Source organism: Artemia sp. Qi Xiang Cuo, chromosome 7 (genome assembly GCF_049724085.1).
Source record: "Artemia sp. Qi Xiang Cuo chromosome 7, ASM4972408v1, whole genome shotgun sequence".
Lineage (NCBI taxonomy): Eukaryota > Metazoa > Arthropoda > Branchiopoda > Anostraca > Artemiidae > Artemia > Artemia sp. Qi Xiang Cuo.
The window spans coordinates 54,749,536-54,893,714 of NC_142800.1; the positions used below are offsets into that span (position 1 = coordinate 54,749,536).

Below are 144,179 nucleotides of genomic sequence, written 5' to 3' on the forward strand. Positions count from 1 at the left end.
AAGTAATCAGAGGGAGAATCACCCCCTCCCACGCCTATCATATCCCCAAGTAGTTCCGATGAACATTTTGATATGGCCATTTTGTTCAACCTAGTTGAAAGGTCTGGAAATTATGTATTTGAAGATGACTACCCTCCCCCTATAGCCCTCAGGACACGGGTCATAAGTTATGCCCCTGGGACATATGACATTTGTATAGAAATTTTTGTCTTCGAAGCTTCAAAAAGGGCTCATTCGATTAGAAATTGAGAGACTAGTGCCTTTTTTATTAGTCGAAAGTGATAAGAGGGCAAATGTCTCCCTCCGCGCCTATCATTTCCCCAAACACTTTGACACTTTGACAACAAAATTTTGATATAGCCATTTTGTTAAGCCTATCAGAAAGGTCTGGAAATTATGTCTTTGAGGATAACAAATCCCCCCAGCCCTCAGGGCAAGTGTTGTAAGTTATGCCCTGGGTATATAGGGTTTATATAGAAAGCTTGGTCATACAAACTTCGAAGGGACCTCATTGGATTGGTAATCAGATGCTCTAGTGTCCTTTTAAGAGCACAGTAACAAAAGGGCAGCTACTCTTTCCCCCCTACACACACCTCTTGTTGTCCTAAGAAGTGTCTAATAGAAATTTCTAGATATTCATTCTATTCAAAATAGCCTAAATATCATATAACAAGGCTTTTGGGGTTGAAAAAAACACCAGAGATTAGGGGCAAGGGTTGTAAGTTATGGCCCGGGGGTATTAAAGGTTTTTATGGAAGGGATGGTTGTTTAACTTCAGAAGAGGCTCAGTCTTTCTCCCTGAAAAAGACTATGTCAATATAAAACGAACAGAAATTAACCAAAAAAAACTTTTTGCACAAAAGAAGTTTTTCAAAAAAAAGTAAAGAACTCCATTAAACTAAAAATGAACAAAAATAGAATCAAATAATCTACCAAGCTTACAACTACCACACATCTGGATCAATAAACAAATGAAACCCAAAACAAACAGAAACTAAAATAAGTCAAAGTCAAAACGAGCAGAAACTAATCTGAGGTTCTAAGCCCTATGTTTTCTAAACGTCAGAATATAATTTTTACTTTACTAAAAAAATTCTTTTTAATATTTACACTTTTATAACTTTAAGAAATCAAACATTAATCAAGATTTTAAGGAATAAATATCAGCATATGTATATCGAACTGACAATGCACATTTTTTTCAGTAAATTCATTTGAATTTTTTCAGTAAAGTAAAAACTTTATTTTGGATTTTAGAAAGCATAAGGTTTAGAACCCTACTCAGATTAATTTCTGCTCGTTTTGAGTTTGACTTATTTTAATCACTGTTTGGTTTGGGTTTCATTTTATTTATTGATACTGATTTGTGGTAGTTGTATGCTTGGTAGATTATTTGATTCTATTTTTGTTCATTTTTAGTTTAATGGAGTTCTTTACTTTTTTTCGAAAAACTTATTTTTTGCAAAAATTTTTATTTGATTAATTTTCCTAAAAAGGATAATAAATGTTTTTTTTCCAAATCCTTCTCTAAAATTTTTGATATTGTCAGTAGCAATGAAATTGGAAGATAATCATTAATTTAAGCTACAACTGCCTTTTTATGGAGTGTTCGATGTAATCTGCGAAGCAATAACTTCTGTTTGTTTTAGGTTTCAACTTCTCTTTTTACTTCCGTAAGAAAACTTTGTTTTTTTCATTAATTTTCCTTAAAAATGAGAAGATTTTTTTTTTTTTTTTAATCCTTCTCTAAAATTTTAGATATTGGCAGTAGCAATGAAATTGGAAGATAATTATTTGTTTATGTCACGACTGCCTTTCTTATGAAGTGCTCTTTGAGGCCATTATTATTTTTATTACGAAAACCTGTCTTCATACAAAAAGAGAATGACACAGCACTACAAAAAAAAAGCAAAAACAATAACAAAAAGCAAAAGAGCACTGTACAACTATGACAATGTAACTACTGTCGAAGAAGTTGGTTCCAAGCATGTTTTGAAATATTTCGGTTGTTTTTCTGCATAAATTTAGCAACGGCTAAAGAAGAATCTGCTATATGGAGATTGTTGATGGGCTTTGAACTGCGTGTCCAAATTGGACATCTCAGTAACTTAGGTATTTTGCGAAACGGAAGACATTGGAGCGGATTTTTAATTTAGCAGCATTTGTAAGAATCTTCCAGAAGGGTGCAATGTAGAGGACGTGGGGAGAGCAACTGTACTGTGTAGCGTTGCCGGATAACGGTGATTGAAACGAAACTTAGCAGAGACTATGGAAGCATGTGAAGCTGATATGCAGCGTTTGATGCCTTCACTTTAGAGATGATGAGTGTGAGAAATTTTACTTCCAATGGGAATATCGAGATAAGTAATTTGGTCAGACGGGTGGATTTTTAATTTCAGAGTACAATTTCATCAGGAAGCGGGCCTTTCCAGTTAAAAAGCACTACGTTGGACTTCTCACCATTAAATTCAAGACCAGATTTTAAATATTCTGCTTGCAGTTTTTGGAAAGTTTCAGAAATTTTGTCCAAAGTTCGGCTAATGTTAAAAATGTCATCAGCATAAGGGATCAAGGAGATATTGAGGCCAGAGAGAACGCAAGACATCTCACACTGTTCCTGAGCTTTGAGGACATAATTATTGAAATAACAAGCTGGGGCTAACCTTGCCATATTGTGATCTATATTTTGATCTATGTTGACGAGGGGCATCTAAAAAACATGGAGGAGGGGGCTGGTTGTCTTCCAACGACGTTTCAATGCCCCCCTCAACATGCCCTGGGAGTTTCAACTTAATTCCTTCTGCTATTCCTGAGATGTTGCTGATACGCCCTTTAGACAGCCAGCATGTCCATAGTGTGTTTTGATTTTTCTCAACAACCCCCTCAACATTTCCTGAAAGTTTCACATTAATACCCTAAGGCTTTTTGGAGACCCAGGATCAAGTATGCCCCCTTTTCCCAAAAGCAAACTCTATATGCAAACAATGGGTAACTTGCATTACTTACAGCCCTCACCCAAGGGGCTTTGGGGGGGGGGGGTCACCGATTTTTACCTCATCTCAATAGCTAAAATTTGTTATTTGAAATGAATACTTTTTACATTCTCTCTATCCATGATTAAAGTCCATTTATTCATTGGCTTATTGGCTTATTGGCATTTATTCATTGGCTGCTCTTCGTCATTTACAATATTCATTCTAATTTTTCTAACATAAGGAGCCAGTTTGTTGGTAATATTTCATATTTGAATTGAAGAAACAAGCGAATTTGAGAAAGTACAATTTTAGTTGCATTGTAAGTTTGCAACTATTAATCGGATCATTTAAGACTTATTCGTTATTTTGTGTTTTTTATGGAAAAATTTGAAAAGAACGCTAGTAGTCTTATGTCGTAGCCAATGTGTATGCATGGAGGATCCCTGTTTTTTTTTTTTTTTTTTTTTTTTTTTTTTTTTTTTTTTGAATCTTCTGTTTCTACCTCTATGTTGTTTTTTTCTTTGGATCTTATGTTTCTACCTCTATAGCTCTCTGTTCTTCTGAAGGGGATACTACTGCTGTCATAGCTAATGTGTATGCATGGAGGATCCCTCTGTGTTTTTTTTGTCGTTTTTTTCTTTAGATCTTCTGTTTCTACCTCTATAGCTCTCTTTTCTTCTGAAGGGGATACTACTGCTGTCATAGCTAATGTGTATGCATGGAGGATCCCTCTGTTTTTTTGTTTTTTTTTTTTTTTTTTTTTTTTTTTTTTAGATCTTCTGTTTCTACCTATATAGCTCCCTTTTCTTCTGAATGGGATACTACTGCTTTAGGTTTATTTATTTTGTGTGATATTTGAAAAAGATGTTTTTTCTGCCCAAATATCGGCATTATGTGTGCTTTCCAACATTTTCCTGGGGCAATCAAAATTATTGAATGAATGCTTTGCTGGGGAGAGGGGGGGGGGGATATTTCATATGTGCAGTTAAAATAGAATGATCTTTTACATATTCTAAATCCTTGGTTTTGGGTCTCACGCCGATGCATCTTGGAACTACGTGTGCTTTGTGGCTGGTTTTCTGTCCCGTTTTCGTAAAATGTGTTCATCTAGTTCTCTAGCCGTGACTTAGCTAGGTTTTTCGGAGTCTAAATTTGATCTCTGTACATTTTTAAACTATCTATTTATGGTCAGTTATTCCCATAAACCTGATTTAGCTAATCTTTTTCTTCACTATTTTATGTAAATTTAAATTGTCTAAAGCTAGAACCCGAAATTTCCAAAACAATGTATCATTTTGACTTGAGTAATGTTCTGATTGCAGCCTCGGTTTGGGGGCTTGCACTGTATGCCTCCTTGTATACAAGAGCAAAAGTACTACAGTAACTGCGAGCTTTTTCAAGACTACGACACGTCAACGAATATGTACGAACATTTTGTTTGCACGACCAATAGACATCCTCAGTAAAATAGAAGTGAAAGTAAATAAAAACAAACAAAATAGCTTATAATTCATTAATCCTTTATAAAAAAAATCAGAAAGTCAAAATTAAAAGGGCCTTTGCGTCTTACTCGCAAATATTTGTTTAGTTGTCAGTGCCCTGAAAAAGTCCTCATTTAGTGAAATTATTTTGTGGTCTTCGTAGTTACTCCTGCCTCTTTTGCTGGAAGTATGTATACCCATTCCATTCTGACGAGCTTGAAGCCCTTGGAAATCCCTATTTTATGTCGGTCTCTCAATAGCTTAGCCTAATAAGTTATTTATATAAATTCGAAATTAGATCTTTACGAATGTCTCACTATCTTAATGTTACAGGATTTTTGAAAAATCTGGAGCAAAAGTTGTGGTGGATGAAACTTCGCTGGAATATATAGATGGGGCAACGATTGACTACCAGGAGGAGTTGATAAGATCTGCTTTTCGTGTTTTAAAGAACCCTAAGGCTGAAGGAGGATGCTCCTGTGGTGTTTCATTTTCTATTAAAATTGACTAGTCTTGTTAGTTCATCGCTATAAATGAGTTAGAATTAGATTGTCGTTAAAATTCTACTTTATATATATATAAGAGTACAGGCTATCCCAGGGTATGCAGTTCAACATTTTTGTTTCAAGGCATACACGAGCTGTAGAATGGACCAAAACAACCCAAGATAATCTTCGAGCACTGAGGAAAAAGATTCAAACAGAAGAAATTTGCAAATCCTAAGTTTGGTCTAAATGCTGGGTTCTCAATGAAATCATGCTTCAGTACCCACACTAGTGCTCTTTGGGATCTAAAACGTGGTAGTAGATAATCAGTAAAATATTCGTTCTTTATTATAATAATAAACAACGACCTCTTGCCTATACTAAATTTTATACGCCACTTAATTATAATATAGGTTAGTAATTCCACAGATAGTTTAGCACTGGAACATCGTAGAGAGTTGTTTAATGGCTCATTTTAAAGGAAATTAATGGGGTTAAAAACCTTTTGTAATTATAAACAAATTATTTTTAAAATAGAATAATTTTTCTTACGAAATAACATTAAAAGAAGATCATTACAACAACAAACCATTGCATACATTGGATACATTAAAGAACGAACTTTAGTCCATAGTAAATGAAGTATTATAAGGAATCATTATGTAGATGATGAATTTTCCTTAAGAATTGGGGAATGCTTTCTATTGTATTGTATAAAGGATCAGTCAAGTTAATCTTAGGCAGTGCTTTTTCTTTTCCTGCTCAGATAGACTTGCACTGGAACAACATAGAGAGCTGTTTAATAACTAATTTTAAAGGAAATTGAAGTGGCTAAAAACGTTTTGTAGTTAAAAAAATTAATTTTCAAGATTTAATCAATTTTTTATGAAATTTTTATTAGGGACAGTTATCGTTTCTTACTAGGCTTTTAGCTACGGCTGCAACCCGAATTTTGTCAATTACAAAAACGCTTAGATAAGGCAAATTCCTGATGTTAAAATAATATAGGCTACAACAGTGTTAAAGAAAAATGCAGTTTTTCTTAAAAATTTTATTAGATTTTTAATTTTTTTTTTTTAAATTTTAAAAGGCACTAGATGTGGCAGTTTCCTCTAAAATGAGCCATTAAACAGCTCTCTACGATTTTTCAGTGCCCCACAATCTGAGGGAAAAAAAAGAAAAGAAGATACTATGTATGCAGACTTTCGTAGTTGCAGCCACTTTTCTTGATTTTTTACATATAAGATTGATATAATTCATCATAAATGGGATCACTCAATCCCATATAAAATTCATTTTAAAGTCTAGGCAATGAATACATTTTTCAAATCGAAGTTCAGTACTTATGGCTTTCTGCCCCACCACGACCAAATCCCCCTGGTCCAAAGAGTGAAGCATAACATGGAACATGACAGTAAGGCTTCCCTTCTCTTTGAGCATGGCTTCCAGGAGTTAGCACTTTATTGCATTTTTCACACCTCAAACACTGCCTATGCCATTCTTTATTAAGCGAGACTTTCCTTTCAGCAAAATACACAGGATTATTACAACGCGGACAATTTGGCATCTTCAATATAATATATGTATTGCTCTACAATGACGAGTTAATGTCACGCGTCGAGTAGCAAGAACCTAACAAAAAACAGAACTAATTTTTAAATTTTAAGGAATGTTTCTAGTTTGAAATAAAAATTAAAAATTATTTCTCGGACACCATACATATTTTTGCAGTTTATATCATGAACTTAAAACAAAGATAAAATAAAAAATTGAATTTCTTTTCTACGGAAATATAGCAAAAAAGATACGCGCTTTAGAAGTTCATCCAAAAAAAGTTTGTTTACAAATTTTTTAATCCAAACTAGAATAATACCTGACAATTTTTTAATTAGTTTTGTTTTTGTCTCCTAGAAACAAAATTTTCTTTGTTGGCTTAATCGCTAAAGTTATTATGTAAACTGCAAAAATATTTATGATGTCTAACCAATACTATTAATTTCTTTAATTTAAACTACAAAAATACATGAACATTTTAAAATTAGTTTTGCTTTTTGTCTCCTGGAACCAAAATTTTTTTCATCTCAGTTCAAAGTTATTATTGTATCCTGGAACCAAACTTTTTTTGGTTTGTAAAACGTAAAGTACGTATCTCCATATTATTGTCTTATAATTCCAATTATTTTAGTTTTCAGTTCAGAATCGCTAAACTTATTATGTAAACTGAAAAAATATTTATGGTGTCAAACCAATAATACTAATTTTGTAATTCAAACAATATAAATACCTGAAAATTTTAAAATTAGTTTTTTTTTATGTTTTTTTTTTTTTGGCTGTCTCAATTTTCCCTTCTCGATACCCCTGATCCGTTACATACCTCTGTCTTGCTCTTTCATGTTTCATTTTCTTAAATCCTGGATCACATGGCATGTTAGTAGCAATCCTTACGCGTGCTCGAGCTTTATTGCGTTCGGTGGCATTTTTATCTCTTTTAAATAAACTTTTCTTATATTTCAGGATGTTAGCTTTATTTTTTGTGTAGTAAAGTTTTTTATTAGTAGAAATTTGGATTGCTCTATTTTGATATTTTTTTTGGTTATTCTTTCTTTTTTTCCATTCGCGTGAGACCATATTTTTTCAATTTTTAAAATTATTAAATATTATTGCAGTTCAACATTTTTGTTTCAAGGCATACACGAGCTGTAGAATGGACCAAAACAACCCGAGATAATCTTCGAGCACTGAGGAAAAAGATTCAAACAGAAGAAATTTGCAAATCCTAAGTTTCGTCTAAACGCTGGGTTCTCAATGAAATCATGCTTCAGTACCCACACTAGTGCTCTTTGGGATCTAAAACGTGGATACCAGCCTGCTAATTTTGGTAACCAATGACATTAAAGGCTGGAATAGCAGCTTGATAATTCCGATATCTAAGAAAACCGTTAAATAAAATAGATAGCATTATAGGATCCCCCTGTAATTATGAATACAGCTGTAGCTGCAACCTGGTAAAGGACGAACCACTTCCCATAGCAACGAAAAATTAAAAAGTCGTTAAAAATAACTAGTATTTGAGAAAAATTTCTCATTTCTAGCTGATTCAGAAATGTCTTAATAGTAAAATGTTATTTTGAGTGTGATAATATAGAGGAACCATGGATGATTTTTATAGACGACTTTACAATTCTGGTTCTGTGAAGGAGAACCGGAGGTAACAGATCAATGAAAGTTTGTTTCTAGTTCTCCTCCACTCCTGTTGTAACGGGTTTAGCAAGTGCTGATCTCATTTGCATCCTGTGCAAATGGAGGTACTATCATCCCATCGATATTATTTTTTTAGTTTTCTTAAGCATCCAAGTTATCTGCCTTTATTTTATTGGTAATATCATGCTATCTATACTACTTTAAATATTTTTCCGAGCATTGAAATTAGCGAAGGGCATCTCCCAGTTTAGATACCTTTAAGCATATTGGGTACCAAAATTAGTAATATGCTGCATCGACTTTAGATCCAAAGAGACTCAATTCGGGTTCCGAAGAACCCACTTCAACAATGTCAAAATATTTTACACCCTCTCCCAATTTTTATATTGGTTTCCCAAATTAAGTTCATTTAGTCTAAATAATTAAATTGTCTCTTCAGTGTGGTGCCTAAGATTCTTATTATCCTTCCTTTTTAAATGGAGTTACTATATTTTGTGGTACAATTCGAAATTCTTCATTTTCATTACTTAAATAGCTTCAAATGCTCAACATAATCTTACAAATTTATTGAGTTGAGGCCCATGACTTTTTTCCAGATGATTTACTTATATTATATATATATAATTGAGCAGGAAATTTGTTCTCCATTCTGGACAGGAGGGGAGGCTGAAGTAGAAGCGTTAAATAGGGTGAGTTCACACAAGTTACACAATCAGACATTTTCATGCTGCAACGAGTTTGTAGTAGAGATAATTTATTTTAATTTGGATGACCGATATAAAAGAAAATAGACAAGAAATATAAATATATTTCCTAGGTTTTAGTATTTGAGCAACATTTTCATTCATAGATGATGCTCCAGGGGTTTTGTGTAACATTATTATGTGGTAATAACCACTAGTTATGTGCAAATAGCGACGAAAACCACACTGCCTTTCCATCATAAAAAAAAATAAGTAGAACAACAGGGAAATTTTTATACAAGACAGTGGAACGCAACTTTAAATGAATATTTCGACCCTATATCCAAGGGCCGTCCTCATCAAAACAGACGAAGAGAATAAAAACACTATAAAAGAAACTTACATTAAAATTCAATCATTAAAACTGTTTAAAAATGTTTTAAAACAGCCCTAATATCATTACTTCAAGCAAGTAATGATAGGACAGTAAAGGACATTCAACCATGTCCTGGTTGAACTTCCTTGAAGTAATGATATTAGGGCTGTTTTAAAACATTTTTAAACAGTTTTAATGATTGAATTTTAATGTAAGTTTCTATTATAGTGTTTTTATTCTCTTCGTCTGTTTTGATGAGGACGGCCCTTGGATATAGGGTCGAAATATTCATTTAAAGTTGCGTTCCACTGTCTTGTATAAAAATTTCCCTGTTGTTCTACTTATTTTTTTATACTAGTTATGTGGTAAGGAAAGCTGTTTATTTGTTGTGTCTCCTGTGCAAGGATTACATAAAACACTAAAAGGATTACTGTGATAAACAGTGCGAGTATGTTTGTCACAATGAGACCTGCTTTGCTGTGTATTCGTCCCCCCTTTTTTTATCCTAGGATCTATATAAAGTTATGTTCGTTGTTATGAAGATAATGAGCCTATTAGCATATGATAGGTATTCAATTTGTTACCATTACATTTTTTTCCTTGCAATATGAATTGCATTAATGTCAGCCATATTTTGTCATTTCCTAATAATTCCCATTCATTTATAAAGTAAGATAAAGTAGGCCTAGCATTTTAAGGTTCCAATACGCTCATCTGAAGGCTTGAAAAATGAAATTTTTTTCCTAGATGGGGTTGTTCTGTTCAATTACTTATTAGAAATCAAGTTGATGGCAAATGAGACATTTATTTCCAAAGGATAATCTATTATCAAGAAGTTAAGCGAAATCCAAGAGATTAATTCTAATTTAACTTTCATTAATCTTACTATAAAAATCTTTTGGGCTATTGGATATATCAGAAAAATCCAGTCCCGCGTACCAAGACGAGCTGGAAAACCTCTAAAATACAGTTCTATCCACACCCTTCTCTTCGTGCCCTGGCTTTAACTGACTTTACATTGTTTTTGCTGATAAAAAAATAAATGACAGCTGGCCAGTGTTGCCAACGCTTTGAAACAAACTGTACCAGTTTTCCGATTAAAACTGTACCGCAAGAAAATGATTTGTACCTTAGGAACAATAGGTTAAAAATTTGCCATTACAATATGAAAATTTTCAATAAACTAAAACCTGGAACAGATATTTGAGTCAAAAAGAAGTCAAGTAAAACCTAAATGTACCAGGACATCTGATTGTACCAAAAAATTTCCAAATGTACTGCTCTCTACCAGGACCTCTAAATTGTACCAAAAACGGTACAATTGTACCGCGTTGGCAATGCTGCAGCTGGCCCTCCGAATGGCAGAAGAGAGGAATGTTAAAAATATAGGACGATATTGTCTTCATTTTATTTGGTTTATTCTTTCACTACCTCTATCTTACTATTATTGTTACGTACTACAAATCCTATTACACCATAAATACTGCACATATCAGAAAAGAAAGAACAAAAAGAGAGAAGAGAACGTACTGACTTTATATAAAATAAATAGAAACTGCAATTGCGCAAATAACAAATAATATCAAGCTGTATTTACATTGTATACAAAGTCTCAACCATGCACGGCGCTAAGGCAGAAGCTAGATAGGAAGGTCCACCATCGTTCTGTTATTTTTTTCATTTAGTGAAGTTACAGCTTTCACAGGGTTGGCTACTCTGAAGCTCCAAACTAAGCTCCGTTTTCAGGCTACCCACATCCGACACAGTGTTCGACACGGGTGCTGCAGATTATCGTTTAAAGTGCCATGCTCAACACATCAAACTCGTAAGATGAAAACGCTTTAAAGTTTGGCTGGGTTAAACACGGAGAACCTAAAAACGTTTTTTGTCGAATCTACTCAAAATATGCTTCAAACCCGGTGCCAGAAAACACAGTTATATTCTTTAACATCAGGCCCTTTGAACAGGGTTGAAAAAAATCCTGTCTTTTTTGCAGGATTTCAAAGTAGGTGGTAAGTTGACAGTAAGTGGTCAAAATACGATACGATTTGATCATTTTGACTGGTTTTCTGTCTTATTTGAATCCATGAGTGTCTTCTATTTAAAACCTCGTGTCGAATTAAAGCAATTGTTAAATCAGTTGTTCCAGTTAGTAACGTTCGTTAGCGGCTTCGAAATAGCTTTTTAAGTTTTAATAACTTTGTAGGCGAAATAAATTTAAATTCTGTAACGGAGTCTTAATTTTCACAAGTTTTGACCTCCGCATCCACTACGAAAGCTATTTTCTAGAAGCAAAGTATCGTTAAGAATAATTGATCATTTGCTCTTATTTTCTTCCCAAAAACATAAAATAAAATGAGTTGATTGGTTTCATTTTGGTTTATAGCTCTTGTAGCTCGTTCTAGGTTTATTTTCGTTGTCCGTATTTTTTCCCCCGCTACTGAAGAGAAGGCTTTGGTTTTGCGAAGTTTTTCCTTCGTAATCGTCATCTGGATGTGAGTGTTGATAGGTATTTTGATTTGTACTCCCCTATTTATTTTTTTTTATGTATAATTTACTATGTAAGAGGTATAATACTAATACATTGATTTAGGGTTTTCTTTCTGAGTTTTTTTTCCTGGTACTGAAGCGAAGAATTTCCTTTGCAGTCGTTCTTCATTAATGAGTATTGATGATGTGTGTCAAGCATAAAAAACAGTTGGGTATGGTGTTCCGCAAGGTCTGTGCAGTCGTATATTATAATATGTATAATTATCAAATATTCACGTTAGGTTTTATTAATCGATGTTAGTTTAATATTAATATTTATCCAAGACTTGTGTGGAGCTTTCGATGGTTTGTCTTTTCAAGTGCCAAATTATTTTTTTTTTTTTAAGATTATGCAATATTTAATATTAATGTAATGTTTATGCTTATATAATATAATATTCATTTGGTTAAGAATTAATTTATAATCTCCCTTCATTTGAACTTAACCGAAATAAGGGCTTTGTGGGGTGATTTGTTTTGCTTCCCCTTTTGCAGCATAGATAGATAGATTTATTCACACAAAAGCCCTATTGGGCCATGGTGACACACAACAAATAAGCAAAAAAATACAACAACAAAAATTAAACTGAAGTTTTAATGTAAGTTTTATTCATATTGGTGTAATATAAGTTATTCATATTAGTATTAATATAAGTATTATTCATATAAGTTTGTATTCATATTCTTACCGACACAAAATATGGAGAGGTAGAAGGAGTGGCTGGGACAATTTCTGAGCTAAGTAAAAAAATCAACAAAGAAGGGGGAGGGGCAAGCGACACCAAAGAAAGACAAAAGGAACGAAACACGAAATAAGGACTTTGTAAATTTAAAACCATATGGAATTTAAAATACAACGAGAAGTTAAAAACAATAAGAAGTGACAAGGAGCTAAAAGAAATTGTAACTGTTAGTAAGAAGCAACCTGGCTCAAAAGTAACCGAAACTCTAAAAAACGGAATTTTGATACCAATGATGCATCATATTAATTGGCTTGTTATGCTGATTCCAAATATATAAGTTTCATTAAGTTTAGTCTTGCCCATCAAAAACTACGAGCCTGAAAAAATGTGCCTGATTTTCGAAAAAAGGGGGAAATACACACTAAAAGTCAAGGAATCTTAATGAAAATCTCACCATCAGATTCAGCATGTCAAAGGAGTCTACTGTGGAGGTTTCAAGCTCCTGTATGAAAAAACGTGGAATTTTGTGTTTTTTGCCAGTAGAAGGATCACGGAGCAGTGTTTATTTGTTTGTTTGTTTGTTGTTTTTTTTTTCAGGGGTGATCGTATTAATCCAGTGGTCGAACGGAAATTAAAAGTTTTAGTTGCCTTTTTAAGTGACCAAAAAGTTTGGAGGGCAACTAGGCCCCCTCCCCCACCTCTATTTTTCGCAAAATTGCCCGATGAAAATTTCTAGATGACCATTTTGTTCAGCATAGTTGAAAGGCCGAATAATTACGTTCGGGGGGATACTTTGCCAAAATTAAAATGCTAATTCTGTTTAAATTGCTCATGTACGATGAGCCAAATTCGAACCTGCATTAGTTGAAAAACTGAAAGTAAAGAGCGACATTAAAGCTTAAAACGAACAGAAATTATTCCGTATATGAAAGACGTTTTCCCCTCCTCAACGCCCCGTTCTTTACACTAATGTTGTTTATTACTTTAAAAAGTAGATTAGTGACAAAGAATCAAACTTTAACGTAAAGAGTGGGCCGTTGATGAGGGGACAGCGCCTTTCATGTATGGAATAATTTCTGTTCGTTTTAAGTTTTAATGTCTCCCCTCACTTTCCGTTAAAAAATGTTTTATTTTATTTTATGTACAATAGAGTTACTCCATAAAAAGAATAGTGATGTCTATTTTTGTCTTCAATGTGTATTATATTCTCTTATGAAGCTAACTGTAGATTGTCTCCTAAATAGAAATGAGTTATCCTGTAAGCTCGACATCCATGTATATTAGTAACAAAATTGTTCTTGTTTGCAGTTATTTTTGTTGATTGGGTTGTTTTACAAGCCTTAAAAGAAAAACCTATTGAAAACGATTCTTTCAAAAGCTTAAGGAAAATGTTCTAGAATATTGTTATTCCACTTTTTACTGGAACGGTTCTTTGGGAAATAGTGAACAGTAATGGTGTTGCTGATCAAGATAACTCTCCTCAACTTCCAAATTAGTTATTGCCAATCCATTCTTGGAGTCCTTAGTAATTCATGACTTATTAACGTTATAAAAGAGAAACTGTTTAAAATGTTTTTTTTAGGAAAGCCCTTAATGACGTTCTAGCTTCTCCGTCGTGCGATGCTGTGATCTCAAAATAAAGGAAATTTAATGAAAATCTCCCCTGCGGAAAAATCACATTCCGTGATAAATTCTCTCCCGCCAAAATCCCCCCCCCCCAAAATTAATAACGATCGTGTTCTTAGAATTAAAAGTATTTTAAACAATCCCCCTCCCGGAGAGTTCCTCCAGCCGATAATTCTCCCCTCTGAAAGTCTGTTAGAAAATTCTCCCCCCGCCCTCGGTAAAAAATTCTCCCCAGGAAAATTTTCCCCTGACAATTCTGCTTCATAGTGGAATCGAGTCTATATATCAAAAAACACGATAATAAACATAAGCGATAAACCCGAGCATCGTTTTTTCGAAACATCGTGCTTTCAAACAGTTAGTGGCACCGAACTGTAAGTAAGCAGTGGCTCGACTCAATAGTTTAATGTATTAAGTTTAATGTTTCCGATAAAATCTACGAGCGTTAGAAAATTTGCCTGGTTTTTGGAAAATGAGAGAGACACCTCCAAAAGTCAAACAATCGGCAGGAAAATGCCACCATCACATTCAGCATATCAGAGAACCCTACTGTAGAGGTTCTAAGTTCCTATCTAAAAAACGTGAAATTTTGTATTTTTGCCACAAGAAAGATCCGGATGAGTTTTTGCTTATTTTTATTCTATTTTATTTTTTTTACCCTGTGGGTGATCGTATCGAACCAATAATCCTAGAAGATCGAGAGAGGCTTCATTCGAACCAAAATTAAATGTTCTAGTGTCTTTTTTAAGTTTACCAAAAGATGGTAGGCCAACTAGCCCCCCTCCCAACCTCCTATTTTCCCCAAAGATCTCTTATCAGAATTTTGAGATAGCCATTTTGTTCAGAATAGTCTAACAGTCTAGTAATTATGACTCTGGGGATAACCCCCTTCCCCTAGCGAAAGGTCTGTAAATTTTGCAATTTCTTCATTGTTTACATATGTTATTGTTATTGGGAAACATACGGAAATTACTTGGGGAAGAATTTTCTGAGGGGGGGGATTCACGATGGGGATAATGTTCCTTGTAATAATCATATGATAGGCTTGTGTGGAGCTTTCGATGGTTTGTCTTTTCAAGTGTCAAAATAATTTGTTTGTAATATTACATAATATTTAATATTAGTGTAATGTTTATACTTATGTAATATAATACTCATTTAGTTAAGAATTAAGCTATAATCTCACTTTATTTGAACTTAGCCGAAATAAGGGTCTTGTGGGGTGATTTAGTTCGCTTTCCTTTTTCTTTTGTGTCATAGATTGATAGATTTATACGAAAGCCCTATTGGGCCATGGTGACACACAACAAATAAGCAAAAAAATGCATCAACAAAACGTAAACTGACAAAATTTTAATGAAGCTTTTATTCATATTGGTTTAAATTTATTTATATTAGTATTGATATAAGTATTATTCATATAAGTTTGTATTCATATTCTTCCCGACACAAAAGATGGAGAGGTAGAAGGAAGGGCTGGGGCAATTTTTGAGCAAAGTCAAAAGAGCAACCAAGAAGGGGGTGGGGGGGGGCAGGCGATACCAAAGAAATACAAAAGGATAGAAAAACGAAAGAAGGATATTGTAAATTTAAAATCACATGGAATTAAAAAAAAAACGAGATGTTAAATATAAAAAGAAATGACAAGAATCTAAAAGAAACTGCGAAATCTGAATCTGAATATACAATAGAATTGCTCCATAAAAAGAATAACGATGTGTATCTTCAATGTGTATTATCTTCACTTATGTAGAAATACAAATGAGTGTGCATTGTCATTTTAATATACAGTTGCTCATATTTATTTTTTGAAATCTTGATAATTTTTTATTTATAAAGTTATAAAAGTGAAAACATTAAAAAGAAATTCAGTAAAGTGCAAATTATGTTCTGGCCTTGAGAAGGCAGAGGGGTTTCCAGCCATAATCACATTAATTTCTGCCCGTTTTGAGTTTGACTCGGTTATATGCCCTTTGAGTTTGATATTGTTTTGTGTCATTTCAATACCGGCATGCACATGATTTTTTTGTTTAATCGAAACTCCCCCTAAACGTTCCCTAAAAGTTTCAACTTATTGCCCTTAGTGTCATTAGTTACAGTAACCATATCAAGGGCATTAATGTGAGTTTCTTAAGGAATGTTGAGGGGAGTGTTGAACTAAATCAAAATATTTTATGTTTATATGGGCGTATATAATGGACGTATATAAAGGGCGTAAATAAGGAATGACTGAGTATATTAATTTGGAACTATAAAGAAAAATAAAGGAGATAATCAATTGACCAAAAAGGTAATATTTATATGCTACTACTACTACTACAACTACCGTTGCTTCTGCTACTACAACAACTAGTACTACAACTACCACTGCTATCACTAAAACTGCGACTTGTGTAGCGAGTACTGCTAAGGCTGAGGATATTGAAATAAACATCTGAGGAAACATGGAGGAGAAACGTTGAAAAAAAATCAAAGCATATTATATGCATACAGATTGCTCATACGGGCGTATCAGCATTATTTTTAGGACAGATTATCGTGCCAAGAGGAAACTTCAGGAATATCTTGAGTGGGATATTCAGTTAACCAAAAGGCAAAATGTACCTGCTGCTACTTCTATTAATACTGCTGCTACTACTGTTACTACTACTTATAATAATACAATGTTACTGCTACTACTGTTCCTGGTACTACTACTACGATAATAGTACAACTAAGGCTAAGCGTGTGAAGTTGAAAATTTGACAAAGGATTGAAATGAAATTCGATACTAACTAAAACACACAATGTACGTACCCAAGATAAAAAGAGCAGGGCGTATCTCAAGAATGAATTTGGGTATTAAGTTGTAACTTTCAGCAAATACTTAAAGGTGAAGATCAATTGTCAAAAAGATAATATATGTCACTACTAACACTACTATCACTGCTACTTTTACCAATACTACTACTGCTACTAGACTACTCCAACTACTAACTTAAATTGCAACAACTTGTAAGGCTTAGAGTATTAAGATGAAAAGGAGGTCAAAAGACACTATGTACTTTTAGATTGTCAAAAGAGCGTATTTTAAGAATTGATTTGTGTATTGAGATGGAACATCGGGTGTTGAAAGGGATGTTTAAAAAAAACAAAAAAACAACGGTGATATTCGCATACTGCTACTAATGCTACTACAACTATTGCTACTACACAAACAAAATGGATTAAGGTGAAGTTTTCAAGGAATATTTAGGCAGATGTTGAACTAAATAAAAGCTAAATGAACTAAGTCAAAAGGGTGACAAAGCAATCTAACCCATTCTTGAAGACTCACCATATGAGGTGTTCAATAAACTGTAGCTACACTTAGAAACAACAGAAGGTAAATTGTCTTTATTTTTTTTTAGCTTAGTTGAATGAATCTTAAAGTTACCAACATTCGCACAGACCAACGCAGATTTTTAGATGGGGGAGATCCATCGTAAAAATTAAAAAAAAATTAAAAACAGCCCTAGCATCATTACTTCAAGGAAGTTCAACCAGGACTGGGACATCAAGTCAAACGAAAAAAGACATTTCATTCAAATGGAATAAGAAACAACTTACAGACAAGCTCTGAAAGCTAATCTTGCCTTTTTGGCAGCCAGCCTAGAAGGTCTATCCGGAACAGGTTGAGAGGAATTGTTTACTGGCTTTTTAATGCAATTGGTTAATTCATTTTTAGTTAATTTTATATATAATGCATTAAGTGAATATTCCCCCAAATCTCTATTTAAAGAAATATTACTATTTATTTTGATTTTAATTTCAATTTCCTCTCGAACAACCTGTTTTATTTCTAAATCATTGCTAATAAGGGAAGTTTCTTCAAAAAACATTTTTTGGCCGGGATTATCATAGATATGACTGCTTAAAGCAGAATCATAATAAATATTTGTACTAATAGAATTTAAAGCTTTAGTTATGTCATGTTTGTGTTGTTGTTGGCGTTTTTCTAAATTTTGATGGGTTCTACCAGCATAAAAGTTGCCACAGTCACATGGTATTTGATAAACCCCTGTTAGGCGAGTAAGTGGGGTCATATCTTTACCAGAGTTTAGCAGGTTCAGGATTTCTAAATTATTGGTTAATACTACATACAAATTATTTTGTGTGCAGACTTTTTTAAACTTGTAGTGACTATTTTGTAGTGACCTTTTTTAAACTTGTAGACTTTTGGAATGTATGGAAAGTAATTTATGTCTGAGGGCTCGGCCGGAACTTAACATGGTAAAAGACCCTTGATTTTAAAGACAATAGGATAACCGTTTCCAAAAAGTATGCTGTCTCTAATAAAATTTAGTTCTTCTATGATATGAGATTCAGAGCAAATGTTTAGGGGAAGATCGACAAGAGAGGTAACAACAGCTCTTTTAACTTGTGGGGGCTCATTGGATTTAAAATATAGATTTCTGTTGTTTTGTATGGGTTTTCTATAAATTGTAAAGTCCTACGTTTTGTAAAGCTACGAATAATTAATACATGTAGAAATGGTAATTTATTTGCATTTTCAATTTCTAAGGTAGATTGTAGGTTTTGGTCATATGTTTTAAGGTGATCTAGAAAGCCCCTAAGTTCATTTTCCCTATAATTCCAGAGTGATATACATCATCCAGTAACGCCCCCAATAGATGTTTTAAAAAAATATGAATTTAAGGCCCAATTTTCAGTATTCTACTTAAATATTCGCTAATAGCCCGGATAGTGGTGCCCCCATAGAAAGGCCCATGTTTTGCTGGTAAAAAGAATTGCGAAACTGAAAATACATTGGATACTTATTACAAACTTTGACTAGGGACATTAAAACCTCGCAATCTATTCCTGTTGTTGAATCTTCGATTAAATGATTGTTTCTTCTATTTTATTTTTTAATAATTGCTCAGATAATTGCTACATCAATATTAGTATACATAGAAACTATGTCGAAACTACTTACTATTGAATTTTCTGAAATGCTTGCATTTTAAAGTTTTTCCAATAAATCTACGGAATTACATATGTACATTTTTTGGGAATAGAGCAAAAGGTATAAAGGTTATACATAACCCATACATAACCTTCCAATATTGGAATCAGGGGATTTTGTACATGCCACAATTGGCCTTAAGGGAAATACCTTGCTTATCAAATTTCGGTAAACCGTAAAATTGTGGGCAAAAGTTACCATGGGGGAAAAATTTATTATACAATTGTGTTGTGATATTGCCAGTTTTTTTTATAATTCTTTAATTCGATTATAATTTTGTTCGCAAACTTATCAGTACGTTCACGAGTCATGGTAGTAGCCTATATTGTCTTTTAAGTGTGAATAAATTTTTTCGTAATCTAAAGTATCCATGACTACAAGTGAATTCCCCTTGTCTGCTTTTCGGCTGTGGCGAACCAAAAGGCGGTAAGTGACACTTTGTAAATTTTACAGGAGACGCGAAAAACGTTTTAAACAAATAACCCAATTTAAAACTAGGAAAATAAGTTGCTGGGAAACATTTCTGAACATGACCAGGCGTAATTTTTCGTGCTGAATCACGTGGTGCTATCAAAAATCCCACTTTCCATTTACTTTTGACACTTTTGTCACAGCTCTCCTTTTTTCACGTTTTTCAGCAGACCAAAAGGAGGTATGTGCCATTTTGCCGTTTAAATTTAAATGCGAAAAAAAATTAAACTTTTGGCAATGTTTTCAGCTATTAAACTTTTTTACCGACATTTTTTTTTCTTACTCACTGAATAGATCATGATGAAAACTACCCTCTGATGCCACCCACGCCTGTGAAAGGCAGAAAGCAGGGGTCAAAATCGCGCAGAAACTTTTCCTATGTATCGCATTCTCAGAACCATAACTTCAACTATTTTAATGTAAAAGAGCGTATAAAAGAATTGTTCGGTTATTTGGAAACTGACCAGAAAACAGGAACAACATTCGACTTCAATTAAACTCTTAGGAACTCACAAAAGCCTACATCATTATATTCCATCTTGTTCTTTACAACCCTCAAAAATGAGGTCAGATGCTTTGTCTTCCGTTGCTATCTTTTTTCAGAATTCTCTGGATCTCTGGTCTCTCATGTGTGGTACCAACTTTGTCATGATCTCACCTTTTTTCGAGGCATTTATTCCCCTCGGTTGTTTCAGACACTTTGGCAATCCTTTTCCAAGTTCTTTCTTCGCTGCAACTGTAAGGAAATCGTAAGAGACAAGCTCCTGCTCAAAATTCTCACGATAAAACATAGAGGATTATCCTTTTTTTAACACAACTTCAACTACTTTCTGCCGCAGCACTGGCTAGTTATCTTTCTTCTTTTTGGAGGACTTTCCATTTTTCCATTTGCATAAGTCACTGATGCAAAGCTCCCTGACACCAGTATTTTTCCTGGAATCTTCCATCAGCTTCTTCAAAGCGCCAAAGTCGTCAACATTTCTCTTCCTAATTTTAGCCTCGATAAGTCCATGGAGTCCATCGGCAGACATACGAGTATGATCTTTTGTCAAATACTTGATGGTGATCTTGGCGGGTGCCCAGGGTTCGTTCGAAATCCTCATTAGCATAGAAAACAGAATGTAAGTTTTCAGAGCTTCAGTTAAAAGGCGCTTTCCTCTGTTCATTTTGCATAGTCTAGTTTTCTTCTTTTCTTCAGACAGTAATGGAAGTGACGAAAAAATCCCGGCGTGGACGACCAAAAGGCGATAAGTGACAACTTGAAAACTTGTTTTACTGGTATCCACGGCAGCCCAAAAGGAGATAAGTGCAGGACTTGCCCGTCGATGAACTTAACTCCTTTTGGCATGCAAGACAGCCCGAGAAATGCACCTAACGTCTTTTTAACGGATCACAAAGCTTTGAATATCTCGGGAACAAAAGAAGTTACGCACATTCTGAATAGACCAATCGATTGAGCGTGTTCTGTTTAGTGGGGATAGGTATACTACTCATTTTTCGAGAACATTTCACTTACCGCCTTTTGGTTTGCCACAGCCGTTTTGTTATTATAATAGAAGGGTCTTTGCGAAGATTAGAGACAAAAAAATTATTTCCGTGAGAAGTTTCTGGCGTCCAATTAGTAGGAAACGTAACTTTTTTTTGGCTGCTGTTAAGTGTATTTATAAAACAAGACTTAAATTCATCTGGGTTAGAAATATGTGTAGTGTTTGTGCAAAGAATATTCTAAAGAGGAAACAATATCTGCCACAGGAACTGGTTTTGGTGGAAAAGAGAATTTTGGACCTTTCTCAAGAGTTTGGATTTCCTTATGTTCAAGAGCTCTAGAGGGGAGATTAAATCGCTATTTACCTCTTAAAAATGCTTTATATTGTTTCTAAGTCTTTAGATTACTTAAAAACGCTTTAGATCACTAGACGCTTTAGACTAATCGAAAATGCTTTAGATCTCTGATAATTGTCTTATAACCCCTTCTTAGCAGGTATAAACGCTTAGATCTAAATAGATCGTTTATAAACACTTTAAATTACTTACAGACACCTTAGACGTCTTAGAAACGCGTTAGATAATTTTTACGCTTAGATCACTTAAAACACTTTAAACTACATACAAACGCTTTAGATCTCTTATAAATGCTTGAGATCTTGTTAACGCAACTTAGATTACTAACAAGGCTTTAGGTCACTTTTACACGCGTTAAGTCACTGACAAATGCTTAAGATCTCTTATAAGAACTTTAGATCATAGGCAGCGCGCTAGCGCTGCCTAAGTAAAGAACGATGTGGGCACAATGGTTTTTTTTTCTCCACCCGGGCACTTCGTATCGAAGGAGTTGTCGTAGAAACTTCGGAAAGGGCTCATTCGATTGGAATTTGGACTGGCTAGTGCCCTTTTTAATAGTCGAATGGGATTGGAGGGCAACTAGCCCCCCCCCCCACGCCCATCATTCCCCCAAACACATCAAAATTTTGAGATAGCCAATTTGTTCAGTGTAGTTGATTTTCAAATAGAAAAACACTTTTTGAGGAGGACACTCCCCCACAACCCTCGGGGCAAGGGTTTTAAGTTATGCCCTGGGGGCATATAAGGTCTTTATAGACGGTGTTGTCGTAGAAACTTCAAAAAAGGCCCATTCGATTGGAAATTCAAAGGGCTAGGGCCCTTTTTAATATTCAAAAGTGATTGGAGGGCAACTAGCCCCCCCCACGCCCATCATTCCCCCAAACACATCCAATCAAAATTTTGATACAGCCCTTTTGTTCAGCGTAGTTAATTTTTAGATAGAAAATATGTTTTTGAGGAGGACACTACCCCACAACCCTCGGGGCAAGGGTTTTAAGTTATGCCCTGGGGGCATATAAGTTTTTTATAGAAGGCGTTGTCGTAGAAACTTCAAAAAAGGCTCATTCGATTAGAAATTCAAAGGGCTAGTGCCCTTTTTAATAGTCGAAAGTGATTGGAGGGCAACTAGCCCCCCCACGCCCATCATTCCCCCAAACACATCCAATCAAACTTTGAGATAGCCATTTGTTCAGCATAGTTGATTTCCAGATAGAAAATATGTTTTTGAGGAGGACACTCCCCCACAACCCTCGGGGCAAGGGTTTTAAGTTATGCCCTGGGGGCATATAATATTTTTATAGAAGGTGTTGTCATAAACTTCAAAAAAGGCTCATTCGATTGGAAATTCAAACGGCTAGTGTCCGTTTTAATAGTCGAAAGTGATGGGAGGGCAACTAGCCCCCCCCCCCCCGTGCCCATCATTCCCCCAAACACATCCAATCAAAATTTTGAGATCGCCATTTTGTTCAGTGTAGTTGATTTCCAGTTAGAAAATATATTTTTGAGAAGAACACTCCCCCAAAACCCTCGGGGCAAGGGTTTTAAGTTATGCCCTGGGGGAATATAAGGTTTTTATAGAAGGCGTTGTCGTAGAAACTTCAAAACAGGCTCATTCGATTGGAAACTCAAAGGGCTAGTTCCATCCTTAATAGTCGAAAGTAATTGGAGGGGAACTAGCCCCTCCCCCACGCCCATCATTCTCCCACACACATCCAATTAGAATTTTGAGATTGCCATTTTGTTCAGCGTAGTTGCTTTCCAGATAGAAAATAAGTTTTTGAGAAGGATACTCCCCAACAACCCTCAGGGCAAGGGTTTTAAGTTATATCCTGGGGTATATAAGGTTTTTATAGAAGGCGTTGTCATAGAAACTTCAAAAGGGGCTCATTTGATTGGAAATTCAAAGGGCTAGGGCCCTTTTTAATAGTCGAAAGTGATTAGAGGGCAACTCTTCCCCCCCCCACCCGTGCATCATTCACCCAAACACATCCAATCAAAATTTTGAGATAGCCATTTTGTTCAGCATGGTTGATTTCCAGATAGAAAATATGTTTTTGAGGAGGACACTCCCCCACAACCCTCAGGGCAAGGGTTTTAAGTTATGCCCTGGGGACATATAATGTTTTTATAGAAGACGTTGTTATAGAAACTTCGGAAAAGGGCTCATTCGATTTGAAATTCAAAGGGCTAGTGCCCTTTTTAATTGTCGAAAGTGATTAGTAATATTTTTTGTTGTTGTTGTTCTTTAGACCAGGGCACTTCGTATCGAAGGAGTTGTCATGGGAACTTCAAAAGGGGCTCATTCGATTTAAAATAGAAACGGCTGATGTCCTTTTTAATAGTCGAAAGTGATTGGAGGGCTACTAATCTCCCTTCCACTCCCACCCTCCCATTATGTTTAAAAACTAAATTTTGCCTCAAGATTAAATCAAAATACACTGTGATAATTCTAAATCCCAATAAGGCATCTCAGCAGTATCCTAAGAACGACAGATGGTAATATGTTCAAACTGTCGGGGCTACTTCGGCTCTTAAAATTTAACCAAATCAAAATACTGTAAGTGTATCCAAGCTATCAAAGAAAGTCAACAGATTTTTTTGCGAAAGGTATCAAGTTTTCCATTTCAGGTCAACTAGATGAGGTATGAAACTAAGTTAAACACTACTATGTGTGACCAGATTTTTAAAACGGTTTATGTTGTCAAAAATTGCTGAAAATTTTTCTCCAGCATACAAATAGCAGGCCAAACTATAAAGTCTTAAAAAAACGAAAAGATATAAATGTTATTTTCTTTTTCCCTGAAAAGACTATGTCAATATAAAACGAACAGAAAATAATTAAAAAAAACTTTTTCCACAAAATAAGTTTCAAAGAAAAGTAAAGAACTCCATTAAACAAAAAATGAGCAAAAATAAAATAAAATAACCTACCAAGCTCGAAACTACCACAAATCAGCATCGATAAATAAATGAAACCCAAAACGAACAGAAATTAAAATAAATAACCGAGTCAAACTCAAAACGAGCAGAAATTAACATAAGTTGGGCGCTAAACCCCTATGTCTTCCCAAGGCCAGAACAAAATTTGCACTTTACTGAAAAAAATATAAATGTTTTTGCTTTTATAACTTTAATAAATCAAATAATTTTAACATTTTGATTATTAAATATCAGTATTGTATATTAAACTGACAATGCATATTCATTTGTATTTTTGTATTAATGCACATTTTACTTTTATAGTTTCAATCCATCCTCTGCTACTTCGGCCTGTTTATGCGTTTGTAAAGAAATTGTATGCATTTGTAATGTTTGATGAATCTGGGTGATTTCTCTTTCCTTTTGAAATCTTCTATTCTTAATTCAGTTACATTTGATCAACCATTTATTGCTGGTAAACACATTTGACCCACTCCTTGATTCTACGTAGTTTGAATATAAAGTAGTTTGTTCAAAATAAAACATTAAAACTAAGATTAAGAAAATCAAATAAAATTTTTTAATTAAATATTTCTAATTTAATTTTGAATAATAAAAACCCATGTAGTTGATACCTTTATACTTCATAACTGTAAAAAATTAAGTCTTTTTCAAAGTGACAACTAGATAAATACAATCACTTCTGAAAAAAAAAAAAATAAAGGAGAATAAAACACAAAAAAGGTATCCGTTCAGGAGGAAAATACAGAAATTCCCACCATTCGTTCAGGGAAACATTTCTGATTATAGTGGTTTCATATATCAGCTCATGGGTACTCTTGCAATGCAGTCAAAATTTGACGGCATATTTTTTTTCGTCCGAAATTGCCCCTTATTAATTTTTTTTCCTTGTGTTTTCTATAATTATACGAACTTTCTTGTGTTCTAATAACTGCACTAATTAGAAAAAAAACAAATACATAGTTAGGATCACAATAAAAAGCTGACTTGTTGATTGAATGTTATCAATTGTTATGCTCTTATACTTTCGTTATTGACAAGGACCGTTATTTACTTACCATTCATTGCTATGAAGAATTTGATTTTTTTTTTTTTTTTTTTTTTTTTTTTTTTTTACCCCAACCCAATCATATAGAAAAAATGTTTGTGGAAAATTAGAAAGAGGTCACCCAGTCACAAATTAGAACTTATATTTTCCTTATTAAGGGTCAAAATCTATTTGCAGGCAGCCAACAATGGGGAAACACATATTTTTTCCATGGGTTTTCCTTATTCTGCACTCTTTCCTTTGGTTTCCTAATAATAACTTTATAGTCCCAAATTTCCAGGGGGGCATGTCCCCCCCTGCTGGCGCCAATTATTGTTAAGAAACTAAATAGCTAAGACTAGAAATAAATAAGGATGAAGAGGTGATGTTATGTAACGAGAAGATCGATTGGCTTCACTTATTAGGGTGTTATTATTAGTAAAAATGGTGGATACAGTTAAAATAGAAAATGTACAGTAGTCAAGGCCCAAGGTACTTTTTTCCAGTTGAAAAGTTTGAAAAAAAGGAAGATATGTCTGCGAACAAGGATTCGAACAATGGAAGCCACAGTACTGACGCAGCTAAGCATGACAAGTAAACATGGGCTATGCGAAAGGCTAAGGCGTATTTGTCAGGTGTTAGCCTGATGAATTGTCGAAGGATATTTTTAGGTACTCGTTTGACTGACAGTATATCAAACAGTAAGCTGTGAAAATATGGTTTGATCCCACCTTCGAGGGTTATAATGGAAAAAGGTTAAGATGACTATGTCGCGTTTTACAGATGACAGGTTGTCAAAAATTATGCTTTTGGCCTTCCGTCAGGAGCCTAATAAAAAGCTGATCATCCCCGGATGGTTCGAAAGAAGTAGAGTCAAAGTTCATGGTGAAGGTAGAGCTAAGCTTCAAATAAATTGGATTGGAGGAGGTACAAACGCAGCTGCGTTGGTTTAGCGTAAAGGAGCAATTATAATCAGGCAATGATCCTAAAAATGAAATGGGAAATTTTTATTTATTTACTAGCAGGTGCCACCCTCTCCTCTCGCTCCCATGAGCAGATCAGGGCTTCGTCACTCTTACACTTCTTATCATGAGTTTATATTTTATTTCAACTTTTATTTTTTGAATTTTTATAACGTTTCTGGTTTCATTGGTTTGGTTTGTGATGGATATTTTAGCCCTAAAAAGTCAATTTTGCTTTTCCCAAACTGCTCTTTGATATCACTGGCTAGAAAAATTTATTTAAAACTAGAAGTATACATTTACGCAAGAAATAATGGCAATATTCCGTATATAGTTTGTTAATAAGATTAAATAAAAAACAAGTTTTTTTTAGCTGAAAGTAAGGAGCGACATTAAAACTTAAAATGAACAGAAATTATTATGTATATGAAAGGGACTGTCCCCTCTTCAACGCCTCGCTCTTTACGCTAAAGTTTTTTATTGTTTTAAAAAGTAGTTTAGCGTAAAGAGCGAGGCGTTGAGGAGGGGACAGCCCCTTTCATATACAGAATAATTTCTGTTCGTTTTAAATTTTAATATCGCTCCTTAATTTCAGTTAAAAAACATGTTTTTTATTTAATTTCTGAACGTTTTTGAATCAATGCAGGTTTTGATTTTGGCTCACCATACATGAATAATTAAAACGAAATTTGCATATTAATTTTACTTTTTTTGGTTAAATGGCTTTCTCAAAAGTTGTTTAATTTTATTTACGAACGTTTTTATTAGTAATAAATACACGTAACTTACGAATTTCTATATTTACGAATTTCGTAACGAAATTCTATATTCATATATTTTTAATACGTATATTAGGGGGTTCGCCCCCTAGTCCATACATCGCTCTTTACGCTAAAGTTTGAATTTTGTTCCAGTTCTTTAAAAATTACCCCTTGATCACAAAGGCCGTTATTTAGAATAAATAGTTCTTATGAAAGTATTAAAAAAACTTTAGCGTAAAGAGCAAGGTATTGACTAGGGGGCGAACCCAATCATATAAGTAATAATTTCTGTTCGTTTGAACTTTTTATGTTGCTCCTTACTTTCAGTTGAAAAACTTGTTTTTTTTAATTTAATTTCTGATCGCTTTTTTAAATAATGCTGGGAAATCCGGCACCCCCTTCGAAGAAATGTCCCTTACCCCACGAAAACTTACTCCATGGAAAGATCCTCTTACGTAACCCCCGACCCCCCCCCCTCCCACTACCAAAACATTCCCCCCTGAAAACGTCTGTACTGTACCAATAATCAATACTATATGTAAACACTGGGCAAAGTTCATAACTTACAGCCCTTCCCCCTGGGACTTTGGGAGATTGAGTCATTCCCAAAGACATAATTTTATATTTTTCAACCATGCTGAACAAAATGGCTATCTCAAAATTTTGATCGGGTGACTCTGGGAAAAAAATAAGCGTCGAAGGGGGCCTAGTTGCCCTTCATTTTTTTGGGTCACTTAAAAAGGGCACTAGAACTTTTAATTTCCGTTCGAATGAGCCATCCCATGATATCCTAGGACCACTGGATCGATACGATCACCCCTGAAAAAAAATAAAAATAAACATGCATCCGTGATCTTTTTTCTTACAAAAAATACAAAACTCTCCAATTTTGCAGAGAGTAGCTTGAAACCTCTACAGTAGGTTTCTCTGATATGCTGAATCTGAGGGTGCGGTTTGCATTAAGGTTCTGTGACTTTTAGGAGGGTTTTCCCCCTTTGTTCAAAAATCAGGTAAATTTTCTCAGGCGAGTACTTTTTTTGGTTAAATAGCTTTCTCGAAGTTGTTTGATTTTATTTACGAACGTTTTTATTAGTAATAAATATACGTAACTTACGAATTGACTTACGTAACGTACTTCTATATTCATATATTTTTAATACGTATATTAGGGGGTTCGCCCCCTAGTCAATACCTGGCTCTTTACGCTAGAGTTCGAATTGTGTTCCAATTTTTTAAAAATGACCCCTTAATCACAAAGGCCGTTGATTAGAATAAATAGCTCTTATGAAAGTACTAAAAAAAAACTTTAGCGTAAAAGGCGAGGTATTGACTAGGGGGCGAACCCAACCATATACGTAATAATTTCTGTTCGTTTTAAGTTTTGATGTTGCTCCTTACTTTCAGTTGAAAAACTTGTTTTTTTATTCAATTTCTGATCGTTTTTTTTTAATAATGCTGGGAAATCCGGCGCCCCCTTCATAGCAATGTCCCTTCTCCCATGAAAAATTCCTCCCTTGAAAGATCCTCCACGTACCCCCCCCCCCACTACCAGAAAAATCTCCCCTGAAAACGTCTGTATGCTTCCCAATAACCAAGACTATGTGTAAACATTTGGTAAAGTTTATAATTTAAATACCTTCCGCCGGAGATAGTGGGGGATAAAGTAACCCTCAAAAACATAGTTATTGTATTTTTAGGCCATGTTGAACAAAATAGCTATCTCAAAATTTTTATCGAACGACTTTGGGAAAAAATGAGCGAGAGGGGGCCTAGTTGCCCTCGATTTTTTGGTCACTTAAAAAGGACACTAGAACTTTTAATTTCCGTTCAAATGAGCCCTCCCGCGATATTCTAGGACCACTGGGTCGATATAATCACCCCTGGAAAAAAAACAACAAATAAACACGCATCCGTGATCTTTCTTCTCGCAAAAAATACAAAATTCCACATTTTTGCAGATAGGAGCTTGAAACCTCAACAGTAGGGTTCTCTGATACGCTAAATCTGATGGTGTGATTTTCATGAAGGTTCTAACTTTTAGGGGCTGTTCCCTCTTTTTCGAAAATCAGACAAATTTTCTCAGGCGCGTAACTTGATGGGTAGGACTAAAAACTTATATATTTGAAATCAGCACAAAAATCTGATTCTTTTGATGTATCTATTGGTGTAAAAATCCCTTTTTTAAGAGTTTCGGTTACTATTACACCCGGTTGCTCCTAACTTGCAGTTCGTTACAAAGAACTGTTTGATATAGATATAGTTTATAATAAGAAATATATAGTTTATTAATAAGCATTACATAGTAATTGAACTATAGTTTTATCAAATGGTTATAAGCTGTTGGTTCGATAAATACACGATCAAGGCAAGAAAATGTCAAAAAATGATTTGGTTTCACCAATTCCTAAATAAGAAGTCAGATCACTTGCTCAATCGACCAGCTTCCCGAATTAAACAAGTGTTGGTAATTTTTTTAGTGGACTCGGCTTTGATTCCCATTTTTCTTTTTTTATTGACTCTGTTTTGTCTGTTCAATACCTTACTCAATATATGAAAAAATAACTATCGCGCCGGAGAAGGATTTCACTCCCTGTGAGAATACGTGTGATTGTCTAGAAAGAAGTACTTGTATGAGCTTGGGGTTAAGTGTCATTGTAAAAAAACTATAAAGTAGGAGTCGGTACAGTTTCTGTTTCTGACCAAAATAGAAACGGTAAAAAAAAAATGGGAAAAGCATAAACGGAAACGGTGAAAAAAAACTTGTTCCGCTTTAACAAATACTTCCGAGTTTTAAGTTAGTTTTGGTTTATGAGAAAAAAAATGATCTTTTACTGATATAAATTAGTAAAAAAAAAAAACACACACATAAATCCACACCAAAAAAAAAATACACAAACACCACAAATTAAAATTTATCACTTATCACTTAAAAGCACTGGAAGTTCAAGTGACTTCGCGGTCATTTTTTAGCATTGCTTTTGCGTAAAGTACCCAGTAATACTAATGCATTCTCAAAGGGTTCTGAAGTTGCAAGCGCTGAGAGATGCATGCATGTAATTTCGCTTAAATTTGGATATACGTAAAAGTAGTAAATCAACAATCCTAGCAGATGAGAATTATTTTTTCTAGATCTTGGCCTCTTTCTCAATAAGATAGAAACTCTCTTCTCATCTGCCCTGATAACTTTTGTTGTTTTGTTTGCAATGCTTAAATTGCTTATATTTATTCGCATTTTGTCTCGAAGAGTTCATCTGTAGCCCAGCCATGTCGGAAAACTAAGCAAACAAGCTGTCTTCTTGATCAGGAGTCTTTGGTGATCCACTTTCGTTAGTCCCTGCCATGTTAGGAGCAACGTCAATAAGCAAAGATGCCGAGTTCAATTTGAATTGAGCGAGTTCTTCTGTACTTCTTTGCTCAGAAATGAATTGCTGGAGAAGCGAGGAGATGGACTGACAAGCTGACTCTCGGTCTAAATGGCAAATTTTTCCATAAATTACCGGATCCAAAAAGCTAACTCTTGTGAAAAACATCACATCAAAGTTAGGACTGGTCGTTGAGCCAAAAAGCTAATAGTTCCTTCAGGCCATTAATAGAGACAGTCATAATGCTAGTATCTAGAGTCTGAAAAAAAAAAAAATACTTCAGTCCCTTGATTATCAGCACAATTTTGCTTACCAAAACATAATTGCAGCTACTACCTGTCACAGTTGCCTGTTTGAACGGACGAAAAACCTCAATGACATCTTCTACGATGGACTACTCGCTGCTATAAAGTTCGAGCTTTCTGCCCAATACTTTTCTATCGTGGTGACTGCTGTTCAATCGGCATTCACGTCCTTTGTGATAGATGGACTAAGATTATATGTCTTGCAGATATCAAGATCGTAGGATTTGGAACCTCAATGACAGATTCCACGATGGACTGCTCACTACTATGAAGTTCGAGCTCTCTGTACAATCTATTTATGTAGTAGCAAGACAGCTGTTCGATCGGCACTCAGTCCCTAGATCATCAGTACAATTTTGCTTACCCAAACATAATTGCAGCTACTACCTGTCACAGTTGCCTGTTTGAACGGGCGAAAAACCTCAATCACATCTTCTACGATGGACTACTCGCTGCTATAAAGTTCGAGCTCTCTGCCCAATGCTTTTCTATCGTGGTAAGACTGCTGTTCAATCGGCATTCACGTCCTTTGTGATAGATGGACTAAGATTATATGTCTTGCAGATATCAAGATCGTAGGATTTGGAACCTCAATGACAGCTTCCACGATGGACTGCTCACTACTATGAAGTTCGAACTCTCTGTACAATCCATTTATGTAATAGTAAGACTGCTGTTCGATCGGCATTCATGTCCTTTGTGATGCATGGACAAAGATTATATTTCTTGCAGATAACCTCAACAAGATTGTGGGATTTGGAAGACACTTTCAGGATTCGAATAAGCATTATTTGTTTTTCCAGTGCTGCTCCCAGCGTCAATACTTCACTAAATATGCCTCTGTGTTTAGGTGCTGAGTTCCCAAAAAAGCTTTGAAGGTCTGGATTATTTAACTCCGAGCTACTATCGTCATCATTTCTGCAGTCAGTGTACCCAATTTCTTCAGAGAGCTGTCTATCTATCAAGCCTACCTATGGTGGATATCCGATAAGAATAGTTTAGTTGCTTTAATGACAAAACCGTTTTAATGTCGGATATATTTTCACATCTTTCTTCAGAAGACATATAAACAGCACTATCCGCTAGATGGCAAGTATTGCAAATCCAATAAAAGTCGCTAAACTGTGTTTTAATGCTATTCGCAGTCAAAACATGGAAAATGAAAAAAAAACAGGTTTCAGAAAAATAAAAACGATAAAACACAAAAATAAAATAGAAACAGAAATGGTACAAAGAAAAACGGCTATCTGTTTTATTTTTTTTATTCAGTTTTCTCAAAAAAAAAAGAAAAAAAAATAAAATAAGTAAAAAAAAAGAAAAAGCGAAAGGTGCCGACCCCCTACTGTTGAACTATATCCTATTTAATAAAAACCTAGAAGAGGTCATGAAAAGCTTTTATTAAACATAACAAAAGAATCAAAAGTTCAAAGGAGCTTTCCACTGTAAACATTTAAAGATGACAAAAACTACATAACCTTTTCTTTTTATAATTTTATCTCAGACAATGTATAAGATCAAATCCATTAAAAAACCTATAAAACAACCGCTTAAAAAGTTTACAGTACATGCTTTTTTCCGATTTAATAAATGATTATGGTTATCTTGCTTTAAATAATCTTACTATGGATTATGAGTGTCGACTTTCTTTTCAGAGCATAATACGTATATGTTGTGTTCAGCAGTTTTGTTGTAGGTCTACTTTTATTCATTCTCGACAACAGGTTAGCTACGGCAATTCAAAAGACGTTATGCTCTGGGACATAAATATTACAAAATAGAAAACCGTTTGATAAAAAATCATTTAAAAATAATTCCAATTAAATCTGTGAGTCAGACAAGAGAACAGAATAGAAAAGAGAATAGAATGAATAGAAAATTTCAAGTATCTCAAAAACCAAATAGAATCTGGATTTGACCAATCAATGAATTGCGATAAAAAGGGGGGATCTGTTGATCTCAAGTCGACAAAGACATTACACAAAACCTTTTGAATTAGCGCCAGTGGTGAGATAAAAAAGACTAGTCCAAGATTCTACATCCCAAGACTTATTTATTAGTAGAATATTGTTTAACATATATTACTTTCAGCAATTTGTAGCATTCCGTGGGGGGTTTATACAGTTGTTCTTTGAACAAAAAAGCAGAAACACTGCATAACTGTTGTGCATAACACTGCATAACATAGCACAATATGTGCTACGATACATATTGTGTAGCACATTTTCTGGGTGTTGATGTAATAGTAAAATACTAACAGGGATCTTTCTTGATCATAAAGGCTCTTCACTAATTTGTCCGAGGTAAAACCCAAAAAAGAAAAGCTTTTAAATAGCGCTTTAAATATTAGTTTTACTTAAAAAATGAAACAAAACATGGGTTTACATTTAGTGAATAACAACGCTGAATATTTTTTGTTTTTTCTTTATCGAAACACCAAACATTAATAGAAGTATACTAATTATATTTTTTTTTGCATAAAAAACAAACCGAAAAATAGCACCTTAGGCTTATGGATTTATCTAGGAAAGAAAGTTCACTTAGCTTTATTGTTCTAAAACTAGTGTCTAAACACCTACACAAGAGACTATGACATAACACGTTGTGCAAGAATTGGGACACCACAGTAGCTATAACAATTTCATATATCAGCATTTTAAACGAATAATTAAAAGATACGTCCAGAGTTTAAAAACAAAATATCATATACAACAACTTCAAAAAATACTTCCACATACTCTAACTGCAATAAAAGAAAATACTAATAAACAGTATTAATTCGAGAAGTAATAAGTTCTTTACAATTAAGTGAAGGAAAAACAGAAACAGTTCAGAGTACCGATTTTCTTGACACTTTCATCCCGTTATATAAATCTTACAATTTGGATTGGCTTATTTTTATGAATAGGATAAAACGAGGCGACATCCTGCGAGGATTATTCGTTGGTTTTTAACAAGGTTTGGCTCATAGGACTGGAATATATGTGTTATTACGTAGCACTGTTTGAAAGTAGTAGGGTATTAATGGGATTGGGTATGTGTACATATAGAAGGCAGGTAATTCATCTCTGAGGTTGATCCAATTTCCCTTTCAGTTGGAGAATTCATATTTGGATTTAGTAACATTTTCGAGTTTCCCTCCTCCTTCCCCCCGATAATCTCAACTATTTGTAACCTCAATGACAAAGCTTAGTTCTCAAAGAAACCAAGTTTTGCATTTCTATTTCAATTTCACTTTTGTAGTCAAATACCTTAATTTGAAGGTGAATATTCTGCGACCTATTCAGATCAGATCAAAAAAAAATTTCTGTCAAGTGAACTAATAAAGAAAAACGAAAAACACACAAGTGGAAAAAACTTATTTGGAATGCAAGAACTTATGCCAAATTCTCTAATAAAAATGGGCATATATCGATTCTGCCTATTCCTTTCTTTTTCCACATAGGACTACTTTTAAAATCTTATGCGGCCAAAAAGAGCCACAACTCATCACGGACCACACTTTGCTCATTTTACGGACCCTAAAAAGTTGTGACAACAATATTTTAGTCCTTAAAAACAGTACAGATAAATACTTCTAATGACCAAATTTGCCATCTGCATGACAGTGAGAGGTCCCAGACTTTCAGGGATTCCTGTTAGGCAATATATTTTGGTGCATAATTTTTTTAAGCACACTAGTAATTTTTTTCTTATTTTTTTTCGGGTATAATTACCTTGCCAAGCTCTAACATAATACACACACGGATGTCAGCCTTCCTCGCAAGTCTTTGGGGGGCTTGTATACGGGTATTCAGGTTTAGTTAAGTCGCATCTAAGTCATGAGAATATCTCCAGAAAGAAAGAATGTGAAAGAAGTTTAGTCTAATTCAATAGCAAAAGTTTCAAGAATATCTAGTAATTATCCAACTAAAAAAGAACTTTCATTCTCGAAAGAGCCTATTTTAACCTATTATCAAATCTGGACGTATCTTAAATATTGCACATCATAAAAAACATTGTGTAGAAGGACTAGAAAAAAGGTTTCAAAGTAAAAGACAGTCAAGATAAAATAAGTTTCACGATAATTCAGAAAACAAAACTAGGAACATAGAACACTTATCAGCACAGCGGGGAACTAAAATAATACTAAATAGCAATACTTTTAAGTCGGAAACCATATTAGGAATATGAGTAAAACAAAAACCACAGATAATTCAAATTAACAAAGTCACTGAATATTCACCCTAGGTGGGAGAACAGGTCGTTTTTTAATATCCAAGTTGCTAACCTTGTTTAATCCAATAAGCTGCCCCGAGTTAAATATAGCTTACTCTAACTAATTGAAATTGTTTATTGAATCAGTGCAATTATTATGCTATATTAAGCACCGGTTGGTCACCAAATTAATTTTGCGCGAGTAATTTGAAAATTGGAAGAAACGGTCAAAGTCTAGTGGTTTAACTTTCCCTCTCTACACGTCTATGTTGTTCCAATTGCACCAAAAATCATATTTGAAATAAAAAATCATTAGAATTAAAAATGTTGCAACTTCATAGCGTCTTTTAAGAAAGGTTCTAACAGAGATTCTAATATACCCTGACAGATAAATAGACCAAGAATTTTCTATCCAGAAAAGTACGAATTGTAGCTTATTGAGCACTGCCGCACAGTAAGTACATAATTAATTTAACAGGCTTCAATAAGGGCCATTGAATACAATTAAACAACTGCAATTGCCTGCTGAACGCTAAAAATTACAAAAATCCACTAGAGTAAGCTTATTGAACACAGGGCTGATAGCACTGCCGCACAGTAAGCACATAATTAATTTAACAGGCTTCAATAAGGGCCATTGAATACAATTAAACAATTGCAATTGCCTGCTGAACGCTAAAAATTACGAAAATCCACTAGAGTAAGCTTATTGAACGCAGGGCTGATAAAACCCAATAGAATAGCAGACATCTTAAAATAAAAAGCCCCTCTAATTTGATGTGGCTTACTTTGATATTCTTTTCAAACCTTTTGCGGCTAGAGTCTGCATATAAAATAGTAGTTATTAGAATTAGCCTACAAATATACACAGCAAGGCTGTCTACTCTTAAGCCCCCAATTGATTTCGAGTCACAAAGACACTGATTTCTAAGCTTTCATATACTCTAAAAAATTATTATTGGCTCTGATCATTAATTTCAGACTAGGCTATATTTAATAATGTCTGCTTGCAAAATTCTGACTGGACAACCCAAATATACATTTTGGCGCTCAATTAAAATCTTTCTTGCACAATTTACGAACCAGCCGAATCCAATATCAAGGATTTTACTATCTAGCAAAGTTGTCAACCCTTCTAAATTCTCTTCGATTTTCCCCAAACTTTATTTTTATTTTTAAGTGGCATATTCGTGTCTCCTTAAAGAAGCCACAGCCGTCTATATATATATCGATTAGCAGTTTTGGCACAGAGGGCAGAGAAAAGATGCGTATTGCAGACCAAGTCACAACTCTGGAACTTACAGAAGTTCAAACCTGTTCTTTGTATTAGGGCATGCCAGGCTGGGACTTCAATAGCCCCTTCCCAGTCCAACTCCTGATGTAATTCCTAGTTAGGTTCCCAGACTCACCTTATTAACGCCAGTTTAAAAACCTTGGGGTCACGAGCTCGGTTTAAAAATTTCAGCTCAAACGAATTACACTTTCTTGGAATTTAGTCAGAGGCAAGTCCTCTTGGCCCTTTTCTTCTTTAATTTAATGCTAAGCGACTCTTTTTTAATAATATACTCTTTCTAGGACATTGGCAGGATTAAACCTGGAAAAAGTAAAATATTCCGGGAATCTAAAATAAATCTCTACTTAATTTTACCAAGAGTTTATAAAATTAGATAGTATATAGTATTGCAGAGAATTGCCATTTAAAAATTGGCTCTCTAGCCCTATTGTAAATGCTTAATTAAGGCATTCCCAGTGCATATAACTTATCCCATAAGTTATTGTTGTCATGTGGGCACACGGTTCCCTAAAATTTATTTTCTCTATACAACTCGAGGGCTCTTAATTTGTCTATAAAAGGAAAAGAACACAAAAAGGAAATACAACCCGATTAGAGTATTCAGGCAGGTCTGCATATAAATAAATTTTAGGCTTGGAACAAACCGAAAAAGAGAATGCCTAGCTCTACAGCTTTAGGATTGTTCTAATATTTGTAGGCTTAGCAACTGGAACTTGAAATAATAAAATAATTCCAAATACATTCTTTTAAAAAAGAGACAATAACTCTTTCAATGACAACAATGCACCTCAAACTCTTTGGGCAAACATGTTGAATCACAATCATCATCATAAAAAAAGTTTAAAAACAACTTGCGACCCCCAATTTTGGCTTCAACGTTATATCTACAAGAGAAATTTCAGAGATTCCAAACCTAACGTGACAGAAATTTCTTTTGAATAAGTAAATTCAATTAAAAAGCATGTTTTCCTGCATGAATAATTACAATAACAATACTAAGTAAACGAGGCATACACAATGTTCAAACAAATTATTAGCTCTACATTAAGTTTTAAAAATGAAAGAAAAAACAGATTAAGCAAAGACTAAATACAGAAGTAACATTGATACTAGCAACGAAACTCAAAACTGAACTTTTTATACATACATGGACTAGTATGAGACACAAGAATTTAACACAACATATATATATATATATATATATATATATATATATATATATATATATATATATATATATATATATATATATATATATATATATATGTATATATATATGTGTGTGTGTGAATTATTAAAAGAAACCTCTAATGTAAGGTAAATTATCTAAAGTACAACACGATTTAGATGATAGTCAGGATTAACAAATGAGAAACCTCTAAATTCCTCCTGATTAATAGCTCGAACAACGTCTGGATTGATCGGAGTTAAAACTGGGTCTTCTTTAGTAAATTCAGAGTCAAAATTGACGGTATCTTTTTTATTTTTCTGAAAAAGAAATTGCTGTATAACTCGTTGGAATTACAATAGTAACAGAGAGTAATGATTTAAGCAAGACTATAGCGTAACCTATAATACTTTTATTAGTTCTTTTTGTAGCTGTATGAATTCCACAACACGAATTTTTGTCGCGATATCCAAATTGCATCTACTTTAATACAAAAACAGAAGTTTTTTTTTTTTTGTTTTTTTTTATAAAAAAACTAGGAACAAACCTGCGCTCTATACAATTGTAATGAAGATGTCCACATTATTTCTCTTTTGGCAGACTCTATTCAGGACTAAAGCTGGATAGAAATTCTTCTATCAATAAGGCTGTAGCATGGCCTCTCCAAACAATTTGATGAAAATAATGGTGTTTAAGAGTTTATTTTATTTGAGTCAGTTGAGGCCTATTTTACGATAAGTAATTTGAGGGCTATTTCGCACAATTCCTCCAATCATTGAGGCTATAACATTTTCTCTCAAATTCTTTTGAAAAATATAGCTCTATTTGAGGGGTTATCGGTTTTGAATCCACTGAATGTTCGGGAAAACAGTTTTCGCTTTCGGTTTATCATAGACACCGCTATAGCATGTCTAAGTAAAGAACGATGTTGGCACAATGTATTGTTTTTTTTTGTTTTGTTTTTTTCTAGACCTGGGCACTTCGTATCGAAGTTGTCGAAGAAACTTCGAAAAGGGTTCATTCGATTGGAAATTGGAATAGCTAATGCCTTTTTTAATAGTCGAAAGTGATTGGAAGGAAACTAACACCCCTTCCACGCCAACCAGTTCTCCAAACAAATCCAATCAAAATTTTGAGATATCCATTTTGTTCTGCGTAGGTGATTTCCAGAGAGAAATTATGTTTTTGAGGAGGACACTCCCTCCACAGCCCTCAGGGAAAGGGTTGTAAGTTATGCCCTGGGGGCATGTAAGTTTTTTATAGAAAGCGTAGTCGTAGAAACTTCAAAAAGGGCTCATTCCATTGAAAATTTAAAGGGCCTTTTTATTAGTCGAAAGTAATTGGAGGGCAACTAACTCTTCTCTCACAACCACCATTTCCCCAAACACATTCAATCAAAATTTTGAGATAGACATTTTGTTCAGCGTAGTTGAAAGATCTGGAAATATTTTTTTTGAGGAGAAGACTAAGGGCAAGGGTTGTAAGTTATGCCCTGGGGGCATATAAGGTTTTTATAGAAAGCGTTGTCGTAGAAACTTCAAAAGGGGCTCATTCGATTGAAAATTCAAAGGGCTAGTGCCCTTTTTAATAGTCGAAAGTGATTGGAGGGCCACTAACCACCCTCCCACGCCCACCATTTCCCCAAACACATGCAATCAAAATTTTGAGATATTCATTTTGTTCAACGTAGGTAAAGTTCTGGAAATTAGGTCTTTGAGTATGATAACCCCCCCCCCAGAGCCTCGGGGCAAGGGTTTTAAGTTATGCACTGGGGGCATATAATGTTTTTATAGAAAGTGGTGTCGTAGAAACTTCAAAAAAGCTCATTTGATTGGAAATTGAAAGGGCTAGTGCCCTTTTTAATAGTCGGAAGTGATAGGAGAGCAACTAACCCCTCTCTGACGCCCGCCTTTCCCCAAACACATCCAATCCAATTTTTTTAAATAGGCATTTTGTTTAGACGTAGTTGAAAATTCTGGAAATTATGTGAATTACACTAACTCTAGAATTACAAACCCCCAAAACCCCTCAGGGCAAGGGTCTAAGTTATGCCCTGGGGGCATATTAGATTTTTATAGAAAGTATTTTCGTAGAAAATTCAAAAAGGGCTCATTCGATTGGAAATTCAAACGGCTAGTGGCCTTTTTAATAGTTGAAAGTTATTGGAGGGCAACTAGCCCCCCTCCCATGCCTACGATTTTCTCTAACACATCCAGTCAAAATTATGAGATAGCAAATTTTTTCAACGTAGTTAAAAGGTCCGGAAATTATGTCTTTGAGGTTGACAATCCCCCTACAACCCTCAGGGCAAGGGTTGTAACTTATGCCCTGGGGGATATAAGGTTTTTTATAGAAAGCGTTGTCGTTAAAACTTCAAAAAGGGCTCACTCGATTGGAAATTGAAAGGACAAGAGCCCATTTTAATAGTTAAAAGTAAGTGGAGGGCAACAAACCCCCCTCTCACGCCCACCATTTCCCCAAACACATGAAATCAAAATTTTGAGATACCCAATTTGTTCAGCGTAATTAAAAATTCTGGAAATTAGGTCTTTGAGGATGATAGTCCCCTCAGAGCCCTCTGGGCAAGGGTTGTAAGTTATGCCCTAGGGGCAGATAAGCTTTTATAGAAAGCGTTGTCGTAGGAACTTCAAGAAAAGCTCATTTGATAGTCGAAAGTGATTGGAGAGCAGCTAACCCCCCTCTCACGCCCACCATTTCCCCAAACACATCCAATTAAAATTTTAAGATAGGCATTTTCTTCAACGTAGTTGAAAGTTCGGGAAATTATGTCTATGAGGATGACAGACTTTCAAACCCCTCAGGGCAAGGGTTGTAAGTTATGCCCTGGGGGCATATAAGGTTTTTAGAGAAAGAGTTTCCGTAGAAACTTCAAAATGGCTCATTCGATTGGAAATTGAAAGGGCTAGTGCCCTTTTTAATAGTCGAAAGTGATTGGGGAAATTGTGGGCGTGAGAGGGGTCTCACGCCCACAATTTCCCCAAACACATCCAACCAAACTTTTGATATACCCATTTTGTTCAACGTAGAAAAAAATTCTTTTAAATGTTTTCACTTTTATAACTTTGAGAAATCAACAATAATTAAGATGTTAAGGAATAAATATCAGCATGTGTATATTAAACTAACGATGCACATTTTTTTCAGTAAATTCATTTGAATTTTTTTCAGTAAAGTACAAATTATATTCTGGCTTTTAGAAAGCATATGAGTTTAGAACCCTACTCAGATTAATTTTTGCTCGTTTTAAGTTTGACTTATTTTAATTTCTGTTTGTTTGGGTTTCATTTATTTGTTGATGCTGATTTGTGGTAGTTGTATGCTTGGCAGATTATTTGATTCTATTTTTCTTCATTTTGGTTTAATGGAGCTTTTACATTTTTGTTTGAAAAACTTATTTTGTGCGAAAAGTTTTTTTGATTAATAATACTAAAGGCGAAACGTATGGAGCAAAAGGCATCTGTTTTATGAATTACATTGAAAAAAAAAAAAAAAAATAGACAAACTGCCTCAAAATTAACAATTGGCATGTTTTCTTCTGGAAAAGAAAAATGTTAATGTTCATTAGAATTTAAGCTATGAATTTTCCTTAACTTAGAAAAGGGGTTTATTGTTTTCGAATTCGCAATAAAATCATGCAACAGTCAATACAGAAAAAAAATAAACGTGGAACATAATCTCTTTGGTAAAAGCTATAACAAAACATTATGTCATTGGTGAGACTATTTGCTTCCAGAATTAGTACTATTATTACTAACAACCGACTGCAGCACCAAGCCCCTTGAGGCCAACATAGCTACGCTCACTCCTCCTCCATCCCAGTCTATTTAAACACTCCCTCTTTACAACCTCCCCAGAAGTTTCCATTCCCCTTAATATTCCAGAATGAAAACAAATAGGAATGGCTTTGAACAGTAATAGATGAGCTTCTAAAATGCCAAATCAAATAAACCCTTTTTTGTGTTTTGTTTTATATTTTCAATACCAAAAATAACTTAATTTCACAATAAACAACTTCCATAGTTCAAAGATAAAGTCCATAGAAAGGTATGCTTAAGAATATTCTTCAAAACATAAAAAGAAAACATAAAAAAAAAACCAAAGATCTTTTCCCCATCAGATAATTGGCACTTCTAAACCCATGCCAGCAATAGCTTCACACATAATTTTCTCAGTTGTTAGTTTTATAGACTTGTTTTATTTGATTTTAGAATGGATTTAAAAGACGCCAGTTGCTTCGAGGCTTCAATTGAGAAGTAAAAGATAGGGGACATTTTTAGGAATACTTGGCATTACAAGTACAACTAATTTAAAATGGTACCAGTTGTTTGCATAGTAAAGCTATTTTATTGTCAAGCCAAGTAATTTTTTAGATAATATAATTCTTTTTACAACGGTTTTTTTGGATTGAATAAGCGCATGCAACAAGTCGATTTGATAAGAATGTTCCGAAAAGAGCCATTTCAAATTTTTGTAAAGAAGCGTGGCGTGTCCTACACGCGTAAAGGCATACACATAACCCTTGCTTGATTTGATTTATCGATCACTGAGAGTTCTCTTTGATTTTTATTCAATATATTTCAAATTACACTGTGCATTCAGAAACACAACTTTTGAGGAATAAAAATATTTTTTTGCAATAGGTATTTTTGTAAAAAATTTTTTTTTGAAAAACATTTACTGTACACCATTTTTAACTATGTCAAAGCACTAATTACCGTGATCTTTGCGAGCATACCTTGTGCATTTAGAAACATAACCTTGATAGGAATATATTTTTTTTTCTTAATAAAAAAAAGAATTTTAGAACAAAAATTTAGTACTTCAGTTTTACTGGCCATTAAGATGCATTTGAATTAAAATCTGAAAAATGCTGAAAATACGTCAAATCCTACCTTAAAATAAATTAACAGACAACGAGCAATAAATATGTCACAACAACGCGCCTAGCATACCGTCTTTATCCATTTTAATAGTTCAAAGCTAACACAGGCATGTAATTATTGTATGAAAGTAAAAGAAAGACAAAAGTAAGTAAGAAAAGACAAGTAAGAAAGTAAAAGAATTAGCAAGGGCTACACCATGGCCCACACAGTTAGATAAAAGAAATACCAAACAACATAACAATTGAGCTAAATGACGAATAATATGCTGTATAAAGGAATCGTGGTATCATGTCATTGTCAAAGCGCAGTGTTTTTGAAAGCGAGAGTCTCCCGGTATTCTGTGTTGTTAGTCTCATATTTTTTTAAAAACTGTTTTGGCAAGGAGAAGAATGTAGTGACCAAAGTCACAACAGTAGGGATTTCAGTTTTTAACCATTTTCGTGGAAAGTGTTACCCCTCAAATACCTAATGTAGCTCAACATTCACAACAGCTCGTAAAGTATTCGTAGAAACAAAGTAACAGACGCTCTTCAGGTTTTGTTGGTTTGAATTACTGAGTTGTCTGCAAGACAAACCAATACTCTTTTAAAACTTCGATGAGAAAATATTCACATCTCTTGCATTTTATTGATGAATATTTTATTTATCTACTTGCTAAAGAGCTTGTTGGACCACAGCCATAAAAAGAAAAAAACTAAGCGCATACTTTTTTGGGAGGACTGGAGGGAAACAGCTAGTCCTCTTGCCCAATATAAATAATTTCGAATTCCCTTACCCCTCCTCCCCCCAAGAAAAAAACTTCCTGAAGGTTAAAATTTGATAACCCAGCCGTAGGAAAAATCAGGGTACAGTTACCAAATTCAAAATAAATACATTTGTCACCTTATAATGACAAGAAACTGGGCATTACTCGCTTGCCTTAAGGCATACAAAAACTTATACTCCCTCAGTTTATCAGAAACTGAATGACTGTGTAAACTGCTTGAAGGCTTAAACTCCCCCTTGCATTACACAGAAATCAGATTAGTAACAGACAACTGCCAAATATGTAGATAAATTGTTTTTTTTTCAAAGCTACAGTTATTTTACAATTTGAAGGGGAGAATATGCAGATTCTCTTTTCATTATAACTGGATTAATAAGTACTTTAAAAAGCAAAAAAAGAAACTATATAATGAGTTTCTTACGATTCTTGGTTTGAAGGGTGGCTTAACCTTTCGAGCTTCTAAGGCTTCCCAGTCAATATCTCTGAAAAAGGCATGGTTTCGAATGGCAGCTTCTCCACCGTGGGCTTGAACACACCCCAATCGTTTTGCAGGATTCTTCGTCATGAACTACAGAACAAGGAAGAAACTATAGAAAAGCATCAGGAGAAATATTGAGATACAAGAACAAAAAATAACAATTCTCAAAAAAAAAGAGAAAAAAATGAACAAGAAACTATGACAAAGCGTTAGCAGGAAAATTCAGTACAAGAGCAGAAAAAGCTTGGAAAAAGAGTAAAAAAAGCTCATAAAAAGAGCAAAAAATTAAATTGAAATGGTAACAAAGCATCAGCAGGAAAATTTAAATGTGAGAGCAACAAAACAATCCTCAGAAAAAGAAAAAAATGAACAAGAAACTATGACAAAGCGTAAGCAGGAAGTTGAAATATACAAGCAGAAAAAAATGCTCAGAAAAAGAGTAAATAAATGAACAAGAAATTGCAACAAAGCATCAGCAGGAAAACTGAAATATCAGAGTAGAAAAAAGGCTCAGAAAAACAGCAAAAGAAGAACTAAAAATCGTAGCAAAGTGTCATTAGTAAAATGAAATATGAAAGCAAAGAAAAAATATACAAGCAGCACTGACAAAATCATAATATTTGGATTTATTTCTGCAAATAAAATAAATATGTAGGGATAACAAATTTCTTCAAACGGATAGAAATCTAATTCAATCTATTCAGATTAATATTTAATAATTAAAAGCACAATTAGGATAGTTCAATAGGTCAATGATTGTTGTTGGAACAGCTTCCCCTTTGTTCTGACAGTCACTGACATATTCATTAAATTTCGATAGCCAGTCTAAAACTTCAAAACACTTGAAGAAACTTGAAAACACTTGAAGTAATAGTTATTTTCATCACTCCCCCTCCCCCCTCCCCACTAAAAAACAAAAAGGATCGTAACGAAGGGTTCAATCTCAGTTAAAAAGGAATAAACATCTATATTTGAATATACGCATTTCCCTTCCAACATTCGATCTAAGAGCATTTAAAGTTTGTTTTCGCCATCCAAAATAAGTTTTTCCATTTTAGTCAATTGGGGACCCCAATTGAAAAGAAATAATTAATACAGGTACATTTTATGGTGGAAAATTTCCTAATTATATCTTTTCTGGGGGGGGGGGATATTTTGAATTTATAATAACTGTGCACTAATTATTAGTTACTGAAACCTAACATATGATCTCAGCGAAATTTTTTGCCTGGATAATTGAATTCATAACATGCGATAGAATACACACAGTTCTAAAAATTACACGCCCTTTTTATAAGTCTGGATTATAACTTAAAAAACACGGAATTTCTATTTGAATACGTGTCAAATGATAGCAGATTTATATATTTCAAAACAAGTTATTGAAAATAAGTTACTGAAAAACATGTTACTGAAATAAGTTACTGAAAATAAGTTACTGAAAATAAGTTACTGAAAAATAAGTTACTGAAAATAAGTTACTGAAAAAGTTACTGAAAATAAGTTACTGAAAAATAAGCTACTGAAAATAAGTTACTGAAAAACAAGTTACTGAAAAAAAGTTACTGAAAAACAAGTTACTGAAAATAAGTTACTGAAAATAAGTTACTGAAAATAAGTTACTGAAAAACAAAGTTACTGAAAATAAGTTACTGAAAAACAAGTTACTGAAAATAAGTTACTGAAAAGCTACTGAGAATAAGAATCCGATTGCGCCACTACTTACCCCTTTAAGAATAGAGACAGCTTCTTTACTCAACCAAACAGGATAGAGTACATCATCGTGTAAAATTGACTCAAAAAGGTCATCTTCATTATCAGCTTCAAATGGTGCTTGTCCAGCCATCATTTCATACATAAGGACACCAAGAGCCCACCAGTCAACAGTTGCACCATAGTCAAGTTCTTGTAAGATCTGCAAATAAACACCGTGTTCATAGAAATACGCGAAAAAGATTGAATTTGGTTTTAAACAACTAATATAATAAGCATAAGAAGGTTTAAAAACTACCACCCAGAAAAAAGGTAAACAAACAGGGTCCGAGGGCAGAGTAGTAAGAGATAGGCAACTACGCTATGCACACCTTATTGATCTAGATGAAGACTTCTGTTTTTTCATCTCCTCTAAAATCACAATTTCTTACAGTATATAGGAATGATATATCCATTGAAGTTTCTAACCCGAGCCAAAAACTCAATGGTAATACTGAGGCTTAAAAACCGGTAAATTTTTACCAAATCATATTATTGACTTACGAATAAAGTGAATATACCACTCGATGCCTTTTTTTATGCTCTTTTCAAATATAATAATCATTTTTGTCGGAAATGAATTTGACCCCGACCCCTATATACCAATTTAGGGTATATATTTACACATTAGGGGGGTGGGGGTACAGTTCAAACTTACCTCCCATTTACATCAGAAATAAAATTCCCCCCCCCCCGAATGTGCAAATATATACCCTAAATTGGTATATAGGAGTGGGGGTCAAATTCATTTCCGACAAAAACGATTATTATATTTGGAAAGAGCATAAAAAAAGGCATCGAGTGGTATATTCACTTTATTCGTAAGTCAATAATATGATTTAGTCAAAATTTACCTAAAAACCCTAAAAATCACTATTATTATTATTATTCGTTGATGATACTTCTTTTCTTTGTTGTCAGGTATGTGCAAGAATTGCTTCGAACATAACCTCTCCAGCAATCCTTGCTCATACCTTGCTTCCTATAATAAGACAGGGAAAATATTGAAATGGCTGCACATCCATGTCTCACTTGATAGAAATAAGGGGGTAATTGTAAGCTCCAATTACGACGAATGGATTCATAGAAAGTTATGTTTCATCAAAAGAAAAATAGGCTTGAAAGAGGTCAAGTAAATCAAAATCTTGCACGAGATTGGCTGTATCAAAGGAAATATATAGGATTTATTTTCAATCAAATTTCTAACTGAATGTTCTTTTATCATTGTTTCTTAATTTGGTCCTCACTTTGCTTCTTTGCTTGTTTTGTAAGAGATTAGCTATTCAAAATAAAATTCAATACAAATAAGTTCGATACTAAAATAAAGCAACTTGTAACATTCTTAAACATTTCCTTAGCAATCACAAATTATCTTAGATGGTCTCAATTCTTGCTTGGGTAATTGCAAATTTGGCTTGCAATTACGTGTACTTTGATTCTTTAGTCTATTTCATTTCAAAAGAATTCTTTTATTAAAAAAACGAAACAAGTAAAAAAAAGTTTACATTTTGAATATTTTATTTGTATGATGGTACTACGAAAAAATCTGTCAAATAATTTATAAATAAATAATAATAATCTGCCAAATAATATTTTAAGGTAAAAAATACCTTAAAATAATGAATTAATATTAAAAAAAAACACTCACTTCTGGAGCTATATAGTCAGGTGTTCCACAAAAAGTTGAAGTGGTACTACCACCCATTATGTTTTCTTTGCACATTCCAAAATCAGCCAACTTACAGTGGCCATCTGCATCCAGCAATATGTTGTCAAGCTTCAAATCACTGAAATAAAAAAAAAATTAAAAACAGATCCGATTAAATCTTCTGTCAACAGACATATTCCTAACTATTTATAAAAAAAAAAAAAAATCAACTGAAAGTAAGGAGCAACATTAAAACTTAAAACGAACAGAAACTATATCGTATACGAGGGGGTCTGTGTTTTCCGACAACCTCGCTCATTACGCTAGAGTCTCAAAAGTTCTTTAGAAATACTTCAACGGGCTTTGTGTTTAGATAGTCTTTCTTATAAAATTGTGATAAAAAGTAAAACTTTAGCGTAAAGAGCGAAGTTTGAGGACAGAACAACCCCCTTTACATTCGGAATAATTTCTGCTCGTTTCAAATTTTTAATGTCGCTCCTTACTTTCGGGTCAAAAACTTTTTTTAATTTAATTATGACCATTTTTCTAAACCACACTAGGAAATCTCCTTTGCTCCCCCCTCCCGTGTAAGATTTCCCCAGAAAATACCCCCAGAGACTTTCCTTCCTACGGAAATTTCTCCTGTGGAAAATCCTCCCCGTAGAAAATACAACCCAAAAATTCCCATATATTTCCCAATAACAAATACTGTATGTCAACAATGGACTAAATTTCGTAGCTTACAACCCTTTTCTCAAGGACGATGGGGGTCATGTCAACCTTCCATTATAATAGGATCTAAATCTTGACAGATTCAAAAGAAATCTGTTTTGAATTTATTTTAGCAGTTTTATGATTAAGAATTTGTTTTAGCAGTTTTATTATAATAATTAATAATTATTTTAGTAGAAATATTTATAATTAAGTTAACAAAACTATTTACCACTAAATCATAGGATAAAGTGTCAGTTAAAGATGTTTTGCATTTATTTAATAGTTCATCAATTCTTTTAATCCATTAAGATTTCAGTTTCCACGAAAAAGATCCATTACATATGATTTTTACCTAAACTACGCCTACCATCATAATTAAAACTAGTCCTAACCAGTAATCCCTTCTCCCTCGGAGATAAGTTAACTGCTTAATAACAAGCACAATAATCAGGAAATGTTAAACATTTCAATATTAATGCCCATATGCAAATGAACAGACTCATTTGCAAATGGGTCTGCCTGTCACGCGACAAAAAATCAATCTACAATTAGCCATGTCTTGATGCCTACTGCAAAATTCTTGATTTTCAATTGCAGTAGACATCAAGGCATGGCTAATTGTAAAAAAAGCCAAGACAGATAGTTCGAGTGATTGAGAGGCAAATATAGGAAAAGCCCTTTTTAGGATTGTATAAAAATAATGTCATTCCATTTGTTGATAGATAAGTTTATATGTCATCCGTCCATAGTTCATACCTAGGGCAGAACTAAGGTAGAAAGTTATAGAATTAAGGGATGAAAGATTCGATTGATTTTGGGTTGTCGCGTGACGGACAATGTCCGCTGGACTTGTATGCAAAATCTGGACTGAATTTGGTTGCACTTACAGGCGGCAAACAAGTGAAACCTAAGCCTAATAGACTTGGTCGCTTGTGGTCTAAAGGTGGAATACCGTGTCATAAATTTTGACATATGACCAACAAGTCCCTTGGAATTGCAGGGAAAGGGTGAAGCCTATATTTTCCCAAGTGTTTGGTTAAATGGCACGGGTATTTGCATTTGCCCATTTGTGTAGGCACGAGTAGGGTTTTACGAGGATGAGGAACCGGACATGACTGAGATTTTTCTAGGAGTAACAGGGCATGAGTGAGGTTCTTAAATACTTCAGCACACCCAGCTCAAAATCTTCCTCACATTTTGTGTAATTCAACATTCTAAACAATTTGATTGTTAAAACATTATGAAATGTACTCCAGAAGAAGGTCACATTGTTCAGCCCCACAAGAAAGTTTACAAAAGTCATCTCTTTATAAACATAAGCAAATTCTGGTGAATTTACAATTCGAAACATTTAAGTTTTTACATGTTTAAGTCGGGGGGGGGGGGGGATATGCGGATGAAGTTTTTAGCTTTCAAAACTTGTTCATGTATTTACATCCAAATTAGCTACTCATAGCTAATTTGCTCTCCTTAGCAAATTACGACTAGGGCTTTCCTTATCTCTAAGCTAAGTGAGAAACTTAGAAAAGCGTTTGGTGTGCTAGTTTGCTGTAAAGCTTGCTACAGCAGGCGTATTCTCGCCCGTGTCTACAACGCTTTTGCGATGCCTCGTGTCCTCGCACTGGCTCCATTTCAGAATATGTTTACAGCTACTGATAAAAAGACTATTAGATCCGTATATTTTCATTCTACGAAATATCCCTTGTGTATACCCCTATGGGCTAGAAACAAAAGACTAGTATCAGCCTACGAGTTTACTGAGCCACTAACTGTGGCTGAGCTGCGTCGCGGTCGCTATTTTAATACGTGTGGTAGGGTAAACAGCTTCCCTTCTGCTATATATTATTAGAAATATTGAATCTATTCTTGGAAGTATAGTTTTCTTTGTGAATGTCTTCTTCTTTCTCCTTTCCTTTTTTGTTGTCTTCTCATCTACTCCATATTGAACCCTGGTTTGATTTTTTGGGTAATAAAGATATTGATTGATTGATACACTGACCATTTGAAATTACAATCTTACCGATAGATAACACCATATTTATGCAGAAACTGAAGAGCGCAAGTGACTTCTGCTGCATAAAAACGAGCTCTGGCTTCATCAAACTTCCGGGCACGTTGAATTTGAAACATCAAATCACCACCGTTTACGTACTCCATGACGAAAAATAGTCGATCCTATAAGGTAAATAATACTTCAAACCTAGCCGATTTACAGGCACCTTTTATATATAACTTGGTCAACTGGTTTAGAGTATACCTTTTAAATACCAGGAAGGATGAATAACAGCAAGGGAATCATAGGTTGACACCAGAAGGTTATTCGGGTCGCCAGGTCTTTTCACTGGGACAAGGGACTTTTCACCCGGTGTATGACATCACGCATTTGTTTCCAGAGCTGAGGATTAGTGATTGGCTGGGAGTTACTGACATTTACCAGTTATATAAATTTGCTTACTTCTACTAGTTAGTTTCATTTATTTATTTTTACAATTTGACAATTTTACATTTTTAAAATTTAAAAAACATTTCTGTTAACAGCAAGGGAATCGGTTCAGTGTCCTCTTTGGTCGTCGGGTTTTTAGGCTTAGCCCACTGGTAAGCGAATTTTCCCGATTAGTTAAATGGTAAGCGAATTATTTGTAATTACAAAAAAATGGACTGATAGTATCGGCACGCATTCTCATGCGAGACCCTCTCAGTCTTTAACACAATATGAGTCTGATCAAACCTTACAATATTCTGTAAGCGAATTTTATTTTTTGTCTACCAATGAACTAAGGAGCCTAGCACCCTAAAGGCACACTGCAATAAAATTTTACCTAAGAAAATAATTCTTTTTTTTCTCCTTACAACCTACACATCCTTTATATAGTAATATTTTGTGTAGCGTTCGATATTTAACTTACAAGCATTGAACTTACAAGCAAAAGCTCACTTCGTGGGCTACTTATCACTTCCCACTTAGGCCTCCAGTTCACGCATATAGCACCTGCTTTGTTCAGGGTGAGGTCTGTCCTGGAGAATGTGTCCTCGTTTTCCTCGAGCTGTGCTTAGTCCTTGGATCCATAGCTATAACTATTAAGCAGGTTTGGCTGAATTCCACTAAAAGCCTAGTGATAATTCCCTATCTGAACTGAGGAAATATTAGGTACAGACCCCAAAAGCGTATAAGTATGAGCCTAGCTCTCAATTCTCACCGCGTTTGATCGGAATCCAACGCTCCCTCCTGTTAGACGGGCTTAAGAAATTAGGAGCTTCCACGAAGGTCAACATGGGCGTCGCAAAAATCGATCACTTCTTTCAATTGATACAACCGATACTTTCAGCCACGTTTGTTTGAGATGGATAACCCCTTCTATTAGATGTCCTGAAGACAAGAATGTAGAATACCCACTCCCCACAAACTCAGAAAAGTCAGGTTGTGCCTACACACTCCAAAAGCAACAATTAAGACAATAACTTTTGCTTCCCCGTAAGTTTGCTTAATACTAAAATGCCTCCTCCTAGCAGATGCGCAAACGAAAAAAAAAACAGAACCCCCCCCCCCCCCCTCATTAGTCAGATTACAGCTATACTTGTTTAGGTCTACTTCTAAGTCCAATCTTTTGCAAGCACACGCAATTTCTAGAAATTTAATCAGAATCAAAGGTTTTAATAAAAATTGAATGAAAATCCAAGTTTGGGTTTGTGGATTACACTTTCAAGGATTATTTTCTAGAAATATAGAAGAGACGCAGAATATCTTATCTCGAATTTCGACGAGATGTTGTGCCTACACACTCCAAAAGCAACAATTAAGGCAATAACTTTTGCTTCCCCGTAAGTTTGCTTAATCTGAAATGCCTCCTGGCAGATGCACAAACGGCAGAAAACCAGACAAAATCCTCTCCCCCCCCCGCGTCAGTAGTCAGGTCACAGCTATACTTGTTTAGCCGTACTTCTGAGTCCAATCTTTTGCATACACACGCAATTTCTAGAAATTTAATCAAAATCAAAGGTTTTACTAAAAATTTAATGAAAATCCAAGTTTGGGTTTGTGGATTACACTTTCAAGGATTATTTTCTAGAAATCTAGAAGAGACACAGAACATCTTATCTTGGATTTCGACGAGACTATTCCAACTTCTATATGAGTAAGACGTTATGGGGTCGCTAAGAAGCTCAACTTTCCGAGCAAAAAAATTTTTGTTTTGTTTATTCTTATACTGTTTTGTTAAAATAAAAAGAAAAAAGGATGAAAAATCGGTAAAATTTCCAGATTTTTTTTTCTTCGCTCCATGATCCCCAATACGGGAAAAAAAACTTTGCATTTTCATCTTTTGCTATTACCAAGCAAGTGATGGGTGGTAACAATACAACAAAACCAAAACTAAGAAAGTAGCAGTGTAGTTTCGCAGCACAATGATATTTCAGCAAAGTCTATGAAAAAAAAAGTTAAATTTTCTTTCTTCATCTTTGCGTGGAATAGCTCAGATAACTTGTTAAAATGTTATTAACTACTCTCCAATCTTCCTGTTTTTTTTTTTTTTAAGTGTGACTCACCATTTCTGAAAAAACACATTTTACCAATTAACTAATTTTGTTCAAGTTCTTACCCCTACAAAAGATAGGATCAAATCCTTCAGACAATTTAAAAACATGATCAATGACAAGACCGGTACTGACTTAAACTATTAAACTGGGTTTAGGCTGTAATTTCCTTTGTGTCGCATAACTTACGTAATGTTAACTAGTCTATTGCGCAAAAAGTGCGCAACAAACAAAAGCGACTGTGGTATGAGCACTTAAAGGCCATAAGATGAGATATTTATAACTAATAAAGGCCACAGATTAAGAAGAAGTAGATACTTACAGGAGTTTGAAAACACGAATGAAGTGCCGTAAGAAACGGGTGTTTGGCCGCAAGAGCGAGTATTCTTTTTTCGGTCAAAGTGCACTCAACATCATCGTCTTGTATTATTACATCCTTCTTGAGCACCTACAAAAAGTTAACAAGCATTAAAATAGTGTAATTTGCCGATACCTAAGCCCCATCCATTCAGAAACTTCAATTTTAGCCGAGTTGGTATTTTCGTTTAAGTAGAACTAAACACCATACAACGTTGTTATCAATAAATCGGACAATAGAGCAATATTAAACAAAGAAGTGCTAGCAAATACAGAAGAGCTATATCTTTGGAGCCTTTTCACTAATTTAATTAGAGTTTTTTATCTTTCTTATGGCACAATTTTTTTATGTTGTTCAAGATCGTGATATATAGCGTCAAATGAAATGTATGAAAGTAATATGGTAATCAGTTTTTAAATACTCCAAAGTCATATCTGTTCACTTTCTAACTGCCCAAACTTAAGGATTAATTCACATAATAAATTGTTTGAACTTATTTGTTTTTACGTGTAGGTGGTACATACCATAGCAAGATGAAAAGAAGCACAAAATGAGCTTTGGAGTTTAACCACTGAAAATTATTGGTTTAAAATATAAGCCAAAACGATCACTGAGGCCACTGATTAGATTAAAAGATACTTTAATCTATTTTCCTTTCTTTCCACAAACATTATAATAAAAAAGCTCAAAAAAAAAAAAAAAAAATGGAATGTCTTTTTATAGACGTGTTGGTTGTATACAGTGTCGTTTATCCACGAAATTTAGAGGGTTATTTTATTCGTTTTTTCTCTATTTTTTTTTTAATAAAAATTCCAAAAAAAAATGCATTTTCAATGAATGTACCAAAAAAAGAAGGTATGTTCAAAATATGAGGGGGGGGGGGGACCAAAATCTATGGAGAGAGGGGATGACAATTTCACCTCCCCTCAACTGACACCACTGGTTGTACATAAGTTTAACTCGGTAAATAGGTTTACCTCCTAATTCTTGCATATATTTGGTTTTAAATAAGTTTAACTCAATTCTTGTTTACAAATCTGAAAACTATTGTAGGATTACAATCTCCATGAACACGTTTTATTGTAAGAGGAAACCGAAGGTAAACAGAAGCATCAAACCTTCAAGTTAGAAGAAGGACAATAAAATACGTTCAAAAATAAATCTTTAGATGGGCTAATATTTGGGACGTCTCCAGACATCTAAGTAAAAAAAGGCTGTCACAAGTATAAAGTAACAATTTAATGCTTTGTGATCGGATTATTAAGTGTGAGATATTTTCTATGAGTAAAATACTCTTCAATGCTTTCAATATTATTTTATTATTTATATTACGAAAATAACTAACTAAATTCATAAATGGTTCAGTATATGGAAAATTACCTTAACTGCATAAACTTCATCTGTTCCTTTTTTCTCGGCTAAAAGAACCCGACCAAAAGATCCTTTACCAAGCACTTTAATAAAGCTAAAATCCTCCATGCTAAGCGACTCTTCTGGTCTCCTCTGCTCCATCTTTGGCTCTCCCTTCTCTTTCACCGGTATATCTTTCATTTTGTTTTTCAAACGATCTTCCATCACTTTTTGGGCTTCAAGACGAAGATGAATTTCTTCGTCATTGCCAATACCAGGCTGATTTACTTCCTCAGTTTCAATAATAATAGAGCCACTAAGGGAAATATTTGTTGTACTTGTCATTTGAGACATACGAGAATCGTGAATTGATATCTAAAAAACAGAAGGAGGAGTAATGATTCGTGAACTAGAAATTTGCAGACAGCAGAATTTATGCTGGCGTTGTTTTTTCTAAAAGTAAGAAATATTAAATACAAAATGAAGCATTAGAGTCAACTTTCAACAGTTTTTTAATATGCACACACATGTCCTAACATCTGGCTAGGCATTTCAGTCTAGGTTAAGGGGTGAGGGTAACTAAATGGCTAGGGGATGGGTTTACTATCTTCAGCCCACAACTAGCTTTACACTAAAGTTAGATGATTTTCTAGAGGGATAGTGAGTTTTATATTTGAACACCACTTCTTCCAGCAACACCATAGTTGTCGCCTACTTCAAATTTGATACTATATTCAACTTCGAATTTATACTACTTAAAAAAATTTTTTTCCTTTACTCTTTTTTTGTTAGTTGCACACATATGTTCAAAGATCCGGCTAGGCATTTCAGTCTAAGGTAATGGGTGAGGGTAACCCACTGGCTAGAGGATGTGTTTACTGTCTTCAGCTCACAACTTTTTGAGTTTTACATTTGAAGACAACCCCTTCCAGCTACATCATAGTTGACGTCTGATTCAAATTTCGATACTATATTCAACTCCAAAGTTATACTAATTCACAATTTTTTGCTTTTGCTCTTTTTTGTGAATGAATAAAACACATTGTTAGACTGTAGATTAGTGAATCGCAGAGCTAACTACGCTAATATTTGCCAAAGAGCTTAGTCAGATCCTAATCTGGCCGCTATCAGCTCATAATGGGTCCGATAGGAATTTGAGCACGTGGTCAGCATTCAACATATAGCTAAGAACAAAAGTAGTATTTTATTGGCAAGAAATTCAAAGAACGGTTCTCTATGTTATATGCTTAATGTGTTTCACTTTTGTTCCATTTTTCCTTCTTTTATTAATTATTCTATCATTGTTAATTATTTAGTCTTAACTAAGTTTATATATGTGCATTCTCTTTTAATGTTTTTGCTTTTATATTTGTCTTTACCATTGATACACATTAATATACCCTTATTTTTTTAGTTATTTATTATTTCATTCGTGTAAATTTTCTTTAACGTTTTACTTTTATATTTGTCTCCACCATTGACACATAATAGCCTAGCGTACTACACAAATTGTGTTAATATTAGCTAAAGACCAAGTTAAATCCTTAATTAGCAACCGCATTGCTCAAAAATTCGCCTGACTGGAATTTCTAGCCAGGTGTGTTTTAAAAAAGCGGTAGAAGAATTAGAACTTAGTGGCTTACGTGCTGGAAATAGTGCAATCTGTCATCAATGGATAAACGACACATGCCTTTAAAGGAAACATAGATTTCTAGGAACGTAAACAAGTGAACATTCCTATTTAGAAATAAAATAGAAAACAACGGATGGAACAAGGGATGCAATATTCAATAAAGAAAAAAATGACGGTAAAAATATATTCTTTTAAATTATTTTGCGATCTCGAGTTTTTTTTTCATCTTTGCTAAATATATAAAATGTTAAAGGGATACTGCAGTCATTTTTATTGCTCCTCGTAATAACTATTTATCCAACAAAACCAAAATTGATAGTTCAATTTGCAAGAGTTTAGCTGGGTAGCTTGGAAGCAGGTTCTTACAAGTTTATGTAATAGCTGCTTATCCCCGCTAATAATTTCTCTTTCTCATCACGATACGAATTTTCGAACTTGTATTTTTTTTTTAAACACAATCTTTGGGATTGAGCGTATGTCAATTAAGTCCATTCTTGCGGTATATAGCGTTTTCATTAAGACTGAAAATGGTTAATTTTAGATTCAAAGTTTAGAAAGGGCAACTGACTGCATCTGTCCCATTTGAACACTGGCCAATGCAGGACAAGATATATAACCAAGGTTTAAGTAAAGTACAAACCTGGATTATAGGCTCAGTTATGCTGAAGTGATGGGTCTTGATATATTCGTGTAGTTCTTCCTTTGTCGCAAACGGCGTTTCAAGTTTATATTATATTACCATGAGTGGTAAAATTATGTCCTATTATGAGGTATGAGGAAGTGTGTTGGCGGGGTTTTTAGTTAAGGTTTGAAAGGATATTCCATTATATATAAATGGGAGAGTGCTTTTCTAGTGTTGAAGAGGCAGTAGGTTTGAGTCTCACCGATGACAGTTTTTTCTCACGAAACTTCGATAAGTAATTAGTACATCTGACACTTAACGTGACACAAAACGTATTAACCTTTGATGTTTTGAAGAGTAGCTTTTACAATGTTCTTGAGGTTATTATTATTTCGGAAGCAAAACAGTTGAAGGAATATTTTAGCAACTAAAACTCAAAAAGTAACTAATCATATCCGACCAAGCTGGTTTTTATTCAAAAGAGAGATGGGTTGACCAACTATTTACGCTAAGATGAATCCTTCAGCAGCGAAACAAAATACGTGCAGTCCACGATTAGTGGGCTTATAGGCTTCATAACGGCATTTGAATCAGTCCTAAAATGTGACATTTTGAAATCTATGACGAAAGGCAAAGTACATAATAAAGTGATAAAATTAATAGAAGCATATTGCGATAATAAATGCACTTCCATGCTAACGGAGACCTATCCAAAATGATCTTGATAGAGCGTGTGTAAGATATGTGTTCTGTGTTCCCTTACCCTTACCTTTTAATTTGTGATTAACTGAATAATGTCAAGATCCACGTTGGGGATCCAAGTTGTCCTTCAGTGATTTAGCAATATAGATGGCACTACTATTCTATCCAGAAGTACCACAAAAGCACAAGCAATGCTCACCAGGGTTGTAATCATCGCTCAATCAATGGATCTAAAAAACGTATCTCTAAAACATAATCTTCATGTCCAGCATATCAAACCCGGTTTAGCCTGTGTACTTGCAAGAGGAAGAAATCGAATTGATGAGCCAATTTGCAGATCAATGACTGAAAGTAATGGAGACGGCTTGGACGAAGTTAAGATTCAAATCATAACTTGAAGCAAGAGTATTGGCCAACCTTAATTCCTGCCTACACCTGAAGCGTCTGAAAAAGTTGCTGAAATATCCCACAATTAATTTGGTTTTATAAAAAATCAACTTACCTTCTTGGGTTTAGCAGGAGGGTTGAGATGTTCGTTTTTTAACCCCATTCCCTTGAGTATCTCAGCAAGTTGTTTTGTGTCAATACCACAGTTATTCGCCACATTTTTCTGACAGCGAATATGTACGTTCATATTACAAACTAGAAATAAAAAATTAAACAAGTTTCTACAATAATAAAATAGTTACGTCACAATCTGACCTTTTGAAGGAATATAGATATACTACAAATAATAAGTACCATGCAGAAAAAAAAAAAACATTATTAGTAATAATACTATTTGAAAAGTCCAATCGAATAGAACAGAAAGCAAAAGGGTAATAACGAGGGATAATAACAGGGAGAATGGGATACAATTGAAGAACTGCTTGAATTAGTCAATAGAAAATTAAAGTCTGAAAAATGAAAAATGTGATGCATAGACAATTTTTAGATAAGTTTAAAACGAATAGCAACAAAAAAGCAGCGAAAGTGGGAGAAAAAGAGAGAGAGGAGGAGGGTAAAGAGAGGCGGGGAAGGGGATTTTCCTGATTTATTTTTTGAAAAAACAAACTTTGTGGAATCTTACTCCGTTGTTTCCGTAGAGCTTAGACTTAGAGCAATTGAGACAGTATGATATGGTTGACTGGAAGTCAGCCATATGTCTTTTGGGTGCAGTTCATCTCTCTGTGTCTGATATAGACCTAAGGGAAAATAATGCTCTAAAATGCAAGCTGACGATTAATGACCACCATAACCCTAGCCATAACAGAATGATATGCAATGAAGTAGCAGGACTTCTTAGCTAATAATACAGCATATCTCCATCAGATGGATGTTCCCATTAGACTGAGCCCCAGGGATACGATGGGAAAAAGAGCAAATGCCCTTCCTTCTTTTATTTTCATTTGATTCAAGAGGGACTTCAATTATTTATAACCAGCTAAAAAAGGGGGAAAACTGCTTCTAAGTAACATTCTCTTTAACAGCGGGCTAGATCCCTTTTCTTTTTGCCACGCCTTCTATCAATCAGAAGTATAGAAACAGCACGTTTTACTTGAATCTCATATTTCTGCAAGAAAATTCAGTGGTTTAAAATATTATTGATGGGAAGCAAGAATTTAAGAAAATTTTCGCCCTGTTACAAACCATTGTTTTTCACCACAAAAAGAAGAACCAATTTTAAAAAATGACAAATTTCTTAGAAAACAAGATAGTCCACTAGTAGAGTAGTAGAATAGTAGAATATTTTTATTTATAACACATACATTAATAAACGTCACAAAACAGCGCACATGCATGGTGGCATAATTTAGCGCTGAAAATATTGCCAACGAAAATACACATCCATTTTCTAACTAAATTTTACAACAACGAAAAAAAAAACCCAATGAACAAAATGCTTAGCATATCATAAGATATTTCTTCCCCAGTCTTAGAAAATGTCGCTTGTTGCTGCATTCTCGAACTGATGCTGGAATTGAGTTCCAGATTTTTGGGCCAGTGTGACGGATGCTGAATCCGCTCTCGATGTCGGGCGAATTTCGCACGAAAAGTCTGAACGATGCGTAGTAGGATAATTATGAAATTGAGAATTAGTTGGAAAAATGCTGGAGAAATTTACAGGTAAATTACTATATTGATAATCGTGACAAATACTAGAGATAGAAATTAAATGAAATTGGTACAAAGAGAAAATTCCTGAAGTCCCATATAGGTGTCTAACTGAAGATCTGCAATCAACATTAAAAAGAATCCTCATTGGTTTATTCTTAAGTATTTGGAGAGATTTGAAATCAGACGAAAAGGTAGATGCCCAAACCGAAATGCAATAGAGAAAATATGGGTGTACGAAAGAATAATAAATAGATTTTAGAATAGCTTTAGGAAAGAAATGACAAAGATGAGTTAGCATGCCAATATTTCTGGCAGTTTTTAACGACAGTGTTTTTACATATTTTTGAAACGACAAAGTTTCATCTAAAATAATCCCAAGATATTTGAACTGATCTACCCGTTTTAATTCAAGACCATTCAAGAAAAGAGAGAAGGTATCTGACACTACTCATCCAGTTCGCGAAAATAACATATATTGGCATTTTTTTTCATTAAGAGCTAGTAAATTCCTTGAATACCAATCAGATACAGTTAGTAACGTACTTTCGAGGTTATGGAAAAGAACTGATAGGTCCCGGTGAGAAGCAAAAATTACTACATAATCAGCAAACATTATAATTTTACAAGAGGCAAAACTTCAGGCAAATCATTTATAAAAAGAAGAAATAGAATAGGCCAAAGGACAGAGCCCTGAGGCACTCCGTAATTAATCGGAAGTTTCGGAACGGAGATCACGAGATTTATCAACACAATCTAGTCGTCTCCCAGAAAGGTAAGATGCAAAAAATTTAACAGCTTGTGTTGAGAACCCATAAGCCTTGAGTTTAAAAAGAAGCAACGAATGATTTTCGGTGTAAAACGCCTTGGCGACATCAAGAAAAATCGCCAACGCGTGTTGACCATTGTCTAGTGAATCATTAATATTTAGTAAAAGCTCATGAATGGCCAGTTCAGTTGAATTTCCTTTTATAAAATCATATTGAGACGTGTGTAAAATCTTAGTATCAAATAAATATTTTTGTAATTGACTATTTGCAAGTTTTTGCAAAATTTTGCTGAAAACCGAAAGTAGAGAAATGCCTCTATAATCTGAAGGGTCAGTTGAACTCCCAACTTTAGATAATGCTGTAACATTTGCGTTTTTTTAAAGCTCAGGAAAAACCCCATGCATAAGCGATAGATTAAAAATATTTGCCAACAAAGGTGAAATGCTTGACACTATTTGCTTTACGGTTTGAGCCAAAAATCCATACTCATCCTTAGAAAAACTCCGTTTAAGCTTCAGAATAACTTTTTCAATCTCATGAGGCTTAATCTCAGAAAAAGAAAACGAATTTTCTGCATGTTGCTCATTAACTGGAACAGAAGGGGAATTCAGTTGTATATTCATAGTCGATGCAAGTCTAGAACCAATATTACTGAAATAATCCCCAAAAGCATTTAAAATTTCATTGGGCTCAGTAACAACATTTTCTCCATTTAAAACAAGGCAATTAACACTTGTACTTTTACGACTATGAGGACGTATCTTTTCATTTATCAATTGCCATGTTTTTCTCATATCCTATTTATACTCCAAAAATTTCTCTTTATATTATTTTCTATTCTCTTTTCTGATATTTTATTTTAGCTTTTTCCTATAAACTCTGAATTCTTCAAACGACTCAGGTATCTGTAATTTTAAATAAATCTTAAATTTTCTATTTTTATGTTTTAACGATGTCAAAATACCTTCAGTAATCCATGGGTCAAATTTCTGCGCAAACTCTCCATGCGAAACTCGTGTTGAAGAAGCCCGATCCCGCAGTCGCATCATTTGATCAATAAAATCTGAAAACGCAGCATTTGCGTCATCTGAGCCATAAAACGAACTCCAATCATGGTCACTAATTAACTGACGTAGAACTTTACAATCAATCCATGTATATCATTTTTTTTTAATTATCCATTGTTGAATCTCGATGTTGTTTATTACTATTATTTAAATTTAAAAGAACACTCACCGGAAAATGATCCGACATATCAGAAAAAATTACTGACGATTTTTCAGCATCAAATAAAACAGGAGAGAAAAATATATTATCTAATAATGTAGCTGTGTTAGCTGTAACTCTTGTCGGCAGAGAAATACTTGGAAGAAAATTAGAACACAACATCATAGTTAAAAACTACTTATTATTTCCAACATCGAGATTCAAAAGATCAAAATTAAAATCACCCGAAATCGGTTTTTTCAACGCTTCTATATTTTTCAACAGCGGTTCAAAAACTAAAAAAAATTTTTTTGAGTTACCCAACGGAGATCGATAAACAGACCCGAAAATAAATGGATTACAGCTCAAAGGTACGACTTCAACAAAAATAGTCTCACATAACCCTTCATCAAATACAGACAAATCACTGAGAATACTAAAAGACCAGTCATCACGAATATACAGATTCTGACCTCTCGCAGCTGACACCTTGTACGCGAAATACACTTCATCCCGGGCAGATCTAACATTGTAAGGGGTGTATTAGCAGACAAAAAAGTTTCGCAAACTCCAACACTGTCTATAGGAATAGATGCAAGCAAGAGTTTCAGTTCATTCAATGCAGTTTATAACTCCTGGGCATTTACATGTAACGATCAGATCGGAAAATCACAACTTTTTGCTTTATCCGATAGAAACTCGCCTGAAGAATAATCAGATTCAGATGGATAATTTACACAAGGCATATCTTTATCACTTCCGGTAGCTGAATTTAGAATAACATCTAATTTCAAACGAGAATCAAGAAAACACTGAAAACGATCCATAAGCCAAACAAAAAGGAAAAGAAAAATTCACCGCTTCTTAGTTTAGACGATAGGTTCATATGACACATTGCGAATCTGAACTACGTCGGAAATTGTTTTACACGGAATGATTTGCTAACCGCACTTGACATAAACCACACCTCGTAAAGTCCATACATTTTTCAATTCAAACTTATTGCGCGCAATCTTGTAGATTTCTTGCCTTTCCCTGGTTAGAGCCTCATTTACATAGATTCGGGAACCTTTCAAATTCTTGCGATTGCGCAGGATCTCAACTGCAGAAGCCTCAGTAAAAAATGTAAGTTCAATCGGAGTTTTTATTTCCGATGCACCTCCCAAACGCCTTGCACCCTTGACAACGGATTTATCAAGATCGAGTCCCATTTCACTGTTAAGTCGAGCTAATACTTTCTCACCAAGGTGAGGCAAATCACGCGCGGGAGAGTCGATCCCAGATACAAAGACCTTAGTTAGAAGAGAAGACTGGTTTATATCATCCAGCTTAGTTTCAAGCTTTTGGAGCTTTGCGCAATTTTGAATTCTTGCCCACAAATCACCAAGTGATTTCTCAATCAGTTCAAATATATCCTTGAATTGCAGATCAATCGCCTCATAGACAGCTTGCGTAACAGTATCAAGAAAATCTTACTTTATCTGTGTCACCGAAGAACTCCCTAATCTACTGCACTGGTCTTTCACTCTCCTACGAATTTCATCCTGTATGCCGTCACGAAGGTTAACAATTTCTGACTGCATCAAGTTAACCGACTCAGATAAATCCCCGGCTAAACCTTCCGAGTCCTCCATAAACAGCCATATCGCACCGCCATCTCTCAGCGCTTCTTCATATTTCTCCGCGTAATCCCATATATTCTCTGACGTTACTATCTTAATTTCGTCAGTTCCGTAACAGCAAACTTCATAATTACTCCCATCATCTTTGACAGGTATCAAACGCGTAATTTTGCAAGGCCACAGCTTGTAATATTTAAATTGGGCAAACGCCCAAATTCCCACTTGCATAGCTTTGGCAAATGACAAAATGAAAAAAGCAAAATCTCTCTCTCAATGCGTCCGCACACCTTGTGTGTATGAATGTCTAACAGCGACTGATGACAGCGGGTGGGATCAAATAAAGGTAGAGCTGAAAACAGCCGGTGAAAAATTTACCAAGTGTCCAAGTTAAAATATCCAAAAAAGTACGATATAACACTCTTGTGTTAACTAGTCAATGACTGAATGAAGAATAAGAAGTTTACTACTTAGTCTACTGACTAGACTTAGTCACTAGATGACTTAGACTACTGACTTAGTCATCTAGTAGTTTACTGACTAGATGAAGATTGGTTCATATATAGATGTCATTGCGGCAGAATATACCGAAAATCGGAATTTATATCCTACAGTGTAGTCCAAATTCGAAAAAGGTCCATGTTGAAGGTGGAAGAATCGTCAAGGTCGACGACATCCTTGCTTAATAAGGATATCAGCTTAAAATTTACTGACTTTCTTTTTTTTATCAGCGGTAAGAAATATTTTGGAAGAACCATAGATATTGCTTGATTATTCTTAAAAGTAAATGAATCAAACAGTATGGGAAGCTGGTAAGAGATAATACTTTAGCAGAGCTACGTGCTCGTACTCTTATCAAGGGGGACACAAATTTATTGGACAATTTGAATAAGAAGTGCCAAGAAATTCAGGAAAAATTTAGAACTTGAGGAGAAAGGGGACAGAAGACCTAAGTACGTGCAGGCTTATGGTACTTACAAACTGATTTAAGATACTCAAAATACTAGAAACACGAGAACTAAAACTAGAAACACTCAAAATCAGCCTTTTTTATATTTCACTTTATTCTGTGATCAATCAATTTTCTACTTGATTCTATGCAGAACATGGGTTAATTAATAGAAATTTATAGAAATATTGGGTATAAAGACGAGCATCAATTCCGAAAAATCTCAAAGTTTCATTACCTGGCTCGGCTAATTTCCTCGAAATATAATTAAGGAAGCGATCGTTTACCATCCTGGCACAATTAGTTTTTTTTTTATCTTTGACCCAATGTAAAGCAAAAGCAAAAAAAGTAGAAAAAAATATATACAGATAATCTTTAGATTTTTATGATAAACAATCATTTTATTGGTTCTAGATGTAAGTCGTTTTTTTTCTTATTATCTCCCCACACTTAGTCATTTTATAGGCTTTATATGTTAATTATTTTTTATCTTATTCGCTTCCTACAGGTTTTCTCAGATTTAGTTATTTTATTAGGTTTAGATGTTTGTCGTTTTTCTCTGTTAGTTTCCCACACGTAATCATTTTATTGACTCTAGATATTGGTCATTTTTTCTATTACTAGTTTCCGATACTTTTCCCACACTTAATAATCAGTTTCCACATTAATTTCCCAAACCATTTTAATGGTACAAGATTTTAGTTGTTTTTCCTCTTATTAGTTTCCCACAATTTTTTTCAAAAAGTAAATAAACAAATAAAAACCTGAGCATTGTAGCCCTTGTTTGAAGAGTCCATACAAAAGTGATCCGCAATGGTCGCAGAATGTGAACCGCTTGTAGTTGTGAATCTAAAAGGAAAGTTTGACGAAAATTAGCCTTCGAAATAGGTCACAGATTAATATATCATAACTTTCAACTTCCTCATTCTTAATAGCAAAACCTTGGAGATGAATTAAAACAGGCGGCATTGACAAATAATATCAAGTGACGTAATGATTATTTGCCCTTGCTTCATTTGAATGTAACTTAGTAAAAATTAGTTAAATATTATTTTTGGGCGTTCTAATTAAAAAAAATAAATATGTTGTCATATCTTAATTCCCGCAATAGTAGCTAGTTAGCGGGCACCAAGGGGTGACAGAAGAACTGAATCTAACAGGGTTGTCACATGTGTTTACAGTGCTGTAAGTAGCAGATAATTATCCCCTGGCCTTTACTCTACTTCGAAGCAAAAGTAATCCAAAACTAAAAAAAAAATCATGGTAAATTGATATAAAACAGTAGAAGAGACTTCCAGCCGGGTGACAACGCTTCTTGACCTGAGAATAAATAGCTGTTGACCCTTTTTTCAATTAGGAAATAAAATCATGGCTAACCATTTTTCTTTCCTGCCTTTACGTTCATGTAAGCCATTATTCTACTGTCTATCAGTACCTTCTGTTTCATTCAATTACTTCTTATCGTTTTCAATCAGACAAGGAATCATTTCTGCAGACGAAAATACAACTACCTCAACTACACATCCTGTTCTAAACTTAAGCATTCTTTCGTCATAGCACAACTACTACATACTACCAATTTTCCACAGGATTTTATAAGATCAAACTATAAAAAAAAGTGAGTTGAAAATCTAAAACAAATTAGCTTATACAGGTCTAATCAAAAAGTATTGAGACTGATATGATTAATCGTAAACCAGGTTTGAGCAAGAACTTGCACGTGCTATATTAATCTAGCTTTATATGTTGGGAAATATATTAGACATAGATTAGATAAAAATTTTCTCAGTCGGCTTCTAGGTGCGACTAAGTAAAGTGTGTTTTTTACGTCCTGTCGGATTTCATTATAGAACAACGAGTGTGCATTTGATTTTGCCATAAACTGGAAAAACAGCTACAGAAACCTACCAAATGTTATCATTAGCTTATGGAGATGAAACCATGTCCCGTGCTCGCGTTTTTGAATGATTTAAACGATTTAAAGAGGGTAGAACAACTGGTGAAGGTGATGAACGCGAAGGACGCCTGTCAACAAGCCACAATGAAAAAATGACCCAAAAAATACGAACAGCAATACGAAGTAACCGTCGTTTGACTCTAAATCTCATTTGGATCAGGAAAAACCATACTGACGAATAATTTAGACATGAGAAGAGTTGCAGCCAAATTTGTTCCAAAACTGCTCCCAAATGAGCAAAAAGAAAACCAAAAACAGATTACCACTAATTTGCTAGAGTGTTCCAAATCTGATGATCTCTTTTTTTTTTAAATCAATTATAACTGATGATGAGACTTGGGTATATGGCTAAGATCCAGAAACGAAGGTACAATCTTCGAAGTGGAAGATTTCTGATTCACCACGACCCACAAAAGCTCGTCAAGTCCGGAGTCAAGTGAAGGTTATATCGACCTTTTTTTTTAAACTATCAAGTTGTTGTTCATCATGAATATGCTCCAAAAGGACAGACCATAACAAAGGAGTACTACATTGATGTACTTTGCCGTTTACGAGACGCTGTACGAGTAAAAAACTCGAGTTTAAAGAGTCTGGTAGTCGGAAATTGCATCACGATAATGCACCAGCCCATTCAGCCCATACTGTACAGCAGTTTTTGGCCAAACATGATCTCCATCATCCCAGTTGTTTCTCAACTCCCCTATTCGCCCGACCTAGCTTTACGTGATTTTTTTCCAAAGATAAAAATGGCGCTTAAGGGTAAACGTTTTCAAGATGTAAACGAAATAAAACAAAATGCGACGGAGGAGCTACGAGGAAATTCTGAAAATGACTTCCAGATGTGTTTTCAAAAATGGAAGGAACCTTGGAGAACATGTATAGACTCGGAAGGAGCATATTTTGAAGGAGATTGAATGTAATCTAAAAAATTATCTAATAAATATGCATATTTTTTTTACAGTCTCTTTACTTTTGATTAGACCTGATATTACTTTTACCTTTTGTTAAGCTAAATGAGTATAAATAAACAAAAATTGAAGCAAAAACAAAGCAGAAATTAACACTAACAGTGAAGCCAAATTCAAAAACAACGTAAATTACCACAACTAAGGTGGTTTGGTCGTCCCTCATCCCCCCCCCCCCAAAAAAAAGAGGTAGTATCATTGGCTACATGAGAGGTAGGCATTGACTACGTCAAAGGTTATATGGCGATAACTATCATTACTTTGACTCAAGTTACCATTAACAAAGAAAACTCTTTGATCTTATGCACTAAATAGAGGGTAGTTGGCTATTTGATATAAGTTATTCTCTTTTTGTATTCCTACCATCATTTTAAGCTTCTAACTGTGATAAATATGATCATATTTCATCCCCAATAGAAAAGATTGTCATCCCTAATGATTTATCACCAGTTACACAGTAATTCATTGTCTCACCCGATGATTTTTTTGCCTAGATGATTTAACATTATTTTTGCATCAATTGTTTCTTCCCTCCCCTGTTGAGTTGGGGGTTTACCTTCAGACGATCGTTTTGTGCTTAAATGTTGAACAGCTTGCATATAGACTCACTTTGGAATGAAAAAACAGAAATTCAAAAAATAAAAATTAAAGGAGCTAAAAAAAAGTAGGTAGTTAGATGGAAAAAACAGAAGAAAAAACTCAATGAAGGCATGACCTTAATTTGTTTGCTGTTTCCGCGATCCCTCTTTGGTGTATTCATTTTAACCATTTACCTGGTGATTTTTTTATGCAACAGCAGCACAGCTACAGACAGATGATTTTATTTTCAGGTGTTTGATAGATGGCGTTGTATTATTTATAGACAAATAAAATAGAGGAGTTTCATCTCTTTTCTACTAATTTATGTCCGAGGAGCCTACTTAGCGAACGAAGTTGCGACATCTGTTCGTCGTTAAAATAGCCTGTTCTATTATAAGGAAAATGAAGATATAGGGAAAATATTAGAAGTTGCAACCGATGCACACAAAACTACTGCTGACTTCTCTCCTCCTTTGGAAAATAGTAGCCTGAAAAACAATGTTTAAAATTTTGAACATCCCACCCCCCAGCATACAGAAACACGTATATATGCACGCTCACAGTCACCGGTAAACCCAAATGCACATACAGAACACAAAAACAAACATGCACAAGGGTTGGAGCTATGTGCACCTATAATACTATATACGATACGATATACAGAAAAAACATAAAATAAATAAAACTGAATTAAAAACAAACTGCAAAAACCTTAAAATCTTAAAAGAATCTTAAACAGAAGAATCCCAGCTACCATTATTAGTTATAAATAAAATTGAAACTTATCAATCAATTAAACTCAGACTGAGACTTAATTCACACGATTCTTCTTAGTCACAAAGAAAATACAATTACATTTTCAAATTTTATCCACCAAGCATCGTTAGCAAACGTTTCTGAACAGTTGAAAAAAAAACACACAAAATACATGAATTTAAAAAAAAACAACAACTAATAAACCCTGCGTCAAAAATCTGGCGATGAAGTATAAATGATTAAGAATTCGGCGTAAAGAGATATATTATAAAAACGAAGAAACTTTCCAAAACAAGGTGTTTTCAGTGTACTTTCGAAAATACCCTAAAAATTCATTACCAAAATTAATAAATTGAAACTGATGGCCCAGGCAGTCGTGGTCGACATCTAAGTAATATTTTGACCTGTAATCTTTTTTCTGAAAAACATTTTTTTCAAATTAACCTACCTGAAATCTATGTGGAACATTCACACTGAAACGCTGACCAGGGAGTTCTGATTCTTTTTGTTCCTTTATACCAGGACATCGAGTAACTACCAACTCGTGACAACGCTTATGAACAACACAAGTGCAAACTTGGCACTGATAGCCTTGCTTCCCAATACCCCTGGAAATAAAAGACTTAAATCCATAATTATTTACTACCAGGAAATAATACACTTTCCAAAATAATTTTTTATCATAAGAATGCAATACCTCAAAGACAACTTTTCAAGACTAAGAAAGAAGGAATAATGAAGAATTGCAAAATTTGCAGTAGGAAAAAATACATCATCTGGGCTATGTCAGACTTCAATGCGTTCATTCCTTTGATATGGATCAAGACAAAATAAGTCACGTGACTAAGTTGGCAGAGATTTTGATCCAGACCTGGAATTTTGGTTGAGAGGGGTAGGAGAACTATAGAAAAGGTTTTTCATGGACTCTATTTAAAAAAAATAGCTAGTCGAAAAGTGGCTTACGTTTTATTTTTGCAATTGGAGTTAGCCCCCCCCCCCAAAAAAAATATAGCCTTCCCAACAAGCCCTTTTTTCGAATCATTTCATAGTAGAACAAGAGGTCAAAATAAATCCATCATTAACTTTTAAGTTCTTCATGCTCGCTACAGTAGATATCCAGGTCTGATTAAGAGAAAATAATGAAAATGGGATCTATTTCAACTATGAGCTCAAAAGTTGGCTCTTAGTTCAAAACAAATATTGAACAGTGTTTTAGATTATTTTTTTTTTGTTCTTCTGCGCGAAGCTTCAATATGCGGCTAGAATTCCCAATGGCCTACAATTTGGGGCAATAGCCTTTACAGTTAGGGTTTAGCGAAATCTAGGCGCTATATTTTTCAAAAAACGGATGTATAAATTATACGTTTGTAAATACAATTTATTTATAAAACTAAAATAACTACAGCAGACAACAAATAAGAATACAGCATTATATTTTTGTCAGAATACAGCATTATATTTTGAGGTGGCCTTGATGAGTTTTCATAAATTCGAACCTATTAAACTACAGACCACACATGTGCTTTGGCAAAACTCATAAATTATTTGTTATGTACTTAGTGTGTTTGTATTTTGGACTCTTATATTGATACATTGTTATCAGATTTACAATCAACAGCCTCAAAAATTCTTTAATTTTACCAGACCTTGGTGTTGTAATATTAGCATCATATTTGTAATCAACAGCCTGAGATAGTTGTAATTAAGTGCATTGGTGAAAATTAAACCCAAATTGTGAAATATTTGCTTTTATGTTTTGTTATGCTACAAAAGTAACCTTAATTTTAAATCGACAAGCTAAGATACCATTAAATACCCAGTTTGGTGGAAATCAGACATCACTTGTTAAATGTCCACTTTCTTTGTTCTGATTTAGGACAGTCATAGTGAAATCTCGGCTAAAGAGGGTCAAACGCGGAGCATTCACACAGGAGTGTACGCACTGATGAACAAAGAGAATCGTAGACAGTAGACATTATTTATCCAAGCAAACTGGGAACAGTAAATATCTACTGCTGATTAAAATGGGTTGGCTACAGATCGCGCATATTGAAGACATGAGGTTCAGAAGTGGAACATACACAGCATTAACCACAGAGGGTAAGAGAAGGATCGTAGGTTAAATTGACTGAAGGGCTTGGAGTTCGAGCGTGCGCACTATTGACCAAAGAGGTTGGGGCGGAGTGTGCACATTATGTACTTAAAAGAAGTTTGGATACGGAGCATACACATAGTTGACCAAAGGAGTCGGAGACAGTGCACAAGCAATACTGAGCAAACGTATGATCAATCGCGCTGTTTATGATAGGAAGTCGGAGACAGAGTGTAAACACTGCTGGCCGAAAGGGGTAGAATATTGAGCGTACACAGGTTTTACCACAGGAGGTCGGAGGCGGAGCGTACGCTCTATTTACCAAAGGCGATTGAAGACAGAGCGCACGAACTGTCGACTATGAGGAGCGAGGGACGGAGCATAATTACGGTTGACCACAGGGAATTCAAGACATAGCATATACACTGATTATCCAAGGAACTGCAGACGATTGACCAAATATGGTAGGAGAAAGAGCGTATGCAGTTTTGACTAAAGGGAGTCAGAGACGGACCGAACGCACAATCGACTGGAGGATCCCAAAATGATCACGGGTCAAAAGAAGCACTAAATGCTTATGTTTACGAATTTTAGAGCGGAGGGGTATTTAGAGGAGGCAAGGTAATTGAAAATACTTATTTGACTCTGATTTCAACAAGTATAAAATATATACCTTTTTGTTGAAACGTATGGTTATTCGCATAATTTTGGGCTCTTGTCCTGGAGCTGCACTTGCCATGTCAACCAAAAAGACATCTTTTTGGTAAGTAATCAGTAATCTTTTATTGACAAAAACACATGACAAATAAATTTCTAAACTGGTCGACGGAGAGCAGGGCTCGATGTGTCGGCCATAAACAAATATAAGAAAATGCCGAAATAACAAATACAGGATATATAAAAAAAACATACAAGGTAGGAGATGACAGAGGGAGCCCTAGCGCGAGAACACTACAACACAAATCATACTAATATCAATTATTCATCGATCCCAACATCCAGACAAAGAACCATTTTTGAAATATGTTTTTTCAAAGAAGAAACTTGAAACTTGGGAACAATTCTACTAAATTAAGTTTATTTACTATATGAGGAATCTGATTGAAAATCTAGCTCTTTCTGATTTAATTGGAGGAAGGCGATACTTCTTGGAGCGGACGTGGTGGGCAGGAGAAATCAGAGTCTCAATTATACCCAAATTATGGAAATAATTTGTTGAAGATTGAATATCATAATACCACATTGCTGTATGCAGGTCCTTCAGTTGTTTAAGATTAAGTATATTGAGAAAAACATGTAAAGTTTGGGTTTCCGAGAGATTTTGAAGCCTCATTGGGTAATGAACAAAAATACCCAGAATTATAATTGCCTTATTTTGAATTATCTGAAGAGGTTGCAGATGGACCGTAAATGTGTTGAGATAGATTACAGGGCAATAATTTAGATATGATTCAATGAATGGTATAAAATTTTAAGGATAGACAAGGGTAACGCATATCTCAATCTATTAAGACAACCAAAGTTATGGCAAAGTTTCATACTCAATTAGCCAGGTTGTTTATAGAAGGAGAAGAGCTCATCGAGAATGATCCCAAAGCAAGGAAATTATTTTACTCTTTTTATCCTGCTTTGATTTACAATTAAGTTTTCTATGGTAATTATATTTATTGCTCGCTGTAACCGCCCACAAATCATGAATTCAGTTTTAGAAAAATTTAGAGCTAGGTAGTTACATGCAAACCATTCATTCATTGCTATCACCATTTTCTCAACCAATAAAGATGAGACTTTAGCTTTTATTGTTACCGCTGTATCATCTGCAAAAATTACTGCGAAGCTACTATCTTGGGGGAAACACCTCGGAAGGTCATTTATATAAATCAAAAATAGTAATAGGCCAAATATTGATCCCTGGGGGACTCCAATATCATCAATAGCAATATGGCTTGATAGGTGCCCATTTATTTCTGCCTGAATTTTTCGACCACGCAGGTAAGATTTTACTAGATCTAGGCCTTTACCTCTAATACCTGTGTTATTAATTTTCTCCACAAAAATTTCGTGGTTTAGCGTATCAACTGCCTTTTTTATATCATAGAAAAGAGTAGACACATGATTATCATCATTTAATGAATCATTAATCTCTAAAATTAGTGCCGCAATAGCTTGTTCAGTAGAATGACCCGACCTGAATCCAAACTGATTTTTAGGAAATAAATTCCTTTTATCAAAATACGAAACAATTCTTTTTTTTTATAATTTTTTCTAGAACCTTAGATATTGGAGGAAGAATAGCTATTGGTCAGTAGTTGCCTATATCTGTCTTATCACCTTTCTTATGAATTGGAATAACTCGTGCAGATTTCCAAACTTCTGAAAAGATCCCTGATGATATAGATGCATTTAAAATGTGAAGCAATGGAACATGGGTTACAGAAACAATTTCTTTAAGAATACTTGTGGAGAGTTCATCTAGACGTATGGAACTGCCAGTCTTTAAATCCTCAATTACTTTCTGGAACTCACCAAAAGCAACAGGGACCTGCAACATACTAGAATTTTTTAGATAGTGAGAAATAATGGTTATATGAATAAAACGGAGATTCCGGGGAATTTAGTTCAACAGTAGTGTTAATACGAGAAAAATAATTACAAAAATAATTCAACTCCATTTTCATTTATGATCACTTCAGGGTGTGGTGTCTTAGTATTATTTCCAATTTTTTCCTTGATTAAATTCCATGTAGTCCGAGGTGAATCAGATTTTTTAAATGAATTTTTATAATAAAATTGTTCAGTAGTTCGAAGAATTTTAACCAGCAAATTTTTATAATTTTTGAATCGTTGTACATTGTGAGCCCAAGGGTATTCCATTTTTATCTTATAAGTCGATTTTTTTCCTTGACAGATTTTAAAAGTGATAAAATTATCCAAGGTTTTTTTGACGATGTTTTTTTCTGATATATATTTTTAAATGGGCAGTGAAGGTCCAGTTTTCCATCAAAAATTCGATAAAGCATATATAGGGAAGTCTCTGGGCCATTCTCATTAGTAACTTCACTCCAATCTAAATTCCTAAGATTAAATTTCAATCCATTCATATTTGCATTTGAGAAACTTCTCCTTTACAAATAATTTTCTTTATTGGCTATCTATTGTGCTTTGAAATTAGACGCTAAAATGCAGCGATCAGATGTATCTTCCAGAGCCAAGAATGTGACTTCACAAGGATGAGATGCAAAAATGTTATCAATCAGAGAAAAAGAAGAATTTGTTATGAGTGTCAGAATAAAACATACTGGGTTCATACCATGAGAAAGTTTACACTCTAAAAATTGAAGGACATGTCGGTCATGTCCTTGCTGGCTTGATGGGAGACATCCCATCAAGTCAATATTGAAGTCTCCAAGGATGAAAAATGGCATTCGAAGATTTGATATTACACTTAACATATTTTCAAATTTATCAATAAAGTCTGCCATGCTAGACGAGGGAGGGCGATAAATTGCAGCAATTAAAATGTTTCATTATTTGGTAAAAAACATTCAACAATACAGCTGTCAAAAGTCGTTTCAGTATTTAGATATAGAAATTCTTCTTTCATCCGTGTCGGAATATAATTTTTAACCAGTATTGCTAAGCCAACTTGCTTTTTTCGATTCCTGCTTACATGAAAAGATTGGGAATCGCTAATATTACTTCTATTTGCCAAACTTTCATCTAAAAATGTTTCGCAAACTCCAAGAATATCCGTACCCAATTCAAATAAAAAAATTTCAATTGCACCTTGCCCGCTCCTCCATCCACGACAGTTCCAAAAAGATATAGTGAGAATGAAAAAACAGGAACTTTCTTACATTTATGGATGTCAACAGCAATTTATGTTCCTGTTTTATGTCTGTTCGTTGTCAGTGAGAATGGACATGCTCGACGCGAATGTTATGAGATTGTTTGGCGAACCTAACCTGAGAACTTGATCTACATAATCGGCGGGGAAATTATTGATTCACGAAGGGGGAATTAAGAAACATTATGGTTTCTTTGATCTTGAGGCGAACCTAACCTGAGAACTTGATTTACATAATCGGCGGGGAAATTATTTATTCACGAAGGGGGAATTAAGAAACATTATGGTTTCTTTGATCTTTAGGCTAACCTAACCTGAGAAATTGATTTACATAATCGCTAGGGGAATGTATTGATTCACGAAGGGGGAATTGAGAAACATTATGGCTTTCTTTAATCTTAGGTCTGAGGGATAAACGTTCTTTAGGTCAGAGAGAAAAATTAATATTCTATTTTTAAATTGGGCTTCATTGATCTTTACTGTCAGGAGTTAGAAATGACATCACTTGTTATCTTGGAATTATGCGGGAGGCTAAAGAGATAGAAATTCTATTTTTAAATACGGCTTCACTGAGCTTTAAGTCGGACAGATAAATTGATATTCTAACGAAACCTTAATAGTGTAGCTAGGAAAATTTATGAGATGAAGAGATTAACGTAAGAAAGGGTTTCCTAGAAATTTGAAATTTGAATGCACAGAGATGCCAAAAACAAAAGGAACACGCTGAGATTACTTTTAGGGGATTATTTGGGTGAAACAGTTTTATTCATTTTAGGGAATTATTTCGGCGAAACAGTTAGAGATATTTTAAAAGATGATTTTAGAAAAGGTTTTAGAAGAGGTTTTGAGTGTGGTCGTTATAGTAAACAAGTTCTATTTGTACAGTGTCGTGAGGTCCTCTACCCCAACCCCAAAGGGCCCCGATCGCCCAACCCCGATCCAAAGGGCTCCAATCCCCAAACCCCACACAAGAAGGAACCCCCCGGTCCCCCAAAGCTCCCAGGGCGCTCCCTCCGCCCCCCCAGACCCCCAAAGGCCCCCCCCGGGCCCCGTCTTTCGTTGATGTATGTTGTCTGAAACCTATAGTTTGGGATGAGCAGTTTGCTATTTTTGACTTTTCTGAGCTAGGTTTCTTAGCCGTTCATAGGTATGTGTTGTCTGAAACCTATCATTTGGGATGGGTGGTTTGCTATTTTTGACTTTTCTGAGCTGGATTTCTTAGCCTTTCATAGGTCTGTGTTGTCAGAAAATTATGATTTGGGATGTGTAGTTTGCTATTTGGACTTTTCAGAGCTGGATTTCTTAGCCTTTCGTAGGTGTTTGTTGTCTGAAACTTCTAGTTTCGGATGAGTAGTTTGCTATTTCAGACTTTTATGAGCTAGGCTTTCCTAGTATATCGTAGGTGAATGTTGTCATAAAATTATGATTTGGGATATGTAAATTACTATTTCGGGCTTTTCTGAGCTAGATTTCTTAGTCCCTCATAGGTGTTTGTTGTATGAAACCTATAGTTTGGGATGAGTAGTTTGCTATTTTTTAATTTTATGAGCTATGTTTATAAGCATTTCATAGGTGTGTGTTGTCAGAAAATTATGATTTGTGATATTTAAATTACTATTTTTGACTTTTCTGAGCTAGATTTCTTAGCCTTTCATAGGTGTTTGTTGTCTGAAACCTATAGTTTGGGATGAGTAGTTTGCTTTTGGACTTTTCAGAGCTGGATTTCTTAGCCTTTCGTGGGTGTGTAATGACTGAAACTTATGATTTGGGATATGTAAATTAATATTTCGGGCTTTTCTAAGCTAGATTTCTTAGTCTTTCGTTTGTGTGTTTTGTCTGAAACCTATGATTTGGGATTTGTAGTTTTGCTTTTTGGACTTTTCAGAGCTAGGATTCTTAGTCCCTCATAGGTGTTTGTTGTCTGAAACCTATAGTTCGGGATGAGTAGTTTGCTATTTCAGGCTTTTCTCAGCCAAGGTTTATTAGTATTTCGTATGTGAATGTTGTCTCAAACTTATGATTTGGGATATGTAAATTACTATTTCGGGCTTTTCTAAGCTAGATTTCTTAGTCTTTCGTTGATGTGTGTTGTCTGAAACCAATGATTTGGGATGGGTGGGTTGCTATTTTTGACCTTTCTGAGCTGGATTTCTTAGCCTTTACTAGGTGTGTGTTGTCTGAAACCTATGATTTGGGATGGTTAATTTGATATTTTTGACTTTTCTGAGCTAGGTTTCTTAGTCTTTCATAGGTGTGTGCTGTCAGAAAATTATGATTTGGGATTTGCAGTTTGCTTTTTAGACTTTTCAGAGCTAGGATTCTTAGTCCCTCATAGGTGTTTGTTGTCTGTAACCTATAGTTTGGGATGAATAGTTTGCTATTTCAAGATTTTCTGAGCTTAGGTTTCTTAGTATTTCATGGGTGTGTGTTGTCTGAAACTTATGATTTGGGGTATGCAATTTGCTATTTCCGACTTTTCATAACCAGATTTCTCAGTCTTTCATAAGCGTGTGGTGTCTGAAACCTATGATTTGGGATGTCTGAGTTGCTATTTTTTGACTTTTCAGAGGTGGATCTCTTAGCCTTTCGTAGGTGTGTGTTGTCTGAAACCTATGATTTGGGAATGAATGGTTTACTATTTTTGACTTTTCTGAGCTAGATTTCTTAGCATTTCATAGGTGTGTGCTTTCAGAAAATTATGATTTGGGAGGTGTAGTTTTCCACTTAAGTTCTTTATTTCACAGAGACATAAAGAAATTTAAAGTTCAATTCTAAATTTTCGGTGGAAGGTAGAAAAAGTAATACCATACTTGTGAATATTTTCTCGAAGAGATGAAAAATTTAAAATACTGTTCCAAATTTTTCACAGAAGATGAAAAAGTTCAAGTTCTCTTCGGAATTTTACCAATGAACATAATTCAATTCTAATTTCTCCAGAGAAAACAAAAATCTTCTACTTCAGTTCTTTATTTCACAAAGACATAAAGAAATTTAGAGTTCAATTCTAAATTTTTCGGTGGAAGATAGAAAAAGTAATACCATACTTGTGAATATTTTCCCGGAAGATAAAAAGTTCTAGTTCAATTTAAAATTTTCGCAACGAAGTCAAGGAAAGTTCAAGTTCTCTTCTGAATTTTCTCAATGAAAAAGAAATTAGTCATTGATAATTTCTTTTTTTCCAAATAATATAAAATTTTCCACTTTAGTTCAGATCTGTCTCAAAGAGATGAAAAATTTAAAATACTGTTCCAAATTTTTCACAGAAGATAAAAAAGTTCTCTTTTGAATTTTACCTAAGAACACAAGTTAATTCTAATTTCTCCAGAGAAAACAAAAATCTTCCACTTCAGTTGTTTATTTCACAAAGACATAAAGAAATTTAGAGTTCAATTCGAAATTTTTAGGTGGAAGATAGAAAAAGTAATGCCATACTTGTGAATATTTTCACGGAAGCTAAAAAGTTCTAGTTCAATTTTAAATTTTCTCAACGAAGTGAAGAAAAGTTGAAGTTCTCTACTGAATTTTATCAAAGAACACAATTCAATTCTAATTTATCCAGAGAAAATAAAAATCTTCCATTTAAGTTCTTTATTTCACAAAGACATTAAGAAATTTAAAGTTCAATTCTAAATTTTTCAGTCGAAGATAGAAAAAGTAATACCATACTTGTGAATATTTTCCCGGAAGATAAAAAGTTCTAGTTCAATTTAAAATTTTCTCAACGAAGTGAATAATACTTCAAGTTATCTACGTAATTTTACCAAAGAAAAAGATTCAATTCTAATTTCAAAAGAGCAAATAAAACTATTACAATTAACTTATTTATTTAACAAAGACATAAAGAAATTTAAAGTTCAATTCTAAATTTTTCCGTGGAAGATAGAAAAAGTAATACCATACTTCTGAATATTTTCTCGAAGAGATGAAAAATTTAAAATACTGTTCCAAATTTTTCACAGAAGATAAAAAAGTTCAAGTTCTCTTCGGAATTTTACCAAAGAACATAATTCAATTCTAATTTCTCCAGTGAAAACAAAAATCTTCCTCTTCAGTTCTTTATTTCACAAAGACATAAAGAAATTTAGAGTTCAATTCTAAATTTTTCGGTGGAAGATAGAAAAAGTAAGACCATACTTGTGAATATTTTCCCAGAAGATAAAAAGTTCTAGTTCAATTTTAAATTTTCTCAACGAAGTGAAAAAAAAATTCAAGTTCTCTTCTGAATTTTACCAAAGAACACAATTCAATTCTAATTTCTCCCGAGAAAACAAAATCTTCCACTTAAGTTCTTTATTTCACAAAGACATAAAGAAATTTAAAGTTCAGTTCTAAATTTGAAATTTAGAGTTCAATTCTAAATTTTTCGATGGAAGATAGAAAAAGTAATACCATACTTGTGAATATTTTCTCAGAAGATAAAAAGTTCTAGTTCAATTTAAAATTTTCTCAACGAAGTGAAGAAAAATTCAAGTTCTCTTCTAAATTTTACCAAAGAACAAAATTCAATTCTAATTTCACCAGAGAAAATCATAATCTTCCGCTTAAGTTCTTTATTTCACAATAACATAAAGAAATTTAAAGTTCAATTCTAAATTTTTCGGTGGAAACAAGAAAAGTAATACCATACTTGTGAATATTTTCCCGGAAGATGCCTTTCTATGACGAACAAGTATAAGTTGAAATAGGGGTAAGTGCTTTTATTAGACAGTGAAAAACTAACACAAAAATACTTTGACGACATACATCAGTTATCGTCATCAGCAGATAAGCTCTGCAGATGACGTTCACTGATGTATGTTGTCAAAATATCCAGAACTTTCTGTATCTGTTTTTCAGTGTCTAACAAAAGGTTTTAACCCCATTTGAACTTTTATCTGTTCGTTAATTACTACGAGTCGGTTGATTATTGTTGAAGCTGTGTGAACATTGAATGTCGAATATGTCAACTTGAGAAAGCATGAATTCCAATAGATAAAGGTGAATTTTGCATTATGAATGTAAATGGAAAATATGTTAAATTTGTAATAAATTAGTGAATAAAATCGACTGTCTTCTCTCTCTCTCTAGTTCCTGCTTTGGGTGGATGGAAAAGAATCGAGAGAAATGTGCTACGTGCTATTCTACGCGGAGGTGCCAGATAAATATATTTTTTTTTCTTTTTGTTTTATTTTGTGTTGTTTTTTTTTTACAAGGGGTATCCTACAAACACTTATGCATAGGTTATTGCATTGTACAGATATCAGAAAAAGAGTTTTTGTAAACCAAGATATTTGACAAAAATTAAACAAGAATAGTTTACAGTGATATACGGTTCAGACCATAATAACAACAGAACTACTTGCTCTCTAATTCAAGAAATAAGTTTAGTTGGTGAACCAAAGTATGAGTTTCAAATAATCCAAGCTTTTTTGCTTTCTTTATAACTGTCATTGTGCTATTTTTATGACAAAACCTGGCTATCATAACTAAAGGGCTGATGTCTAACTAGTCATTCATTTACTTAGTTGTCCACCCAACATTTGTGTATGTTGAACTTCCTTATAGAAGAATCAACAGCCGTATTTTCAGGGAGACCAATCCCAAAGGACGAGCAGTACCTTACACAGTTGTTCTTCAAGTACTCAGTGGAGAGGGTGTCTCCTCTTGTAAATAATCTGACTGTACCGTTTCTCTACATGTTTCCAGTATTGGCTTGACAAAAGGCCGTACAAGTAGACAACCCACAGGAAGAACAGTGGTAGATGTATTTGCAGATAACAGACACCAATACTAATTCAAACCTCTCACTTGGAGATAGTGAAGTTACCCAATCGGTGCTATAAATCGTCCATGAGGCCCTAGTTTGAATTCTCTGGAGTGATGTCAGAAGGATTTTATGAGTCCTACAAAAAAAAAAAAAAAAAAAAGGCAGCCAAATTGGCCATAGGGGATAATGCAATACTTGGACACAGGGATAATCCAGCTCTTTGCTGTATATACTATTTAATGAGGGTTTCTTAGTATTAATTGGCAATGCCAATGCCAATTGGCAATGCCAATTAGTGGCAACTAATTGGCAATGCCAATTAGTTTTGAAGAGATTAAAAATGCTAATCAGCTTATTCTAAACCAATTGAGCTGATTTTTGTTTGTCAAAAAGTAAATTGCGTTACAAAAGAAGAAAAATCCGGCTTACCATATAAATTCTCGGCAATGAGAACAAAATGTTGGCTGACGCAAGAATGTAGCCATAAACTTATGTCCGTTAATTTGATGGACGCGACGACGCATAGCTCCTCGCCGCCTGTTAATTCCTTGCCTTTCTTTGAACTCCCTTGGCTTTTCATTTGTTCCTTCTAGAGATATAAAAGTAACTTATTTCCAAACTCTATCATGGTTGCATCAATAACTGCAACCTAGTAAAGAACAAACCCCAATAGTAACTTAAATTTTAAAAACCTGTTTTAAAAAATATTGCACTGCAACTCAACAGTCTATCAACTGTGCTGAAGAAAAAAAAACTATCTCAAAATTTTTATCAGATGATTTTGGGAAAAAGGTGGCGTGGGAGGGGGCCTAGTTGCCCTCCAATTATTTTGGTCACTTAAAAAGGGCACTAGGACGCTTCATTTTCATCAGAATGAGCCCTCTCTCGACGGTCTAGGCCCACTGGGTCGATACGATCACCCCTGGAAAAAAAAAGAAAAAATAAAAAATACGCCCCCGTGATCTTTTTCTGGAAAAAGTTACAAAATTCCACATTTTTGCAGATATGATCTTGAAACCTCTACAGTAGGGTTCTTTGATATGTTGAATCTGATAGTGTGATTTTCATTAAAATTCTATGACTTCGAGGAGGTCTTCCCCCCTTTTTTTTAGAAAATCTGACAAATTTTCTCAGGCTCCTTGATGGGATGGGAACAAGCTTTTGATGGGAACAACTAAACTTAATGGAACTTAAATATTTGGAATCAGCATTATAAGCATATTCTTTGGATATATGAACTGGTATCAAAATTCAGTTTTTTAGAGATTCGGTTACTATTGAGCCGGGTCACTCCGTACTTACAGTTAGTTCATTACCACAAACTATCTGATTACCCATTAAAATCCAAACAGAGACCACTGAAATATTGATCGTTTTTTCTGCGTTACCAAAAGTACTGCATTCATAAGACTTTACAGTTACACGAAATGTAACTAAACAAATAGAAAAGGGTTTTTGACTAAAGTGAGGAGCAAGGTTAAAACTTAAAAAAATATAAATTACTCTGTATATAAGGGGGACTGCCCCTTTCTCAACACCTTGCTCATTAAACAAAAGTTTTTTTAGTGCTTTGAAAAATCTTATCTTTCCAATTGCAAATTTTCTCTAAAAATTTGTAAAAAAATCCAAACTTCACAGTAAAGAGTAAGGCGCTAAAGAGGACACGGTCCCCTTCATATAAGGAATAATCTGTTCAAATAGGTTTCAAATCTCTTTCTTGCTCTCAGTTGAAAAGCTCTTTTTTTTTTATTTAATTTCTGATTGTTTTCCAAATCATACCCACACCTAACCAAGACATAATTTGATGTACCTGTCCCTTAAACCCCTGGTTTATTGCTTTTAAAATGTGTAAATCAATACCTGTACGTGTAGCGTCCTACATTTAAACTTTCTATTTCAATTTGGATAAAATTTGAAAATACTTTAAAACAATGTCAATAAATAGTATTTGGTAAAAAAAATCCTTAATATTACTGTAAAAGAATTTTGGTTGGATCAAAAGGAGTATTATTGTTTGTATGGGTGGAAATTCCGTAAGGCTTTTGATCTTCTACATAACTGAAGCCATCACAACCTCTACAGCAGGATTTTCTTATCGATAAATACATTGAAATACTTCATATAAATAGAAAAAGACAATAGCACCATTTAAAATTGTTGAAAACTAAGGTCCTTGCGGTATTTTCCATCCCAAAGAAATTTCCTGGAGGGGCTGATGATTACCTGCCTTGCCTTTTCACCTTTGTGCTGGTAGAAGTGGTAATGCAACATTTTAGCTGTATAGAGAAACAATTTAATTTACATTTACTCTCCCCTACCTCTTTCAACATTTATCGGAGGTCTCATGAAGAGTAAGCAGTTTTTCCATTAAAATGTAATTTTTTAGGAATCTACCCTGCCCCCACCTGAACAATGACTCAACCCCCTCGTTACAGCTGGTACGCAATTACAGATATCAACTTGGTTGATCCAGTACTGCCACTAGGTGGCATTACTTCTTTTACAACTGGAAAGCCTAAATTATAGTTATTCATACTTTTAAATCGATTAGCTTCAGAATTTTGATTGCAAAATTCTTCCTCTTCGGGGTAAAGTTGTAGTTTTGTGCCCTAAAATAGCAAGAAAACTAGACTCTCCACTTGTCCAATCTGTATAGTCATTTGAAAAAGAGCTTTAAATTTACGTTTGAATGAGCTCCCTAACAATTATCTTGGACCTTCGGTTTGATTCAATCACCCCTGGGAAAAAACAAAACAAATAATAACCATGCATAATGATGTTTCTTCTGAAAACGAAAGCGAAATTCCACATTTTGAAAGTCGGAGCTCGAAACCTCCACGGTAGGGCTCTCTGATATAATGTATCTAATAAAAAGATTTTCAATAAGATCGCTTGCTTTATTTTTTTTTTTTTTTGGGGGGGGGGTCCCTTTTTTCAAAAATCAGGCAAATTTTCTCAGTTTTTTGGTTTTAGCTGGGTAACAATAAACTGAAAGAATTGTATAGATTAAGAATCAGCATAAAAAGCCAATACTGCTGGTTTAGCAATTGTCATGAGAATTTCATTTTTAGTTTCGGTGAATATTGGTTCAAGTCACTTTTTACTTCCAGTTTTTTTATCACAAACTGATAAGATTCTCCTGTGACGAAATTTTTTTTGAACCTGTTCATTTTATTTAGTTGAATAGGACAATGGAAAGAAAGAGGGTCAATTTGACAGCTGGATAGTAAGTTTGAATTTTGTCTTTGTTTTGCTATTCTATTTTTTTTTTTTAATGTCTTAATATATAAGGGATTTAAGTTCAAGGGGGAGAATTATCCTGTTATGAAAGAGGTATATTTTACATGGCCGTTATAAAATCAAAACGTGGTATATTTGCAGGCAGGATGATTTTGAGTTTCTCTACTCCTTCTGTAAACTATTCTAAAGCGTAGGAAATTGCATAAAGACAAGACTACATCTGTTATAATCTATGGTAGCAAACTTTCTGTAATTTTGGTTTGAGTTTGATTTTCTTTTAATATTAAACGCATAATAATTAAATATATTATTGATTGAACTAATTGATCCCTTTGCCAGGAATCCTTGTGGTTTAAATTTACTGTATTTTGTTTCATTTTGCATGCAATTTAATTGCTCTTTTTATTTGATAGTTTTTTCCTAAAGGTACTTAAAAATAAACTTATCCCTACAAAAAAATTCCTGAAATATAGTCCCTGTCATCCGACCACCATTGATATTTTGGCGTTTGCACCCCCCTGGAAAATTTTCTGCCGGCACCCTTGGTTTGACATCAATCAAAAATATCATTTTTTCTACTGAAATTAAAAAGTTTGATACCTCCGTTCAAGGCATTACTTTTTCTTGCTAAAATTAATTTCAATGATTCATCTCTCCAAAACCTCAAAGTAGTCTCCTGTGCTTATCACTACAACTATTGCTAAAATATAAATTTACTTGGACTCGAAGATGGGCACAGGGGGGGGGGGCTAAGCATCCAGTTAAGGTTGCTGGCCATAGTGATTCAAACTGTCCATTTTTTATTTAAATTCAAAGTTCTAAGGAGCTTTATGCTTTTTTCCAATTCTCAAAATCTTACTTTCAGAAATGCAAAATACCATCAAAGCTCTACCTGAATTACAGTTAATATTTTTGAACCAGTGAAGTGGCATATTTTTCAAACTAAACAATTTCTTCAAAATCCTATTTCTAATTTTGGCCATCATGGGCTGAGGTTTACTCTTTATGTTGCAGCTAGTGCTGCAACCATTATATAAGATAAACTTAATTTCTTTTTAATTGAAGCTCATAAATCAGGAGAATTTTTGGAAATACCACCCCACCTGCTTTGTTTTTTTGTTTTTTTAATTCAATCCATTTTTTTTGTTGACACAGCATAATTCTCTAGGAAGTTCAGCTCAATCACGAGTAGGAATAGGTGATAAGCTTGCTTTGGCTTAGTTTCTGATAAGTTATAATAATTTTAGCAACAGATTATAATCATAATTAGCCAAATGCTTTACTAAACTACAAAAACCAATATTTTTTATCAATTGTAAAGTTCTGAAAATGGGCTCTTTTGCAAATTCTGAATGGGTCTCCTTCCACAATGCATTCCTTAATCCTTCCATACAAAGATCTATTCATTGTACCTTGAAGCAAAACACACTTTTGCAACTCAAATTTATCACAAACACTAAACTCAGATTTTGTCTTTTTAATCTAAAATCCAATTTTATAATTTAATGTAGTTTATTACATTTCGGAAATTTAAAAATGAGAATTTGTATTGAACTCAGGATAGTATAAAAAAGAAATTCCAGTGAAAAGATCAAATATTTTCTTTCAGAATTGTTCTATATTCATTAAAAAAAAAGAGAAAAAAAGGCACTCTATTGTATATAAGGGTTTTACTACCTTTCCATCACAAAAGCACAAAATGATTCCAAGAAATGAGAACAATCTCGATCAACAGAATTCCTGTCTTGGTTAAAACAAGCGCTCATTTCTTATAACTATTTTGTTCTTGCATAAACAGCATTTTAACAGTACTATTTCCTTTGAATAAACTTTCAAGTCAAATAGGCATGATTAGTTATTCTATATGATGACAAAAAAATATGTATAAAATGTATGAAAGATGTTTAGCTTGATTTAGTCTATGCTAGCATGTAGACTGTAATGCCTGATTTTGAAGAAAATAATGTCGCTTTCCTTTCTCTTAATAATGATGATGATGATAGAAGGCTTTCAGTTGGTGGTGTACAAGGTTCTCTTGGTTTTGTATATTTTTTCTATTTTATTATTCTGTAAATGATTGGGATCTATTCTTTTCACAAACACAAGCCAGTGCTATTATTATTCAAGTTTGTGTTGGCTTGTGAAGGAACTCCTATGCATCTTTGCACCTCTTTGGTGGTCTGGTGCAGTTGATGGATATATCTGGTGCAGTTGATACTTGGATTGCAGCTAAGATATTTTATTTTATTTATTTTGAACAAAAGAAAGTTGTGTTCTTTTTTATCTTTAGAGATGAATTAATTATGTAAACTCATATAAAATTGTATTTTTTATAACTGTTCAATGGTTTCTTTTCTTTTATCTGGGGGTAAAACTAGAGCTTGAATAGACTAATAATATATAGATTACAAAGAAACAAAAGTTTCATACCATGCTTGATCAGCTCAATAATTAAGTGAAGCTTTCCTTGTGGTTCTAAATCAATCTGAAAAGAAATAAATGATTAAACAATACATGAAAATGCTGTTGTGTATTTAACAGTCAAGGCTCAAATATTTAACACTCCTAGTCATTCAAAATCATGGAATGGTAAATTATTGGACTCATGAATTAGCTCAAAATAAAACTCTTAGTCATGGTTGATGCAGTAGATGAAGCTTATCAAAGAGCAAACCAAAGTCTATAATTACCAGAAGTTTCAAAACACATTAAAACAAAAGAAAACAAAAAAATTTGAAGCTGATTCAGGAATGGTATTAGTTACTATTAATAGCAAAAATTTATTATAAAACCAAATTTATAGGAATGAAAAAAGAGCCTTAAACCCTTCAAAAATGTTCTTAAAACAAAAAAAGTGCATCTTTATTAGAAAGTTTAAAACATGAGACAAAGATGTTGTTTTTAGCTTTGATACCTCCCTCCCTATAATAGAAACCATTGGCTAATACTCTAATGACTATGCTACACTGTATAGTCATTAGCTTTATTGGATAAACAGTCTATGATAGCCTCCAAAACCTTGAAAAAGTTTCTTTTTTTATGTATTACATTCATCTTTAGGGCAAATTGTATACAACAAACCAGTAAAGCCTATGAGACAAGGAGGCTCCATGTTTAGACTAAAAATATGGTTATGTGATCTGAAAGGCTGGAATGTAGTGCTTTCATGAGGTGTGATCTATGTTTCTACTTAAAAAGTGTACAAGATCCTTAAATATTGACTCAAGTCTGAAACATCAAGAAGAATTATAGGGTCATCACTTCTGTAGTTTTTAAGGCTAGTTCTTAGAACCAATCAGTTTATACAGAGGTTCCCAATTGACACTGACAGGGGGCCAGATGGCAATGATCCCAAAAACAAGAAGACAATACAGAATTTATATAAATAGGAAATAAGAAATACTTTCATTGAAATCTTGGTAAAAACAAAGCTCCTAGTAGCACTTGCTCCCACTGAAAATTCTCTGGTGGTATTCATGGTGTCCCCCCCCCTTCCCCGCTGCTGCCCTTTTGTGCTCATAAATGAAAAAGCACAATCTTATAAGCTACAAAGAAAATATACTTTTGAAATAAGAGAGGAGATATCACTCCACAGCACCAAAACCACAGACTCAATTAAAAAAATATTTCCAAAGGTGAAATAGGATTAGATATCCAACACAAAATTCATCCACCATGTTCACAGAAAAGATTAGGCCAAAACTCTTTGTCTAGCAGAGTGTGGAAGACTTGGAATTCACTTCCATCAGAAATTGTTGCAAGTACCACAGTCCAGTCTTTCAAAAGTAGTTTAGCCTCTACAGATTTCTATACTAGGTCCTATCACAATCCATTTTGAGATTATTTTTTTTTTTTTTTTTTTTTTTTTTACTTTTGTATTACCTGATTTGTGACAGTGTGACAGTTATTTTGTAGGCTTACTTTTTAGTAGGTTTCAATTATTAACAGATATGTTTCAGTTAAGTTGGTATGGTATTGTATGTTTCAGTAATATTGTTTTTCCAATGTTTTTCAGTTACTGTATGTTTTTGTTATGTCATTGACATTGTTATAGACTTTTTTATAATTGTTTTGTGCGACAAGCTTGTTAAAGCTTACCGTATCTTGGTATTAATAAATAAATAAATAGGATTAGATATTAATTTACCCATCCCCACTACAAACCTCCTTCTATATTTACCTAAAGAGTCACTAATAGTTAGACAATTTTGGCACATCCCCTACACAAAAATCCACCAGCCCTCCTCCATAAGTAGCTTATATGACATTATACACCACTGTAGATAATTTTATCAGGCCTGAAATAAATCAACTTAATTTAAGCCTTAATTAAACTGTCTACATTATTTCACAACAATATGAGATCATTGATAAGGTTGATGATATAAATGCCTGTCAACAAAAGAGAAATGATGATATAAGCAATAAAAAAAAAAGATAAATGTATTATTCAGGGCTATAGCCTATCTGGCACCATTAGGAGGAGGAAGCAACATAATTGTCATGATATCAACCAAAATATTTTAGAAAGGGTGTTCATTGGGAAATAACAGGGTACTGCTCTTTTGTTATCACAGTGTTTCCTCCAGAAAAGACCATAACCATAATAATTAGATGTAATATAATAAGCCTATTCTTCTATATAACACTAAAAGTAACTGAGTCTTGCTGTCAACAATATATTTTACTCCAACTTTAAGATTTTTTGTTCAACATTATTGGTAGGATAATATTTCTACTATTGTCAGACTATACAGAACTACAAGGGCTATATAGAAAGAATATTACATCTTTGTCTCTACCTGCAAGGCAAAGGTCTAGTGCAGCCATCTTGGTGCATGTGCATTATGGCACTCAGTTGGCATCTAGCTGTGCTAGTCATAAATTTGTGTTGTATGCCAGGGAATTCCAGTGACAGTTTGAAATGTCTGCTTTAATTGCAAATGCTGCAAACTATGAGTTGCAAGGGTTAATAAGGTTTTTGTTTACATTACCTTAATTTGCACTTAGGAGTGATATTAAGGTCCATACTGGATCTGTTTTGCTCCATGTCAATGATGGCAATGTAATGTAATGTCACTATGTTAAAGGTCCAGTGACATGCTGTAAGAGAGATTTGCTGGAGAGATGCAAATTAAGCCCATTCAGCAGCAGTGACCACAAGGTTAGGTGGAACCACAAGGAACTATTCTACAGTGGTTTACAGTTGACACTGCTGCATAAGAGCAATTTTGGATAGAGTGTGTGAGATGGTTGGGAATGGTAGCAAAACACTCCTATGAAAAACTTGCATCAATTATCAGTAGGCTGCTGAATGAGACAAACAGTACCACTCATGTTTCTGGACTTGAAGGATGCAGTTGTGGGTGCAGTCACTGTCTTGTCTTCAAAGCTGTTCCAGTCATTAATGACATGTCATAATGACATAATGACACTCAGCAGCAGTGACCACAAGGTCAGGCGGAACCACAAGGAACTATTCTACAGTGGTTTACAGTTGACACTGCTGCATAAGAGCAATTTTGGATAGAGCGTGTGAGATGGTTGGGAATGGTAGCAAAACACTCCTATGAAAAACTTGAATCAATTATCAGTAGGCTGCTGAATGAGACAAACAGTACCACTCATGTTTCTGGACTTGAAGGATGCAGTTGTGGGTGCAGTCACTGTCTTGTCTTCAAAGCTGTTCCAGTCATTAATGACATGTTCAGCAAAATAGTTTTGCTGTATTTGTGTCTTTAAAGTATGTTTAGAAAGTTTTCGCAAATGGCATCCTATCTGGTGCTGACTTGTATGTTTTGTGAAGAGAGAATTGTTTTGATGGTTTTTATATTTGTAGGTCAGCATCATGTCAACTTGTCTGCATTGGAAGACAACTGTTGAGAGTTGTAGGCAGCTGAGAGGGACAAACTATCCCACTTATATTTCCATGGCTTCTTGTTCTATTCTTTGTCAATTCTTGACTTGAAGGAGGCACTAGTGGGTGCAGTCAAAATTTTGTCTTGGAGGTTGTTCCAGTTGTTGGAAATACACTTGGTAAAAAATTTTTGGTGCAGTCATGTCTTCACTGTTTGTTTTGCTAGCTTCTGTAAGTGTCCTCTAGTCTTGTGTTGATGTGTATGTAAATGCTCCAGTCTCTCGTCATACAGCATATTTTGTAGACCATGATGCATTTGTTGACACATCTTTGAACTCCTTAAGTTTTTCTGGTGTCATGCTTGTAGGAGGGGGAGGTCAGAATGTTTCAAAATCCAAAGAATGGTCTAACAATGCTCTTGTAAAGTCTCAGGAAGACTGTATGGGAGCAGCTGGTGATAGTGTGTTTCAGCAGGCCTAGAATTGAGTTAACTTTTGACACCACTTGTTGCCAATGCCCATGGAACTTCAGTTGCTCTTTTTCCCAGGTTTGGATTTTTAGGAGATTGGATTGTATGCTTTGTTGATCTTCTGGTCCAAAGAGCTTGGAATCACCAGCATAGAGTATGGACTTATATAAATCTATCAGCAGCTTTGTGAAGTGTATGGGGACAACATTAACACTGAAGATGGAGTGTGTCAATGGTGAATTTATCAAAATTACAGCTTGGAGCAATTTGATCTAAAAGTGGGCAGACAAATGTTCATGATGAAGAACAAAGTGGAAGACTCAGCACAGTGACAACCAAATTTGTTCAAAAAGTTAATGCAAAAGTAAAAAAAAAACTGAACATTCACAGTAACAGAACCCTTTCTTAGTTTTCCTTAAAACTTACGACATTTATTGCATGAAATCATCTCAGATAAGTCTGGTAACCATAATTTTTGTGTAAGATAGGTACCAAAAATAAGCAAATGGCAGTAGAATTAATGTTTTTGGATTTTTATATCAAAGATGGTGGCTCACCACTTGATCACATCAAAGCTGCTGATGAAACAAGGATTAAACATGTGAACTGTGAGACAAAAATGTAGTCTTTTTTTTTTATTCCAATATTCACAGCGCCAGGTACTTCAAAGTATCTGATATGCCACTAAACAAGTGGCATGCCGCAAAGTCAATGGAGTAGAGCCTTTTCTTAAAATACACCCTACCCTACCCCCATCCCCTTGGTTGTCTTAGATATAGTCATAATAATAAATTTCTCTACTAACTAAATTTTGTGATACATCATAGGGTCTTTGTTCAGACGGGTTCATGTAGTTGTAACATAATGGATTTTAGTTTTGACTGAGTAGCCTACATTATAGAGGAATATGGATAAAATATTATTTTAACTGATCCAGAACATTGGTAGTAATGGAAGAAAACATGATGATTACCTTAAAGACAGATCCTGTGTCTGCCAGGATTTGTGATAATTATGATGATATGATTATTATCTGAAAATAGGGAGTCTAATGGTAGGCTACTACTTTTATTTGTTAAGCATGTTTCTTTCAGAACTGGAAAACTACTATATATTTCTACAAGAGTAAGTTACTGTACTCAGTACTTAGACAGCTAACAACTCCTTCAATAGTTAAATCTATATAAAATCTCTATTATACCCCCTAGAAAGTGGATTGCTTCTCTATCAACTTTTTCAAGATCTGTTAATAAGTATGTGATTAGCTTGAATATTTTAACTGTATACAACACTCACAATCTTAAATGTACTGATAGTCAACAGCAGATCCTAATCTTAGACATACATTGAAGCTTGAGTCTAAGCTTGGAACCAATCTTTGACACAGGATCTTAAAGTTAGAACAAAGTATAGTATCGAAAGCATAGACTTAATCTTGGACAGATTTTAATGCCAGACAAGTGTTGCTACAAAGAATAGGCTAATAGTATTTAAATAGGCTTGGCTGTAGGCCTAGGAGTAACTTTCATCTAAATTCTAATGGCAAAGATACATAGGGTTTCTAAGATAACAGTCAGCAGTAAATATTTACCAAATCATTTTAATGACTTACAAATAAAGTGAATATACCACTCAATGCTTTTTTTATGCTCTTTCCAAATATAGTACTCATTTTGTTGGAAATGAATTTTACCCCCACCCCTATATACCAATTCAGGGTATATATTTGTACATTAGGGGGTGGGGGTAAAGTTTAGGTAAATACTATTATTGAGTTACAACTAAAGTGAATATACCACAGGATACCACTTGATGTCTTTTTTTATTCTCTTTACAAATATAATAATCATTTTTGTTGGAAATGAATTTTAGCCCTCACCCTTATATATACCAATTCAGGGTATATATTGTCACATTAGGGGGGCAGGGGGAAAGTTTAAACTTACTTCTCATTTACATCAGAAATAAAATTACCCCACCCCCCTAATTTGCAAATATATACCCTGAATTGGTATATATAGGGGAGGGGATAAAATTCATTTCCAACAAAAATGATTATTATATTTGCAAAGAGCATAAAAAAAAGGCATTGAGTGGTATATTCACTTTAGTTGTAACTCAATATGATTTTGTAGATATTTACCAAATTTTAAACTTACCTCACATTTACAACATAAAAAAAATTTGCCCCCCCCCATAATGTGCAAATATATACCCTGAATTGGTATATATGTGGTGGGGTAAAACTAATTTCTGACAAAAATTAGTATTAGCCTATATTTGGAAAGAGCATAAACAAAGGCATCAAGTGGTATATTTACTTTATTTGTAAGTCAATAATATGATTTGGTAAATATTTACCCAGTCAGCCATCCAGCTAGTCCAGTCCTAACTAGGCCTATCAGTCTATATCAACTATCTAAACATATTTAGGCTAGCCTATATTAGTCCAATATTAGGAGCCTATTGTCTATGTCTATGAAAACCATCATAGATTTGGGGGCCTTATTCTAAGCTACTTGTATAGTACTAGCCTAACATTTTTCCAACTGAAGAGTCATTAATATAGGCTAGACTGTTAGGCCACCCAAAGTGTTTACAACCTGTAGATTGAACTATTTAAACTGTCTAAAACAAACTGACTCACCCAAATATCAGAATTGCTTTTGTCAACTAAATCTTCAAATGAAACATTGCAATTGGCAACAAATTCATCTGGAGGAATGGCAGTGCTGTGGAAAATTGTAAATCCTAGTACTAGTCCTGATTGGTTTTCAATGCTAAACTCTTCATTCCATGATGGACTAAATGTTTTGTTCTTTGTTGCAGTCTTGAAGAGATGGAGTTCATCAATGTCTACAGTTAAGTAAGGGTCAAGACTTATTGAATTGCCAAGCCCTACATTCAACCTTTTCTGGTAATCAGTGGGCTGTAAGTCCAAAGCTTCACAAACTTTCAGCTTAATGGTCCCAGTAAACATTTTGATGGCAGTAGCTGACTAGATTTTACTTTAGGATTAAAGTTAAGGGCTGTTTTATGCTAAATTCATCCTATAAATGTTTATATACACTTCGATTGTTTCTTCAACAAAGATCGTCAAATGTGGGAAAGCCTGACCTCTTATTTAGCCATTTCAATAACTTTTCCGCTAACTTCTTTAATGTTTTATAAAATGTGGAATACCAACTAGTTCTGACCCTTAACTCCAGTACTTGACAGAACTATAGTCAAGTCATCGTAATTTTGACAAAAAATTAGCACCCAAAGTTTCCTTCTTTGTCAATTGACGAAATTTTGATCAGTATGGCAATAACTGATGAAATTGCAAGATGAACTTAAATGGCTGCCTTATAAATATTTTAAGATTACCTTTGTCAAAAATTAAAAGTTCGTAAATGGAGCTCAAAATCTTTAAATAACTGACCATATGCCTACTCCACTTAGTGACAGGAGCTATGGAAATCCAACTGGATTTAAAGTATTGTTTAAACCTACTGTCTTTAAACGTGTAACTGCGTATGTATGTATTTAATTCAAAAAAATTTCTCGATGGTTCCATATTTTTTTTCTCCTGAAAATTTGTACCCTGCGATTTTCTGGCAAAAAAAAATTGAGATCTAGGCCCAGTGGGTCGATGCGATCACCCCTAAGAAAAACTAACAAACAAATAAACAGCATCCGTGATCTTTCTTTTGGCAAAAACCTGGCTTGCCCTCTAGCATTTTTTTTCCTTTTAAGTTTTAATTTTGCCTCTTACTTTCAGCAAAAAAAACTTTCACTCCTTCACCTTCTAAAAACACGGAAAATTATCTCGGGTAAATATTTCCCACTCTTTTAGAAACCCCCCCCCCCCCGCCAAAAAAATATTAATATTTACCACGCTATAATAGATACTATGTGAGAACAATGGGCTAGTTGCGGAACTTACAAATTGTTTTCAATGGACTTTGAGGGGGGAGCTCTTGTCATCCCTAAAGACAACTATTGGGCATTTCAACTATGCTGAATCAAATCAATATGTCAAAATGTTTATTTGAAGTCTTTGGGGACAAAGGAGCGTCGGAGGGGGGCTCGTTACCCTCCAATCTTTTTGGTCTCTTATAAAGGGCACTAGAGCTTTTGATCTCCATTTGATTGTGGTTTCTTTTGATCATCTAGGACCATTAGTATAATATGATTACTCCTGAAAACAAAAAACGTGCATCCGTGAACTTTCTTCTGACAAAAAATACGAAATTCCATATTTTCGTTGACAGGAGCTCAAAACCTTTACAATAGGGTTCTCTGATATGCTGAATTCCATTATGTCATTTTCATTCGGATCATTTGACTTTTTCGGGTTGTTTCTCCCCCCCCCCCTTACGAAAAGTTTGGCAACTTTTTTTATGCTCATAGCTTCTGATGGACAAGATTAAACTTAATGAATTTTATATATTGGAAATCGGCATAAAAAGTCAATTCCTTTGATATATTTTCATTAAAAAAAGTTTTTTCTTGTTTTATTTTTTCACTGAAAAACTTGAAAAAAAAAACAATTTAGTTTCACATCCCTTGATTTTGGACACTTTTGTGCCCTAACCTAAATTTTCATGAATTGTCGCCACTGCTAAGGGGCCCACATAGGCACCAAAGAACTGACTTTAGTTTTACAGGCAAGCTTGTTTCTTTCAGGTATCTGACATGTGACCTAACTCTTATGAGTCTTGCTTTTTCTACCAATCATTATTTGTATAAGTTACAACATTTGGGCTCTTTATACATTTATTAAACACACTTTAACAAATATAAAATAACGTAAAATTTAATTTGAACTAATTCATCCGGGAGGATTCCACCCTGGAGATGTGCTCCTGTCATCAGCGCCATCACGTGTTTCGTGGAAGTTTTGAAAATACTCTTTTTTAAAACCTTTGGTTCCATCCGGCCCTCTTGGCTGCCTAGTTACAATAGCTTTGGGACCAGAATATGGCTCTTCTTTTTTGTAGTTCGCACCTCTTCTGTGCGGTGGCACATACACATTGATAACTACGACTTCGTCTCGGTTGTCGACGATTGATTTTTCCTTAAAACTGTCTTTTTCTGTGACAGCATCTATTTTTACAGGGTTCTCTGCATCTGAAATGTTGGCTCCGCCACCTTTTATAGGAGGAAGGAAGGAGGAAGGAGGAACTTCTTCTGAGTTAGGGTTTGAACCACGCCTCCACCAACTATCTGATGATGAGCCTTGTACAGAATTTTGCCGCGTTTTTGCTGAAACATTTCTTCTTTGATTTTTTTTCCACCGTTTTTTTTCTTGGCTTCATCAGAACTCTCTTTTTCTGGGGCTTTATTTTGTTTTCCCTTGCTCATATCGTTCTTGAGACGTTCAAAGTCCGAAATCAACTTCTTCACTTCTTCTTCTTGCAAATCACGAAGCGTTGATATTGTCCTCAGAATATTATCAATCTTGATGTTGATATTCAGGTTATTCCTGGCAATCAGTTTCGGGATATTATCTACCTTTTTAGAATCAATCACCTTTTGCTCAGATTGAAAAAGGTTTTTGCATCTTTTTCACTTCTTTTTCCAAATTTTCTGTGGTTGAACTCAGCTTGGTCACTTGAAAATTAAAACTGGATAAGATTCCATCTAAATCACATTTTCCAATTTGGCTTTGGTATCTTCTCAATTTTTCCGTAAGTGACTTTGTCTGTCGTATGGAATCCATTATTTCTTTCCGTAATCTGAAGTTCTTTTTCGTTTCTGGGGATCTATAAAATATAGATAACATTTTGCCAATCGTGGCAATCTCTTTGTCTAGTTTTTCGAACGGATAAGTCTGTCTGCTACCAGCCATCTTTTCGATTTTTGATAAAATGATGACCTTTTTGTCCATCTGACCCGAATTGTTATTTTTCAAGTCCACTTTAGTAGCGTCAGGTCCTAGTTTAAAAATTCTTGTAGATTTAAATATATTTACCCTCTTCACTACTGCTCTCTTCTCTCCTGTAGGCCAACATACATTGTTTCCCTTCTCAAAATTTTCAGCTTTGCTAAGAACTTGAGTTGACATGATAGATTGTTTGCTTTGTATTAACTTATATTGATTAACTCATAAGAAAATCACTCGAAACAGTCGTTTATATGCAAAAGATGACGTCATTTATGAGGTTTGGTATGTAACTATGATGATGTCATAAGGCATCATTTATCATTTTATCTATCAATTTAGAACATTCATTTGCAATGACGTCATGTAAAACGAATTACAAAAGATGCCGTGCTCCTTTTTTTAATTAATTTTAAAAAGTTTTCCACAAAACAAGTTTTTCAAAGAAAAGTGAAAACCTCCATTAAGCCAAAAATGAGCAAGAATAAAGGCAAATAATCTTCCAAGCTGTAAAACTACCCCAAATCACTATCAATAGATAAATGAAACTCAAAACGAACAGAAATCACAATAAATAGCCAAGTCAAACTCAAAACTAGCAAACATTAACATGAGTAGGGTTGATAACCCCCATGCCTTCTCAAGACAAGAACAGAATTTGCGCTTTACCGAAAAGAAAACAACAACAAAAATACAAAAAACCGTGGATTGTCAGTTTAATTGATATATACTAATATTTATTCCTTAAAAGTTTTAATAATTTTTATTTATGAAAGTAAGAAAAGAGAAAAGATTTCAAATGTATTTTGTTTTGAGTAAAGAAGTTGCATTCTAGTCTTGAGAAGGCGTGGGGTTTATCAGCCCTACTCGTGTTAATTTTTGCTCGTTTTCAGTTTGACTTGACTATTTATTGTAATTTCTGTTCGTTTTGAATTTGATTTATTTATTGATTGATTTGTGGTAGGTTTACGATCGGAAGAATATTTTACTATAATTTTTCCTGATTCTTGGCTTAATGGAGCTCTTTAATGTTCTTTGAAAAACTTTTTTTGTGGAAAAGGGTTCTTAACTTAATAAGAATCAAAGGTCTTATGAAGTTCATAGAAATACCTATATTAACAAATAATTTGCAAGAAACAGAAATATACAAACAAGAAAAAACACACAAATCATATTAAAGCATTTAAGTATCAGAGGATTTTTGCATTAAAATTTAATGTAAAAATTGTCTTTTACATGCAATTAAGAATTTCACAAATAGTACTTTAATTTATTTTCCATTATTATGTAGCATTCCCTGCATTCCAACAATTCGAGCATTTTGCGGATGGGCATCCTCGGCATAAAGGGTTAAATTTGTAGTTTAAAACATAATTGCAATTTGATGAAAATACTAAGCTGCTATTAATTAACTTTTCATGAACTTGAGTATTTTTTGAAATGAAATTATATATAGAGAACTAAATAAAATATTTTAAATTCCTTCGAGGATTCTTAAAGATGTTCCTAGCCCCAAGACTGGAGCGTTTAGAAAAGTAATTTGGCAACACTAATTTTTACCAACTAATTAATTGAGCCTAAATTAATTAGGCCTCTGGCTATAATTAGTTGGATATGCATCCAATTTTGAGAAAACTGATTATCACTGCAGGGTATTTTTTGTTGACTGAGAACTGAAAAGGAAGAACAGGGTGATCACACAGACTTTGGGATTTAGGATAGTGGTCTAGTTGGGATAATGGGCTAGGATCAGAATCTATCTCACTTATTTTTTTTTTTTTTCAAATAATGGGGTTGAAATTTATTAGGAATTGTAATAATCCCAGCCAAATTGTTTTTTAGGAATTATAAATCCACAGCCAAAATTCTGTTTTTTTCTATTTGAATCTTGTTTTTTGTACTAGTAATTAAAGTTTTCTCAGGCAACGCTGCTTTCCGTTTTATAAATAAAATGAAAATATAGGTGTATATAACGACAAGAAAAACTTCATGGTAATTAAGACAAAGAATATACTAAATACATCCAGAATATTTGGGTTTCATATTCGGTCTTTGAACAGTTAAGATCTATCTATTCTTTTAAAAAGGATTATTCCCAGTTTTGAACTAGTTGTCGGTAAAGGATTTTATTCTGAATTAATTAGACACTGAATTCTTTCAGTAGTTACGAAATAGTGAGAACGCTTTTACGTCTCATAAACTATTTAAATATTTATTCAGTATCTGTAACCCAGTGGAATGTGTGACGTCACTGGATAATTTGAATTGACTGGAGTTTTCTGTCCAATGCATTAATTGAACGTTTGGCTTTCTTAAATTGAGTTAATTTCATAAGATATCCAAGTGCGGTACGCTAGTTTGGCAATAATAAGGATTATTATTCATCATTAGGATTATTATTAGCCATTCTGTTCTCATGAGTGAACATCGAAAGTGGATTATAGCTATTTATGAAAGAAACTAAGGAATAAAAGTTGACTGGATTTAAATTGCGTTTCAATTCTTGACTAATTGTATCTTTGTTACCTGTTTGTGGATATTTGCCAAGTGAAATGCCAATTAAGGTAATCTGACTACCAGTTGTCATGAAACAAAGTAATTATATCACTTCACGGATTTTGTAGTATTTAAAGATGTCATACGTCAGTCAGTCGTCATTCGACAGATTTGTTAATTTATTCGGAGAAAAACTTGACAAAATAATTACGTCTCAGGTGGAGTTTTCCAGCAAACTAGACTCAATTTCGGCGGAAGCTGTGTCGTTAAAAAGTGATGCAACAACCCGTGATTCACGAATAGTTGACCTAGAATCTACACTAGAGGAGCAGAAGCTTAAATCTGAAGCTCTAGAGAAACGATTGCTTGCTTTTGAAGTAAAAGACCGAAAGCTTAACTTGTTGGTTCACGGATTACCGGAAGAAAAACCTAATGAAACGCCTGAAGCTAATGTGAAAAACTTTTTTGCGAATAAGCTAGGAATTGATGAGCCAGTAATGATAACGAAGTGCTATCACATTAATTCTCGTTCGGCAAATATTACTGACTCCCGGCAACGCAATAGTAAGCAAAATCAATTCAAGTATGTTATTCTACCTTTAGGATCTCAGTAGAATATTAAAGCTATAATGTCAAATGTCAACAAATTTACGGACCGCGGCGTTACTATTTACGCAAACTTACTACCCGGACTTGACTACTACTACCGTAAATTATTAAACACATCACGAGAGACGGCAACAAAGCGGAATATACCGTTCTATTGATTTTCTCAAAAAGGCATAGACACATGTCAGGAAATTAAAGGTCCTGCTTTATCTATATGGTATAGCGGGCAAATTAGTTAATGAATTAATTGTGATATCGATTTTGATTTATTATTATATTCTGTAAGTTAAAAAAGAGATTAGAGTTGATCTCGTCATGGTGTGTTTGTTATGGCTTGTCATTATGTGTGATTATTTTCCTATTTTTTTTCTTGTTTGTGTAGCTCTAGTTTTGCAAACAAAGTTCTCGTTCTGCTCTGTTTTTCACTCCTCGCTTGCCGAGAATTATCAATGGTACCACCTTTCAATCATTATCCTATCATTTCATATTGATTTTGGCATGTTTTATATGTATGATATTATTATGATAAAAGTTGTTAATTGAGAGAACATCCGACCGGCTCTATGATTTTGAGAAAAAGCAACTTGACCTAAATGTATTATTTAAATCAGTAGGATCAACTAGTGATGAATCTTCTGATCTTTTTATCCAGTCTTTTCCTCGTAGTAAATATATAAATAATGACAAAATTACTCCATTTAATCAGTTAGAATCATCCCGTATCACGTTTTGGAATTGTAGAGGAGTGCTTAGTAGTTTAGGTTTTCTATCCACATTCCTTTATAGTAATCGTATTGGTATTCTGGGAATATGTGAGACTTTTCTTAGTGATGGTAATAGTTCTTTGGTTGGTGTATCTGGGTACAGGATAGTTACTAGAAACAGGTCGACCCGCTCAAAAGGTAGACTTGCCGTTTTTATTGAAAAGAATCTCCCTACCCGTAAATTTGCGGATTTTAATGATTTGTATCAAGAGATGGAGTTTGAATTTTTTTAAAGGTTGAGATCAAGTCTGGTAAGGAGAAGCTACTCCTATGCTTATTTTATCGACCACCGGGATAAAGTGCGTCAAATTTTATTGGTAAGTTGAATGATCTAACACAACGGATGAATTTTAAGAACAATAAAGCGGTTTTTATGGGTGATTTTAATATAGATTTGGAACTGGTGAGTTCGGAGACCCAAGAATTAAGATCTCTACCTGTAGATTTAGTAACTACTTGCTTTTCTGCCGGATTGGTTCCAACAACAGGAATACCAACACGTATTAGTGAACAGTCGGCATCAGTTATTGACAATAACTTGACAATTTCAAAATTCTTGACAATAAAAATTGACAATTTCAGTCTTCAGTATGCTCTTGACCGAGTAAGACCTCGTTCGTGGGTGTCGTGGCTATATCAGATGCCAGTGGCGATTTGTGAATTTTTGCTACTGCAAGTGAATCAGTTTTGACTGGTTGTGCCTATCGGTAAAGTCATTGCTGTTTTGACGATGTTCCTGTAATTTGGATAGCTGTTTCTGCAGCTGTGAGGGGTGTTAGCCGTACCCTTTTAACGGTGGCTGAGCGAACTGCACGTTCGGATTGGCGTGGATAAAAAATTCAATCCTTTCTGAGGTAAGCCAAGCCCAATTTTGGTTTTCTTTTTTCTTTTTGCGTGGTAGAAATGGGACGAAAAAGGAGGCGTGATAATCCCACAAATGACATGCCAAGTTTCCTAAACTTGTCGGCTAGTTCAACTTCGTCTCAAAATGTGACATTATCGAGTCTTGGTGGAAAAATTAACACGTTAATAAGTCTTGTCAAGGGCAATGGTGATAAACTGGACTCACTTGAAAATAAAATTAAGTCGCTTGGTGATCGTGTTACGCAACTAGAGGTTTCAAATTCAGACTTTCAGAAAAGAAACGTGGAAAGCGACCAGCGTATATCATCGATTGAAAATCAGAAGGATTTGCTTAATGAACAGTACAAAATAATGACAGATGAAATTAGTAACCAAAGGTCCGCTATTAACCAGACAGTATGCCGGCTTGCAAAGATGGAGTTTGAAAAACTTCAGAGCAACATTATTGTGTGGAATGTACCAACTGATAATCAACAAAATGCTATGGAAATTTGCACGAGTATCATTACAGAAGGACTTGAGCTATCCCCGGTACCACGCCTCAAAGTGCTTCAGGTTAATAAACTAAAAAGTTTATTAAAGTTGAGGTTGCTGATAAAGATGAGAAAATGAGAATTCTGAAGTGCGCTAAAAAGCTAAGGGGCAAGACAATTGCTGGGTTTCACGATATTTACATTAGTGATGACGCTCCTCCTGAAATCAGAAAGATGAGAAATGACCTCCTGCGTAAGAAAATTAAACTCCGTGAAATCGGTATTGAAGCCTGGGTATCAAAAAGCTTTCCACCAATGCTGAATTTTAACCGACTTAATGGTTCACTGGCGAAATACTCACATGAAGATTCTATTCCTGAATTAGATCAGTTTGCCCGCAGTAAATTGCGCAATAATGATAGTTCAGAGTGTATGCGAGGAGAAAGAAGTGGCGGACGGTTTGACGCACCTGGTGAAGTGATGGCTGATTAGTGATAACTATTGATTGTTATTGCTCTTAATTGAATTTATTTTCTCTTTTTTTTAGTCTATTTTCTTCTTATTTTATTTTTTCCGTATTTTTTTTTTTCTTTATTTGCATTATTAATTATATTATTATTTATTATTTTTTTTTTTTTTTTTTCTCCAGTTAATTATTATTTTCGTTATTTTACTAATAAAGAAAGTGAATTGCGCAGTAAATTTTTGCAATAAAGATAGTCCAGAGCGTATGCGAGGAGAAAGAAGTGGCGGACGGTTTGACGCACCTGGTGAAGTGATGGCTGATTAGTGATAGCTATTGATTGTTATTGCTCTTAATTGAATTTATTTTCTCTTTTTTTAGTCTATTTTATTTTCTTTTTACTTTATTTTTTCGGTATTTTTTTTTTATTTATTTGCATTATTAATTTATATTATTATTTATGATTTTTTTTCCAGTTAAATATTATTTTCGTTATTTTCCTATAAAGATTTTTTTTTCTTTTGTATTTTTGTTGGTTTTTTTTTTTTTTTTTTTTTTTTACATTTTACTTTTTTTTTATTTTTTTTTCGTGTGTTATGAAATGTGTGTTAATAAATGTGATGATTTGAAATAGCTACGATACCCACTAGTATTAGGGAATGTAATGGGCGAAACTGCGAATGCAGAAACCCAATACGTGTTTTTGTTTTTGTTTCTTTGTTGTATGTGTTTTGGTGAAAATTACCAATGCCCGTTAACTGCGACCGGACTTTGGTTCGATAATATAGTTCTATTTTGGAAAAGAATATTGACATTATTTATGAATGACCAGATGGTTGGGAGTAAATTGGAATTTGTTTTTTTTTATGTGTTGTTTTTTGTAACCGAATGCCGTGGACATTTTATATGTTTTATTGGTTCCCTCTTTCGCACGCAAGGTTTCTTGTAAGAATTGGTTAGAATGAATGAATCACCTCCAGGTACACCTGATTTTAAGGAGTTGGAAAGTAAAAAAGTAAGTTTTGAAAGATATAATGAAATTTTGAGTGAGAACGTTGATCCTGGTGGATTCTGTCGGCTGGCATGTGAGGATTCAAGGTATGTGTTTTTGAGTGATGTCCCTTCGGAGAGCCGGGGGGATGAGAAGCAGATCAGTATTTTCCATATAAATTGCCAAGGGTTGAATTCCAGCTTTGATTTTATTAATGATATATCTAGTCTCTCTGTATTTCAGGTAATAGGCCTTACGGAAACCTGGCTTAACAAGCATAATTCTGAATTGCTGCGGATTCCTGGATACTCTTTATTCACCAAAAATCGGGAGCTTCGTCAACATGGGGGATTGGCAGCGTATGTTCGCTCGGATATTAAGGTAACGGTAAAAAGTGATATGTCGGTTTATAAAGAAATGGTATTTGAGTCGTGTTTTTTAAAGTTGAATATTGATAAAATACAATGTTTTTTTATTGTTGCTTAACGCCCACCGTAGAGTGCGTTTGATGAATTTGTGGACCTCCATGAGCAGCAGCTAGAGAAGATTACAGTGGAGACCCCTTGTTTTTTGATGGGTGATTTAAACGTTGACCTAATTGATCCTGGTCAAAAGACTAATCTTCTATTAGATATGATGATTTCTTATGGCCTGATTCCGTCAATTAATGTAAGTACTCGAGTAACTGCGTCAACTGCGAAGTGCCTTGATAACATTTTTACAAATGTACCGTTTTCTAATCCGTGTGTCCTGGTTAGTGATACCTCGGACCACTTTGGTGTTTTTGGCTCATATTCAACATCGACGCAGACTTCTCCTTCGGTAAATGGCAGGTTTAATAAGATTACACAAGTACTGGATCCTAGTGCCCTCCGTGATTGTAAAAACAAAATAATGGATGTTAATTGGGATGAAGAGCTAGCTCTACCTGATCATGCTGATGCGAAGTTTGTGAAATTCTATAATAAACTGCATAATCTGCTGATTAGTTGCACTAAAGAGGTACGGAAAAGAGCTCGCAGAGAAATGCCTAAGAAGCCGTGGGTGACAAAAGGATTGCTCAGATCAATAAATCGAAGGGATTTGCTGTTTAAAAAGAAAATGTTACAACCTAGTGATGTTAATGAAAGGATATACAAAAACTACAGAAATGCATTAAATAGACTTTTGCGAAAAGCAAAGGAAGCTCATTATAAGAAAAAGTTTGGTGATGCAGCTGGAAACCCCAATAAAACATGGCGGATAATTAAACAGCTCATAAATCCTCCCCACACAGTCGCCCCGGATCAGATTATTGGTCGAGTAGGTGCAGAATTAAGTGACCCGTCTGATATAGCCCAAGAATTTGTTGACCACTTCGCTACAGTTGGACATAATGTGGCTGAGGGAGTAAGAATAGTGGATGGCGACCGCCCTTTCCAACATTACCTTGGAAATAGCGAAACAGAATTTTCAGTTTACCTGAAACCGGTGACCGAGAGTGAAGTAAAAGAAATAATTTTCGACATGAAAAATAGTGCAGCTGGTAGTGACATTTTGTCTCTACGGATAATTAAATATCTGTGGCCAGCTATATCGCATGTATTAGTTAACCTAATAAATCTTTGTTTTAAACAGGGAGTATTTCCATCTTGTTTCAAGTTGGCACGAATTACACCGGTTCATAAGGGGGTGATCACAGTGAGGTAAGTAACTATCGCCCGATTTCCGTTTTACCGGTCATGTCAAGACTTGTGGAAAAGTGCTTTTCCCGGAGGTTGTACCATTATTTAGAGTGCCATTCAATACTAACATCCACCCAGTTTGGATTCAGAAATGGACGCACGACCGAACAAGCTGTGGCTTATCTCTGTGGTGTTGTGAACACTGCCCTGGACCTTGGTTTTAAAGTGTCTACCATCTTTTTGGACATTATAAAAGCTTTCGACACTGTAGACCATGGTATATTGCTTGAAAAATGTGAATTTTATGGGATTAGAGGGCCTGCTCTTGATTTCCTACGTAGTTTTTTGTCTAATAGGCAGCAGTATGTGTGAATAAATGGATCTACTTCTTCCGTTGTAGATATGAAATGTGGTGTGCCACAAGGGTCCGTTCTTGGCCCCTTGCTATTTTTGATATTTGTAAATGATCTTGTACTGTCCCTGAAGGATGCGAAAACTAAAATGAGCGACATGTTTCACAGTGACAGTGACGTTACAGTACCTCTATTTGCCGATGATACTTCATTGATTTGCATTGCAAAAACAGAACGCCTTTTAGTTGAATTAATGACACAGTGTTTAGATCAAGTGTCTAGCTGGCTAAGAGTTAATAAAATAAAAGTAAACCCATCAAAGAGCAGTTTTGTAATATTTTCGCGTACATCTAATTACTACCCATGGATCCAAGAAGTGAGGTACCTGGAAGGTAAAGTTAAGCGTGATCAGTGTGTTAGATATTTGGGTATTATGCTAGATGAAACACTATCTTTTAGGAAACATGTTGAAAAGGTGTCAGGAATCCTGTGCCGTAATCTGGGAATACTGCGTAAATTGAAACATGTATTACCCCCTTCTGTTCTTCGCACTTTGTATTTTTCTATTATACATCCACATATATTGTATTGCTCATCTATTTGGCTGAGTACGTTTCCATCAATTACTAATCGAGTTCGAGTGATCCAAAATAACGGAATCCGTGTGTTGACTGGTAAATCAAATCTTGTATCCGTTAGAGCTACCTATATTGATGTAAAAGTATTACCTGCTGCAGGCCTTAGAGATTTTTATAGCCTTCAATTTATGTTCAAATATAATAATGAATTATTACCGTCTTGCTTTTCAGGAATGCTAAAAGCTAGATCTTCGATTCATGATCATGAAACTCGCCAAAGGGAAAATTTACATGCCCCGCTCGTGGTGTCTGCCAGGTCGACATTCTCGCCTATTTATAGGGGATTAAAGTTGTGGAATGGGGTTAATAAAGAGTTAAGAGAAATAGGGGATCTGAAGGAATTTAAAAATAAAATAAAAGGAATGTTATATGAGAAATATGATTTTTAAATTTTTTTTTTTTTTTTTTTTTTTTTTTTTTTTTTTTTTTTTTAATGTTTTTTTTTTTTTATGTACCTGGAGGACAAGTATGGTGATTTTGTGATTGGTGGTAGGAACTGCGTGCGAAGGGGAATGATTTTTCTTTTATTTTATTTTTTTTAGGCCTAGGTTGTATATTTCTGTTGTGAATATGAAATTTTGATATATGCCTACCCTTAGGACAACCTGACCCCAGGTTCTTGGGTCGGTAGTGAGTAAAATGTATTGTCCTTGTGTGTGTTAATAAATTACTATTACTATTAAAAAAAAAAAAAAAAAATATTTTTACGAATTTCAACCTACATTCGAGTTATGTCGTATTAACTGATGAATCGGATCACTCTATGTTACTGGGTGAATTTTTGATAAATAGACTTAAATCTAACCCGAATATAAAAGTAAGAAGGACTATTGATAATAAATCATTACAAAATTTGAGAGCTAAATTGACTAGTAGCGACTGGACTTCAGTTTATGAAGAAACCAACCCAGATGCAATGGCTACCCTATTTATTGAGAAATTCTCTTCTGCCCTTGACTTTGCCTGCCCCTTTTCGAAAAGGCGCTCCAGGTATGCGACCCCGAGAAAACCTTGGATCACCCAAGGCTTACTAACCAGTATTGAACATAAAAATATGCTATTCAAGCAATATATTGATAATCCTGATGTACTTGGTACGCAATTCAAGAATTGTGAAAATACTCTGAAAATCCTGCTCAGGGAAGCTAAACAGGCTTATTACCATAAGCATTTTCAAGAAGCAGAAGGATCGCCAAAGAAGACATGGGCACTGATAAATGAATGCCTGAATAAACAAAAAACTAATACGTTTCCTGAGACCATAACCAAGCCTGATGGAACGTCTTCAACATCCCAACAAGAAGTAGCCAACACGTTAAATGAATTTTTTGCATGTATTGGCGAAGCAACCGTAGAGGAAGCTTATGGCTTTTCAATCGTCGTCACGGACAATTAAAAAAAATACCTACCTTAGCTGTCTTGCTCCTCTCTGTTTCTGTCACCAGTCACTGAAGACGAATTGCTAAAGGTTGTTCAAGCCATGAAAAATGATCACTCCAAAGATCCAGAAGGGTCGTCAAACTACCTCATAAAGAACACCATTGATTGCTATGTCGGCGTTATCGCACACATCGTCAATTCTTCATTTAAAGATGGCATCTTTCCTACTGTCTTCAAGTCGGCGAAGGTTATACCCCTTTACAAAGGTAGCGACCCCAAGCTGCCTTCAAACTACCGCCCTATCTCTATTCTCTCTGCTTTTTCAAAAATTATGGAGCGGTGCATCTACAACAGACTGATGAATTATCTGACTAGGTCTAACTTCTTCAACAAGTATCAGTTTGGATTTAGGCCTGGGCACTCAACCGAACATTCTATAATGGTTTTGCTACAATTTTTGAATGATGCGATGGACCGTGATGTGACAACAGCTACAATATTTGTGGATGTAAAAAAAGCGTTTGACACGATTTGTCATCTGATTCTTCTGGATAAGCCTGAGAACTGCGGAATAAGAGGTAATGCTCTCTTACTCATCCAGTCTTACCTCAGTGGTCGGAATCAATTTGTGGATGGAGGTGCAGTAAGATCGGTAAAAACGCCATGTTCTGAAAAGGTAGGAGTACCACAAGGTTCAATTCTTGGACCACTACTATTTTTAATATACGCCAATGACCTTCTGGACACTATCACCAATGATGGACTTGCTGTACTATTCGCAGACGACACGGCTAATTCTGTCACAGGTACAGATGAATCATCCGTCAGAGAAAACCTCTGTTCTGGTCTAAAGAAGCTATTGCAATGGTTTGTTGACAACCTCATGGTGTTAAACTCTTCAAATACCCGTTTTATCATCTTTTCTCGAATTTCACTTGCTTAACCGTCTATGTACCAAATATCTGTCCGATTTAAAGGAGAACTCGTTACCATTGCCAGGAAGAAGTCTTGTAAGTATCTAGAGCTAACAGTTGATGAAAATTTATCTTGGAAACTTCATCTTGATAGGCTAAGGATGCAGTTAGGAAGGAATGTGGGGTTACTGCGGTAAATAAAATTCCACCTCCCTTTCCCTGCTCTTAAGTCAGTTTATTATTCTCTAATCCATTCTTATTTTAATTACTGTCCAATTGCTTATTTAAATACTTTCAAATCTATTATTAAGCCCCTTCAACGTCTTTGAAATAATGCCCTTCATACTTTAAAAGCACTCCTTCCGTCCCAATCTTCCCTCCCCGATAAATCCCCTACTAAGAGCCTTTATACATTTTTAAGAATATTGCCAGTTGATCTAGTCCTTACTGCACATTGTGTCCTTTTCAGACTAAAAAAAATAAAAGAATTATTACCATTGGCTTTAAATTCTAGCAATTTCTCTTTAGTTTCTTTTGTCCAGAATAATTATTGTTTAAAAGGAAGTTGAGCCAAATTACCTTGCCCTAGAATCCGAACTGAAAGATCCAGATTTTCTCCTAAAAATTCAATAATAAGATTCTGGAATTTTTATGAAAGTAATATAGATTCGCGTTTTTCTATTCCAGTTTCTAAAGCTAAATTCAAACTATATCTAATAAGCTATTATAGATAACTATTAATTTATTTGAAGTCATGTTGGCCGGTGCTATAGTTCATAAATACTTAATTATGTGGTATTTTATTGTTTTGAGGTGTGAGCTGTGGGTTCAGTGTGTTGTCTCATTTTATTCCCAGTATATCGAGTGTATTATTATTTCTTTTCATCATTTGTTATTATTAATATTATTTCTTTTTTTTTTTTTTAGGGTACCTGTTTTCGAGTATAACTCACTGTGTAGGCACCCTCTGTAAATATTTTGTTTTCCATTGATTCATATTGTAAAAGTGTTATTTTGTCTTGTAGTGATTTAATGAGAAATTAAATGAACTTGAACTTGAACAAAATTTTCAACGGAAAAATAATTGAATAAACAGCAACCTACAACATAAAAATTTGTGTACGTTTTGAGAAAAAGAAAAGACAAAAAAATATCTGATACAGTATTGAGAATGAGTTTGGAGTTTTGTTTGAGTTGTTTGAGTTGCTTTGCTTCAGTTGCTTTGTTTCAGTTGTTGTCCAGTCCTTTTTCTTATTCTTTGCTGTTAGATATTTTTAAATTTGAAAATAAGATAATTGGAATTTTGAAAATCAATTGCTATTTCCAATCATTCGGGTGGAAAATTCTTCCGTGATTATTTCCACAAGGTGAGACGTGTCCACCATTTGTGAAATATTGGGTTGACTTGTTTTGATTTTGGATGTCTATATTGCAAGACTAGTTTCAGACTTGTCAGGATTTTCTTAGCCTCAGCATACGTAGAAATCTTTAAATCTATAAAGAACCACCTTTGCTGAAAGTTAATTGTATTTGTAAAATATGTGCTAAAAGCATTTTGAGTTTGAATGGTCATGCTTTCGACCTTAATTGTTTTTAATAATCACCATGTAGAGAAGTTTCCTGATCCCGAGCAACCATGAGTCAGAGAAATGCCACAAGTTAAAAAAAAGATCGTAAAGTTTATATATATGAATTCGGATGTTGAGGTAGTGGTTGGGAACATGGGCCTAACTATGGACTCAATAATCACACATATTTAAATTTCTAACCTTTTTGATAAAATATATCCATGGAGCTTCTGTTTTAAATGGGATATTTGCATCATTTAGGGCCTGCATTTATCATTTGACTCCTGTAGGCACAATGTTTTTATATATCGTCCGCACTTATTAAAATGTCTGCGAAAATTTGGTGTGATTCCATTTAGATGTGACTATCGTAATTAAGGGATGGCAGGTTACACTCCGGTTAGTTTGACCTTAACAAAGGCAGTTTCACTCAAAATCTGAGTTCGGGGAAAATTTAATCGATTCAGGTCTTTCAAAATACCTTGTTTTTTTTGTTTTGTTTTTTTATTCTCGTTTTCGATTCTGATTCATTGTCCCATTGCTAGCTAATGGGGTGTATTTTTTCACTTAAATCTGTTGTTCAATAAATTTGTCGATCTGGATCAAAGAAAAAAAAGGATGAAGACCATACAGAGCTATCCTGGGTCGTCTTCTCAGGGCAAGTAGCAAACACATGACCAAATCTTGCGGTAGGTTTGGTCTGGATAAAAATGTAAATCATTCATAAAAAGAAAAACTATATCTTAAAAAAAGACATAAAGAAAAATTATAAAGTAGAAGAAAAAAGACGAATTTTTAAAATTGAAGAAAAAAAAAACAGAAGTATTAGCATTCCAAGACTAAGATATTATATCCAGACATAAAATAGGAGTCAGAAATCAGAAGGAAAAAATTACTAGATCATCTAAAAACTTTTCCTGGATATAGTAGTAAAAGTATCTGATTTTGTATCTGGAAGCACATGTTACTGCTAAAAAGTGTAACGCGTTTTTTAAAACGTTCTTCCAGTCAACCTTAGGGGAGAACTAATTTACCCCGCCCCCTTTCCGTGTATAAGTATTTACGAGGGAGGGGGGGGGTCTACCTCCTCAACACTTCGCTCTTCACGCTAAAGTTTTTTTCTGTTATTCAATTTCTAATTGGTTTTTTTTATAACGCCAGGATATCTGGCTCCACCTCCACGGAAAAATCCTCCTCCCCACGGAAATATCCTTTGAAAAATTCAATCCTGGTGAAAATCTATCACGGGAAATTATCGTCAGCACATCTATGCGTAAAATTGAGTCAGTAAAGAGAAAGCGACATATAAAGAAATTTCGTACAGGAATTCTGGCAAATTCCCCCTGTATACAATTTCCCCTGAAAAGTTTACCCCCTGGAAAATTCCATCTCCATGTTAAATTCTCTTAGTGCAAAGCCCCCCCCCCCCCCGAAAAAAAATCGTCCTCCCCTCCTCACCTAAAAAATGTATCTTTCTTGTGGCAAAAACCTGGCTTGCCCCCTAGAATTTTTTTTTATCGTTTTAAGTTTTAATTTTGTTCTTTACATTCAGCTGAAAAAATTTCACTCCTTCACCTTCTAAAATGCGGAAAATTATCTCCGTGAAAAATATCCCCCCCCCGTATAAAATGCCCCCCCCCCCCAAAAAAATTGAATATTTACCACACTATAATAAATGCTATGTGTGAACAATGGGGAAGTTGCGGAACTTACAAACCGTTATCGATGGACTAAGGGGGGGGGGGTTGTCATCCCTAAAGATATAACTTTTGGGCCTTTCAACTATGCTGAATCAAATCAATATCTCAAAATTTTTATTTGATGTATTTGGGGAAAAAGGAGCGTTGAAGGCGGGATGGGATGGTTACCCTCCAATCTTGTTGGTCTCTCTTAAAAGCACTAGAGCTTTTGATTTCCATTTGAATGTGGTTTCTCTTGATCATCTAGAACCATTAGTTCAATATGATCACTCCTGAAAAGAAAAGTGCATCCGGGATCTTTCTTCTGGCAAAAAATTCAGAATTCCAAAATTTCGTGGACAAGAGCTTGAAACCTTTGCAAGATTCCAGCGAAAAACAAGCCGAAGGCTTTTTATATGTGGGATATATAATGAAAAAAGTTACGTTATAATACTTTGATACATAGAACCCGATTTACTCTTTACTTATAGGCCTACTAATCGATGTTACAGAAAAGAGATTCGTAATGGTTTTCTTAAGGAAAGTTCTAACTTCTACCAAGGAAAACAAATATATGTTTTGTTTATTCTTAAAATATGTTTGTTCAGGACATCGTAAAAAATCATAATAAAGCATGATACAATAAAGATAATATAACACACGTATCCTTTGATCAGGGGCTTCTCTGGGATATGATGTCTTATTTGTCTGATTCTGCTGCCTGATTTTCTGAGGAGCGTTCTTTTCTAGATCCTGTTGTGTGTGATACATATATTACTTACAAAAGACACTAGATGCAGCAATTTATTTTCAAATGAGCCCCAAAACGTATCTTTATGATGTCTCAGTTTCCTACTAATGGCGAAAGAAAAAAAAATCAGAGAAATGGAAAAGACGGGCGAAAAATTAGGAATAAGACGTTACTGCTTACCATTGGAAAAAGTTAATTTGCTTGCTTTCGTTCATATAACTCAGAGTTTTGGGGCGTTTATTCCCTTTTTTCAAAATGATGCAAGTTTTCTCAGGTTCATAGCTTTTTATGGGTAGCCTAAAATTAAACTTAATAAAGAATGTTATGTATTTGGAATTAGCATAAAAAAAACAATTCCTTTATGAATTCTTTGACTGGTAAGAAAATTCCTTTGTTTTGAGTTTGGTTACAATTGCCCTGAGTTTCTTCCTTGCTTGCAGTTCATTATAGTAAACTTTTGGATCTTGCTTCTGAGATTCCATAAACTGAAATGTATCTTTGTCTAATTAGTTGTCATAGCACAGTGGTGAAAGGACTCGTGTTCATACATAAAGGATTCGTTCTTTACTAGATCCAGCTATGTGTTACATAATATATCCAGGTTGCAGCGGTAGCTAGCAACCTAGTAAGGGACGATCACGTACAATGTTAAGAAATATAATAACCCATAACTCCTAAAAATAGAGGATATCCTTAGAACCGCCTTGTCCGAAACCCCTATGTAGGAAACTTTCTGTCCCTTGGCTTGAACAACAAGGGGAATATATTGGCTTGAAAATCAAGAAAACTGGCAGCTTCTACAGCATTCTGCCTAAACGGCATTTTTTCTTTTTTCTTTTTCTTTTCCACAGATAGCTTGGCACTGGAAAATCGTAGAGTTGTTCAGTGGCTCATTTTAAAGGAAATTAATGGGGTTAAAAACCTTTTGTGATTAAAAAAGATTATTTTTAAAATAGAATCAATTTTTTTTACGAAAAACTGCGTATTTCATGTTAAAGATTGATCAATGACGTCATAACAGTAGGTTGTAGCCAGGTTGTCTCTTACTATTCCAATTGTGAAAAATCCATAGGATTTTTCCTGTTTGTAATTTCACATCAAACAAAGAACAGATTAGATCAGACCGAGAAAAGATTAGATCAGACTGATAATTAATATCAAACCTACTGCGGCACTACAGGACTTCAAAATAGTTATAAAAGTTATTTATTTGAGATTTTGCACCCATAAAATTAGCGTAAAGAGCAGAGCGTTGAGGAGGGGACAGCCCCTTTCATGTACGGACTAATTTCTCTTCGTTTTAAGTTTTAATTGTCGCTCCTTACTTAAAAACAAAACTTTTTTTTATTTAATCTAGTAAGGAAAGAACCTTTGCGTTTAAGATATTGCTGTTTATTATGAACGTCCTTACAAACATAACTGTAATTACCTACTGAAATTTAATTTATGTTTACGGATATTTCAATATGGTGTCATGACGTCATATAAATGTTATATAGATAAATGATACATCATATAAGTAATAATTTACCTTCTTGTCACCTTCAGCCCTTAAAAAGTGCCCTGATTTTTAAAATACATGAAAAAGAAAGCCTGAATAAAATTGACCCGAAAAGAAAAAAGTTATTAGTAATCTATGTATAAAATTGACAATTTCCTGGTGACCCGCGGGATCAATCATGGCACCATTAATCTTGAAACACAGCCTTAACCACTGCGCAATCACCAGGTACATAGGATTTTGATTTTTCTATGTTTACATACTTTTGATGAAAGAATCGTAATGACTGAAGTACAACTATTTACTAATTGACAGTAGAGTTGAGGATTTATTTATACCAATAGACGATCCGAATAGTTATAATTGTAACTTAAGATTCGAATTGTAATAAAGGAAGAAGGAAGAAGGCCCCTCAAATGTACACTCAAAAGGGCCCACATGTTTATCCACAAGTCCCAGGAATTACAAAGCCTCTTCCAGTAATAGATTTATTTGTAGAATACCGTAGAGCACAGTCATGGGATGATATTCCACAGAAAGAAAACGGCGGGAAGGTAGAAGCTAAAGGCATAGGGACAATAGCCCCGGTACAAGACCGTCTCGATCTTTCTAGAGCACCCGAAAGACTGGGGACCTTAAGGTCAACTCTATTCCCACTTGAGGAGTGGCGCCCCCCGAGGAAATTATAGCCTAGTAAACGACACAGCATTCGCACGGGCTTCTGACTAATGGATAATTCATCTGGGCTTGGTATGTTTTGATGGGCGTTTTTGGGCTGAAAAACCTCTTCCTAGCTAATTTATCTATTATGGGCTGCCTCCCCGTAGTAGCATAATATTTGTAGGTATGAATATATAATGAGTCGGAGGTAATAGGCTTGAGATTGTCTGTGCAGGATTTCGACTCTTGTTGATAGAAGAGCATCGCCAAGCGTTGAAAACCATGTTTTGACCAAGATGGGCCCAGGATTGCACAAAGCCTCTATTCTTGGAGGTCCCAGGAACTTCTTGCTGTCCGGTTCTAAGCCGGCTTAAGCACTTCGGTGTAGATTTGAGAAGATATGTGATCCCCGTCCTGCATTTGTATCCGGGATCATTGCTTTTCCTGAGGCAAAAAAAATTTCAATGATTTAAAGAACATGAAAATTGGAACTTGGAATGTTACGACATTAAAAAATGACTATCGTATCGACATTTTGACTGACAAATTCAGACGATTCAAACTGGATCTATTAGGAGTTTCAGAAACTCATATCCCAGGGGTAGGAAGCATGAAATTAGGTGATATAGAATTTGTTTACTCAGGCAGGAAGGATGGGATACATAGTCAGGGAATAGGGCTCATGATGAATAAGGAAGCTGCTTGTTTAGGCTGTTTAGGCTAAAGTCTTGTTTAGGCTGGGAAGGTATTAATAATAGAATACTAATTGCTCATTTTATGACTAGTAAGTTCAAGGTATCAGTTATAGTAGTATACGCCCCTGTAGAACCGACTGATGGAGATACTAGTGACTCAGATGAATTCTACTTACAGTTACAGGAGCAAATAGACAAGGTCCCACGTAGAAATATGATGTTATTGCTGGGAGATTTTAACGCCCAGGTTGGTAGAAATAAGAATAGATGGTATCCCAGCTTAGGTAAATTTGGTGTAGGAAAAGAAAACAGTAATGGACTTTTGCAATTTTGTAGGTATAACAATCTAGTTATAACCAATACGGTGTTTGGTCATAAAATGGCTCATAAGCTAACATGGTATTCACGTGATGGTAAGACAGCAAACCTTATTGATTATGCTATAGTAAATCTAAGACTGGCTGGATCAATACAAGATACTAGGGTATATAGTTGTGCCGTTATTTATGTTAAAAGTAAATATCACCATTTAGTAGTGTCTAGTGTTAATTTAAAGCTAAAATATCTGAAGGGTAATTACCTCCCGGGAAGTTATGATGTTGGTAGACTCCAGGATAAGAATTTGATAGACACTTTCCAGGCACAGTTGAATACTAAACTTGAGAGTTTAAAATTTGATAATGTGGAAGATGGTTGGAATAATTTTAGAAAAATAATTTGTGAAGTTGCTAAAGGTGTCTTTGGGAAGAAAGCTAGAACTGCAGCTAAGAATATTAGTGAAAAAGCTTTAAGTTTAATAGAAAGGAGAAAGGGCTTGTACAAGAATTATCTGAGTGATAGATCACATGAAAACAAAAGAAATGTAAAGAAAGTGGAGAAAGCATTGAAATATGAACTAAGGAGGTGTGAAGTGGAGGCCATGGATAAAATTGCCGAGGATTTAGAAGATGCAGCTAGACGGCATAATAGTAAAATATTGTACTGGCACGTTAACAAATTGAGAGGTAGTAGTCAATCCGGACTTGTCCCAGTTAAAGATAGGAACGGGGTGGCAATTAGCGATAAGACAAAAGCTAAAGCGAGATGGGCAGAACATTTTGAGAATTTGCTGAACCGAGATAGAGTTGCGGGAAAAAATATAGAGGAAAATAAAAAAATTTGTGATACCATGAATGTGAAGGAAGATTTGTTTTGTGAGGAGGAATTAGAAACAGTACTAAAAGGATTAAAGAATAATAAGGCTCCAGGTGCTGATAGGGTAGTAAATGAGTTTCTTAAATATGGTGGCTCTGAGGTTAGAAATAAGTTATTGGAGATTATGAATATTATTTTTGAAAAAGGTGAAGTACATAATGATTTTATTAAAACATTAATTAAGCCACTTTATAAGAAATGTGATAAAAGTGATTTTGTTAATTATCTAGTCATTAGTCTGGTCTCTGTATTAAGAAAATTAATTAGTAATATGATACTTTTTAGACTGAGAAATGCCGTAGACAAAGTTTTAAGAGAAGATCAGTGAGTTTTTAGAAAAGGTAGAGGATGTGTTGACCAAATTTTCACTCTTAGGTTAATAATTGAGAAGTGCCTAAGTTTTCAAACACCTTTGGTCCTCAGTTCTATAGATTATGAGCAAGCGTTCGATTCTGTTGATAGAGGAGCTTTAGTAAAGGTTTTATCCTTGTATGGTATACCAGACAAATACATTTAAGTGATTAGTGTTATGTACGAGAATAACACTGCTGCGGTTAAGGTAGGAACTGAGGTTAGCAGCTGGTTTTGTATTAAATCAGGAGTTAAGCAGGGTTGAGCTCTATCCCCCTTTATACGGATTATTTCGATGGGCTTTGTCTTAAGCAGCACAGGAAAGGCAATGGAAGACCATGGAATCAAATGGGGAGGAAAAATTATCCTGGTGTTGGATTATGCTGATGATTTAAGCATCCTAGATGAAACTGTGGGCAAAATGAATGAAGTTTTAGAGGTTTTGCAAGTTCAGGGTGCTAGTATTGGTTTGAAAATTAATGTTAGGAAGACCAAGTCACTAAGGCTAGGAATAAGTGAAGATGAAAAGGTGACGTTGGATAATGAAAAGATTGATCAGGTGCGCAGCTTCACTTACCTTGGTAGTATTATTAATAAAGATGGTGGGAGCAGTGAAGATGTTAAAAATAGAATAGCCAAGGCTCAGGGTGTTTTTTCACAGTTAAAGAAAGTTTGGAAGAATAGGAAGATAAGTCTACAAACCAAGACTAGAATAGTAGAAGCTATAGTGATGACAGTGGTCAAATTTGGCTCTGAAGCATGGACACTCTGAAAGGAGGATGAAGATTTGCTAGATGTTTTCCAGAGAAATTGCTTAAGGATTGTTCTGGGTACCCGGCTGACTGACCGTATTTCAAACAATAGGCTATACGTAAAATGTGGTTCAATACCGCTTTCTAGGTCTATAATGAAAGAAAGGTTGAGGTGGTTAGGGCATGTTGTTCGGATGAAGGATGACAGATTGCCGAAGATTGTTCTTTTCGGCCAACCATCTAGGGCTAAACGGAAAGCAGGTCGTCCCCGTCTGGGTTGGGAGGACGTCATAAAGAAAGATTTAAAGGAAATGGGAACTTCGTGGGCGGGTGTAAAAAGGGAGGCTTTGAATAGATTGGGGTGGAGGAGGAGCGTGCGTAGCTGTGATGGCCTCAGGCGGCTTGGTGCTGCGATGAGTTGTTAGTAGTAGTAGTAGTAGATATTACACAGCGATCGGATGCCAAATAAGAAATGTACAATTCGGATCCCCATTCAGCATTCTTTAAAATTACAATAATCGCTTCCATTTATTGCCAATCGAACAAGCGGCATTTAACTTTCTAGGACAACCTCTTCCATACGACGTGTCTGAAAATAAATTTCTATATCCAGTATATTCTACTTCCTGGTGATCCACGTGACTGAATCATGACACCTCTAATTTTGATGTACATGCTTGTTGACTGCACCAGGCTCATGACCCTGCACATAGAGTTTTGATTTATCTATTATATTGTTCAAATACTATTGATAAAAGAATTATAATGACTAAAGTATAACTAATTCTTAGTTTAGAGCAGAGTTGAGGATTTATTTATACCAAAATCTTGGTATTTCTAAGACGGGGGTGGCGGTCTTCAATATGCTTGTAAAAGCTGTGTAAGCAACATATTTTAAAGTTTTAGGCAAACTCAAAATCCAAAACTTGATCAATGTTGGGGTTGTTTAACCCTGTAAGACCAGTAGCTCAATTGAAATTCTATTTTTTCCTGTTAAATTTTATTGAAGAAGTAAAATGCTTAAAATTAAAACGGAGGAGAGAAGAAAGATATTCGGTTCGATCCAGAAGGAAAGAAAACAGCGGTGAAAAAAAGTCAGTTGGATTCTCTGGAAGTGACATGGGTGTCCCTAGAGGAACGATGCAAGACTGCATGAAAAAATTTGCGAAGCTGAATATCCCTCTACAAAATCTGAACCTGAGTTTCAGTTACAACACATAACAAATATTTACAGAGGAACAAGAAAATGGACAAAAAACTTACTTGAAAACGATAGCCGATATAGATTGGTGTTTGCAGGTCCAAGAATTTATCTTTTTTGGTTTGAATGTCTAAATTGCCTGTCTTTCTCTGTTTGTATGTCTGAATCTATTTTTTGTATGTCTAGATTGGTGTTTACAGGTCCAAGAATTTATCTTTGTTGGTTTGAATGCCTAAAGTGCATGTCTTTTTCTGTTTGTATGTCTGAATGTGTATGTTTATGTGTTTGAGTTGGTGATTGCAAGTCCAAGAATTTTTCTTTGTTGGTTTAAATGTCTAAAGTGCCTGTCTTTCTCTGTTTATATGACTGAATCTTTTTGTTTACATGTCTGGGTTGGTGTTTGCAAGTCCAAAAATTCGTCTTTATTGGTTGGAATGTCTAAAGTGTATGTATTTATCTGTTGCTTTGTCTGAATCTATTTGTTTGTATGTCTGAGTTGGTGTTTGCAAGTCCAAGAATTTGTCTTTGTTGGTTTGTATGTCTAAAGTGCATGTGTTTCTCTGTTTATATGTCAGAATCTATTTGTTTACATTTCTGCTTTGGTGTTTGCAAGTCAAAGAATTCGTCTTTGTTAGTTTATATGTCTAAAGTGCCTGCCTTTCTCTGTTTGTATACCTGAATCTATTTGTTTGTATGTTTGGGTTTCAGTTTGCAAGTCCAACAATTCGTCTTTGTTGGTTTGAATGTCTAAAGTGCATGTCTTTCTCTGTTTGTATGTCTGAATCTATTTGTTTGTATGTCTGGATCGGTATTTGCATGTCCGGGAATTTTCTTTTTTTGCTTTCAAGTTCTAAAGTATTTGTCATTCTATGTTTGCATGTCTGAATTTATTTGTTTGCATACCTGGGTTGGTGTTTGCAAGTCCAAGATAAAGACGTTTTTATGTCTAAAGTGTCTGTATTTCTCTGTTTATATGTCTGAATCTATTTGTTTGCATGTCTGGGTTGGTGTTTGCAAGTCCGAGAATTTGTCTTTGTTGGTTTGAATGTCTAAAGTGTCTGTCTTTCTCTGTTTGTATATCCGAATCTATTTGTTTGCATGTTAGGGTTGGTGTTTGCAAGTCCAAGAATTTGTCTTTGTTGGTTTGAATGTCTAAAGTGTCTGCCTTCTCTGTTTGTATGACTGAATCTATTTGTTTGCATGTCTGGGTTGGTGTTTGCAAGTCCAAGAATTTGTTTTTGTTGGTTTGAATGTCTAAAGTGTATCTCTTTCTCTGTTTGCATGACTGAATCTATTTGTTTGCATGTCTGGGTTGGTGTTTGCAAGTCCAAGAATTTGTCTTTGTTGGTTTGAATGTCTAAAGTGTCTGTCTTTCTCTGTTTGTATGTCTGATTCTATTTGTATACATCTCTGGGCTGGTGTTTGCAAGTCCAAGAATTTGATTTTTTTTGTTTCAATGTCTATAGTGTGTTTCATTATTTGTTGGTATGTCTGAATCTTTTTGGTTGCATGTCTGGATTGTTTTTTTGCAAGTCCAAGAATATGTCTTTGTTGGTTTTAATGTCTAAAGTGCACATCTTTCTCTGTTTATATGTCTGAATGTATTTGTTTATATGTCTGGGTTGGTGTTTGGTTAGATTAGGCTAGCTAAGTTAGGTTAGGTTAGGTCAGGTTAGCTAGTAAATATTTCTCCATGTTTAAGTTAGGTTAGGTTAGCTTATCATGAGCGCTCATGATAAGCTAAGTTAAGCTAACCTAACTTAGACATGGAGACATATTTACTAGCTAGCCTAACCTAACCTAAATTAGCTAACCTAACCTAACGGTTAGGTTAGCGGTTAGGTTGCTAACCTAAGCAACAGAAATCATAACCTGCTGCTTTCGTACATGTAGTATTGCCGAGGTGAGAGAGAGAGAGTTATATCAGGATTGGCAGGAAGTTCCTTTCGTAAAATGAAATTGGATGGAGCAAGCGTCAATTTTATATCCACTTTAGTATTTGGTGGTAGCCATTTTGGTATATTAAATGTGTCAAGATTTATTTTTTCAACTAGACGTAATTCACTAGTTGTAGCATTTTTAAGTGCATCTATACTATTAGTATCTATAATATATTCATATCCATTGAAGGTGCCTCTCAATTCCTTGTATGACTTGGGTGTCATCAACATGAACTGAATATAGCTTTTATAATTTGAGAGATTGTTGCTTGTGCTCACCAATGTTCCATTTATGTAGACATTAATTTGATGCAATAAATTATTTAATATACAGTTTTCATAGGATATTCCATCAGCATGAATTGGCACACCATCGTCGGATTTCTTGACTATCATATGTAAATCTATAAATGTCGAAGACCTGTCCATCAAGTAGTCTTCATTGGAATAAATTTGAAATTGGATATTACCGGAGAGCGGTTGTAGATAAAATTGTTCATAGTATCCATGTTTTACACTCACATCAACATTTTCTGCATTGAGTAGATTTAAAAATGAAGTGATTGAAGGTTGGGAATCCTAATGCGGTAGATATGCCATTGTTCAGTCTATGAAAAGTAATTTAGTTTCGACCTTAAAGTTCTCTTCCCGGGGCTTCTTCTTCTGTTTATTGTACTTGTCGTTTATTTCCTTATTTTCTTTAACAGGGAAGATATCTTTCGCTTCCGACCTGAGTAGATACGGATGACTGGTGCACTGTTTACTAACCTGCTAAAACCTTTTCCATTTTTTTGAGATTTCAATTGTTCACCAAGGGTTCACGCACTCGACCTAAGATTTTCCGAAGCATTTTTTTTAAATCCTTGCCAGAGCTCCAATCGTATAGTGTAGAGGATGCAAAATCTGTTGCAGCCAGTACAATATATTTTTTAGCCAGAGGTAGTGCAGAGCAAAACAGCTTAGCCAACCAACTGCCAAGACCATAGTCAGACATTGATGAACGACCTTTGTAATAGTCCATTCCCTAGCCCAGTTGTCTTGGGACAAAGTATTAACATAGCAGTCAATATCAGGACAAATGAATACCACTTTTCTATTAGACATCTTGTTTTTGAACACCGACAACGATGGGTCTAAAAGGGCAGGTAATCACAGCCAAACCTTTTGATATTGCTAGAGGGTCACCTAAGTCATTGCTTAGTGTTAACTAGTAGAGTTCCAAATAGGAAGTGTTTACGGGGATATACTGAAGATGCTTTATATTGTAATGATGAATATGATCTTGATTCGTTTTTCGTTCAAGAACTAGTAGGAGGGGGGCATTTCTAGTGACATCAATTGGAAACCTACTTCCATTGACCTATCGGGAACAGAGTAAAAGAGTATTAACATATCTCATGTTGAAACGTGGTGATGCAGCTATACTCGATTTAATTTGTGATATGGTTACAAATCGTAAAGGACTTTTATCATTTGACAATAATCTATACAACTTTCTAAATACATCAGACTTCCCCAAAAGTCTTATTGGCAATATGCGTTAGTCGTCTCTGTGTGTATGTCGTTTCTGTGTGCTTGTCGTCTCTGAGCGTGTGTCGTCTCTATGTGTGTGTTGTCTCTGTGTGTGTGTCGTCTCTGTGTGTGTGTCTTCTATGTGTGTGTGTCGTCTCTCTGTTTGTGTCGTATCTTTGTGTGTCGTCTCTCTGTGTTTGTCGTCTGTGTGTTTGTGTCGTGTCTGTGGGTGTGACGTATCTATGTGTGTGTGGTCTTTGTGTGTGTATTGTTTCTGTGTTTGTGTCATCTCTGTGTGTGTGTCGTCTCTCTGTGTGTGTGTGTTATCTCTGTGTGTGTGTTGTTTCTGTGTGTGTGTCGTCTCTGTGTGTGTGTAATTTTTATGTGTGTGTAATCTCTGTATGTGTGTCGTCTGTGTGTGTGCGTGTCGTCTCTGTGCGTGTGTCGTCTCTATGTGTTTGTCGTCTCTGTGTGTGTGTCGTCTCTGTGTATCTGTCGTCTTTGTGTGTATGTCGTCTCTGTGTGGGTATTGTCTCTGTGTGTTTGTCATCTCTGTGTGTGTGTCGTCTCTGTGTTTGTGTCGTCTCTGTGTGTGTGTCGTCTCTATGCGTGTGTTGTCTTTGTGTGTGTATCGTTTCTGTGTTTGTGTCTTCTCTGTGTTTGTTTCGTCTCTGTGTGTGTGTGTGATCTTTGAGTGTGTATTGTTTCTGTGTGTGTGTCGTCTCTGTGTGTGTGTGTCATTTGTGTGTGTGTGTCATCTCTGTATGTGTGTCGTCTGTGTGTGTGCGTGTCGTCTCTGTGTGTGTGTCGTCTCTATGAGTGTGTCGTCTCTATGTGTTTGTCGTCTCTGTGTGTGTGTCGTCTCTGTGTATCTGTCGTCTTTGTGTGTATGTCTTCTCTGTGTGGGTATTGTCTCTGTGTGCTTGTCATCTCTGTGTGTGTGTCGTCTGTGTGTTTGTGTCGTCTCTGTGTGTGTCTCGTCTCGATGTGTGTGTCGTCTCTGTGTGTGTGTCATGCCTGTGTATGTGTCTTCTTTGTGTGTGTGTTGTCTCTCTGTGTGTGTCGTTACCGTGTGTGTGTCGTCTCTGTGCGTATTACGTCTCTATGTGTGTGTCGTCTCTCTGTGTGTGTCGTCTCTGTGTGTGTGTCGTCTGTGTGCGTTTGTCGTCTCTATGTGTGTGTCGTCTGTGTGTTTATGTCGTCTCTGTATGTGATTGTAGTCTCAATTCTGGTATCGTCCGGGTGCTTCTGTAGTCTCTGTTTTTGTCATCTCTGTGTGTGGGTCGTCACTGTGTGTGGGTCGTGTCTATGTGTCTTTTGTCTCTGTTTGTGTGTCGTCTCTCTGTGTGTGTGTGATCTCCGTGTGTGTTTCGTCTCTGTGTGTGTGTCGTCTCTGTGTGTGGATCGTCTCTGTGTGTGTGTCATGTCTGTGTGTGTGTCGTCTCTGTGTGTGTGTCGTCTCTGTGTGTGTGGCGTCTCTGTGTGTGTGCCGTCTCTGTGTGTGTGACGTCTCTGTGTGTGTGTCGTATCTGTGTGATTGTCGTCTCTGTGTTTGTGTAGTCTCTTTGTTTGTCATCTCTGTGTGTGTCATCTCTGTGTGTTGATCGTCTCTGTGTGTGGGTCGTCTCTGTGTATATGTAACGTCTCTGTGTTTGTGTCGTCTCTCTGTGTGTGTGTCATATCCGTGTGTGTTTCGTCTCTGTGTGTGTGTCGTCTCTGTGTGTGGATCGTCTCTGTGTGTGTGTCATCTTTGTGTGTGTGTCGTCTCTGTGTGTGTGTCGTCTCTGTGTTTGTGTTGTCTCTGTGTGTGTGCCGTCTCTTTGAGTGGGTCGTCTCTGTATTTGTGCCGTCTCAGTGCGTTTGTCGTCCCTATGTGTGTGTCGTCTCTTTTTGTGTCATCTGTGTTTGTGTCTTCTCTGTGTGTGTGTCGTGTCTGTGCGTGTGACGTATCTATGCGTGTGTTGTCTTTGTTTGTGTATTGTTTCTGTGTTTGTGTCATCTCTGTGTGTGTGTCGTCTCTCTGTGTGTGTTGTATGTGTGTGTGTGTTATCTCTGTGTGTGTGTTGTTTCTGTGTGTGTGTCGTCTCTGTGTGTGTGTCTTCTCTATGTGTGTGTCGTCTCTATGTGTGTTTCGTCTCTATGCGTGTGTCGTCTCTGTGCGTGTGTCGTCTCTGTGTGTTTGTCATCTATGTGTGTGTGTCACCTCTGTTTATCTTTCATCTGTGTTTTTGTTTTTTCTCTCTGTTGGTAGTGTGTGTGTGTGCGTGTCTCTCTGTGTGGGTCGTCTCTGTGTGTGTGTCGTCCCTGTGTGTGTTTCGTCTCTGTGTATGTGTCTTCTTTGTGTGTGTGTTGTCTCTCTGTGTGTGTCGTTACCGTGTGTGTGTCGTCTCTGTGCGTATTTCGTCTCTATTTGTGTGTCGTCTCTATGTGTGTGTCGTCTCTGTGTGTGTGTCGTCTCTGTGCGTGTGTCGTCTCTATGAGTGTGTCGTCTCTGTGTGTGATTGTCGTCTCTGTGTGTGTGTCGTCTCTGTGTTTCTGTCGTCTCTGTGTGTGTCGTCTCTGTGTGTGGGTCGTCTCTGTGTGTGGGTCGTCTCTGTATATATGTCGACTCTGTGTTTGTGTCGTCTCTGTGTGTGTGTGTCATCTCCGTGTGTGTTTCGTCTCTGTGTGTGTGTCGTCTCTCTTTGTGTGTCATCTCTGTATGTGTGTTGTCGTCTGTGTGTGTTTGTCGTCTCTATGTGTTTGTCGTCTCTCTGGTTGTGTCGTCTCTGTTTGTTAGTCGTCTCTGTGCTTGTGTCGTCTCTCTGTGTGTGTCGTCTCTATGCCACCAGAGCTTTACTTACAACGCCTGCTTCCGGGCCCTGAGGGGTTGAATCGACACAGGAGTTTTTCTTATCTGACCTTTGAACTATTTTTAACCAAATGGTTATCTAAAAATTTTTATTGGATGGATTTGGGGAAAAAGTGTGTGTGGGAGGGGGGGGGGCTAGTTGCCCTCAGATATATTTTGACTATTAAAAAGTGAACTAGATCTTTCAATTTCCGATCAAATGAGCTCTCTCTGAAGTTTATATAAGCATCCCTTTCATAAGAACTAAATGCACCACCAGGACAACACTTACAACGCCTACCCCTCGGCCCTGGGGGGTTGTGTTGACACCAGAGTTGTTGTTATCTAATTTTTGAACTATTAAAAAAAATGGCTAATTCAAAATTCGTATCGAATGGGTTTGGGAAAAAAGGGCGTGGGGGTGTTACTTGCCGTCCAATCTCTTGATTCTTAGAAAGTGACCTAGAACTTTCAACTTTCAATCAAAGGAGCCCTCTATAAATTTTATACGAGCATCCTTTTCATAAGAACCATACATGCACTCAGGGCATAACTTAGAACGCCTGCCCAGGCCCTTGGGGGTTCTATTGACACCGGAGTTTTTCTTATCCGACATTTGAACTATTTTTAACAAAATAGCAATCTCAAATTTTTCATTGGATGGGTTTGGAAAAAAAAGCGTGGGGGGACTATTTGCCCTCGAATATCTTTAGACTCTTAAAAAGTGAACTCGAAATTTCAATTTCTAATCAAAAGAGCCCTCTCTGAAGCTTATATGAGCATCCCTTTCATAAGAACCATATCTACCCTAGGGCATAACTTACAGTGCCTGCCCCTGGCACTGGGGGGTTGTGTCGACATCTGAGTTTTTGTTATCTGATTTTTGAACTATTTTTAACAAAGTTGTTATCTCAAAATTTTTATCGCATGCATTTGCAAAAAAGGAGCGTGGGGGGGGGGATATATGCCCTCCATCCTTTTTGACTCTCAAAACCTGAACTAGAACTTTCAATCTCCAATCAAATGAACCCTCTCTGAAGTTTTTACGAGCATCCCTTACATAACAACCATACATTCCCTTAGAGCATAACTTACAACGCCGCCCTCGGGCTCTGGGGGGTTGTGTCGACCCCAGAGTTTTTATTATATGATCTTTGAACTATTTTTGAAAAAAATGGCTATTTTAAAGTTCTTATCGGATGGGTTTGAGGGAAAAAATGCACGGAGGGGGTGGGGGCTAGTTTTCCTCCGATCTCTTTTGACTCTGAAAAGTGGACTAGAACTTTCAATTTCCAATCAGATGAGCCCTCTTGGAAGTTTATACGAGCATCCCTTCCATAAAACCATATATGCCCCAACGGCACAACTTACAACGCCTGCCCTGGGCCCTGGGGGTTGTGTCGATACCGGAGTTTTGTTACATGATCTTTGAATTATTTTTAACAAAATGACTATCTAAAGAGTTTTATCGGATGCCTTTGGCGAAAAAAGGGCGAAAAACTGAACTAGAACTTTCAATTTCCAATCAAACGAATTCCCAAGATATTGCTGATACATCTTTTAGTGACTTGCATCCATATCGTTTGTTATGACCTAGTTCAACACCCCTTTCGGCATTCCCTGCAAATTTCACCTTACTACCCTTAGCCACGGTAGAAGTAGTAGTATGGTAGTAGTTGTAGCAGTAGCAGCTGCAGTAGTAGCAGTAATTTCAGTAGCAGCAGTCACTTCCAGATCCAGGAGAAGGCCGGGAGGAACCCGGCCCCTTCCCAAGGTTTTTTTGCCGCCATCTTATCCTGTTTTTTTCTTTTTTTAGTTTTTTTAGAATAAATTTGTCAATTTGGTTAATTATTGATACCATTCTCACATTGTCCCCCGCAAGATTTGGCTCATTGGAGCCCTTGTCACATCGGGCCTCCCCCAAGACTTTGCTCTAGATCCACCCCTGACAGCAGTAGTAGCATTAATAGTAGTAGCAGTTTGTGTTATGCACATAGTTCCTTTTGGTTAGTTCAACATCCACCCCAAAATACCGAGAAAGTTTCAAATTAATGCCGCAAATCCTTCCTGAGACATTGCTGATATACCTTTCTGACAATCTGCATGCACATAGTATGTTTTAATTTAGTTCAACATCCCCCTAAAAAAAATCTTGAAATTTTCCCACTTAGAAGCTTAGCCTTAGCAGCAGTAGCAGTAACAGCAGTGGTAGCAGTAGCATTATACACATAGTTCCTTTTGGTTAGTTTAACATCTCTATTAACATGAGCTGAAAGTTTCAACTGAATGCTCTGTATTATTCCTGACCAATTGCTGAAACACCCTTTTGATAATCTGCATGCACATATTGTGTTTTGATTTAGTTCAACATCCCCTTTTTATATTTCATGAAAGCTTCTTTTCAACACCCTTAAGTTTAGTAATAGCAATAATTGTAATAGCAGTAGTAGTAGTAGAAGTATTATGCACTTCGTGCCTTATGGTTAGGTCAACATCCTTTTTCAAGTTTCAACTTAATACTCTAAGTCGCTCCTGCAATGCCTAGTGAAAAAAATTCTGAATAGTTACTTTCATGGTGCGATTACACGATGCTTAAAACCACACGCAGAATGTATGCAACACAGACGTCCAATTAAAATAAGTTTATGATACCAATCAATATGGTGCTTGTCCAACATCAGTTTTCAGGTTTCTAGCACACATTGACGTCATCATGGATGGCCTAAAGACACCTGGATGCTCGACCCTGTTTTTTAGCATTATAAATGAGGGCACATGGTCATCTGTATCATTTAATTTTTTCTGTGCTTAAAACCATGTCGATTTGTTAACTACAAGGTTCACAAAACGGATTCAAGTTAGCTAAAAACTTTAGGATTGAGACCGATTGCCTATTTGTCAAATTGTCTCTTTTTCGCTAAAGCGGCGTTAACATGCATCTCTAGCTAGAATTTCATGTCTAGACACGTGTCTAGCCAGACATAATTGTCTAGGCAAAGATCATTCACAAGTAAAATTCGGTGCTTAGCTAGACAAGATGCTTGGCTAGACTTTGAGTTCTACGCTCTAGAACTCAATGCCTAGGATTTTTTATTACAGTCAATCAGAATGTGTCAAGTTCCACTATTTTCATCATTCATGTTTAGATTTTTAAAATGAAACTTAATTTTTGTTTTCTCTTTAATTGTTTTTTTTTTCATTTAAGGCAAATATGCAACACCAGACGTGATAGTGAAGCCAACTAAGGCAATTGTTTGGCTTATCTCATCCATTATCTTGTGACAGTACAAAAGGAAAATGAAGCTCTCTATATTATATAAGCTCTCTTGATTGGCTAGAAATGGCAACCGTAATCTATTTGGAACTAAATTATAGTTTTAGCTAACCATTGAATTCTTCTTGTAAACAGTAATTTCCTAGACATTGATTTCTGGCCAGACACACGTGTCTAGACATGAGATTTTACCTAGACACGCATGTGAACGCCGCCTAAAATTACTTTTTCACTTTTTCGTTGAGATAAAATTTCGTCATTCCTGCAGTAAATTGTTTCTTGAAGAAACAGAAAAGGTTGACTAAATTTGCTCTTGTGCTCTGCTACTCGTAATCTCAGTTTTCATGCCATCTTTACATCCTTTTAGAGCGCATAGCTCGGTGAAATTTTTGATAAGTTTTGGTGAAACTTGTAGGGTGTAAAAGCAGTATCCAGTTGAGCTAAATTCCTTAAGGTGTACCATATATAGTAGCCTATTGAGAGGTGAATTGAGGTTTTGCTTTATTCCTTTGGTCAGTATTCAAAAGATTTCACAACTGACAGAGAAACAAGGTGAATATACTTTGCTATTTGATTCCTTTTTGAGTGAATTTTTCCTTTTTCATATGATTTAGCCAGGAAGAAAGTAGGCTAAATAGAGGTAAATTTCTAGGTGGCACTATAATTTAGCTAGGATAAAAGTGAAAACATCATGTGATGCCTTTTTTAATGCTCTTTCATAACTCAATAGTTGCTTCTGTCACAAATTGCATCTTGAGCCCTTAAAGGGGCCCCAAAGGTATTTCATTTTTATAACCACACAAAGAAGTTATCAATATTAGTTAAGTTATTGAAAAGTGGTTAAAAATAAGATACTAGTTTATAAATAAGTGGTTCAAGAGTAATATAGCCTAGGCTATTCAAAAAATACTTACTTATTGGCTAACAATGGTACTTGTCAATTAGCTGGTACATATGCAAGATAGATGCTAAAGGACACTAGGGTAAAGGTACCAATGATTCAACAGTTTTTGTAAAAAACAAGTTTTTCTACTCCATAAGTCCTAATTTAAAGACTTTTGGTTTGAAAAGGGTTTTATATAGGCTACCTAGGAAAACCTTCTAGGAAACTAATTGTTTGATGAGAAGTTTGAAGTTTTATATGAAAAGGGTAAAAAACTCCAATTTTACAAAATTAGAGCATTTTCTCCTATCAATAAAAAGCTAATGTGACTAGAATTCAGATAAAATCAGATGTATCTTGATGCATTGGTGTTAATCCTAACCTTTTTTTTTCGCAATAAATAACCAAGTAACAGCAGTTTGAACATTGCATACCTAAAAAATTGTCAAGAGCTCCTTTCTTGTGAGAAATGGGAAACTGACTATTAAATGCTCTTTCCTTATTTGGGTGTACTGGTTATTGTGTCAATGTTTTCTATCATTGAAATATAAAAACATCTTCAAGAGATGGCGCCTTTAGTCATGGCTAAGCAGAGTAATTCTGTTTGAACGACAATTTTGACAGGGGTACCAAAATTGCACTGTCAAATCATTGGTACCTTTACCCAAGTTAAATGGATATCAGTCAATAGAGAATTGAATCACAAAGTGTGGTTTGTCATTGTGTTTACAATATTCAAACTACTGTTTTCTGGGGTTTAGGGGAAAAAAAGGTACCTAGGTTAGGTTAGGTTACATATTTAATATATGCTATGTTTTACCCCCACCCCCTAATGTGAAAATATATAGCCCAAATTTTTTTCTACACTATTACATTTTCATCCTATTTTGTTTTATTTCATTAGCATTAACGAAACTTGACTTCTCATGTGTATACCAGCTAATTGACAAGTACCATAACAATTCAAATCTCATTTATTAGGCAACGCAAATATAAACTGTTTGTTTTCCTGCTGTTTCAACTCTTTCAAATGATGTTGATAAAAATAGTGCTGAATTTTGAGATTTGAAACTTTTCTGTCAACAATTACTACTACTACTACTACTACTAACAACTCATCGCAGCACCAAGCCGCCTGAGGCCAACAAAGCTACGCACGCTCCTCCTCCACCCCAATCTATTCAAAGCCTCCTTTTTTACAACCTCCCACGAAGTTCCCATTTCCTTTAAATCTTTCTTTATGATGTCCTCCCAACCCAGACAAGGACGACCTGCTTTCCGTTTAGCCCTAGACGGGTGGCCAAAAAGAACAATCTTCGGCAATTTGTCATCCTTCATCCACACAAGGTGCCCTAACCACCTCAACCTTTCTTTCATTATAGACCTAGAAAGCGGTATTGAACCATATTTTTTGTATAGCCTATTGTTTGAAATACGGTCAGTCAGCCGGGTACCCAGAACAATCCTTAAGCAATTTCTCTGGAAAACATCTAGAAAATCTTCATCCGCTTTTCGGAGCGTCCATGCTTCAGAGCCATATTTAACCACTGTCATCCCTTTAGCTTCTAATATTCTAATCTTGGTTTGCAGACTTATCTTCCTATTCCTCCAGACTTTTTTTAAACTGTGAAAAAACACCCTGAGCCTTGGCTATTCTATTTTTAACATCTTCACTGCTCCCACCATCTTTATATATTTCCGTCTGTATATATTTCCATATTAGGGGGGGAGGGGTAAAGTTCATGGTAAATTTGCAGTGGGCCATTTAATTTAGGTAGGATGAAAGTGAAAACATCATTTGATGCTTTTTTATGCTCTTTCATAATTTGTATAAAAAACCTTCAGGGCCCCTTTAAGGGCTCAAGATGAAATTTGCAACAGAAGCAATTATTGAATTATGAAAGAGCACAAACAAAGAATAAAGTTATGTATTCACTTTCATCCTAGCTAAATTATAGTGCCACCTAGAAATTTACCTAAATAGATTGCTTGATGCCTTTTTTGTGCTCTTTCCAAACATAATAATTGATTCTAGGGGTTGTTCCATTTTTAACCCCTTATGTGGCTCTTAAATGTTGCCTATTAGCCTACTTTGTCCATAGTTTTGAGACTGATATAAAGTTGGGGCAAAATTTACTTTAGCTACTTAGGTTAGGAAAATGAAACTTTCAGGGATAAGTTCACAGACCAAAGTCCCAGGAAGGTATTTTGTAGTACCTACCTCCACTTTTCCTCCTTCTAGAGGGCAGTGACCTTTGATGACCTTTAAAAATCTTTGCATTATGAAATTGAAACCTTGCAAAACAAATCTTCTGCTTAAATGAACTACAAGAAAACTGGGTAAATTTCTAGGTGGTGCAATAATTTAGCTAGGATGAAAGTGAAAACATCATTTGATGCCTTTTTTATGCTCTTTCACAATTCAATAATTGGTTCTGGGGCTAATTGCATCTTGAGCCTTTAAATGGGCCCCAAAAGTATTTTATATGGATAATCAAACAGCAAAAAAAACATCAAATGGTGTTTTTCCTTACATTCTAGCTAAATTATATTGCCCACTGCAAATTTACCATGAACTTTACCAACCCCCTAATGTGCAAATATATACCCTGAATTGTTGACAGCAAAGTTTTAAATCACAAAATTCAGTGCTATTTTTGTTGATGGCATTTGAAAAATTGAAACAGTAAGAAAATGGTTTGAATTGAAAATCAAGTATTTTGCAGGTTAGGTTATAACTTCTTTGTGTAGTTACAAAAATGAAAAGTATTTGGGGCCCCTTTAAGGGCTCAAGATGCAATTATCCCCAGAAGCAATTTTTGAACAATTAAAGAGAATAAAAAAAGGCATCAAATGATGTTTTCACTTTCATCCTAGCTAAATTATTGCACCACCAAGGAATTTACCAAAAACTGTTTTCACCTTCACAACTTTGCTCAATCCTAATTTGTGAGGTTTCAAAGATCTTCAAATATATTTCCTAAATTTAGAAAAACCCATTGATTTGGTTTAAAATTCTACTCAAATAACAGGAGTTGCATCTTCAGAGCTAAAACCAGAGAAAAAGAAATAGATAGCTGAAAATTAAGGTAAAATGTTGTTTTGTCAAAATTTAAGTAGGAAGCCTATAGACTTATTAAATATGCAAATTTCTAAGACATAGAAATCAGAAGAGGATTAACATGGAAGTTTGGCAATACCTTACAAGAGTATTTTTGGCTCTGGATTCTTTACTGAAAGTTTCATTTTGCTAACCTTACCCTTTTCCAAGATAGCTAAAAGTAGCTAAACTGGAATTTTACCAATAAAAATCACTATTATATTGCTGTATCAATTAATTTAAATTGGGCCTAAAGTTATCGCTTTATTCCAAATGTACATGTTCTAATTCAATAAACATTTGAATTTCAAAAAAATCTTTCCTCAAATACCAAATATTTTCCTGGTGTCTGTACTTAGGGCTATCTTCTGTACAATAAATTTTTGTGCAACATAACAACAGCAAATGTAAAAAATGCAGCATGAAGTAACCAATTGCCTTCCTTTTACAAAAATGAAGGAAGATAAGTAGGTAATGTTTATATTAACAGACTATTTAGGTAGCTCTGAAACAAACTTATCTCTATGGTCAGAATTTCATCCTGAATCTAAATTTAACACTCATTTGCATTGGAAATAAACTCTACCCCCACCCCTATATGTACAAATTCAGGGTATATTCCAATTCAGGGTATATATTTGCACATTAGGGAGGGGTAGGGGAAAGGTTCATTTCTGACAAAAAAGAATGTTAAATTTGGATTCAGGATGCAATTCTGACTATAGAAGTAAGTTTGAACCTTAAATCACCCCCCCCCTATTGCGCAAATATATATCCCAAATTTGTATATATAGGGGTGGGGTGAAGTTTATTTCTGATGCAAATGTATGTTAAATTTGGATTGCAATTCTGACTATAGAGGTAAGTTTATTTCTTAGCTACCTGAATAGTTCATTAATATAAACATTACCCAAGAAGCTAGTCTAGATTACACAATGCTTGATTAAAATATATATATATATATATATATATATATATATATATATATATATATATATATATATATATATATATATATATATATATATATATATATATATATATATATATATATATATATATATATATATATATATATATATATATATATATATATATATATATATATATATATATATATATATATATATATATATATATATATATATATATATATATATATATATATATATATATATATATATATATATATATATATATATATATATATATATATATATATATATATATATATATATATATATATATATATATATATATATATATATATATATATATATAATACTAAAAAAGAAGTTTATAAAAAGAAAAATGATTAAAACTTAAAACATTATAAGACAAAGTAAAAAAGGAAAACATACCTTTATTGATATGGTTACAAAATCAACATGATTAATTTATATAAACTTCATGCACTATGCTGATATTTATCTATGCCTTCTTTTGTCTTCATTTCCAATCACTATTATAGGAAGAAAGCAATATATAGTTTGTTGCTTAATTTTTCTGTTTGCTATTGTTAGGCTACTGCAAATTTTATCATACAGAAAAGGCACCTCTTACTGCAGAAGTCAGGAAAATGTTTGATATTTAAAATGGTATTTATAAATTCAAATTTTTGTGGAATTACATTAATATAAATCAGTGTCTTTGGATTTTAGAATAATTAATTTATAAATGAATGGTATGTTTTAACCCCTATTTAAACCCATTTCTAGTGATTACCTTGCCTTAAATTGCATTTGCCAGTGAGATTAGGTGGTGTTGAACCTGCTGTAGAGAATATTGATGGGGATGTGAACGTCTTTAAGGTTTGGGAGCATCCCAAATTAGCTTCCATTCCTAGTGAATGCAGTTCTTGAATGATTCAGCAGTCTTGGATTGAACAGTGATATCTGAGAGACTATTCCATTATGCTAATGCATAATGGAATAGTCTCTCAGATATCACTGATATAAAGTGCCCCTTTGATACAAAGTGCCCTGGAATAAACAACAACAACAAAAAATAATACATTATAAAAATGTCAAGCCTTCCAATAACTTTCAACTATTGAAAAGGGCACATGGCCTTTCAATTTCCAATCAAATGAGCCCTTTTTGAGTTTCTATGACAAGGCTTTCTGTAAACACCTTATATGCCCCCAGGGCATAAATTACAACCTTTACCCTAAGGGCTGTGAGGGTGGTTGTTATCCTCTAAGACCTAATTTCCAGAACTTTCAACTACATTAAACAAAATGGCTACCTCTAAATTTTGATTGGATGTGTCTGGGAAAATGTTGGGCACAAGAGGGGTGTTAGTTGCTCTCCCAGCCCTTTTTGAGTTTCTATGACAAGGCTTTCTGTAAACAGCTTATATGACCCCAGGGCATAAATTACAACCTTTACCCTAAGGGCTGTGAGGGTGGTTGTCATTCTCAAAGACCTAATGTCCAGAACTTTAAACTACATGAAACAAAATGGCTATCTCAAAATTTTGATTGGATGTGTCTGGGAAAAGGGTGGGCACAAGAGGGGTGTTAGTTGCTCTCCCAGCACTTTCAACTATTAAAAAAGGTGCTAGCCCTTTCAATTTCCAATCAAATGAGCCCTTTTGAAGTTTCTACAACACCGCTTTCAATAAAAACCTTATATGCCCCAAGGGCATAACTTACAACCCTTGTCCTGGGGGCTGAGGGGGAGGGGGTTGTCATCCTTAAAGACCTAATTTTTAGAACTTTCTGCAATGCTGAACAAAATGGCTATCTGAATTTGGGGATACAAAATTGAACAAAAAGATGTTGAACAAAATTGGGGATATGGTGGGTGTGAGAGGGGGGTCAGTTACCCTCCAATCACTTTCAACTATTAAAAAGGGCACTAGCCATCTCAACTTCCAATTGAATGAGCCCCTTTTGAAGTTGTTACAACAACTCTATCTATAAAAGCCTCATATGCCCCCAGGGCATAACTTCAACCTTTGCCCTGGGGGCTCTGGGGGGTTTGTCATCCCTAAATACATAATTTCCAGTACCTTCAACTACATTGAATAAAATGACGATCTCTAAACTTTGATTGAATGTGTTTGGGGAAATGGTGGGCATGAGAGGGGGCTAATTACTTTCCACTCACTTTCAACTATTAAAAAGGGCAATTTCAATTTCCAATCAAATGAGCCCTTTATGAAACTTTTACGACAATTTTCCATATAAACCTTATATGCCCCCAGGGCAGAGCTTTAGACTCTTGTCCTGAGGGGCCTGATGGGGTTATCATTCTAAAAGACCTAATTTCCAGAACTTTCGACTATGTTGAACAAAATGGATATCTCAAAACTTTGATTGGATATGTTTGAGGAAATGGTGGGCATGATAGGGGGGTTAGTTGTCCTCCAGTAGCACTGGGCAGTTAAAAATGACACTGGCGCTTCCAGTATTTAATCGAATACGGCCTTTTTATGGTTTTTGCAGTAACATCTTCTATATAAACATTACATGCCCACTAGGGCGCAGAATGCGACCCTTTTACTGAGGGTTGTGGGAGTGGAGTTGCTTTCATCCTTGAATACATAATTTCCATGACTTTCAACTACGTTGAATAAAATGGGTATAAAAAAAAATGTTGATCAGATGTGTTTGGGAAAATGGTGGGCAAGAGAGGGGGATTAGTTGCCCTTTGAATTTCCAATCAAATGAGCCCTTCTTCAAGTTTCTACAACAAAGATTTTAATAAAAACTTATATGCCCCCAGTGTTTTAACTTACAACCCTTGCCCTGAGGGCTGTGGGGTTTCCTCCTCAAAAACATAATTTCTATCTGGAAATCAACTATGCTGAACAAAATGGCCATCTCAAAATTTTGATTGGATGTGCTTCAGGAAATGGTGGGTGTGGAAGGGGTGGTAGTTGCCTTCCAATCAATTTCTACTATTAAAAAGGGTACAAGCCACTTTGATTTCCAATTGAATGAGCCCTTTTCAAAGTTTCTATGACAACTTCTTTGATACAAAGTGCCCTGGTCTAAAGGAAAAAAATAATAAATAATACATTTTGCCAATATCGTTCTTATATGCCCCCAGGGCATAACTTACAACCATTGCCCTGAGGGCTGTGGGGGAGTGACCTCCTCAAAACATATTTTCTATCTAGAAATTAACTACACTGAACAAAATAGCTATCTCAAAATTTTGATTGGATGTGTTTCGGGAAATGGTGGGCATGGAAGGGGTGTTAGTTGCCTTCCAAACACTTTTGACTATTAAAAAGGCCACAACCCTTAAAACCCTTGCCCTGAGGGTTGTGGGGGAGTAACCTCCCCAAAAGCATATTTTCTAGCTGGAAATCAACTATGCTTAACAAAATGGCTATTTCAAAATTTTGATTGGATGTGTTTTGGGAAATGGTTGGCGTAGTAAGGGGTCTTAATTGCCTTCCAATCACTTTCGACTATTAAAAAGGGCACAAGCCACTCCAATTTCCAATTGAATGAGCCCTTTTCGAAGTTTCTATGACAACTCCTTTAATACGAAGTGCCCTGGTCTAAAAGAAAAAAAAATAATACATTGTGCCAACATTGTTCTTATATGCCCCCAGGGCATAACTTAAAACCCTTGCCCTGAGGGTTGCGGCGGAGTGACCTCCTCAAAAACATATTTTCTATCTGGAAATCAACTACGCTGAACAAAATGGCTATCTCAAAATTTTGATTGGATGTGTTTGGGGGAATGATGCGCGTGGGGGGGGGGCTAGTTGCCCTCCAATTACTTTCGATTATTAAAAAGGGCACTGGCCACTCCAATTTCCAATCGAATGAGCCCTTTTCGAAGTGCATAGTTAAAACATAAATATGAAATTTGAAAGGTCATAAAATGATAATTCTAATGGTACTGCTTTTATTTTATTAAGATGTTTCCTTCTGTTGAGCTGCCAATGTATGAACCTCATTGCAAAGGATTTCAAATCTATCAGATAAATAGCCATATTGTTTTCAAATATTGATTACAGTGGAAGGAAACATAAAAATCTGATTAACAAAACATGCTACTTGTTATAAACTAAGAATCTCATTGCTACAGTTTTCTTTTGAGTTTTGTATATAGCGCAGGGCTATATTAGAGACCATAAAGTTGGGAGGGGGGGGGGCATTGTCAGATAGCAAATACTATATTTTAAATAAGCTTCAGTTGAGGAATTGTTATCCTAGACTGTTACATGGGCGCCTATAATGGGGGGGGGGCAGGGGGTGTCACCCAATGCTTTCAGTAAGCCCTGTGATTTTGCAGCCACTGTGAAACAGGATTGTCATACCTGAACAAGTACAACCACATTTCAGCTCCACCAAGAAAACAAAATGCTTCAAGGAAGAAAGGAGGGCAGAACAAATGTGCTCACTGATGCATCAGTGAAGGCCAAGATTGAAGCTGCTTTTGTCACAAGGAAGGCTAAGAAGAGATGGAAAAGAAAAATTGAAGCAAGAAAAACAAAGAAGCAGGCTGTGAAGAGATTTCGTGAGAAGACAGCACTGAGGGTGAAAATGAAACTGAAAAGGTTCAGACAGTGACTGTTGATAAAAAGTCAGACAGCTCTCTTGGGTAATAAAAAAAAGAAGTTTTTTCAACTGAAAGTTCAAAAAATCAAAGCTGCATTAGTTCAAAAATGTTCAGAAATTAAATAAAAAAACAAGTTTTTTTTTACTGAAAATAAGGAGAACATTAAAACTTAAAACAAACAGAAATTATTACGTATATGAAGGGGGTTGCCCCCTCCTCAACACCTCGCTGTTTACGCTAAAGGTATAATTTTGTCCCAATTCTTCAAAAATGGCTCCTGAAACACAAGGGCCGTTTAATTAAAACAATAAGACGCTTTTTTTAAAGTACCAAAGAACTTTAAGCATAAAAAGTGAAGTGTTGAGAAGTGGGCAACCCCCTTCATATTCGTAATAATTTCCTCATTTATATGGGCAAACATATATTTATCCACACATCCAAATGCGTATCTCATACAGACATTATTACGTATATAAAGGGGGTTGCCCCCTCCTCAACACCTTACTCTATGCTGAAGTTTTTAGTACTTTTAAAAAGCGTCTTGTTGTTCTAATTAAACAGCCATTGTGTTTCAGGAGTCATTCTTGAAGAATTGGGACAAAATTCAAAATTTAGCGTAAAAAGCAAGCTGTTGAGGAAGGGACAACCCCCTTTTTATACGTAATAATTTCTGTTCGTTTTAAGTTTTAATGTTGCTCCTTACTTTCAGTTGAAAAAACTGTTTCATTTTAAAATTTAATCTCTAATCGTTTTTTAAATGCCAGGAAATCTGGCCCCGCCTCCATGGAGAAACCCCCACCCCATGGAAATATCCTCTAGACAGTTCAATCCCAGTGGAAATTTACCCCGGATAATTACTCTTAACCACTCTGCGCGTAAAATTGAGACGGAAAAAAGAAAGCATGACATATAAAAAGAATTTTGTATAAGAGTTCTGGCAAATTCCCCCAGTGTCTAATTTGCTCTGACAAATTCACTCCCTGGAAGTTTCCTTCCCCATGGAAAATTCCCCCGTGGAAAAACCCCCAGCAGAAAATTTTTGGAAAAAGGGGGCCTATTTGCCCTCCAATTTTTTGGTCGCTTAAAAAGGGCACTAGAACTTTTAATTTCCGTTCGAATGAGCCCTCATCCAATATTCCAGGACCACTGGGTTGATACAATCACCCTTGGGAAAAATAACAAATTAACATGCATACGTGATCTTTCTTCTGTCAAAAAGTACAAAATTCCACATTTTTGCAGATAGGAGCTTGATACCTGTTCAGTAGGGTTCTCTGATATGCTGAATCTGATGGTATGATTTTCATTAAAATCACTTGACTTTTAGGGGCTATTTCCCATTTTTTCCAAAAATCAGGAAAAATTTCTTGGGCTTGTAACCTTTGATGGGTCAGACTAAACGTAACGAAATTTATATATATGGAATCAGCATAACAAGCCAATTCTTTTGATATACCTATTTCAATCAAAATTCCGTTTTTTAGAGTTTCGATTACAATTGAGCTGCGTCGCTCCTTACTTACAGTTCATTACCACAAATTGTTTGATATAGTGAAAAGGAATGTGAATTAAGTTTGGATTTGGGTTGCAGTTGGTAACTTTGTTAAAGTCATCTATGAGGGCCATTAGGGAGAAGGTAGAACCTACTGCAGAGGCCAGTGTGATGACTATGTGTGGTGGGTAAGATAATGCATGAAAGTGGTTGGAACAGCAAAATTTTATCTACTACATGAAAGAGGATTTAGGGTAAAAACCCCCAGTACTTGGACAGTGTGTGATCTTGGACAAATGTTTTGACTAAAATGTATCTTCCCTAAACAAGGACACTAGGTTCTTAATCTTGGACCTGATGCAGATAATTAGGATTGGCTGACTACAACCTTATAGCCAAGCCTGTTTAATTATGATTACTCTTTTTTACAACACATGTCTGTGATTGAATCTGTCAATGATTCAGATACTTCACTTTAAGATCGTTTGTTCAAGACTGGGCAGTAGCTTATTTTCCAAAATTAGAATCAAGCTAAAAATTTGTAATTACAATCAGGCCTCTATTATTAACTGTCTTAGCATTTAAAATAGTTACCATTGTATATGGGTGAAATATTAAAGCTAATGAAATACTCGTTAGGAAAGTTTAGACAGATTTAGGAGAGAAAAATTAATTTTTCAGGTGGTATATCAGATATAAATATTGAGATGGTGATCAGGGAGAGCTGCATTTGTAGGAACTTGAGATTTTTTAGAACCTACCGTTTCAAGTGACGCTGTTATTTCACGGAATCAAAACCTTGGTATTTATTTAGTATTTCTTTAGTCCTTACCTATGGCAAGGACCAAAGAAAAATTGATTCTTTGCTATACTAAGATGTCTTGAAATAGAGAGGTCCTTAAATCTCAAGTTCCTACCTGGAATTTAATCTGTTGTCTGTTCGACAGACAATTGTCTATTCAATAGATGTGCTACAAAAACTAGGGCTGAATAAAAACCCATCCTGGAAGCACAAGAAACTCTTGCAAACCATTTGTGTGCACACTTTTTTGTTTAATTTTGACAACCGCAATTGATTTCTTAGCAGGAAAATCGAAATCCTTAACCACACGAGAAAAGAAAAGGTCAAACATTGTGGTTGACGCAATAAAGAATTGGCTGAAATTAGTTCAAAGTCTGCGGAACGTCGCCACCTCGGCTGGCGGCGTTACGACACTGGCAGCAGTCGACCAGGCCTCTCGTCGGCGGCGTTTGATGCACGTGCCGGCGTGGTGCCGAAGTCGATATCCAACATTGGAAGTGCTGATTAGACCAGGTAAGCACCCCCCCCCCTAAAATTCAGCTTGTGGGCGCCCATGGACTGTTACCGTACCCAATTTATGAAAGTGTCTGGGGGGGGGGAGGGTCAAAATTTATTTTTGAAAGTCAGGAAGGGGGAGGAGCAAATTGTTTTTTTTAAATTGTAATAACAGAAAAGGTATTTATCAATAAAAATATTAAAAAACATATTTTCCAAAATCTAGGGGGCTAATCGCCCCTCTCCTTACCAGTTGGTGTCTTTGCCTATCAATGTTATGACAATTATATGCTATCCCCCCCCCCCCCCTAGGACCATATTTAGCTGTAAGAAATATATTTATCTGTTGTTTTTCATTGTCCAAATTATCACAACTGTGCTTTCATGAAGAGATTGTACCTGGTAAAATTGCAGACCAAGCTACCATTTGAAGGAAACCATAAAAAGTTCTGTAAACTACTTTAAAAGAATCATAAGTAGTTAGTTATCCCACATCTAAAGGTACATTGTTTGTAAAATAAACGCCTTCTTCATAAAATGTTAGTGCTCGCCTTTTGAAGTGAGATGTGATTATTCCTTAGAGATCCTTGTCGGTTTGGAAGCACTACTCCAGGACACTTCTTCAATTTAGGGAAAAGATGGAGATCACTTAGTATTAAATTGTTGTATCTTCAGTATTAAAGTTCAAGAACAGTTCAAATTATTGAGAATAGCCAAACCTTAGGAATTCATAACTTTATTAAATGAAAAACATAATAAGAAGGGTCATAATAAGAACTGGAAGTCAATTTGTTCTCACTAAGCTTTTTATTGTTTTCACTAAGCTTTTATATGTTTTATTTTTCTGTTGTTTGCAGTGTTTACTCCACAAGGGGTTTTGCAATAGATGATAAAGTGAGCAAAAGATTACGAGAGAGAGTTAGCAAACTTATAAAAGAGAGAGTTAGCATATGATTAAGCAAAATAAAATTAAAAATTTTGCATCCAATATTTCTAAAGATCAGGATAAGTACAGTAGCTATTATTTATTTCTTATTCTAGCCAAGTGGTTGGCACACTAGACTTAAAACCCTTTGTCTGTGAGGACAGGAGTTTGAGTCCTGATGTTGCTGGCTATTTGGTATGAAATGGGGGCTAGTGGTGCAACTCTGTAAGCTCAGCCAAAGTCGAACCAGCTCTAAATGAGTATTTGGAGAAAACTGGGGAATGCAAAGAGGAAGGGTGTGTGAATGCACAGGATGGCTGGCCCCAACCCCCCATTGCACTTCCTGACTGAAGGGGCAAGAAATGAAGGGGCACCAGTAGGGAATGCAAAGTTCAATGCCATGTTCTTCTTTTTTTATTATTTTCTCTTTCACAAAGTAGCTCCTGAAAACAAATGAAGTCAGTTAATACCAGGGTAGGAAAAGCAGGAGTTTAGATAGAATTCGTTTTTGGAGGTTTTTCAGTCTTTTTTTGTTGTGCAGCACAAGATTTTTTCTAAAATGGCAAGCAGCTCAAAGTTAGCTATGTAAAAGTAGCAGAAATTAAATGACAAAAAATTCCTACTTGCATGTTGCATAACTTGGCTGAAAATAAGATATGCCATAAAAATAAATCATTAATTTATCATCAACTTGATCTCCACTCCAGGATAGAAAAGAATTCCCCTATTTAGAGTAGGTTTACAAAAAGAATTTTCCTCTTTTTAGCATTCATATTAGCATATGGGACATGTAACTTTACTTCATTACCTTTGTGGTGATAATTGAAAATTTGGCATGAATATTTGAGGGACATATTGACTGTTCACGTTCTCTAATCACAACAGTCGAACATCCTTCTGCTATTCTGTTTCAATCAAGGTGTAACATGCTGATTCTTGTGTGAAAAGTTGACAGATGGAAGGGTGGTGGAGTAAATTTATGGTACACTTTATGCTTCTGCTAATGAAGATTAAAAATACTTCCACGATTCCGCTACAAACAGCAGGCAATATAGCTGCTTTTCTGCCAAAAATGATAGGAAGGGGCAGAGGGATTTTTAGAATGTCTGCTACCCTAAATCTTACCAAAAGCTTTGCCATGAAGTTTGTGTTTGGGGTGGGGTAAGGGTGTTAGACAGGCTAATTGCTTGTTTTGGTCCTCAATTCATACAGACTGAAAATCCCTGCGCAATTCTGCTCCAAATAAAGTGTTACATGTCTATCTTTCCACTAACAGGTTTGCTGAAGGATAGGGGAAAGGGAGGAAGATGAAGTCGTCCTACTTGGACTTTTCAATCATACAATGGAAAATTCTTCTGTGGTTCCTGGTAAAAAAAAAGGTGTAGAATGCCTAACTTTTTCCTAAGAAGTTAGAATGGTATGGTGACAGGGGGAGTAAGAGGTTACAAGCCCAATGCAAGCATAAATTAGGTCTTGCTCATTTTGAAGCAGAGTTGTACCACAAACTTTGCACATACATCATATGATGTTATCCAATTAGGAAATTGTTAGTTGCCCAAAGTTTTCAAAACAGTTTATCGTATGAATACATTTTTGTCCAAAAAACTGATGAAAGTATACAATCATCAGCTCCTCAAGAAATAAAAAGCATTACAAAGAAAATTTTACCTCTCTCAGGTCATAAACTAATATCCTTGCTGTTGCCTATCTTTCTAATATAACATTTAGCAAAGGACCAAAGAGAAACAAACAATTAATTTGGTATAAAGGGAACTATTAAAGCTTAGTAGGTATGTATGGGGCTGTTTTCCACCTCGGTGTAAAACACTAAAAAGTTAAATCACAGATATGGCTTTTCAAAATAGATAGAAGCAGTTTCAGACCTGTGGGAACATTTTTTTTTTTTTTTTTGAATTTCTAAATTTATTTATTTATTATCCCAGGAAACTATTTTGGCAATAGGGCGAGGGAGTTATTCTAAATCTTTTGCACTTATAAGATTTTGCACCTATTTGGTTTCATGTTGGAATGGAGTTCTCTGCTAAAAGACAGAAACACCACTCAAAGAAACAAAAGCTGGGGCTACCACATCCTCAAACCTGTTTAAGACTAGTTTCATTTGCACTCTGTTGGAAGTCATTTTTCTTCATAGCATTGGGAAATTAAATGCTACTCAAAATATAAAATATAGAAGAAAAATATATTCATTATCAAATTATATTAAACAATTACTCTAGTTCCTTTAGTCTAATGCGCAATCAGTAAAATTTTCTTAAATAATATTTTCCTTTCAGATGTATCAATTCAAAATGGCTTTAAAAAACTAGACGCATTGCTTCAACAATTACCAATAGTTGTTTTAAAACTTTTATTCATCAATTCATCTGGGATGGGCTGTCTGAGATTGGTAGATTCTGTTGTAGCTTGCTGTATGAATAATTAAAAAGTTGAGTGCTATTTAACGCCAGAGATTTGTTGATGGATACCTACCCCTAAAGAGTCTTTTTCCAAGAAATTTTAGACCACTGACTTTTACATTGTAGGCATTAGCAGGCTTCCAAGTTTCCTAGTTCAAAGAATCCTACTAGTAAATCTTTGAAGCCTGATAGTACCTCAACAAAAAAAAACAAACTAGGGGTTTAAAATTGACTGGGAAATTTCTGATTGATGGTATTTACCATAGAAGGCAGGTAGAACTTAGAAGTGGTATCTGCCTCTCTGAATATCCATTTCGTTATCCCCTTGCCTTATTCTCTGAATATCCTGAGTTTTTACACTCAGGTCAGAGGACATCGCTTGCTTTTTCTTCAATCCAGTCAGTGGCTAGTACTTATGTCCCTTTGCACCTAGTGGTAGGACGTTTTTCGCTTTTGCGCTGGCTATCTAAAATTCTGTAGCTTGGAATTAGCTCATTTTGCACTAAGATCGAGAATCTTTCCCTGGTTCCGGTATAAACAAGGCGCAATATGCTTATTTTTCTGTTAAAGAATTAGTGGCAGAGAGGAGGTAGATCATAAGCCCATTTGTGCCTATATGCTGTAATATGCTTCATATATGGTGTAATGTGCTTACTTTTCTATTAAAAAATTAAAAGAGGTGGATCACAAGCCCATTTTGTGCCTATATGCTAAATGTATACTGCAAATAGGGTGCATTATGCTTATTTTTCTATTTAAAAAAAATATTGGTGGAGGGTAGGTGTATCATAAGTCCATTTTGGGCCTTAAACTCATTGTACGGTTCTGGTTTTAGTAACCTATGACATCCTTACCTTTTTCCCTAAAATGAATCCATGAAGAAGAGGTTGATTGGGGGTTAGGGAACTAAATAAAGCTTGGTTTGTATCCTAAAAAAGGGGGATTCCTCCTCAGGAATCAGTTTTCAATCTACTCTTTGTCAAACAGAGTCATCGGATTTGGTAGTTTTGAACCAAATCAGGCCAAAGTTTAGACTTAGCTCATTTTTGCATTCAGGGTATCTCTGGCCTTTTATGTTTCTATAAAGAATATATTTATAAAGAATTATATTTATGATTCATGTATCTTTACTAGTCATGACTAATCATCTTTTTAATTAGTCATGTATCTATGAAGAATCATATGTATCTATAAAGAATAAGTTGATTGCTTAATTAAGGGCTCTTGTTCTTGTAAAGTCGTTACAGAGGGGCAATTCTTGGACTGTTCAATCTTTCAGAGTGCGACAGTGTTTCAACATTTGATCCAAGGGTCTAAGGGTTGTGGGGATGCCTGTTAGCAAGACAGGAAATGGGCAGGGGTTGGCTACCTTCCAATGACTTATCTATTAAAAAGGACACTAGAACCTTCTATTTTTGATCAAATAAACCCCATTCCAAGTTTTTACAATTAAATTTTCTTTACGAAGGGGTTGAAGGAGAGAAGGGATTAAATAAAATCTTGCTCTGCAGCTTAGTCGTAGCTCTTTTTTTCTTTTCTTTTTTACCGAGTCAGGAGTTTTACAACAAATCAAGAATTAGCTAGTGTTTACACTGAATATCCTGCAGCTTGGATCTAGCTTGTTTTTCCGCCGACTCAGGACTTTGTTCGTTTGTGCACTGCGTCACCCAAATTTTGTAGCTAGGTTGTGCCTTGCTCTTACACCGGGCTAGTTTGTTGCACTGAGTTTGAGTATCCTTGCCTGATTCTGGTTTAAACAAGGCACATAATACCTACCTTCCTGCTAAGAAAGTAGTAGGGGGGGGGCTAGGTAATGGACCAATGTGTGCCTCCAATCATTTATATTTAAATTTCTTGTAAGATCCTGGTTTTAAAAAAGTTTAGCCTGCCAACTTTTCTTACTAAATGTATTTACAGAGAATAGACTCGTTGTGTAATCTGGGGCCCTTGGTTTATATTGGTTAAACCCCTTGGCACAGTTTTATGACCTTTTGATCATTATGAGTGAAATGATTATCTCAAAATTAAATAATAAAACATAGTAAATGTATAATATATGGAAGGTGCGTCGCTCTTTGCATAGACGATGGATTCTGGGTTGACTTCGATAAAAAAGAAATATTTCATCAAATAAAACTTTACATTTAATTAATTTATTTATTTTTCAGAAAACTGTAAACGACACTCCGGCCTTTA

General features: G+C 35.0%; 2 protein-coding genes and 1 pseudogene across 7 annotated transcripts in view; 1 reads left to right on the forward strand and 2 right to left on the reverse strand.

Annotated features, from left to right (window-relative positions):
• Window positions 1–6,277: 6,277 nt before the first annotated feature.
• LOC148950448 (cysteine-rich protein 1 pseudogene) lies at window positions 6,278–6,508 on the reverse strand (annotated as a pseudogene).
• Window positions 6,509–37,447: 30,939 nt separating this feature from the next.
• On the reverse strand, window positions 37,448–92,006 carry LOC148950449 (calcium-independent protein kinase C-like). Its single transcript, XM_089092405.1, has 13 exons — window positions 91,603–92,006; window positions 85,060–85,114; window positions 79,819–79,978; window positions 68,153–68,312; window positions 64,212–64,296; window positions 57,312–57,451; window positions 53,883–54,227; window positions 52,467–52,592; window positions 49,635–49,789; window positions 46,901–47,039; window positions 45,227–45,415; window positions 43,444–43,590; window positions 37,448–37,672 (listed from the first exon to the last, which is right to left on the reverse strand). The coding sequence occupies exons 1-13, from the start codon at window positions 91,933–91,935 to the stop codon at window positions 37,511–37,513; spliced, it is 2,196 nt and encodes a 731-aa protein (XP_088948531.1). The 5' UTR covers window positions 91,936–92,006; the 3' UTR covers window positions 37,448–37,510.
• A 34,593-nt stretch (window positions 92,007–126,599) lies between these two features.
• LOC148950450 (thioredoxin domain-containing protein 11) overlaps window positions 126,600–144,179 on the forward strand; it is a 20,413-nt gene continuing 2,833 nt past the window's right edge. Inside the window, exons 1-2 of one of the 6 annotated variants that reach the window (XM_089092407.1) lie at window positions 126,600–126,893; window positions 138,429–138,659. The gene's annotated coding sequence lies outside the window, so the exon portion shown is untranslated. Of the gene's footprint in view, window positions 126,894–130,292; window positions 130,314–138,428; window positions 138,660–144,179 lie in introns of those variants that run through there. The other 5 variants (XM_089092408.1, XM_089092406.1, XM_089092409.1 and 2 more) reach the window with 5 other exon arrangements.

Bases quoted from the DNA above. Each gene is read 5' to 3' on its own strand.
- LOC148950449 (XM_089092405.1), bottom strand. From the start codon at position 91,935: ATGTTTACTGGGACCATTAAGCTGAAAGTTTGTGAAGCTTTGGACTTA. The intron at 47,040-49,634 runs GTAAGATTGTAA...TTTTTATTTCAG, and splicing joins AAATATGGTGTTATCTATCG to TGATTTGAAGCTTGACAACA. The intron at 37,673-43,443 runs GTAAGAAACTCA...TTTCTTTTTCAG, and splicing joins CACCCTTCAAACCAAGAATC to AAAAATAAAAAAGATACCGT.